The sequence below is a fragment of the Lepidothrix coronata genome, unplaced genomic scaffold (assembly GCF_001604755.1).
Source record: "Lepidothrix coronata isolate B3197 unplaced genomic scaffold, Lepidothrix_coronata-1.0 Scaffold153, whole genome shotgun sequence".
Classification (NCBI taxonomy): domain Eukaryota; kingdom Metazoa; phylum Chordata; class Aves; order Passeriformes; family Pipridae; genus Lepidothrix; species Lepidothrix coronata.
In genome coordinates, this window is record NW_016690333.1 from 91,243 (window position 1) to 214,368 (window position 123,126).

General features: G+C 41.3%; 7 protein-coding genes across 15 annotated transcripts; 2 read left to right on the forward strand and 5 right to left on the reverse strand.

Moving 5' to 3' along the window:
* Positions 1-2,644: 2,644 nt before the first annotated feature.
* On the forward strand, positions 2,645-7,172 carry CLEC3A (C-type lectin domain family 3 member A). The gene is made up of 3 exons (XM_017828790.1): positions 2,645-2,803; positions 3,958-4,038; positions 6,715-7,172. Exons 1-3 carry the CDS (start codon positions 2,689-2,691, stop codon positions 7,104-7,106), a joined length of 588 nt encoding a protein of 195 aa, XP_017684279.1. The 5' UTR covers positions 2,645-2,688; the 3' UTR covers positions 7,107-7,172.
* Positions 7,173-19,283: 12,111 nt separating this feature from the next.
* On the reverse strand, positions 19,284-46,351 carry TDRD12 (tudor domain containing 12). 4 transcript variants are annotated; one of them, XM_017828804.1, is made up of 32 exons: positions 46,232-46,351; positions 45,888-45,999; positions 44,790-44,839; positions 43,129-43,287; positions 42,691-42,827; positions 41,195-41,314; positions 40,390-40,445; positions 38,885-38,970; positions 37,758-37,959; positions 37,189-37,265; positions 36,972-37,030; positions 36,185-36,245; positions 35,369-35,479; positions 34,808-34,993; positions 34,016-34,169; positions 32,789-32,916; positions 31,879-32,067; positions 30,401-30,529; positions 29,374-29,491; positions 28,469-28,602; positions 28,156-28,376; positions 27,861-27,960; positions 26,134-26,321; positions 25,607-25,817; positions 24,957-25,049; positions 23,684-23,853; positions 22,126-22,238; positions 21,310-21,364; positions 20,670-20,783; positions 20,429-20,582; positions 20,269-20,335; positions 19,284-19,923 (listed from the first exon to the last, which is right to left on the reverse strand). In XM_017828804.1, exons 3-32 carry the CDS (start codon positions 44,832-44,834, stop codon positions 19,838-19,840), a joined length of 3,723 nt encoding a protein of 1,240 aa, XP_017684293.1. In that variant the 5' UTR covers positions 44,835-44,839; positions 45,888-45,999; positions 46,232-46,351; the 3' UTR covers positions 19,284-19,837. The 4 variants fall into 4 exon arrangements, with proteins under 4 accessions (XP_017684293.1, XP_017684292.1, XP_017684294.1 ...); XM_017828803.1 differs by lacking the exons at positions 45,888-45,999; positions 46,232-46,351 and adding an exon at positions 46,053-46,157; XM_017828805.1 differs by lacking the exon at positions 45,888-45,999 and having other exon boundaries at positions 19,285-19,923; positions 37,881-37,959; positions 46,232-46,350.
* A 1,126-nt stretch (positions 46,352-47,477) lies between these two features.
* Positions 47,478-52,423, reverse strand: NUDT19 (nudix hydrolase 19). Its single transcript, XM_017828806.1, has 3 exons — positions 51,749-52,423; positions 49,730-49,937; positions 47,478-48,698 (listed from the first exon to the last, which is right to left on the reverse strand). The coding sequence occupies exons 1-3, from the start codon at positions 52,421-52,423 to the stop codon at positions 48,472-48,474; spliced, it is 1,110 nt and encodes a 369-aa protein (XP_017684295.1). The 3' UTR covers positions 47,478-48,471.
* Positions 52,424-52,523: 100 nt separating this feature from the next.
* Positions 52,524-106,875, forward strand: ANKRD27 (ankyrin repeat domain 27). Of its 5 annotated transcripts, none has more exons than XM_017828793.1 (29): positions 52,524-52,584; positions 73,568-73,698; positions 74,650-74,760; positions 75,776-75,932; positions 77,415-77,569; positions 77,889-77,948; positions 78,044-78,097; positions 78,184-78,249; positions 78,328-78,404; positions 78,760-78,881; positions 79,807-79,885; positions 80,633-80,765; positions 85,428-85,520; positions 86,333-86,460; positions 86,899-86,981; positions 87,712-87,827; positions 88,557-88,649; positions 89,026-89,223; positions 89,533-89,592; positions 89,706-89,825; positions 93,320-93,364; positions 96,959-97,081; positions 98,606-98,803; positions 99,896-100,015; positions 100,566-100,727; positions 101,595-101,700; positions 102,933-103,014; positions 103,533-103,605; positions 105,224-106,875. In XM_017828793.1, exons 2-29 carry the CDS (start codon positions 73,597-73,599, stop codon positions 105,497-105,499), a joined length of 3,192 nt encoding a protein of 1,063 aa, XP_017684282.1. In that variant the 5' UTR covers positions 52,524-52,584; positions 73,568-73,596; the 3' UTR covers positions 105,500-106,875. The 5 variants fall into 5 exon arrangements, with proteins under 5 accessions (XP_017684282.1, XP_017684281.1, XP_017684283.1 ...); XM_017828792.1 differs by lacking the exon at positions 52,524-52,584 and adding an exon at positions 62,876-62,955; XM_017828794.1 differs by lacking the exon at positions 52,524-52,584 and adding an exon at positions 63,505-63,611.
* RGS9BP (regulator of G-protein signaling 9 binding protein) lies at positions 58,456-62,404 on the reverse strand. Its single transcript, XM_017828796.1, has one exon. It carries the CDS (start codon positions 62,358-62,360, stop codon positions 61,647-61,649), a length of 714 nt encoding a protein of 237 aa, XP_017684285.1. The 5' UTR covers positions 62,361-62,404; the 3' UTR covers positions 58,456-61,646.
* A 525-nt stretch (positions 106,876-107,400) lies between the features above and the next one.
* Positions 107,401-111,974, reverse strand: LOC108504152 (programmed cell death protein 5-like). Its single transcript, XM_017828797.1, has 6 exons — positions 111,912-111,974; positions 110,444-110,484; positions 109,539-109,600; positions 109,008-109,099; positions 108,691-108,762; positions 107,401-108,388 (listed from the first exon to the last, which is right to left on the reverse strand). Exons 1-6 carry the CDS (start codon positions 111,936-111,938, stop codon positions 108,341-108,343), a joined length of 342 nt encoding a protein of 113 aa, XP_017684286.1. The 5' UTR covers positions 111,939-111,974; the 3' UTR covers positions 107,401-108,340.
* A 4-nt stretch (positions 111,975-111,978) lies between these two features.
* PDCD5 (programmed cell death 5) lies at positions 111,979-115,847 on the reverse strand. 2 transcript variants are annotated; one of them, XM_017828800.1, is made up of 6 exons: positions 115,767-115,847; positions 114,183-114,223; positions 113,278-113,339; positions 112,747-112,838; positions 112,430-112,501; positions 111,979-112,127 (listed from the first exon to the last, which is right to left on the reverse strand). In XM_017828800.1, the coding sequence occupies exons 1-6, from the start codon at positions 115,791-115,793 to the stop codon at positions 112,080-112,082; spliced, it is 342 nt and encodes a 113-aa protein (XP_017684289.1). In that variant the 5' UTR covers positions 115,794-115,847; the 3' UTR covers positions 111,979-112,079. The 2 variants fall into 2 exon arrangements, with proteins under 2 accessions (XP_017684289.1, XP_017684288.1); XM_017828799.1 differs by lacking the exon at positions 115,767-115,847 and adding an exon at positions 115,651-115,720.
* Positions 115,848-123,126: the final 7,279 nt, after the last annotated feature.

Below are 123,126 nucleotides of genomic sequence, written 5' to 3' on the forward strand. Positions count from 1 at the left end.
TACAAGACCAGGTACTCACTTCAGGGAGGCTCTAGGCCTCCTGTGTGGCTCCATTTCTTGCTTCCTCACAGTAGCACTGGGAGGTTACATCTTCTCAGCAGCATATTTTGACTTTTCTCTGGCTCTCCTGCCCACATACCATATACAAGAAGTTAAACTTGCTTCCTCAGTTGCTGTAGATTAGTCATAAGTATGAAAGCTATTTCTCAGGTACTCTAGATGAATTCTAGACCCTATATCCTTGTGGTCTATCCCAGAAGCTGCAAGGGCAGCTTTGTGATACCCTTTTTAGGGGTGAAGTCCGGCTGAGCTGCTTGCAAACTGGTTAAATGGTCAGAGAGACTAGTGAACGAGGGCATTGAAGCTTTCAAAACAGAATTTCAGCCCTGTTCTTAAAAGGACATTACATGGCATACTCAAAAAAACAGGTTTTTGACTCAGACTCTTGGCCAGGAACTGTCAGAATACCAGATCTGTGTTTTCTTTATCCCTCCATTTCTCCTGAGGTGTGTGTTACCTCAGTAGAGTACAAATCTTTCTCTGTCAGACCCATTTCAGAGAAAGAAAAGAAGCCTGTGTTAGCAAACTGAAGTTCCTTGGGGCAAGAACAAATCCATTCTGATCCCGAGACTTTAAACACGCACACTAAAGGCTTATTGACTCCAGCTACTGGTCCTGCCTCTCCCAAAGCCTGTGGGACAGTTAAGCTCCACATGAAACAGCTCCAGGGGTTTAAAGCTCCCTTATCAAGGTAACCCAGAATTAGCACTAGTTTAATTAGTCAGGTTGTAAGCTCCAGTGGTTCAGGATCAGCTTTGGGTGCAATTCCACAAGATCTGAGAAGGCACCAAGTGAAAAACTAACTGGAGGCAGTTATTGATTCAGCCATCTGCCCTTAATTAACTTCTATTGCTGCCCTAATATCACTGGAATAAAATATGGATCAAGCCTGAACTTAGGGCTTGTTCTAAGTGAAAGATCAAATCTTGAACTAGACCCTTGCAAAGCTCCTTGTTTTCCTCCCCACCAGCTAACGTTTCAGCTCCTGGTGTGCTAGTTGGAATGCCAGCCCATTCCACGTTTACCATGGACTGAAATGTGCAGCTCTGTGGGATGTTTTGGGCAGTTCTGGATGGGTGGGACCCACAACAGCCATTTCCAGTGTGCTGTGCTCTGTAATAGCACTGAGAACTGAGCAACCACAAAAATTCAGAGGTTTCCCTACCAAATGTATGTTAATACTTAAATATTTTGGAGCAGGACCACTGGAACTAAGTTTTATTACATCGGGATGCATTTATGGAGAGTTTCTTAACTAATGATTAGGATATAATTACTAGTTACCGACTATGAGAGTACAGCAAGTTGTTTAAAGGTGTCCAGGACACATGGGGTAGGTGTGCATTATAAGTCATGAAGTGCTTTTAGACTCTATGTGGGGGTTGGAAAAAGCCAGTATGCATTTATGTAGTACACCAGCATGTTCCTAAATCTCAGCTTTCATTTAATAAAGCAATAAGTCTCTTGCTGTTGCAGTTCTGAAAAAAAGGCAGCAGAATGTAGTCAAAGCAGAAATAGCAAAGGGATGTCTGGAAGAACAGCTCTGAAGGGCATGAACTACACCTGCCAGCACCCAGCACCTAGCAGTGGCTTTGGTGTCAACATTTTAGACAAACTCCCTCTCACTGGGGAAAAAAGAAACAAAAAAAAACCAAAACAAAGACAAACAAACAAACAACTAAACAAAACAAAACAACAACAAAAAAAGGAGAAATGTGATGGATGGGCACGTTTTTGTGACAATTTCATTTGTCCACCAAAATCAGTAAGAGGTTCTACTTCCCATAGCAACCCCAGTTAAAGGCAGCCCCACAGAAGTCCACAGAGCCCAAGAGTAAATGAAAGAGAGTTCTCAAGAATCCAGAGAGACACTGTCCTGCTTCAAGCATGTTGTGTTTTACTCTTCCTCGGACCCTACAGACAAGACTTGGGAACCTTTGGAAGAGCATTACTACCTTTTGTTCCCCTGATTAGACCCTGCTGGTTGCATGGACTGTTCTAACTCAGAAATGCAGTCATATCTATCAGGCATTTATTAACTCTTCATGAAGCAATAAATGCACCCCTCACATAATGTGATCTTACTGTATATATACTCCTTGTGGGTCTGTAGTTGCAGTGTTTGCATTTACTCAGGGAGGGATGTTCTGGTTTTGTTTCAGTGTAAGAGGATGGTCACTGTCATGACTTAACCAGCTTGGCACAGAGCCATTCTGGGTGAGCCTGTGACATTTGTAGAAATCTTCTGGCTCCCCCTCTTTGGGGCTGGCATTGCACAGTGTGGTTTTGGGCATTCATCTGATCTTCCATACATTTTGGCTTCAATGTTAAAACAGGCGATACGGCGCTTACAAGTGAGGCAATCAGTGCACTGTTCAGTGCTGGTACAGCTGAGCTCAAAATGGAAATAGGAATTTCAGATGGGATATGAGAACAAGGGGGTGTCTTATGCTACAGCCAGCTTAAGTATTACACACAGTTCGTAAGCAAGGAGCACAGCCAACCCTACCACCACACTTTATAAACCTGACCTCAGGCAGTCCCCACTGAGATGTGTCTGTGTGACTTGCTCTCAGAGCTGCTGAAGAGAATCTCTTGAAGGTCCTTGTTAAGGTCTTTCAAAGAGACATGGCACAAACTGGACTTATGATTTTCCTACTCATAAGTTTACTACTGGTGGATCAGACCATCAGCCAGGCTTCCAAATTCAAAGCCAGGAGGCACAGCAAACGTAGAGTGAAAGGTACTGGGTCTTAACTGGGAGGAGGGATAGAAGCTTATAGTCTATGCAAATTTACTGTGTACTTTAAATAGCATTGCATGAACCAGAAACTTACATTATACAAATGCTTAATAACAAAGGACATTTGAGTCTGTACTATATTTGTCTTTAAAACATTTATATGTGAGTTAGCAAAGCCAAGAATAAGGTGCCAGTATGAGTTATGGAAATAGAGCAGTATAGAAGCTGTAAATATATTTCTCTGTTATGTCTGTTTACCTCTGCCAACATCATTTAGATCTCACAGGTACAGCTGAGAGAGGACTCTGGCCAGTCATTCTTAGTTACACAGTTATATTGATTAAAGTCAGAAAAATGGAAATTCATGTTTGGGGGGGGAAAGCAGAATAAAGTATTCGGTCTCCAAGGATTATTGGTCAGATTTTTGCACCATTTTCTAATTTTAACAGAATATCTGTCTAATACTTGTGGAATATTACTCTACTTGTGTGAAAAGTACTGTGAAATGGCAAGTCAAACCAATGAAAAAGGATTAGCAGGAAAAGATAAAGGATCAATTCCCACAGCAAAGCTTACAGAGCAAATACAAAACCACAGAACGCTGTTTGGAGATGTTTGTGTATTTAATTTAAAGACTTATTTCTAATAAAAGAGGGTATGATGGAGGTTACACTGGTGGCAAATATTTGAACTCCTGGCTAATGAAAAAAACGATTTGATAAAGCCATTGTACAAGAAGATTGCACTGCTCTGGAGCCATGCAGTTATAGATATTGGAATGTCCAGGGTTTTAAGTTTGGGATCCTAAGGACAGAGTGCTTATACACCTTTTGTGCCAGCACAGAGTAGCACAGACTGGAGAACCTGAAGTCCTGCCTTGGGGAAGCCATGAGGGACAGCGAGGTTTATACCCACAGGCAGCAGGGAATGTGGAGAGGAGCTTTCCAGGGTGCAGCTGGAGGACTGGGGAGGTAACACAGGTCTGTAGGAAACCTGCAGGAATTCTTTCATTAAGAACAAATCTTTAAAAATAATCAAAACACATCTCAGCAATGCAGCAACCCATGATATTTTGAAACAGCTTTTAATATATAGTTTTTTAATTTGTGTGTGTGTGCATATCTGTTATTTTATGTATATTGATTTTATTTAAGAAAAAGATGACCTGAAGACCCAGATTGACAAACTGTGGCGAGAAGTAAATGCTCTGAAAGAAATGCAAGCACTCCAGACAGGTAAAGCAGCTTACACTGGTTAATGGCTTCCAGAAGTTCTCAGTGCCTCTCCTCTCCCCTTCACTCCCATCCCTTTCTTTCATGGGTTTTTGTGACCAAGGTATACAACTGCTTAAGAGCATGGTGTGCCACAGCTGTACCAGTGAGACAAGTGTGGAAGCAAGGATTCAAATAAAATCAACTCTGAACAAGTGGCGATTCTTCACTAAGAACAAGAGTCAATCTGGAACAAAAACTACGTTTGTCTTTGCACAACTTAGAGCTGTGAGTTTTGATATCATCAAAGGCAACACAACGAGGGTTTCTGGGTTTGAGGGTTTAAATGGTCAGAGCGAGGTGCCTGGCTTTGATATGAACGTGGGGTAACTAGAAAGGCAAAAGCATTCATGGAAAAGGCTGAGAATACCCCAAAAAGGAAGCTAAAACGACTGAGCCTATTTAAAATGTGCAGTTTGCAACATTCAAATTTGAATGTTGCCATAAAACTTCGAAGTTATATCCACTGTGAGTTCAGAAATGCCCTGCACCAATGTGCAGAGTCCTTTAAGTATTTAAATAACCAGATGGAAATTTCCAAACAAAATCAGAAGGATAAATACACATGCACCTACTAGACAGTTGTGCTTTTTCACAGCTGTCGACATAAAATTTGGCATTTAATCTTGTACAAGAAGACACTACAGAGAAAATTACATCATTCCCATGAAACAGAACATATTTTCCTTAGGGATGGTAATATCTGGGTTGTCCAGTTTTATGCCTTGGGTTAAATAGAGCTTTTTGAGCTTTACAAAATATTTTTATTTCAAATGTCTTATAATAAGGCTTTAGAAGTTTCTTAAAAGAGAGAGCCTGTGCTAGACAAGTAACTCTTGTTTAAAAGTAACTCTTGTGTTGCTTCCAGAAGGAGCTTGAGAGTAAGCACGCAGTGGCTTAGAAATGAAACCAGAGCCAGGAGATTTTTTATCCTCAAAACTTATTTTGAACTTTATTCTAAATTCATAACCCACACTGTTCAACTGGATTCCAAATCTGACAAAAAGAGACCTATCACCACCCCAGCTCTGACTGTATTTGTTAATGTCCTTATGATAACTGAAAAAGGAGCTGCTTTTTTAGCTTATGGACATTTCTAAAATACACATTAAAAATCTTCTTTTGCTTGAGTTTCCTAGTCTCCTTTTTACATGGTGTGAAATGTGAAATGCTGCCACACATCACTTTCTCCCTAAAGATGGCTGGTCTTTATCATTGATGCAGCATTGCTGAAGTAGATAAAGTCTCTCTGATCTTTCCCACAAATTTTTATTGGCCAAATATAAATTTGTTAAAGCATTCCACATTTAACAAATATGTTCATTACTCCTCTTTGGCCATTAGCAGTTGGAAGGGTTAAAATTTGAAATTTAAGCCCTAATATAAAATTATGACCATGAAATGCAGCTAAGGAATGCAGTGAATACTACGACTGGAAATACTAAAAACTGAGACATAGGATATGGTCCAAAGTGGATTTCCATATCCTGTTGATCAGAGACATAATTACTTTCTTACAAGAACAGATGACAGGAATTAGAAACAGATTATAGAAAACATCAGGGCAGAAGATGTTGTAAGTACAAGATGGGGTTAAGCAATAAATGAAATAATCTGCAAGTAGCCACATGTAGGATTCTAAAAATAATTGTCACAGGAGTTTATTCAGGGCCTTTGCTACCTTCCTCAGCTCAGCAGGAACACTCCATCAAGGAGGGTTCTCTTGCTGTAAGTATTTTTCTTGGGAGAATCAGTTTTTCACATATCTGCATTAGGAGAGTTGGAAAGCAAAGTTTAAGGATTCCCTCACAGACCTTGGGCTGGAAGGACTCTGACAGCGGCTCTGCAAGGCAATTCCACTTACAGAGCATATGCCAAATTAATGTTCTAGTGCATTTGGACTTTACATCAAGACTTCCCTTATATTTTCCACTAGAAGTAAAAGCAAACAGATTTATAAATGCAAATATTTAGAAGATTTGGTCCAGATTGTCCTGCAAGCTCAGTAATAAGTGCGCACTTTTTAAAAGTGCTTATAGATGTAAGTCACTTTACTTCATTTGAATTTAGAGTTTGAAGGGGGGGACTTTGTTGGAAAGAAATTAACACCTAAAGAGATGAATATGAATTCTGCAAGTGGAAATACACTTTTATCAATCATTCAAAGATTTGCATTATAAATTTCAAATCCATCTTTTTTCTGGTAAGCAGGACACATTTAATACAGCACTTTTCATTCCTGCCTTTGCTTGCTGGAAACTGATCTTAGTTAAGGTATAAAAATTTACTTTACTTTAGCACTTAAATAACATAAATATTAAAAGACATTTAGATCTGTCTCTACTATAAAGATCTGTCTCTACTATAAAGGTTTCCTGATAACCAATTCACATCTGCCAGCAATACAACCATCCATAACTTATCCATTCAAGACTGATGAAATAAGATAAAAAATATGTGAAAGCAGGGTTATTCAGTAAAAGAAGAAACTCCACTCTGTGAAGTCAAAGCCTTTCACTTGCTGAGGGACTTGTCTGCTCCATTTTCAACATACCTTTAGAAAATTATCATTAGAAGAGCCGTTATTGAAAGCTCTTGCCCACACTTGTACTGAACGTACAAACTCATTTCTATTCCCAGTGTGTCTCCGTGGGACAAAGGCCCATAAGAAGTGCTACCTCATGTCAGAAGGCACCAAGCATTTCCATGAAGCCAATGAAGACTGCATAACCAAGGGAGGGACACTGGCTATCCCAAGGAATAACGAGGAAACAAACATTCTTCGAGATTACGGCAAGAGAAGTACGCCCAGAGCATCCGAGTTCTGGCTGGGGGTCACTGACATGATAAATGAAGGGAAATTTGTTGATGTCAATGGCATGGTTCTGCAGTACTTCAACTGGGATCGTGCCCAGCCCAATGGGGGCAAGCGTGAGAACTGTGTGTTTTTTTCTCTTTCATCCCAAGGCAAGTGGGTGGATGAGGTGTGTCGTACCGCCAAAAGGTACATTTGTGAATTCCTGATCCCATAATTACAGATACAAAAGACCATAGCCATGTTTCAGGTTAACGTGCAGTTTTGCTTAGGAACCCCTCCCACTTAGAGTGTGGTGAGTTAAAACTATCCATCTCCTGCATCGTACTCACTCTTTCCTGAAACACAAGTCTGCTCTGTTAAATTATTTTTTATTCAGATGCTAAAAATATTATGTTTTCTGAGTGCTCTCATTATGTACAGAGATATATATTATGTTTTAACCCACATTGTATCATATTTTGGCATATTATTTCAACCTGATGTTTGGGTTGCTGGATTTCACCTCCTATTTCTGTACTTTATTTACGAAAGATTGCTGCATGATGACCCTTCCCAATACAAGGTGTAGGGATCCTCTCAGTTCCAGAGCTTAAGAGGGACTTTGGCATTATGTGAGCTCCTGTGAAAAACAGCCATTATCATGATAGAGCTTAATAGGATGTATCTGTGACCAAGAGTTTTACCTATGGGTTAAGAACGGAGAATGAAACAGAAAAATCTGATGGTAATTTTTATGCTACATGCAGCTCACAACGATACAATGCTAGAAAATGGGGAAGTGGCTGTTCTAGAATATCAGTTTGCTTCTAAATGTCTCAATTATGGTTAAATATCAGATGTCATTTGGAACATTCCCATAGAAGAAACCAACCTGGAACGAGATCACACCTCTACTGTGTAAAGCTTTAATAATTCTTCTCTCCTGCAGCATCAGACAGGCTTTGTCACCCAGAGAGTCACACTGCCTGAAAGCACAGGGAGGGAAGGAGGGAGGGAGGGAGGATCCCCTTTCTGGACACAACATCCCACCTCTCCCTGTGGGAAAGGCAGGATGAGTGGCACAAAAGAGTGGGGCCAAACCACAGCTCAAACCATGGCCACATGCAAATTTTCCCAACTTAACACCTGACATTTGGAAACGAAGTAAAATGCTCTGGTTGCTCTTTGCTGTTCTTACCCTCACAGCAGAGATTTGCCTTCATGTCATAAATAGCAGTTTCTCTCTCGTGGATAGGAATTTCATTTAAATATTTAACTATATTGCTGCTTGGAGGCTCAGTCCTACTTCTTACCTTTTAAATGCGCAAGATTTTCTTAAATTATGCAATAAATTTTCAATTACTGGTATTTAATCGTTGTAGTATTTTTGACAGCTTATGCATCCATGCGAAGGCCATTCTTTCCTAAGACTTTTCTTGAGGATTCAGAAAGGGAACTTTTTTTTTACTGTTGTGTTTACAGGCCTCCGGACAAAATTTGGATTCCTACTTGCCAAATGCTGTATGAGATGCAACTATGGAATGCATCACTGTAATATGTTGTAATTAAATTAATTTTCAACTCATTTCAATCCATTTTCATTCATCCTGCGCTTATGTATTTGGCCTGATTTTCGATTCTCTCACTTAGCTCCTGAGTTGAAACAGAGAAGCAAAAAGTCCCCATTTATATACAATTTTCTTTCAAAATCTAGCCTTTGCTAAGGTTGGGGTCAGTATTCCTGGTACCTACATTTTTACATGATTAAAAGTCTGAAGTAATTTTGTATGGCTTCTTTACCTCTGGCTTGTCTGAAATAAGTCAGTATCTCAGCATATCCCTACAGCTGCAGTCAAACTGAAAACTCACCAGCAATTCCAGAATTTGTTTACCTTTGGGGAGTTTATACATTTATGTCCCATTCAATCTATTTCAGCCAAGCTTCTGAAGTTGTATGCAGGAATGTTTATGGATATTTTTGGTGGATGTTTATCAGCCAGCAGACACAGATACCAAACTTTGTTCAGCAGTGATTTAGTACATGAAGACAAAACCCACCTTACACAAATCAGTTTGAAGCTTCCCAACAGGATGGTTAGTTAAGAAATAACAAAGGGACATAAAGCAACAGGGAAAATGATGGTGGAAAATTCATGTGGATAGAATTGGAGAGGAGATGGTGGGAGATTTCCTTGAGAAATACCTGTAGTGGGAGCAAGACAGAAAACAAAGTGAAAACACAGCAGGGAGACAAACTTTGTCCTGTCAAAGTAACTGCCACTGTCTTTCCTCTCAAAGGCCAAATGTGCCCATGAGGAATGAGCTCAGGGTGAGAGGGAGTGTTTGCTGCCTGCTGGGCCTGCTCTGCCCCACTGCTGCACCAGTTCTTTCCCCCAGACCATCACTCCTACCTTTCTCCTCTCCTGATAAACATGTGGCATTTCCCATCTTTTCCATTCGAGCCCATCAGGCTCCCTTCTCTACACTGGTCTCCCGCTATCATTCTCTGAAACCATCTGGGCTCTCCCAGTGACATTTCCCATTCCAGTTCCAACTCTGGGTTCCCGTCTCTGCAGAAGTCCCACTAAGCTGTGCCCCAGGGCCACCTGCTCCCCAGTACACCTGTGTCCAGCTGCTGAAGGGCTGGAAGAGCTGGAGTTCTGCACACAGTGGGGCATCCTGCTTTGCAGAGGGGTGCTGTGTCATGGCAGGGGCACTCACACAGTGATTCCCATTTGAACCCTGGATAGGGAAGAAAAGATTTTAAAAACTTTTTGTGATAATGAATAAAGCCTTTTACTGACACATTAGGGCCAGGCACCTGTGGATTGCACATTTAAATAGACAGGCTGCTTATAAGCTAGAGATATTCAGACCTAAAACATGGGAACATGATACACATACTAAAGCACCACGATTTATTGTTCTATGCTTATGCAGAAGAAATGTGGAAAATTCCACAAACATATATCACCTCTGTCAGGATAATCAGAGATGAATACAGGTGTAATTAAAAAGAAAAGCAGCAGCAGCACAACAGGGACAAGACTTTACAGAGGGTTTAGTTGTAAAGGATGTACTTTTAAATGAGCTGCCTTTATATTGTATCACAGCTATGAGAGCTGCTAGTAATTACTAAACCCTTCAAAATTAAAGTAATCTCCCCCTCTCTAATTTAAACAAATATAATGAAAAATAGCTTTTTCAGGGATACTTAACCTCAGAGGCACAGTGGCATTTATCTTTGTAAATCTACTAAAGTACTACACTATTTTTCCATGTAATGATAATTGTTTTGCAAAAATAAAATGTACATCTTTTGGGAAAATGGAATAGAAACCTTCTAGAGTTGCACTATTAGGGCATGACCCAAAGTTCTTCAAAGTGAATGGAAAGATTCCTGTTGAAATCAAGGGGGTCTCAACCAGAAATCCCAAACTCTTAGTACACAAATGTTGAAGTAAAATCTGCTTTAAGACAAGCATTCTCAAGTGCTCCTGCAGAAAATATTTGTTCAAAAGGCAGAGTTGCCAGGACCTTTTACTTTTTCAGAAAATTCAGTGTAAATGAAAAGACTCATTCTCCTCCTTCAGTAGCAGTGAGATTTTCCTTCCTGGTGAAGCACAGGAGCAGAACTAGGTCTTGTGGAAACCTTTCACTTGTGAAATCCTTCAGTCCATTCCAAGTGAAAATGCCTGATCTACGAAGTATTGAAGCAAAAGGACTGTTTTTCAATTTACTTCAACAGACTTTGGGCCAAAACAAGACTTGTCATCCCTCTTCTATTTTTACTGACTATCACCCTGGTTTCATTCCTGGAGATGTTTAAACTAGCAAGTGCAGACATCAGGTCAAGAAGAACTAGCAGAATTAGCCCTTTGCAAAAGACAACTGATTTAATTTTTTTCTTGTATGTTGCCAGAGTTCCTTATTCTAACTTAAAATATGAGCATGTCCTGTGTTCAGAGCCTTCTGGTGTACCTGGCAAAACCAAGTGCCTGTTGCAAAATGCTTACAGTCTAGACAGACAAAAGGAAGATTTTATCCCCATTTTACAAAGGGATAGCTGAAGCATTAAGAAATTAAGGATTGAAATAAAGCAATTTTGAGCAAGGAAAGGAAAATGAATTCTTCTGGAACCAGTACCTCAGCCACTAGGGTGTCTTTCTTTTCCAAGAGGGCATGTGATGAATATCCCGCTGTCTGGAGCACAGACATATCCCTCCATCCTGAGTGCAGTGTCTGAGTGGGAATGTGGGAACAGCTGAGTGGGAATGTGTGTGTGTGGGAGCAGCACAGGGACTGACCAGGCGGGAGGATCCAGGTGCCAGATAACAAAGATGTCAGCTGGGAGAGAGAGGAGGGCAAGGGTTGTTCCTGCCACAACTACTCTGTCCTCTGACAGGGACCATGAATTTCCCTTCTCTAAAAAAAAAAAAGCCCATATCAAATTAACTTTATTTTTGATTCCTGGGTCAGGTAATGCTGTTTTAAACATTCAATTGACAAATGTTATCTTTCATATTTACCCCAGTATGTCCAGACTAATTCTGTTACTGCACACCATGTGATCAGTGTAGCCAATAATGAGTTACTGTAGAACTGCTCTGTAAATCTACCATGCTCTTAAACTAATTACCATTCTACATATTTAGCTGAGCAATCAGTCTAAGCTAAATACAGCAAAGTGAAAAATATCAAGATTAGAAGGATGAAACAAACTGTGCTTGTATCTGATTAAGCACAGAACAATATGCTGAAGTGCAAACATGGATGCTGGAGGCAAATGTGTTTTAGGAAACCTGTCCAAGTTTGAGAAGGCACTATTTCAGATATTTTCACTGTAGCCTGATGAAGACTGAGATATTTGTCTTGGTTCAAATATGTATGTTATATTTATAATGTTACGATTTTAATTGGTTAGAGAAATGAAAGCTACATCTGTTCCTATTGCAAATATATTTCATACATGCTATACAAAGTTAAACTATTTCCTATAAAAATATGGCTGACACAAAGATTTAAGACTGTAGTCTGTAGTGCTGAGGCATAATTAGGTCCACTAGGTGAGAAACAGCTTCCTCTGTTCCAAGCACCAAGGTCAGAGGTTCAAACATTGTCTTCAAAGATGTTTATTCATGCCTAATTTCTCTTGGCTCTGGAGTTATTGGCATTATCAACCCATTCTTATTATCAATCATCATATATATGACCTGCTACCATCTAGCATGCTCTTTTGCTGATTAAAACACAGCATTTGCTGAGAATGTTGCTTACCAAGAATCACTGTGACCATTTTGGAACATTATAAAAGATAGTTGAAAGGCATTGCTAAGAAGCCCTTTGTCCTCTCTTAATCCTACATTTCAAAAAAATCTGTTGTGTGAAGACAATATTAGGAATATTGCTTAGTCTCCAGTTTATAAAATCTTTGGTACTAATTCTCTTTTGTATTTACTAATGCAAAAATCTCAGTGCAATTTCTCCACTGCTTTAAATGAAATTAAATTCTAACTGCCTGACCTCCTAGGCTGCTTCCCATGTCTGTAAGAGGAATACATATAACTGGTTCAAAATGGTAACAGGTGCAAAATTTTACTAATATGCTGCAGTACTTTGAGATCTTCCTAAAGATGTGTGTTTAATCTGGACAAGGGATCTTTCAGTGAGGTGTAATGTTTTTGTTTATGTTTTCTTGTAATTTATTCCTGAGTTAAACTGACACAGGACTACATTCTCACGGGCTACTTTGCTGGTGTTCCCAGTATAAAGAAGGTGAACCACTTCATGCGGATTCCCTAGTAAGGAAATCACATATATCGTCTTTAAAAGGCCCTTTTCAGATGATCCTGTAAGAAAGCATTTATCTTGAGACTGGCCAAAGGAACCCCTGTCATAGTGGATGGTTCTTGTGGAGAATCCAGCTGAGTTCTTGGGATCAGCCCAGATTACATTGTGGAATCCTGGAATGCACATGAAGCGAATGCAGCTTTTGAGATCAGAGGCAGGTACCAAAGAAAACACCTTCAGTTTTCCCTTGTACACTCTGCTATGGAGACACTGGAAAAATGGAAGACAACGGGCTCATGGGGATTTTATTAGCATGTGAATCTTCCCAGACTTTGGCCTGCATGGCACTATAAATTTTCCTGCAATATATTTGCCAATATATGGCATTTAAGTAGCATCCACTGGATCTCGCAAACATATCAGGGGCACTAGGAGACTTGATACAGTCCCTGTCCCCCAGAGACAAGCTTTGCTGTCTTTCTTCAGAATTTTAAATCCAGGTTTTTTGGTCTTCATTAGCTGCCCTACTGAAACTTGGTGCTGTACTAGTGTTAAAATAAAATCAGAAGGTTTCTTAGGAAATATAAACTGTACCTGCTGACATGTATGTGTGTGTGTGTGTGTGTGTGTTTGCAGCTGTTCAATAAGTTAACTAGTAGAATCTAAGTTCATAAGTACACTTCTAGAAAGAGTTAATGAAGAAGCTGCTAATAGCACCTTCTCTGAGCAGTGTGTACCATACATCACTATACCTCAACCTGGAACACTGATGGTCTGCCAGACACCACAAGGTAGCCTGAAAAATGGTCTCTCTCCTTTCTGAAAATCAGTCTCATGCAGATGACCAAACCATCAAGACAAAATAAAGAGATATGTTAATATGAGTAATAAAAATATAATAAACTCATATGAAACATATTTCCATGAGATAGTAGGTGCCCTTTGGTTTCCAGAAAGCTTGAGAAGCACTCTGACCACAACAGAAGAGCTTTTGTAGTTATAAGCAATTTATTGGTTGGCTGGTCCATGTAATAACAGTTTATTAAGGAATACATCAAGCACTGTGTAACCTTTGACAAATTACTTATAAGTGTTAATTAATGAAAAACATCTTTTTCTTAGCATGCTGTCAGCATGATCAATCTGTTTTTAGTATCATGAAAGACATATGCCCCCAATAGTCTCATTTGGCTTTCCTGGCAAGTGGGAATAAGTAGGAGTGAATAAGCAAGGTCACATATGAAACACTGATTAGAAGGAAATGATTACCATATGAATTGGGTCATTCTACTGAAATATTGAAGGAAGGTGATCAGAATAGAATGTTCTGGAGACTCTGCCAGTTTTCTTTCCCAGGCATTGCATTTAGTAGTATTGCATTGAAAGAAAAAAGGCCATTGGTCAATTGGGAGGGAAATGTCAAGCTTTACTCAAGGTACAGATGTTCTTCATTATGCAGGGTACATAAAATCTGAGAAAGAAACTCATCAGTAGAGTTGGGTGAATAATGGGTTGTCTGGTTTTGTGGTCAAGCAAAAAAAAGGTAGGAGAAAAATGATCAAGCAAAGCAGAAAATTTTTGAGGGTTTGGGCTTTTTTTAGTTTTCTTTTCTTGGAGGGAAGAAGAAAGAGAGATTAGATGCAGAGAAGGGGGCTAGGGAGAAAGGAAGGAAAAAAAAAAAAAAAGGAAAAGCTGATCTCTGATCTCTAAACAGCTTTACCTGGTAGCAACTGTACAAGCTATCCTCTCCAGAACAGCTGATGAGAGCAGATAATTTTCAGGATTGAATGATTAGGGTATGTCTACAGTGTCAAATCCTTTAAGTTACACATCCTGAGACAGCTAGACATGAGTTTCCTCTTTGGAAGCTATGTAGTCACTAGTCATGGAGCAGAAAAGCTTTGCTGGCAACTGTGTGACCCAGATGCTATGGGTGCACCTTTTGTCTTTAAACTCAAACCTGAGAAAGCAAGAACACACAAATTGTTTCATAAGTCTTCCTTAGCTGCTGTGTCAACCAGGTACTATTAAAAGGTGATTTTAATACTTTCTTTTTGTCATGACACAGTAAACTTTGCCGGAAATATCTTGGTAGGTTAAGAACTTCTCTTACCTATGCTTCTTCCCATCTTCCTGCTTGACAGTGCTATATACACTACACCGGCATCTCTGCTCCCCTCTTGTGTCAGGAAATAGTTTGGGTCTTCACATTCCTCTGTAACATCAAGATACAGCTGACTTTTTTTGAGGAAAAAGTTAAATAGTACCTTATCAAGCTCTCCTGCCAAAGGGATGACACTAGCTGTTAGAAGCTAATGAATCATGTGAAAAACATTCAGGAATATGATCTTTAGCTGAGAGGACTGAGATCTGCTTTTTAACACTGTTATATGTTACATTTGACTACTCCAATCACTTGCTGAATATTTGTAGCAGAGGATAGCCCCATTAGAGTCTTAGGCCTACAAAAGTGTGTTTGGAGATTTTTATTAACCTATTTTGAGAGTTCCATATTACCACTGAAGACAGAATAATTGTGAAGAGTTTTGTGAGTTGTATCAAAGAGTTAAAATGCTGGATTCTCTCCAACTGTGGAATAGAGGCTCCACCACAGAAGTGTTTTGTGCCAAGAAAAGCAATTTAAAAATGAGTAATGAGGGCATATTGTTAACCATTACTCTTTAAAGATCTATTTTTCATTTTTAAAGTCTGTACAAGCCACAGACTATTTTTGGAGGTAAGTCTCCCTTTGGTCCCTCTTCAAAACCACAGAATATATATATTCTCATTCAGTAGGGAAAGGTGAATACCTTAAATCAAACATCTTCTGCATGACTTTCAGGAGAATTCATGACCAGGTTTTAAGGAAGACATCGAGACCCAAGGTCCAACAGCGTTCAACACTCAGTAATTAAGACCTTTTGAAAATCCAGCTACTTGGTGCCAACATGAGATTCTAGCCTTTGGAAATTTCTCCTCTGATAGGGACATACCAATACACTGGTTTTTCCAGGTTGAAATGAAATCCAATATGTCCATTAATTTGCACTTCCATAAATGCTTTTTTTCCTCATTAGATCATCTTAACACTAACTTAGGCAACTGTGGCTGCTTTTTTTTGCTACTAAATTACAGGATCAGTAGATGTCAGGATGTAAAGGAATGTAATGCTAGCTTCCTACTGAATTCAAATTGATTTTCAGGCAGAACAAAAATTAGCTGAAAGTCCATAAAATAGTCCACTGAGTTGTACTTAACGTGCATAGGGGGAGAATTCTCAGTCTTGCCAAGGAAATAGAGTTATGACTGCAAACCAGATATGATGTGCTTCACTGGGATGACAGAGATTCAGAGAGAGAGTGAAACAAAGGCAAGATAAACAGATAAACAGTGCACAGTCATCTAAAGGGAAATGAGAGGGGAGTATAGGACTTATGATACTTCTTTCTGCAAATGCATCATACACTGAATTTCCTTTAAAATATAAGCTGGCTTCAAATCCCTCACAAATGAAATGTCACTATGTCACTTGCTTTTAACAGCTTTCAACCCACTGGCACCCCCAAACCAGAAATAACCCTTAAACCTTGGTGGCATTGCCCAAATCCAGGAACAAACCCTAAATCCAGATGCACCCCACACCTGGCAGCATTCCCCAAATCTGGCAGCACACACCTGACACACATGGTAACCCTCCCAAACCCTGGAGTTTCCCCCCAAACTGGCAGCAGACACCACACTCAGGCACACCCCCAAAACCTGTTGGCAACCTCCAAACCCAACAAACTCTCCCAAGCCCAAGGACACATCTTAAACCTGCCAACAGTCCCACAAGTCCAGAAAGAACCTCCAGATATACCCCTGAACTAGGCATCTTCCCCCAGGCCAGGCAGCCCCCCCAAAACTGGCAGCACCCCCCAAAAGCTGGCAGCACTACCCAGCCCCGGTGGGCTGAGGCTGTGCCATGACCCCCCAGCTCAGCCGGGACAGGGAATTGAGGCCGAAGCATGGAAGGTGCTGCCAACCCCGAGGGAGAAGACAACCCCCCCTTAACAGTTCCCTCGAGAAAGGCAGAGGAGGATGAGTCACAAATGAGTGTAGGATCTCCCAGTGCAGACCAGCAGACTTTAATGTGCCGGGGGAGGGGGTTCAGCACGGGGGGCTGGCACACGGCTGGCCCTGCGCTGCGTTCCCGGACGGCTGTAGGGCTTTTTCGCCCGCCGTTCCTGCCGTAGGAGGTGCCGGATCCGTATGGGCCCAAACTGGGAGCACTTGTCTCTCTTGATGGCCGTGGTGTCGTGGGAGCCTCCCGAGCTGAGGTTGTGCTGCACCACTGTGAAATGGAACATGTTATGGTGACCACTGGGAGAGACTCTGCCCCAGCAGTGCTGGAGTTTGGTTTCCTGACGCTCCTCCACCAACCCAGAGGGAACAGAGGGATGCGTGTGAGGGCCCAGAGCCCCTCCAACTACCCTCCCCCCTGAGAAGCCCAGGGCGAGCTCCTTCTCCTAACTTCTGTAGATAACACTGATGCCCAATATCCTTTGATGCTGGCCTTGGTGATGATGTCACAGTGGCTGCCATGACATCACCACCACCCATCTGTGTCGTCCCCCCTCCCCCGATTTGGGGAGGGAGGCCTCCTGTGTGTTGATAGGCTCCCTGTTGATGGCAGGCATGCCTGTAATGGAAAGCATGGGAACGGGAGTGGGGCCAGTTCTGTGGGGATGTGGAGAGCACTGAGAGCGGGGACCAGGATGCACCAAACAAGGGGGTGGGGACCTCAAAAAGTTTGTGGGTTGGGGATGTGCAAGTGTGTGACAGGGACAGCACCAAACCCAGAGATGGGGACCTCACTGAGCCTGGAGTTGGTGACAATGCTGAGAATGTGCATTGCTTTGGGGTTTGTGACCAAAGCAGTGTGGGTGACACAGCACTGCCTGAGCCACGCTGAGCAGGGAGTGCACAGTGCTGAGGCCTTTTCAGCTCCTCAGCCCAGCACCAGTGAGCAGGTTGGGCACCAGACACTGGGAGAGGACACAGCTGGGACAGCAGACTCCCTTAACCCAAGGGATTATCCCACACCTCATGATGTCTGCTCAGCCCCACAACTGCTGCTCCCAGACCAGCAAGGCGCTGTGTGGCTTGTCATGAGCCACTCTTTTTGCATCACTTGTTGGTTCTGCTTTGTTTTCCGTATTAAACTGTCTTAGCCCATGAGGTTTGGCATTTTTACCTTTCTGATCGTGTCCCCCCTCTCAGCATGGAGGAGAGTGTGTGAGCGGCTGCGAGGGACTCAGCTGCCCACTGGGATTAGACCAGGACAGCCTGGGACACGGGCACTGCTGGGCACAGGGTGCCATCTCTTTTGCTGCCTGCTGTGCCAAGAAGGTGGAGTAGGGGGACTCAGATTCCACCCCAGTATTCAAAGCACATGGATTCATTCCTCAGTTCCCCCTTCCACAGTTCCCGAGCAAGCCAGAGGGTACAGCCAGCACCAGCCCCGTGCTGGTGGTGTCCTGAGGAAGTTCTGTGGGCAGAGATCCCTTGGCCCCGGTGCCTCTGCTGACTCCAGGTCGCTGCCGGTGGTCTCCGGCAGTTTTCCCCACCCTGTAAAATACCTGCAGTGGTTGCCCAGTTGGGTGGGATCCGATGGGGATCACTCTCAGGGCTGCGATCTGACCCAGGACTTTTAAGGGAAAATGCACGTTTTCCTGTGAACCACGAGAACCTCCGGGCAGGTGGAAAGATCAGCGAGAGCTACAAAACAAATGCTTTCAAAAGCATAACGAACCAGCCTTATTTCCCCAAATTTTATAGCTCTTTGTGACCGCGCGTTCCAGCGCAAAGCAGCGCGCGGTCCCTCTGGAATTACTGCTGGAATTACTGCTGGCCAGGCCGGGCACTGACCACCGCCGGCAGCCGAGGCGGGTGCAGGCGGAGCATCCCCCGGGAGGAGCGGCCGCCCGCGTCCTCATCCCGGCCTCTGGCACAGGGACAGCGGCACAGGGAGCGGCCCAGGGTGCCTGCCCGGCAGGACGGGCTCGGCCGGGCCCGAGGGGCGGCAGCGGGGCCCGGGAGGCGGCTCCGGGTCCGCCCAGGGGGCTGCGGCACCGGGCGGTGCCACAGGGCGGCGGCAGCGGCCGGAGCCGAACGCTGGCGCTCGGTGCGTGAAGGACAGCGGGAACAGCGCCCGCCCGTCCGCCCGCAGGGAACAGCCAAACACAGCAGCTCCCACCCAGCACGGGATTAGCCATTACCCCGTGCAGTCCTGGTAAACCACTGACCAGCGCGGAACTGGTACCATCGCTACCGCGCCTTGGGGAAAAAGCCCTGCAGCTCCCGACTTTGGTTATGGCCAGGATGGAAACTTGCTGATGGCCAAAGTCAATCATCTTGTGACCATACGAACAGCGGTCCTGGGGGACGCCCTTTGAGCTCTCCAGGGCTGCAGCACCAGCACCTCCCTCGGAGCAGGACCTCTCTCGGAGCTCACAACCCCTCAAGATGCTGCTTCGACTATCACAGACACTGACAGGGCCTGGGCTTGAGGCAAGAACAATGTTACTGGAATATACTGCTGTATTTTTTACACCCTTCTTTATAGACTGGCACTTTCAGCTGTTTAATAATGTATGGCTAAACCCAGCTTTGGCTTCCACTTCATGTAAGGGGCCTTATTTCTCAAACAAAAACTAGAGGTAGCTTACGTCCCTCAAATACCCCAGCGGATTAACATACCAGCAAAAAACAAATAATCACCTTATATTTAGATATTGGACATGTCAAAGAAGAACAAAACAGGCGAAAGAAAACATCAGCCGCAGGGCTCTTTTTTCAAGTAGGTGATTTGACAGTTTTTTGTTTGCATCACAGTGCAGAGGAAGACCAAAACACAGGTACATCAGCTTTTAAGTACTGCTGCAACAGGTACAGCTCTGCAAATACCTATTCTCGGGTGACAGAATTAAAGCACAGCCATAGTCAGGTCCTGAGTGCATTAATATTTTTAATTAACAATTACATCAACAATATTTTTAATTAACAATTGTTTTTAATTAACAATTACATCAACAATTACATTAACAATCAAATCAACAATCACCAATTACATTAACTGTTTAATTAAAAATTAACAATATAATTCTCATCAGAGGAGAAAGGAACTTCTCCCAACTAATCATCACTTTCTGTATCACTGTATTCTGATGAGTCAAACCATTCCTCACTTCCTGCAGGAGGGAAAGTCTGTTTTCCAGCACCTAAAAGTAATTAACAAAGTGCAACATTTACAAACCAAGAAAAAACAAACTTCAGAACAAATATGCAGTAGTATTAAATGATCCTAGCCTAGCAAAACTCACTTTAGACTAGAAACTAGACCAAAATACTCAAAACTACTTCCAACTGCTTTGTCTCTGTGATAGAAAAATGCTCTGCTGCCACGAGGTTGCTGTCAGAGAGCCTCTCACCTCTTTTCAGAGAATCTGAGCAATGTGGCAAGTGTCACATCTCTGAAATAATTGAGTATTTCAGAGAAAGATGATGCAAACCCGAGGATGCTCATCATTTTATATATTTTAAACACAGACTCATTCAGTCCTTACCACTTGAAAAGGGGCTTTCCTCTTCAGACTCCTCCAAATGTTCAAAATCTAAAGACACGTGAATATTCTGTTGATAAAAACACTGTTTGAAATACCAGCTCTGAGGCACAACAAATGTGTTCAAAACATTCAATAACTCTCAAATGAATTTTCACCTCACCTTTTTCTTCAGTAATTTGCACCATGCTCCTTGTTTTTCTTTTGCCAGAACAATCACAGCCTCTGTATCCTTAATCACACACGTGGACTTCTCTGCAAATACAGACTCTTGCAACTCCAGGTCAGCCAAATAAAGTTTTTCTCCTGACCTGGCACTGCAATATACAAAAAGTTTAAAAAATTAAATGCAAAAACTGATCATAAAACACTTTGTTGGTTATACTTAAGTTCCTGAAACCTACCTGAAAACCACCTTCTCTTTAGAGAACTCGCATTTAGTGTCAGCTGCACCTGGTATTTTTACCTTCAGTGTAACAGTCTTGTTATCTTGAAACCACTTGATTTCTGGATGATAGCTGAAAGAAAGGTAGTTCACTGGGACTATTTTTCAAAACAGAAAACCACTGAGGTCCAACCAGACTGTCTCGCACACAGCCAGAGTTTTCCCATGAAGTCCCACAAACTCAGCCAAGCGTCCCTGTCTGCAGGGGCACTGACACCAGCACAGTGCCAGGCAAGCAGGTGACAGGGCACCACTCAAACTTCCTACAAAAGCACCACAGTCCCAAGTCTTTGGAAGAGCAAACTGACTAATTCAAATGGGGAGACACACTGTTGTTTGAGATCTAAAAGGATCACACCTACTCACTTCAGGATGACATCACGGTCTGGTCTTGAAACGCCAAAGGAAAAGCTAACTGTGGTTCTTGTAGCTTATTAAAGAGTTCTTCTAATGTGTTCTGCAGCAAATACTGTGGTATGTGCTAGCAAGACCAATCTCTGACACACAAAAGAAACTTCTCAGCTGACTACAGACACAAATACAACCCTGTCTGCCAGTTCATATAAAAGCAAAATGGGAACAAATCACTATTTTCTTACCATTTCTGCTGATGAAGCATAGAGTCTTCTGCTTCCTCTGTTTGAGCTACATCATCTGAAAAGACAACATCCAGAAACATCTTATACCTATACTGTAGAAACATGTATTTGCAGAATACCCCAGTACCATCATAAAAATAACTTGCTAGCAATGAAATTACTACTGCAAGACTGTATGTGGCCTTTATATTGGGTACTTCCTATCCTGAAGGATTTCATAAAGTTAATAATTAACTGAAAATTTTAACTAACAAGATTATTATAGCTGCTGTAAGAAAATAAAAATAATAAAAAAAACCCACCAAACATACAGTTTTCCAGGTCAGGTAAAAGTTTATTGCAGTTTCAAGACATTATTTATTTGAAACCTGAAACATGCCTTTTGGGGAACTGATGGGGACTTTCAGGGATGAAACAACTCACACTGGTGTCACCACCACAGTTGTAAACACAGCATTAATGTGACTCTACCACACCAGGGAAAAAAAGCCTTCTATGATAAGCAGTCCCAGATCTCACTTGACTTTGTCTGCTGCAACTTTTTCATCTCTCAGCTTTCCCTGCTCCAGACTCATGTGCCAGCTGCTGGCAGGTAATCCTGTGTCCTCCTGCTATGCCTAAACACTTCTAAGCCTCTAGTGACTTAGAAATGGGGGGAGGAGGGAAGAGCTATTTTCTGCCACCTCAAATCTCAGGAAAAAAAAAAAATAACCTCCCAGAGAACAACACTCTTATTCAAGCTGATATTTCCACAGATTTTAAGCACCAAGCTTGAATTAAAGTTTGAAAACCACAGGAAATTATGAGAAGGTTTACCATGTGGATAACTCCCAGAAGGATTACAGCTTTCAGGAGAAGCTTCTTCTATTGACATAGCCTGTGGACTGGATGTCTTCTCTTCTACATAAGCTGTGCCCTCCTTTATGCTTCTGAACATAGGAAAACAATGTTTTAAAAGAAAATCACAAATGATACACAGTGAACTTCACCTTACAGAAGCTCTCTGAGTCCCCCTTACTTTACTTGTAGCTTACTAACAAAGCCTGCAATAAGTTCTGAACGTTTCAACAGTAGTATCAGGCTTAGTGAATCTGTAAAAAGTGATCCAAGCAGTTGCATTAAACATATCAGAGATGGAGCCATGGCACACAGCACCACAGTAAAGTTGGCTGGTCTCTGGCATTACATGCTTAGGTGACCATGTGGAGGTTCCCAACCTTCCTCTCCAGTTCACTAACACCATGAAAGGAGAAATGAATGCAAAAAGGTTGTGCCTGGAGGTAGCAAAAATCTCACAGCCTGAGAGTCCTCTGTAAGGAATAAAACCTGAAAAAAAAAGCCTTCCAAGCATCAGCAGTGCAAACACTGTTCTCATACACCAAGTCTGAACAAGAATGGGAAAAGCCAAATCCTTTGGTTAAGATTAAAATCCGGCACAGTTCTAGACAGGAATTCAAGAGCCTCGATCTAAGATGGAAATGGAGTATGAATGGGGTCAGGGTTTTTCCTCTTGCTGATCAGTAAAGTCACAGAAACAACAGCCTAAATGAACTTGCTCAACCCTGAGACAGCACAGCCTGTGCTGGTATTACAGGACCTTTCTTGTTTACCCAGCAATAGCTACTCTGGAAGAAAGTAACTGAGATTTCTTTCTTCCTTATAAGTACTTTAAAACCCTTGGCTGGTCAGACAGAAGTACTGAAATTTATTTTCAATGATGGCTCCCCAGACTGAAGATTAAGTGGCTGCACTGGAGGCCATGCAGGGGCCAGAACAAAAAGGCTACAGATATCTTGCTCATAAGCATTTTACATCAAGGGCCTAAGAATCTGCAGCAGAGCAGAGTGAGATGTGCCCTCCCACCACACACTGTATTTACTCAGTTCTAGAAGTTTACAGGGCAAGGGAAAAAAAGTTCAGTGTTGCTTCTGCAGAACCCACCCTGCAGCCACACTCCTTAAATGTACAGCTCTAATAATTTCAAAGGAAACTGGTTACATTTTCCAGCTTGCACTCTGCAGTTGAACACACACAGACAACATGCTCAACTGCTCTGACTCGTACTAGGTACTGACTGGTAAGCATTCAAACCAGCCACTGACCATAGTGAGTTGGAACAGAATCCATTATTTTCATCATTAACTCAACTGTCTGCATCAAATTCTAGTCTAACGTTTTCTAGAGCTGGAATTTTCTTTCTCTTGTGGTTATGTGGCTAAAGAACAGTTAAAGGAAAGCAGACACATCGCAAACACAATTATTTCTACGTTTAAATGAAAATCACAGTATTAGTAACAAAAATATTCAGTTAAAATGAAATAGTATTTTTTCCTCAGAAAAATATATGCTGAAAAAAAAGTCTGTGGACACTTACAAGTCCTCCAAGTTCTCTGCATAATCTGACACTTGCACGTGCCTGCACAGCTTCTGAATTTCTGCCAGATGTTCTGGATTGTCAGTTCCCAGCCCGGTGGACAGAATCTCAGATCGAATGTTGTACTCATTGATCCACACCTTGACACTGGAAAGGCTGGAAACCCTGACCTTGAATTACACAACACAACAAACAGAAACCACAGATCTTAAATGGTCTCAACTCCAACTCAAAGATGCTCTTTAAGTCAAACTTCAAGTACGGCCCTACTGACTTACACCTGTAAGCAATTTGTTTTCTCTGATTTTCACACAGGAACCCACCCGTGTTTAACTGTTTTCCAAGTATCATCATCTCTTTCATTGTGACTACGGCTCAAGTACCTGGCAGTGTGTCCTGTTTAACAGAACCAGAGGGGCAATGAAGTAAACAATCCCAGCCCTGATCACGTAAGTGACAGCAAAAATAGACATCACAGTTAGAGTAACTGTGAGTCCCAAAGAGGAAACTGCTGGGGAAAGGAGGGTGAAGGGCACAGTAAAAAAAACTGTGAAGAAAAACCAAAGCCTCGAAATTGGTGAAAGGTTGAGATACACCATATGAAAAGAAGCTGCTAAAGAGAATGACTTCCAGATCTTTTTCCATTCAATTTTTCAGCTGGCTCACTCCACAAGACCAAGTCACCTGCTGGATGTTAACATATGTGAAACTGTAAAACAAGAAAAATTCAAGAAGAAGAGCAGCCATTCTTCCTATTTTGGACTAGAAAATGAAGGAGAAAAGCTTAATTTGCAAAAAAATTTACACTAGACAGCAAAGTAGTGTAAGCACTGTAAGAGACAGCAGACTCAGAAATGTAAACAGAATAAATTAAATCTAGTTCAAGAGCTCTTGGGTATCAGGAAACCATCTTGGAGCATCCAAGTTTCATTACTCCAGGGGGATACGTGATGAACTGCAGAACTGATTTTACAAGACAAAATCCTGAAAACTAATACTGCCAAAATACACTTTTGTTACTAACTTTGTGGAGTAGTCTTGGACCATGTCCAGATTGCTTCTAAGCACCTCCAGGGATGGAGACTCTACAACCCCTGAGCAACCTGTTCCAGTGCTCAGACACCATCACAGCAAATTAACCAGCACCACTATGTGAGTACCACACAGGATAAAATCACTACAGGAACAGACACAAGGAGAGAGAATAGCGGGTGCTCTTGTTGTAATGGAGTTAAGATACCAAGACTTCATAGTGCTGTCATTCTGTACCTACCACTGGGTCAAGCCAAACTGTCTTTCCCAAGGTATGGACTACTTTTGCATGATGTAGTCTTCCTTTAATTTTGCGACGAATGTCATCAGTCACCTAGGAAAAAACAAGGTGTCACTGCACTTGGGATGTATCAATACCAACACAGCTTTACAGTTACTTTAACTATAAAACTCACTATAATGAAACAATCTTCTGAGCTTCACAATGAAAAGGGTATTCAATAAATAAATAAGGGTTTTGAATAAACCAGTGGAATACTCCACCTTAATTGTAGGTTAGAATAGTATTAGCCTTTAAAGAAGGAGCTTCCTCAATGAAAGAGCACTCAAACACAAGTCAGTTTACAGAGGCTACTCTTCTGCTGTTCCTCCTCTAGATTCAAAAGCAGCAGTAGCCTGTTCTGGTAGAAACCACTTAAATCACAGAGAAGAAAATCCCATGAATTTCACTGTATTATTCTGTAGGAAAACAAAAACGGAAACTGACTTCCTGGAATCTGGCCCACTGGCAGATATTTAGTGGTAATACTAATGAAGCAGAAATTTGGTACCTAAGTTCACAGTCTGTAACTGTTTCCTTGTAGAAAGTAACACAGAGAGAGAAGGCAAAGAACATAAAAGAAATAGCACACAAAACCTGCTCAATATTACCTTTGGGTTCCACTCAGTTTCATTATCAATGGGTTTCACTCTACAAACTACAAATTCCACAGCCTGAGGTGGCAGACTCTGAAACCTTGCAGGTAAGTGAAGCAGCTGATCACTATTGACTTGACTTGTTCTGCCTTCATCTATGTATTTAATTGTGACCTTACGGACAAAATTTTCTTCCTCTTTTGCTGGAATGTCTACCACCTGAACCCTTCATTTAGTAGGAAAAGAAACACAGAATTATTAGTCACCTAACCAGTCGTGAAAGGATTTTTTAATCTCTCATTTTAAAAATGGCATTTTCACAGCACTGTAACTAGGGAAGGGGGGGGAAGGATATCATCCTGTTTGCCATTCAGCAAGTTAGAGAGCACGTGAGAGCTTTTGATAAGCATGATTTGAACAGCAGTGGGTTTTTTGCTCCTTTTGGGGATGGATTGACTTTTTTTAACGGAGCAGTCAAATTTTTAAAAAGCTTTGTATAAAAACACGCACATGAATAAAGTAAAAAGCCAACAAAATTTTACCTGTGGCAAAGGGCTCCCTCACATAACCCATAAAATGCTGACTTCTTCACAGTGGTTACAGAAATCCTTTGTCCTGGTACCTTAAAATAATTCTGCATTTCTTCAGCAAGAATTGTGTATTGGTCCTTTTCTTTCTCCACTATTCGGCCAAAGTAGTTTGTTGCATGTACAACGTGGAGAGGCACAACCTGAAAGGATCAAACACATTAAGCAGAAAGGAGGACTGGAGGATTGCTTAAATCAATGGAATGTAAGTCTTTATACCCAAGATCACCTACCTCTTTCCAGCCCCAAAAGGTGCCAGATGCTGCTGTACACACACATATTTCAGAAGATGAGTTATTGTTAATCTTATTATTCTTAATCCTAAGTGCCTGTAGTCCAGTGGACAGGGATTTAAGGAGCAAGAACTGTTAGGTCTCAGTTGATGATATTCCACTTCAGGGAACACCAGTGAACCCTGCCAAGGTTACTCACCACTAGGGCATTCCACACCATTCCAACTCAACTCTAAGTGCTCTCCAGCCTGACAGGGAGTTTTAGAAGAACTGACTGCTCTTTTTGCACTAAAATGACTTAAATGAAAGACTACAGGTCTACAGCTGTCAACACCTATGCATAAAGTGCTGGGTGATTCCATCCAAAAGGCCATGCCAGGCAGGAGTGCTGAGATGCAAGTGGGTATGTGAGGCCAGACAGGAAGGATGGCAGGGGCCAGAGAGGCAATTCCCACTTACCAGAAATCCTAAAAAAAGCACTAGGTGCTTTTTTTTTTTTTTCCTTCCTAAAGGGAGGAAACATTACACCAGGCTCCAAAGAAAAAAATGGATGACCCATTTGTGAGACAGACACCCAGGCTGTGGGGCCACAACCAGCAGAACTGAAAGAGGAAATGGAGGTGGCCACAAGTGCTGCTGTGAGAGCACCTCAGGTAAAGTTTCTAAGGGAGCTGGAGACACAAACTGCTGCTGGGATGCGAAGAACCACCATAGCAAAGTCACCCCAATAGCCATGAAGGTTTTCTGAATGTGGAACTATTAAAAAAAAAAAAAAAAAAGAACAACACTGTAGTGAAAGCACTCTGCAGCAAAAAGTACCAAAGCACTGACACCTTAGTAGGAAATAAGTGAACAGTTCTATTTAGAAGAGAGGAGCTGTATCCCACTTCCTGTGGGTACTGCAAATGAGTACACAAGTTTCAAATTCCAAGGCCAGAAAATGCTTAGTTTTCATCAAGTTCGCCATGAGCACGTCAGTTAAGAAAAAATCCTCACTTCCAACAACACATCTGTCACCCTCCACTTCAACTCCCCTTCACTCCCAAAGATTACTTTGTGTTTCCTCTACAAGAACTATAACTTAAGTTTCTGTAAGCCTTCATCTTTGTTAATTTTAGTATAAGGTCTTAAATTATAAAGGAAAGAATAAACAGAGTACAAGTGCTCTTCCCATGGAACGTGAATCTTCAAAGCAGAAGAAAAATCTAAGGTAAACTCAATCACCTGCAAAACAGTTTCAAGTTCAAGCTAAGGACACAAGGAAAACCTGGCACACATATTTAGGCAAGGGAGAGGGGGGGAAACTAAAAAACAACAAACAGTCAAGACAAATGGTGTACATACTGCAATAAAATTAATGGAATAAAAAAAAAAAAAGAAGTAACATGCTAAGTAGCTGTTTAAGACTTGTCCTCTTGGTACCCAAACCCAAGGAAAACTCTAACTTACCATCACACGTTCAGGTGTTTTTATCATTTCATGTGGGATATTCTGGGCCATGTCTATTGATACATTAATTTGATGCCGATCTGGACACGCTGTTCTGTTCCTACATTAAAAAACACCACAGGTTTAGAAAAAAAGCTCTTTGTTTTCAGTTGTAAACCATTTTTACTTGACCTGCAACAGGCACCATGGGAAAAAAAAAGAAAAAAAAATCATGAGCAAAGCCTGTTTCAGATAAATTCATCAAGGAATCACCAGCAGTCATCATTCAGGGCACAAAAACCTGACATCTCCTTACCTGCAAATCCCAAATGTTTTAAGAGAGGCACACAGGGGCCTTGAAAATTTTTCATCTTCTTCAGATTCCATCACCCTGGCAGCCAAATCATGCAGCTGTTGTGGAATTTCAGCTTCTGCACGCTTCAAATAGCTCAGAATCTCAGGTGCATGACACGGACTGTTCTCTGTCAGCAGAATGACTGATTTGGCATTTGTGTGTTCCTGATCTACAGAAGAATCCTAAAAATCATAAAAAAATGTTTTTGAAAGCTTTTATGTATCCACCACTAATAATCCAATGTGGCAATAACCCACTAAAGGTTTACTCAAACCTTTCTCAGAGTGCAGAAGTTGTCAGTCATGCTCTGTAGGCGCTGGCCAAAGATTCTTAGAGAAGGGAAACTGAAATGGATCACACAAGTTGCATCTGTAATTCCCAAGGGCTCCAGGTAGTCATCTGTTAAAACTAAAATACATTTCACACAGACATGTAAACTTCAGATACGAGAAGTATCACATCACGTGAATAATGGCTGATTTCCTTCCCCCCTTCCACTGACTTGAAAATGAAGAAAAAGGTCTTTTCCCAATATACTTCCATAAGGCTTTATATTTCTCCAGTCAATAAATTCCATCAGCATATGGCAGACACACCATTTCTTGCCAAGCTCTAGTAATCTGGCATAATTCTGCATCTCCTGTCAGCATCACAGAATACACAGAACTGAGCACAGCCAAGTACTTCACAGGAGTGAGACACAACACACTTGAAATACTGCAGGAATGCCTACAGCTCAGTATGAACCTACAAAGTAAAGAGAAGTCCATTTTTTTGCTTTCAATGTATAAAATGGAAAAAAATTCAGTTTGAAAATGGATAAAAGCCTTTGTTACTGCAAAAAAACTGCAAAGAAAATTCTACTGAAACTCACGGAAAATTATTACAATATATCTTTTTTTTCAGACTTAAAATCTCCTCTGTGGCAGAAACAACTGTGAAATAATGGTAATTCTTTGAAAACACTGGAAATTATTAACTAATGCAGGGAGAACAGTAACAGGGAAAAAGAAAACAAGAAACACCAGCTGTAGCACTAAGAAGTAAATGGACAATTGGAAAGAGTTCACAGGGATCTGCTCCTGTGGAAGTGATGAGAGAACCCAGTGTAAGTACTTAGTGTAGATCTTAACTCAGCATGAAGACATAACCCCAACTAGACAGAGAGAGAATCCTCACCCAACACAACAGGAGTGCCAGAACTGTGCATTTTTCTCCACCTCTCTGAAACACAACTGACATTACACTTGCTCTCTTTATGTTTCTTCAAGGTAACTATTGAGTTGCTCTTCAGTGCCTGGATGACAAAGTGAAGAGTTACACATTTCTCCAATGCAGCAGTCTCTAATCAACTCTAATATAAAGTACTGTCTCTTACTAGAATCCAGCACACTTCAGATACTGCAAAGACACACATGGAAAGAATTAATGAAATTTAGGTTCCTTATATGAAAAAAAAATAATAATATGGCAATTAAGTTCCTTAATTTCCGGTATAAAAAGAAAACTAAAATCTCAGGTTCCCATGGATTAATAGGTTAGACAGATGTTTAAGACTTAAAGTACAAATTTCATTTCAAGCTTTTCCCACCATTAACGTGTCCTCTCTGAGTCGATTCAACCCTCTAACAACATGAATGAAGACTCACCTTCCAGTCTCTCAGAACAAGCACCCTTAAAGTCAACCCTTGGAACATTTTCATAGGCCAGGTAAGATACTTGAAGTTGGTGTATGCAAGGATTACTATGAACACGTCCAACCCGACTTTACATCAACAAGCACTTCCTTAAGTGCTGGCAGGTAAGCAATTCTGATACGCTTGAAGAAATGAACTCTCGAGTACTCAAGGAAAACGTGTTAGATAGTCACAAGCCTGAACCAGATTTGCTTCCATTAACAATCATCCAAAAATAAACATTCCAGACACACTGATGTTTGCATAAGAAGAAGCCTTCAAGTATCACAGCATCTATGCCAGCTTCTGCTGGAAAAAAGTCAGTTTGATTCAACTCTGCAGGTAAGAATTCAGCAATCAATTAGCCTTTTTTTCTCCACTAGGAAGGCAGGCTGGGGTTACTTTTAGCAGGAATAATTAAATTCCAAATTCACACTCCTCCTTTATTCTCAAAAGTCAAGGTATTTTTGTTTAACTTCACTATTAAAAAAAACCCCTACTTATCTATTTAAGTTTAAATACCTTCTTACCTTATGAATCATCTCTACTTCATTTACTGAGTCAGTGAATATCAGCACCCTCTGAAGATTTGCGTGGGTAAAATCCAGTACTTTGAGTGATTCAGCAATTTTGCTGCTGTTCATGCAAGGCTTCACGACCTAGAGACAGAATAAAACAGAGGGCTGGTAATTCATGTAACCCATACATATTTTACTATATAATTCTTCTTTTTAATAACCACTAAGCTTTACTCTATAATGCTAAAGAGAATGTAGTACATGGCAGCTCTGGTAAGTGGGAGGTCTTCTGTTGAACCTACAGGAGCTACAACTCTCAGAATGCATGCACTCAGGACAGCTTCCAGAAGCATAATTAAAATCCATCACATCATCAAAATCCCACACTAAGGTTTTACATCAATTTGAACTGATTTACTAATTTGAGTTTGGAATTTTCAAGCACCACTACAAACAGAAAAGGAGGGAAAGATGGGGCAAGATTATTTACTAGAGCAGTGACAGGACAAGGGGAAATGGCTTCAAATTGAAAGAGAACAGGTTTAGATTGGATATTAGGGAGAAACTCTTCCCTGTGAGGGCGGTGAGGCTTTGGCACAGGTTGCCCAGAGAAACTGTGGCTGCCCCATCCCTGGAAGTGTCCAAAGACAGGTTGGACGGGGCTTGGAGCAACCTGGGCTAGTGGAAGGTGTCCCTGTGCATGGCAGGGGGTGGAACGAGATGATCTTCAAAGTCCCAACTCAAATCCTTCTATGATTCTACAAAAAGCTTCACACTCCCAAAGCATTCTGCACCACTGCAATACTCTTAATAACTAATGCATCCACACACCAACATATTTTGTTCTGCTGAATCATTAAGACTTCACACAAAAACCCATGGTGTTTCAGTTTCCTGTCACACTCGAGAATGTCTCGTCTTGGAGATTTCCCAACATTTTAAATTCCCAAACTATTCCATTTTGAGACACAGAAAAATTCAAATTACACTTAAACCATTTTGTGTTATCCTTAAGGGCCACACCACACTGACTGGAAATTAGGTGAGAAAACACCTAAGAACATATAATAGGCTTTCTGGAAATTTCAGGTCAGAAGTTCAGTACTGTGTGGCACAGAGCAACAAAAGAAGTATTTTACTATGTCTGCCTTGGCACAGCTTACCTTGCAGTTCTGCCACTCACAGTTAACAACTGGAAAAACATTCTGATAACACTCTGGTCACAAATTATACTGTTTGCAAATACTTCTCATCAAATTCAGACTCATTTGCACTAACCATGAAATATTCAAGGGACTATCTTCACCTTAGTCCTACAAGGAAGGTAAGAGACCTTCAGCTCATTCAATGAGTCCCTCACACAGGACTTGAACAGCTCACACGTGGGAGGTGCACCCCAGCAGCCTGAGGTGCACCCACAGCACCACCTGCTTCTGACAAACCATCCGCAGCCACACGGACAAGCAGGGACATCACTCCCCATTTTTCACCTGTTGCACATTCCCACAGATGGCAGCTTCTTCGACAGCTGTTATCACAACGTAAGGATCGTTCATGAACTCCTCCACCAGGGCTGGGATGTGTTTGTTCCACTGAGTTCCCACAGCAATGATCTGATGCACTGGATTCCCCCGCGCTCGAGCAGCGGCCTTCTTGTAACGATCTAATATAGTAAACACCTACAAAGAAAAAAGGGGTTTTCTCTCCTCTCATCCTATTCCAGGGAGCATGTGACAGCATGGGAAAGCAACACCGAGCACACTGGATTTTCCAGCCACAAAACCACTACCACAGCAAACCACAAATTTCACATCCCAAAAGGAAATGTTTGCTATGTACACTTTTATCCTATTCTTCAAATGACTTCTGAAGGAAGAGAAGTGACATGACAGCATGAAGTAACAGCATGTGCACGTATACAGGACTGTAATGCAGGATTCTGTCCAAAGATGGAAACCTCAGGAAAAGGATCTGTTCAAATCTGCAAAGTACTAAGGCTAGACAAAAAGCCCAGAGGCAGTCAGCAAAAACTAGGAGGTAACCAGAAGACAAACCCAACCTGCCAATACAGTAATTTACAAATAAAAAGAAAAAAGAAGGGGTGCACCATAAAATCATTTATAAAAAAAGACAAAAATCATTAAGACAGAATGAATCTGTTCCTGATGACAATACCTTAAATAAATGCAAGCAGTCCAGCTGTGGAATATCAGGATGACCAAGAGCTTTGATTCAAGTAAAAAAAACCAACCAAACAAAAACCCACCTAACAGGGAAAGTCAGATTTAATATATCAGAGCTCACATCTTCCAGTGTTTTTTCCCCCCTCAGTATGTGCCACTGTTTCAGACGTGCACAACTGGAACAGCATTTTACCAACTTACTGTATTACAACATTACCTGTTCAGTAGTGTCAGAGAACAGCACCTCAATCTCATCAAGAACAAGATGGCAAAGTCTACACAATAACCAGCTCTTGTGTTCCAGCAGTCTCAGAAGGCTGTCTGGTGTAGTCACTATTACTTCACCTACCAGTCAGAAAAAAAGACTGAACATTAACTTACAACTTGAAATAATATTATTAAGACACCAAAGAACGCAGCAGCTTTCTTAAAAAGGCCACATTTGAATTTCAGATGCAACATCTTGAAGCTAGGGAGTTTTCTGTTGTTTGGTTTGGGGTTTTGTTTTTTGTTTGGGTTTTTTTGTTTTTCTGTTGTTGTTTTTTAAATAGAGAACACTCAATTCCATTTTCTGACTTCTGGTCAACAGTTCTTTTAAGTTTCCTTGTATTTTTCTACCCCTGCATGTCTTCCAAGACCTGAGCGGGCAAAGCTCTGAGATTTTCGAATCCAGTGAAATGTCTGAAGGTCAACAAGTTCACAAAGCAGGATCCCATTTTTTTCCAATAAGGTACTGAAAGTAGATATAACAACTTCAGAACCAAACAGCCAGAAGGGAAATAATTAAATATGTGCAAGGACAACTTTAGAAAAGTTCAGTTTGAAAAGTGGAATAAAGCACACACTGTAGCTTAGGTATCTACACGCATATGTGTGCATGGGTACCTATAGATATATATATATAAATAAAACCACACCAATCCTTATCGGTGCAAATACACCAACAGCTCTACTACTAAAAGATCTGGATTCATCCAGCAGGCTCAAACTTGAATGATGGATGAAAGAATACAAACTGCTGAAATGGAAAGTCTTACATATAGTTTTATCCATGGTTCTTGTTCCCTTGGCAAAAAAAAGCCACTTTTGAAAATGCAATTAACAACCAAGGCTTAACAAAGGGACCAAACTAGATTAATAAACTGAAATGTTCTAACTACATACACTTAAGCAGGGCAAGTCTCCCTTCAGCTTTTTTATTACTTCTGTGCTGTTTCTCTGTGGAGCACCCTCTGCATACTACTGAGATATATGCACAAAGTACTGAGCATTTATTGCATTACAAGTTGTAAACCACTATTTAAACAAACAAACAAACAAAACCCCCTTCACTTTATGGACCCAAAAACTTAAGAAGCAGAAATTGCTTCTTTCACATGTTCCTGCAATTAAGGCAGCCCACATTGCCTTCAAGCACAACTAGGACGACAGAAAGTATTCTTACAGCCTCGGGTTTCCACGTGGCTGGCTGCTTCCTTGTTCTGCCCAAGGATTATCAACATTGGATGAAGGTCTCTGCAGCCTTTCTGGTACGTTTTCAGTAGGTCAAAAACAAGTTGTGCCTTCTTCCATCCAGGACATACAATAAGTGCTAGTGGCTAAATACACGGGTACAAAAAAATCTGACACCACAGTACTAGACAGAAGGAAAAAACCTTTAAGAATTGTACTATTTCAGGATTTAGGGCAAAGCCACAATCTACAACACAGCCTTTAAGTACTTCAAAACTGAGGCTTTCAGTACTATAGCACCTCCTCAATGCACATGTTACAGACCCAAAGGGATGCATGCAACAGTAAAAGGTCCAAAAATTTAACAGAAGCAGGAGCATCTTGTCCTACTTGTTTTACTGGGCCACTTTCAGAGGTCCCTTACAAACTCAACAATTCTGTTTCTGTGACTTAATCAAGTTAGAAAATTCATTATAGTATTTAAAACAGCTAATACCCATTTTAATTTAATGATTACATACCACTCCTGTAGAAACAAAGCTTCATCACAAACTGAAGTGCCAGGACATGAACCACTTGTTAGGGATTACTTGATAAATAAGTCTGGGACTCCCCCATTCACACAGCCCAGCTCTGTAAGCCTCTAAGCAGAGGCCTTATAGACCCTGGCAGGTATCATGAAGATACACTGAGATCACATTCCAAACATTCACTGGCTTTCTGATCACTGTTCTACAGTTGCACTTTACAGGAGTAACAGGTTTCTGTTCTAGTATATACATACTCCACTCGTGTGTGGCAAGGCTTGGTAGGCACTTTTAATCTGCAAAAATGTAAGAACTGGTGGAATATATAATAGAGGATCATTTCCCTGGTGGGAGATGGCAACAACATCATATCCCCAGGCTGCTGGCGGCCAACAGTAAGACTCTGTGAAGTTAGGGCCTGAAAATTTGTTCTGAGCAAGTTCCTGCAGAAAAAGAAATTAGAGTTCCACATGAAAACCGTGTGCTTAAACACCAACAAAACATGACAAAACGTAACACCAAGTGACTTAAAAGCTTTTGACCCACTACAGACTACAAGTCCTTAGCAGGTAACACAAAAAAAGTTCTTCTGGGCTGAGTTGTTAAATTCATTAAAATTCAAATCCCAGGATTTGTACCAGTGGTTGATATACCAGAAGAAACTTGTACAATTCTTACAGCATCTCTCTGAAGCTTCAACCACATGAACAACCTCCTCAAACAATCTGAGGTATTAGTGTAGTATTTTGTATATAAAGTTAAGGTATGATGCTTGTCTTAAAAAGATAATCAGTGTAACATCATGACATTAGCATTACCTTTTTCAGACCATCAGAAAGCGGTGCTGTTTTCAAAACTGATGATGGCTCAATTTTCTTGCTAAGGAACACGAAGTTTTTTCCTTCCCTAAGATTTTGAAAACTCTGAAACTATTGACAAAAAGATGACAAAGGCAATACTTAACAAAAGGGGGTTCGGTTACATTCAACTCAAAAGCACTCACTGTATTTAAGAAATGGTATTTTGATAAAAATGAGCCACATAAAATTGTAAATACACCTTAAATATGATTCATGCATATTGATACATTACACAGACCAATGACAAGACAAATACTCATTATTACTAGCTCTTAAAGAAAAGTTTTTCAAGAGGGTCTTAACACAACCATGTTAAACCCCTCAAGAGCAGCAGTGGATGTTCTGTGTACAGCTGGCACAGGCTCCACCCCTGAGGCAACGAGCAGCACCAGGCAGGGACTGCAGGCACAACACACATGGCAATTTCTCTCTGTTGCTCCTTCCCTTTGTTCCCTTCCCACTTCTTTGCTCCAGTGTGGGTCCTCTACAGACTGCAGTCCCTTCAGGATCACCTGCATGGAGCTCCCCCTACTCCTCTGACCTTGGCATTACCTCTGTTTCTCATCTTTCTCTTCTCTTGTTTCCTCCCCTGTTTTTTTTGCCCCATCTTACAGAGGGTCCCCAGCCTGGCTGGCTGGCTGAGCTTTGGCCTGCCCTGGGTTTTGTTACCAACACAGCTGCCATCAGCCCCTGACCTCCTCCCAGCCCTGCAGACCCAACACTACCAAAACATCTGCACAGGAGAAATTAAATGAAAGATGATGCCTGAAATACCTGCTGGCCATTTTCACCCGTGTGTGTCTGAAGGGAATTGGAACTTAACAACTGCGGAAGCCTGAGAAACACACGAGCATTAAATCCAACATAAATGCAAAAGTAAAACGTCATTTATAAATACCACAATTTCCACAATATCATGAAGCAACGCAAAGTATTTCTGATGTATTATCTACGCCAATGAGAAAAATCCTTGAACATGGAAGAAATCAGAAATCACCCCTTTGAAAAAAAAATAGTGAAAATAATCCTACAGAAATTTGTTCAAAGATAATCAGTAGGTTCCTTGACTTTAGAAGAAAAATAGACTGGACTGCAGGAACAAGGTTTCTTAAAAGTTTCAAAACATGAAACAACTGATCTTTACATCAGTTAGAAACTGAGATAGAAAACACTCCTGGGGCTTATCACATATGCATCAACTGACATACAGCACATTAAAAGTATTGCACAAGTAAGTTCATAGTCATATTTCATTAAGTTTTAAAACTTTATAAATCACACTAAGAACAAAATAAAGCAAGTTAACACATTCAGTGTGCAGAAAAATACTTCCCCATCATACCCTTGTTGTTAAGCTACTGATTAGAAAGAACTGCTATTTTTCTTGTAGTCTGGGTAACCATCAGCAGCCTCAAATTCCCTCCTTCCCCACAAGATGTGTGTGCACCTTCCCTTACACCCCTGCCCTTTAGCTGCCTAAGAGCAGCAACTGGAAACAGACTACAGCTCCCAATTATCTGATTACATAATCACTTAAAATATTTAACATGCTGCACCATACCTGTCCGTTTGAAGTGCTTTACTTTCCTTCAAAGGCAAACCTGGAGTTGCGTTGCCCATCTAGCAAGGAAACACATTTTAACACTAAAATACTGTCCAAAAGTAACATTTAAAATACAGATCTGTGTCATACTGGATGACTACGGTCTTCCTAATCCGACCTACGTATGTTTAATTTAGTTTGTATTTCACGATTTAATAAAAAATATAATACTTACGGGCACAGTATTTTCATTTACAACTCTGCTTGACCTTTGGGATGTCTCTTCAAGAACAGAACTAAAACCAGCAAGACCTAGAAAGGTAGAGTAAAAAATGCAGATGCACATTTTTGATTATCTGAACACATAAAAAGCCAGTATTTTTATTTACAGTGGGTTGCCACCGACTTGTTTAGTTGCTTGTATCATTTCCTAATGGCAAAACCAACAACAAATAGTTGTCTTTATGTAAAGATAACTACATAGGTGAACTGAGTGAAGAAGGGGAGGGGATGGAAGGTTCCACACTTTTATAAAGAAAGGCATGACTCACAATGACACAAGTCATTGTAAACATTCCTTTCAGAAGTAACTCTGCTCAAATAAATCCCTCCAAATTCCAAACAACCCAGTAATGCATCACTGATCAATGCCACAAGTAGTATCAGTAACACCTAATGCTACTACCATATCAACAAGCACTTGAGTGATCACCTCAGCCTCCCTTTGCCTATACAGCACAAAAAGGGACTCAGACTGAGGCACAAGGTTCATGGCTGCATTGCTTCCCCACACACAGTTCCCACCTGTTCCAGGATGTGGTGATATCTTCTCCCCAAACGGCAGTTTTGGCCTAGGAACAAATGTAGGACCCACAAACTCCACTGGAACCCACTCAGCATTTAGTGATGCTTTGATGTCTGAATCACCTGCAGAACTCTCTGCATTCCCTTTAGGTTCCTCATAACGAGCAAAGTACTTTGTGACCAGGTCATCATTAACACATATCTGTAAAACAACAAACTCTTTACTGATCACTGTCAGCAAGCAATAAGCTACACCCCTACATACTTGATTAGAATTTATTTGAAGCTTTAAATAACAGCAGTGATTTTATAAATTATAAAACAACTCAAACCAACCAACCAACCAGAACCCCAGACACAAGCAATACCAGTGAATGCTTTCTAAAGAACATTAACTCCAGAAAAGGAAAGTCAGTCCTATCTTCCTGTATGTTTTTTCAATGGGTGTTAATTAGTTGTGAGTTTCATGCTTCTGGCCAAAATTCTGTACTGAATTAACTTTTTCTATGAGCCCTTCAAATCTAAAAGAACTCCCTAATTCAATCTAGCTGGTTTATTTCTTTTGGACTCAGCACGCATCAAAATCTAGCAGAAATAAAGTAATATCAAGCTACAACTTCTTGTATCTACCATACAGCTGCTTAAGTCTGGCAGCAGCTACAGCAGAGATTTGGCACAAGTTGCACATTTTGGCAAGTGGAACTAGATTGGGGTTTGCTTTTCCAAATCCTTGAGGACTCAGTTGTATACAAAAGCATGAACTTCCAGTTATTTTTAGAATATTACACAGCTGCCCTACTGAAACATCTTCAAATATGATACTACAAAAAGGTGACATCACAAGAAGTGCACCAAATAATTCACACAGTTGTCCACTTGAAGTACTGGCTGGATTTCACTTGTCAGTAACTTCCAAAAACCGGTTCACATACAGAAAAATGCAATTTCTGCCTCTTGGAATTTCTCCAGAAGTCTACATCAAACAGAACTATAATAAACCTCTAATAAGTTGATGATTTAGCATCTACCGTATCTGATAGAAATTGCAAAACTCACAAGTCATGCTTTCCAGTCTTAAACTAATAGCAAAGTGCATCAATAGGTTTGAATATATAAAAGTATCTTACCTTTTCATCTTTTATAGTCACGAAAAGGAAGACCTGAAACACATTATCTTCTAGTGCCTGCACCCTGGCTTTAACCTCAGTAGCCTCTAAATGTAGTAGTGAACACAAGGACAAGAAAAAAAGATTAAACCCTTAATCAAACTATCTTTATTTGTACTGTCCAAGACAGATAAAACCAGAAATCACAATTCAATGTGTAACTTATTCCTGCAGAGAAGCTAAAACAAACCTAATAATGTTTGCTTTATTTGAAATAAACAAGAAAGTTAACAATAAAAACTTAAAAAAGTTCCAAAAAGAAGTTGCCCTTACTCTTTGAATGAGGATTGAGAGCTGCAACAGATTAATGACCTCTCGAGACAAACTGCTCTTAGTTCTACACTAAAGTCTTGGTTGATCTTTTAGACTCTGACAATCTGGAGCACCAGTGTGTGCTTTCCAACAGTGACATTTACTTTTTGGGAAAGCAGCTGTATGTGCACATCTGTACAGCTTTGTTAAGCACTTCATTCAAGCAAACACAGATGATAGAAGTCCATTCCCAAATCCTGAAGCAGTTGTACCTACACTAATGATGGACTAGCAACTGAAACAAGTATGGATTACTACTTATGGGACAGTCTAGGAATACCTATTTTGTTATTGCTCCCTACTAACCTTTACTTTGCACAGTGATATTTTGATGTGTGTAAAGGGGGAGGGGAAGTAAATAGCAAGAAGTGCTATGCCTCAGCTAGTGTGTGAAATTATCAGCCTAAAGACCTTTTCTTCCTTTCATAACTCATCCCCTCCTTCCCAAATACCTTCTGTGTGGAGTTTGGTAATACTGGTAAGTAAAGGAGGGAGGCAATTTTTCAGGTAAAAGCAAGTAAGCCAGTAACAAAGCCCAAGGAAACAGCTGCTTTTTTACTAAGACCAAAAGCTGTCTCATATCAGAAGGGAAGGCTTGATATGAAAAAAAAAAAACCAGGACAGCCAACTGGAACACCAAACATGGGAAGGGACAAGAACAAACTGGATAACAATATGTGGAGCTCAATCTATTTGTTAACAACTGTTACAAAGATATTCCTCTTCTGAGCTGGTGTTTACATCCTTGCCAAAAAACAACGGAACGGGTGAACTCCTAAACCAGGTGTTGCCACCTCTGTACAAACCACCACATGTGATGCTGATTCAGAGACTCACACTAAATACACAGAAAGGCTCCAAAGCAAACGTTTACATGAATGCCCCCTTATTTAGCCTGCCCGAGGGCCAGATACAATCTAGTCAACCACCAAAATTTATGCAGCCTGGAAGCCCACAGTACTCAAAATGCAGTTCCACAAACATCCGTGCCTTAGTCCATACAAAAAACCTTATGCAGCTCCTTTCTCTTTATGTTTAACATACAACATTCTTAAATATAATCAAATATACATAAGTATAATAAACTTATGTCTATACAGAAGTACTATATTTCTCTAACAATTTTTTTTCCCCAAAATAGAAGCATTTTTTACCTCTGAGAAGGTCTCGAAAATACTGGACAGCAGCAGTATCCCATCTTCTGGCTGGTCTAGGAAAATAAACACAACAAGTTGTCCCACATCATCAAACATTGATGACCATTTTCAGGTCATTTCAGAAAGAACTTTGTGCTTGTAAAGAAATTATTTTAAGTCATGCCAAATTTACAAAGTGCACCAACTACACATAAGCAGAATCTTACTACTTAGAACATTACTTCAGTCTTGGTAATATTGTTTCAGCTCACCAATAAAAGGAACTGAGCAAAATTACAGGATATTGCTTGGTCCAGGTAAGATGGCCTACATCCAACATAAAATATAATGGAATCATAGAATCATTTAGATTGGTAAAAAACACCAAGATCATTGAGTCCAACCATTAACTCAGTACTGCCAACTCCAGCACTAACTTATGTCCTCAGGTACCACATCTACACATCTTTGAAATCCCTCCAGGGATGGTCAATTTGACACTGCCCTGGGCAGCCCCATCCAACATTTAACAATCCTTTCAGTGCTGAAGTTTTTCCTAAACCCAATCTAAACCTTCACTGGTGCAACCTGAGGCCATTTCCTCTTGTCCTATAACTTGTTACTCAAAAGCAGAGCCCGACCACCACCTGGCTCCACCCTCCTGTCAGGGAGCTGTAGAGAGCGAGAAGTTTTCCAAGTCTGATTTCCTGTGTTCTTCTTGAAATGTAATCCTTCCTAAAAAAAATTCTGCACTAAAAACTCCTCCTAGAAACCTTTTCTTAAAAAATGTATGAATAGAATGTATTTATTAAACTCTACTTACCCTATTTTTGCAGTGTTTTCACAGAAGTCAATACGCAACGTCACCGGCTTCGTGCAGTACAGGCTACACTTCTTTGCTCTGTATGGGAGCTTTGAAAATACTCCCACTGGAACTCGAATGCTGAAAAACAAAAGGGGATATTACCTCACTTTACAGGGCAGATTTTGTTCTCCAGAAGCCACTGGTCTCAGACACATCCTCCCGTTACCCTGTATCTGACAACACAGTTCTTCCAGGAATTTGGCTCCCACCCTGGAACCCCTGTCTTCCCTAAGAGAAGCGCCATCAGGACTGGTGAAGGGATTTACTTTGGATAGGAACGCACATCCTATTTACTTGGAATCTTTCTGATCCTTTGTCACTGCAGTTTCAAGTCGTCTTGATATTTTCCTTTTTAACCCTCCCACTACCACATACACCACCTGGCACCACATATTCCAGTTTGCAGATTTTAATTCTGTGCGAGAAACCAGGTATGCTTAACAAGAAAATTTAACACACACACAAATTTGCATTTGTACTCATTTTCCTAAGAAAGAATTTATTCTTTACAAATGTATCACCAGGGAGTTAATCTTACCCTTTACACTCGGTTTGGTTGGAGATTTTTAATAATCAGGAAGACATTGCATGCAGCAAGCTTTTAAGGTGCATGTATTTATCACTTTTGTTAATCTTTTAGTGTGTTATGAAAAAAGCAGTAAATCACACATTTATTTCTAACTGAATGTATTTTAAACTTGGGGCATTGTCATGTTGTTTCCCAACACAGCAACAGTCAATTTAAAAACACTATTTAACTTAAGAATTATTTTAAAGTATTTTATATAAGCTTTAATTCTGTGGACTGCTACGAAAACCAATTTGTTTAAGTTTCTTGTACTCTAAGTTGCATATTTTAATAAAGAAACAAACTTTAAAACTAAGAGCTGGAATAGGTTTCTCTAGAACAGATTTTTCAAGATTTTAGGAATAGAAGGTTTCCTAATGGCTTTGTCAAAAACCTGGAACCTGTGGAAACTCTTAGTAAACAATTAGTAAACTGCAGTGGGAAAAACCCCACAGATTTCTGTTCAGATGTCAAAAGCTGTTACAGAAAGTGAACCCCTGCTTCCATATATGGTTTGTAACTGATTTTCACTGACCATAACTTTAAATTTTTTTTAGTATAGACCCACTTACTAAGGGAGGAAAGAATATATAAATAGCGTTAACCAGCAGTCATTCATTTCAGCCATAACAAACTGACATTATTTCTATTTTGAATCTTTAAAAAAACCCAAAGCCTAAGATGGAAAGCATCTTTAAAAGTTCACAAAATAAGGACTGGTTTGCACCCACACTTGCAAGAGCCTATCACCCGGCTAGCAGCTTCTGTGGACCCAACCCACACCTCAATTCAAAGCCTTGTCACCCTGAACCTGAGTAAGTGTTAATAGCATCTGTATCCATTAACTAACAAGTATCTTACAGGGATAAAAAACTCTGACACGTACTTGTCTGATTCAACCAAACTGTATTTGGCATAATCCACAAGGAAACATCTGAGCTGGTCACGAACCGCGTGGCCCTGGGGTGACTGAAAGACTGCCCTGCACCAGCACTTGAGCTCCTCACTGAAAACCACATAAACCTGAGGAAGAAAGAAGACAACAGATTCCTGCAAACAGCCTGAATTACACTCAAAGGTCTTTCAGAGGCAAGAACATTTATTACACAGCCCTACCTTTTCTTCGTAAAATGCAAGCATTGCAGTGTGTGCAGTTATGAAGCTTACAGATGAGAATGAGAACACAAAACCCACAGAAATCCCATTATCTACTTTTCTACATAGCTATACAAACCCCCCCCAAAAAGCAAGCATCTGTCACTTCACCTCAAACCAATGCAAAGAACAGACTATTTCTATGTACATGATACAGCAATGACTTTACCTGGCCGCTTTCTATTGCCTCTGGTTTTAATTTCTTCACATCTTTATGTTTGTCATAGAACTCAGTCATTTGAGCATTCAGGTTGTTGTATGCCACTTCATAGACTTGGCCTGGTACACATTCTTTCACAGCAAGCCAAAAGCAACTTGGATCTTCAATCTGGGGCAAGGGGTAGAGAACAAGTACTATTAACTCCTGCTAAAATGATAAGAAGCTTTTAAGAACATCTGAGCAGAAAATGTATGAACAAAACTTCATCTCTTGTGAGGCACCTTCAAAATCATGGTGACTGATACTGAGCATACAGAATGTTACCAAGCAAACCATCTTTCACCTTCACACCGTTAGTTCAGGAGATTAATTCTCAGCTTCCAAGTTTCTTTAGCACTGCAACAAATGCCACATGAAGTCTGCAAGAGAGCAGCACTTTCTAAAAGCTGGTTAAACCAAACACTGGGCAAAGTGCAAAGACAAAGCTTTTTACTTCCTTATGAAGTCTTCAAGAATTCATATAAAAACCTCAAAATATGTGATAAACCCCACCAATGGGCACTTTTTCGTGCTCAGAGTCTGCATGATGGCCAGTTTCTTTAAAATGGGGTGACAGCTTCCTGTCCAGCCTTTGTAAACCCTCATAGTCCGGTGTTCCAGCTGATCTGGGTCCACAGTTGTTGTGGGTTAAACTCAGCAGACAACTAAACCCCACACAGCTGCTCCCTCACTCACATCCCTGTGGCAGGATGAGCAGCCAATTAAGAGGATAAAAGTGAAAAACTCACAGGTTGATAGAGTAACAGCTGACAAGGCAAAGCAAGAGCTGCACGTACAAGCAAAGCAAAATAAGGACTGTGTTCACTGTTTCCCATGGGCAATCAGTTGCTTGGCCATTTCCAGGAAAACAGGGCTTCATCACTCACAGTGCTGACTTGGGACTTGCAAATTTGATGACCACAGACATCCCCCTTTCCTCCTCCTTCCCTGCAGCTTTTATTGCTGAGCATGACATCCTGTGGCAGGAAATATCCCTGGGGTCAGCTGTCCTGGCTGTATTCTGTGTTTTCCACAACCTCCTGTGAAATTCAGTATAATCTAGACTACACTACATACTATTTAAGACTGTGTTGCACAACTGTCTTAGATTTTAGCTGCATCCCTTTTTTTGGAAAGAAAGGTTAAAAAGTGGAAGAATGGTGAGGAGGATGGTAAGTTTGTTCAAGTGACCTTGCAGCTGGGAATACCAAGGCCTGAAGAATAACAGTGTGGGAAACCCCATATATTATGCCTACTGCTGTTTATCCTCTGTTTTGAGAAGTACAATTTCTGTGTAGAGACAACGTAGGTGTTTGGGGAGACTTGGAGGCACTGCCAGGGATATGTTGAGCTCCCTGTTTAGGGAGAGAGATCAAAGCTCAGAAATCATGAAAAGCACAGGGTAGATCATGGCATGGTGGTAAATGATATGCACACAGCTATTTTGTGAGGAAAACAAGAAAACAAAACCTAAAACAAATGAGAAAATGTTTATAACCCATATTTGACCCCATACATACAAGGAGTACTGGTGAATGGACATACACAAGCACCTTGTTTGTAAATCTCACTTCCAGAAAGTCACATGGAAATAAACATCAGTCCTCCACACTTTAAAAACACCAACATACCTTTAGTACCACAACATCCATGTTTGTCCCGTGTGGCACATTCATCACTTCTGTAAAAGAACGGCAAACATTTGATTAACAATTTTTAGAGCCACCATTTGTTTTGAAGTGTATCTAAAGAGCAGACACCTAAAAGCACCTATGGATTTTTACTACCTACGTCAGGAGAAGACTGGCCATACTAATCTAGGCAACTTGTTAACATATTTCAAAGGGTTCAACCAGCCTTCTTAATGAGGTGCTATGCTAAAGTATAATTAAATTTGCCATCTCTTCCATTCAAAGGCCAACAGACATAGGCTGATTGCAGACAAGGGCAGCTACAAGCTACCTACATGACCAAATGGACACCAGAGGGAAATATTTACGTGTTTAAAAAAAAAAAACAACCCACACCCTAACACAAAAAAGGAGTCCCAAACCTAGGAATTACAACGGAATAATTAAACTACCTGCAGACTGAAGTAACTTGCATTTCATTTTGGCACAAACCAGCATACCGTGGTATCATCCCCGCAGTGGCTACCTTACGACCTAATTCCCCCTGGAAATAAGTGCCTAATAAAACGTTTCAAGAAGGAAGATCAAGACATCGGCCTTCCAAAGCTATTGCTGAACAAGTCAGCACTAAGTAAGCAGCAACACAGCTACCCTGCGGTCACAGAGAGCAACAAGCTCTGCTAAGACTGAGCACTAATTATTCCCAGTTTAACATGACAATGGAACAGCCTAAACTCTTTGGGAGGCTTTACCTAAGGTCATTCGACACAAGGCAAGCTCCTGAGTCCCACAGAGGTGTCTTAGCACTGCGCTATCACACACTCCAACAGTGAGATACATTGTGCTGCCCTAAGACATTTAAAATAGACGCTTTTTTTTCAGCAATAACATGCGAGGGGCATAAATAACCTCAGCTAATGTCTCAGGTGGATTAACGCAAGCACAGAAAACGGCCCAACAAAGTAGCGGGGACGAAGCACAAACACAGAAAAGGCGAGCGCTCCCAATACATTCCCAGTAACATTCCCGCTTTGTTAAGAACTGAGCAAGAACACAACTATTTACTCAAACCCCCCACCCACCGCGGACAGCAGTTACCCTGTAAAAATGCAAGAACCCACTTAACTCCCCATCCCAACCCGCTGCCGTGACACCACCCCCCGAGAGGCAGAAAGAGCCTCTCCGGCAATCCCGGTGCTCGCAGACCCTCCTGGAAAACACAAACCACCCGCTATCCCTCTGCTCCGTCTGAACACCGCTCACCGGGAGGCACTAACACGAGGGGCAGGGCAACACGTGACTGCTAAAACCCGAGATTTTCCTCTTTATTCCGTCTCCCCCCGCCCCGACCCCCCCCCCTTTCCACCCTATCCTGCCCTAGTTCCGTGGTTTTCCCCGCGAGAACGATCCCGCTGAGCCTCAGTGCCCAGGCTCCCACGCACCGCCCTGCCGGCGCTCCCGCCGCTCCAAAGGGAATCTTCCACAGGAACCTTCCAGAAGCCTCTTCCCTCCGGAGCCTCCCGCCTCCAGAGCCACCCCCGCGCGAGGGCGGGCTCTGAGCTCCCAAATGGCGCATTCCCGGCTCCTTAAAGGCTTTGGAGGGGAAAATGGCACTTGACGGGAGTGAGACAGGACACACTCGAGATGCTGCAGGAACGCTCGCAGCTCCACCCCACAGAGCAGGTGGAAGTCCAGCTTTTGGCTTTTCGATGTATACAAACTGGAAAACGAAATCCTTTTGATAACACATAAAAGCCTTTGTTGCGGCAAACAACTTGAAAAAGAAAGTTCTAATGGAACCTATGGGAAATTAATAAATTTTTGGAGTCTGGGAATTATTTGAGACTTAAAGTCTCCTTTGTAGCGGAGGCACTTGTGAGATAATAGTAATTCTTTGAAAATGCTGGTAGTTCTTTTAACTAATGCAGGGACAACAGGAAAAAAATAAAAAAAAGACCAGCTGTAGTACTGGAAGCAGGAATATGTATTCATAAGGGAGAATGGTGCTTGGGTGTTTAGGAATGGGATCAGGAGAGCTAAGGCACAGCTGGAGCTGAATGTGGCAAGGGATGTGAATAATAATAGTAATAGCTCCTAGAGGTGTGTTGATTACAAAAGGAGGACTTAAGCAAATGTACACCCCCCACCCCCAATTCATGAGACAGGAGATCCAGTGGTAACCCACATGGAAAAGGCTCACAGGGTTTCTTTGACATTTGACAATTTTTTTCCCCTCAGTTTCTGCTGGAAGTCACTCTTCCCACATCTCTCAAGTCCCAGAACCTCAGGGGGGATGAAAGAAGTACCTTCCCTAGTCGGAGAAAGCCAAGTTCAAAACCATCTGAGAAACCTGAACATAGACAAGTCCTTGGAACATGATGAGATGCATCCCAGGATTCTGAGGGAAATGGCAAGCCTGGGTCCTAAAGCACTCCCTCCCCACTGTATTCGAACAGTCATGGCAGTGACTGGAGAATAGGGAATATCCCACCTGGCCAGAATATTTGGAAGGAGATATTGTACTGCATAATATACATTATACACAGTGCTCTGCTTCCCATGGTCCGTGTTCAGCAGAGGTTTACAAACCTCGACGAGGTCTGCAAAATGAACAAAAATCTGGGCATGTTCTGAGACAGAAGACACACTTTTTTTCCCAATCCAAATGAATACTACAAACCGATTTAATGAAGATGTTGCAGCAAGTTTTAATTGAAACACAGAACAAAAAGCTGGAACAAAGCTTTCTGAACAACTTTATTGACTAACATCAAGTCATCACTCATTCTTCTTCCAGATAAAGAATTTGCATCACTGCTCCACTGACTCCACTTATTGCATGAAAAAAAGATAAATCCAACAAATCAAAAATCCGAACCAAAAAATTAAGCAGCAGTCTTTCCTCTGAAGTTCTTAAATCTCAAATATATTTAGTAAAGTAGATAAGAAGCAAAATGTGGGATGCTGGAATATGGAAGTGAGTGTTTCCAAGGAGGAACATTATTCCCTTAAGTTGTGGGTATCTTTCTGGAGATAAAAAATTAAATTTTTCTATTTTTTTAAATTGCTAGCAACTTCAAGATAAAAAAATATAACAATAAAAATAATGCACTTGATCTGATAGAGGACTTTGTTTAAATTATCTCTACCTTTGGAAATTGTAAAGTTTTGTATAATTACAACTAATAAAAAGAATTTAGGTGTATCAAATATAAAAATGGACTTTATAATATTCTTTTAAAAATTGTATTTTAGCTAATAAATCTCTCTATATATACATACACACACTGCTTTTCCCAAAAATGAAAGAGAGAATAGACTGGGAGATGTCAACAAATATGGAATGAGAGATTTCATTCTTTTGTAGACACACGGTGCACTTATCTAACAGGGTAACTTTGGGAAGCATAGTAAAAGAATTCTTCAACTCAAAACATGCTTGTTCTGAACAAAATATATACTTAAAATTTTCAGTGAGAAAAGGACCTTTGTGACTTATCAGTGGCACAACTGTTTCAAAGACTCAGAGAATTAGGTACACATAAATCAGACAACACAAACACACACACAGACAAAATGCTTTGGCAGGACAGAGAAATGTTTTCCTGACTACTTGGCAACAGTCAGAAAGCACCAAAACCACACTGAATATGTATTGTTCTAGATTTAAACCAAACACATACTACAATTTGCTGTTGTAATCTGAACTATCACAGTTTATCATCAGTGGATTGATATGCTTATATTTTGCTTGAATATTAACATAGACAGCATAATTGTGGGTGGTTTTTATTACTATCCTGTGAAATATACTGCCCTCTTTCATGAGCTCTTCAATCTTCTTATCTGTTGACATAATTGCTTTTTTTTCTCCTGTATAATCTGGATCTTCTGGATATAACTCATCTCCTGGGGGTGGAAAAAAAAAGTTTTAGTTATAGATGGCCAACTTTATTTTTCAGCTTTTTCATTGAGTGACACTGGCAATTTTTAACATTTACCAGGATGTGAAACTCTCTGGAAATGTATTTTGCAATGCAAAAGTAAATTGCCTCTAAACATCTTTGGATTTAAAAATAGAGCCATAAATTTCCAGAAGCATCTATCAGTGAAACTGCAGTGCACATCTGAGGTGTTGACTTAAATGTTCCCGAGCTCCTGATAGTTTTAATATGCTATAATTGCAGCCTGGGGAGACAGGAGTTTATATAACAGGTGGATAACAGGACAAATGCTTTTTCAAGTGTACTAAGAACAGAAGCTTTGTTTTGTTGATGAAAACAGTGTTTTGCCATATCAAGGCAAACTACTTTTGTGCAAGACTCCTAATAGACCCCAAATACAGAAATCCTAGAGGTCTATTGTGACAAAAAAAAAAAAAGAGAAAGCCTAATGAAAAGCAATCAGAAAAAGCAGAAAATAATAAAAAGTACGTGCAGCTTTTCTTGACGCTGCTTGTAAATGATTATGAAATGAGAGAGACTTAAGTAGGAGAGAGGGCAGGAGGAAGGCGACTTAATATCTTGTTTTAGTGCAGTGCCCTGTCACTGCAGTTGTGAGGACTGATAATGCAGCTGTGCTCGAGTCCCTTGTCCTTACAAAGGCAAACGGATAACTGAAGTAAACGAGAATTCCCACTGAAAAGGACTAAACAGGAGGAGTTCTAAATACATCCTTCAGATTAAAAAAAGTCAAAATGCTAGAATTTCTTCATAAATAAACATTATGACAATGGTGAGACGATGACATCATAAGTAAGGAACAAGTGTGCTGTCTGTGACCCCCTGGCTCGTCTCTGACAGCAGCCACTGTCAGAACTGGAGCAAACAAGGAACCACAAGGTACAAACGCAACTTAAAAGAGTATTTTCCTTACAGATGGCTTATGTCATGTGGGTTCAGATGCTGTATATTTAAGAGAACCTCCAGGTGTTCCCTTACCCGGCAGCAGCTGGATGGAGCCATTGGAAGCAGTCAGCATCACCGGCATCCAGTGCTCACAGCCCTCCAGAGCTCGCTCAGAGCTGAACTTGTGTAACTCACTGAGGGAAGAGAAGTTGCAGAGCCTACAAAATTCATAGAACTGCGGCGGAGGAAACCATATTTCTTGAGACTTGAAGCGTTCAATGGCTTCTGGAGGTGACGACCACTGTAAGATGAAAACAAGCCTTGAAACAGTAGTTTCATCAGCAGATAGAAAATCTGAGTAACCTGAAAAATCATTAGCAAGGAAGCCTTTACAGAAAAAGAGCTTGCAACATCTGAACACAAAAAACCCCGTGTATAAACTATACCAAAATAACAACAAAGAAATTTTGAAAATTGAAACATGTGAGCCATCTATAAAAGTTACTCCTTTCTTTCCAATAAAAATAAGGGTTTTTTTTTTACACCTAGACATGCCAGGTTTAGAAACCAACATTTGTTTTAGGGAACTGACTAAAAGTCTACTGAAACCAACAGAAAACATTAAACTCAGCGCCACCAGAGGCTGCTACTGATGCTTTGAGATTTAAAAGTACCTCTAAACATCTGCTTCTTACATGCATTGTTTTCAGAGCATGAACACCCAGCTATTCAAGCTTATTCTGCATGTTTAAACTATTGGTGATCTTGATTTCGTCTCACATGGTGAATTTGGTAACATAAATGTGTGCATAAGCACTTGCAGTGCATTTATGCTGTTATTAGCAAAATTATAACAAACATGAACTCTTTTGAAGATGAGATCTCAGGTACTTTTGAATTTCTGCAGAAAATCTGTTAAAAAATTACGTATCACAGCATCAGCGATACCAAAATTGTTAGGTAAGCTTTCACAGAACTGTCTGGTTTCTCATCTACTTCTAACTTGCTATTGAACTTTTCAGAATTCTAGAAAAACTTAAGGACCCCAATGTAACTGACCATAAAAGAAGTTTCTTTGTAAAGTTTGTTACTTTTGCTCACTTAATTTAAAAAAAAAAGGTAAAAACCCCCAAAGCTTCAAAATTTTTAATAGACTATTTCAGCAAGTTTGTATGTTACTTAAAATATTCCAACTAACTCTGGAAAACTAAAATTACTAGTATCTCTTGGAGCCCTGGAGTATACCTGTACATCCCACATGGATCTCTCCCAGCATACTGTGTTAAGGGCATGTGAGAACCCTTCCCTGCTCTGCACGAATGAACGTGTAAAAAGTGATACTTGTCATCCGCCTTTGAAAGAGACGGTAATTCAAGGTGAAAGTGATGTGACAGGACACGGATCCTGTGCCATAACACGTCAGGTAAAACGACCTTCACAGAACACCCTCTCCCAGCAGCTGCTCCAGCTGCACCTCTGGTGAGGGGGCAGTGGCAGCTCCAGGGGTGCAGGGGAGAGGGTCCCCTCCCTTCCCTTTCCTCACGTCTTAAGGGCGCGTTATCAGGATGGCTTTGATGGACTGTTCGATCTGTCCTGTGAGGAGCCCTGAGGGAGCTGGGGGGGTTCAGCCTGGAGAAAAGGAGGCTCAGGGGGGACCTCCTCGATCTCCGCAACTCCCTGACAGGAGGGGGGAGCGGAGCCAGGTGGGGGGCGGGCTCTGCTCCCAGGGAACTGGAAGCAACAGGACAAGAGTCTTAAGCTGCAGCAGGGGAATTTTGGAGTGGCCATTAGGAAAAAGTTCTTCACAGAAAGGGTGATTAAACATTGGAAGGAGCTGCCCAGGGAGCAGCGGAGTCGCCGTCCCTGGAGATGTTCAGGAAGATCAGATGTAGCACTTAGTGCCAAGATCTAGTTGACACGACGGCGTTCGGTCAAAGGTTGGACTCGATCTCAGAGATCTTTTCCAGCCTTAACTGACTCTGTGATTCTGGGGGCAGGAGCGCCCGTGCCCATCGGAACTACCGCCCGGCCGGTCCGTGCGGCATCCCGGGCATCCGGACCGTGCAAGCATCCCAGGCATCCCCATCCCCGCGGCGCGGGGGACCCTCTTACCAGCACGGCCGTCACCTCCTGGTCGTCCTGCGAGGCGTGGGGCGGCCGCTCCTCCAGGCAGCACAGGTAGAACGCCGTGTCATAGCGGCGGCCGCCGCGGCCCACGGGCGTCAGCCAGTTGCTCCACTCGTGCAGCGCCCAGATGTTGGGGGCGCAGCCCAGGTGCCGGCACAGCTGCAGGAAGCAGGACGGGTCCTCCTGCACCCGGCGCCGCCACCGCCCGAGCTCGGCGGCGGGCGGCAGTCGCTCGGCGGGCAGCGGCGGGGCCGGCCCGCGGCCCGGCACCAGCAGCAGGATCCCCGCCTCCTCGAAGGTCTCCCGGAGAGCGCAGATGCGGAAGGCGACTTCCCCCGGCAGCGGCGAGCCCAGGCGCTCCCGGTCGGTGGCGAACAGCGGGGCGCGGACCCCGCCGGGCGGCGGCGGCTTCACGGCGCCCATCCCGCAGCGCGGCGCGGCGGGCAGCACCGCCAGCCACTCGGCCGAGAAATCCGCCGCCTCCACCAGCCCGCCCGGGAACACGTGGGCGCCGGGCATGAAGCCGCTGCGGGAGCTCCGCCGCAGCAGCAGCAGCTCGTAGTCGAAGGGGCCGAGCGGGCAGCGCGGCGGGCGGCCCGGCGAGCCCGCCGCCAGCAGCAGCGTGGCCGCCTCCCGCCAGTGCCGCAGCCGCGGGTTCATCTTGGCCGGGCCGAGGGCGCGGGGGCGGCCGGGCGGCACCGCCGCCTGCGCTCCCGGAGGAGCCACTGCAGCCGCGGGAGCGGGGCGGGACCGCGCGGAGGGAGGGATGGAGGAGGCGGGCCGGCGGCCGGGATGCCTCAGCCCGCAGCAGCCCTAAGCCGGTAAGTAGCGTGTGTCCTCCGAGGGCGAAAGCTTAAGGAAACGCAGGGGGTTTAAGGCAGAACGGCCGAGAGGAACGAGGCGGTATCGATGGCTTTCGGTTCGCTTGGGAAATACGGCTTGGGGTATCTCCCGCTTCCTGAGTGTATTTACAGCGCGACGCCGTGTAAATGCTGAGCTGCGTCGGAGCCCGGAGTCTTCCCGAGTACCGCTGGAGGGGCTGTAGTTGCAGCCCCAGGAGTCAGCCCCGGGTCAGAAACCAAGGACTCGGATTTGTGATCGTAATACCGCTGCTGACCCGCCAGCTGGCCTCGCAGAAATCTCCTTATCTCAATTCCATAGCAAGCCATGCTGATAACAAAAGTCATTTTAGGTCTGTAATTAAACGTAGCACGCGCTAAGTTGTTTGAATGTGTTCTAGTAGGCTTCAAGGGGGAGGAGTTTGTAGAGTTTTAGTTAATGATTATACAGAGGTCTTCTGTTTTGAGGTTTTTAAGTACCTTGTTACCTGAAAAAAACACATTTATTCACGCAAGATAGCAAAGCCAGGAAAAAGTCCTTTGAACCTTTAGGAAATATTTTATTTTTGTTAATTTAACATTTTTTCTTAATTTGTGAGGAGTTTAAGCAGAAGAAAGCTGATGACACAGGTTGAGAAATGTAAGAATGGTGTTTGCATGTAACATGGAGAATCCTCCTCCTGTCCATAATCCTTCTCTTGCCAGGTTGTGTTTGGCAAATACGCACATACCTGTACATGCTTCTGACAACTTCTCCATTTGATTTTGTATGTGAGCATGTACTTGATGCCTGTGAGATGTTTGTCACTGGAACTGAAAGGATGTTTAGAAGCAACTGAATCAGTGGGATGCTGGAATATGTCAGTTGACAAACCCAAAATTGAACTCGAGGTGTACCCAGACACAGCTGGGCCATAAGTTCACCCTGCTGCCAGTCTGCTGATGTTGCTAAAACATGTGGCCCAACAATATACAAGCCTGCCCTCCCTCTCCTTCCTGTGTTCATCACCGAATATACAGACAAAACCAATGACATCTTGTAACTTGCGTGTCCCTTTTTCATACTAACTTAATCCTTATTGCTCATCTGTGATTACCGTCTTAGCAATGGAATCACAAGGCCCACTAGTGTGCCTGTTTCCTACTAGAGGGTATTTTGAACCTAAAATCACGATGTTCTCCTTGTATTTGTTTGCCTTTTTCACTCTTAGTGTAGTTAACTATTTTACTGTGTTAAGTATACATCTTGTTAGGGATGTGCTTTGCCTAAAAACTGCTTTACTAGTGAAATTTTAATAAACTACTGAGGGTTTTCAAGATTTAACGTCCAATGAGCTTGATGGCTGATCAAAAAGATTTAGGGTCCATTAAGTCTGATCATTTCAGCGTAAAGGCATTTTAAGTAGGAAGTAGTCATGTACCAATAATGAACAGTGTCACTTTCAAATCAGCTGTAATACCAGAACATACACAAAACTGTCTTGCTATGGCAAAAATGCAATATCTGATAGCCCTGGAATATATCTAGGAAAATCTGGTACTAGAGAATAGCAATGTTAAGTTTCTAAGTGGAATGGTTTTTTTGTGATTTTTTTTTTTTTCTTATCTAGGACAGTCTAAGGTCTCACAAGTTCTAGTATGCAAAGCAGGAATATCCTGGCAAACAAGTCATAGAATCATAGAACGGTTTGGGTTGGAAGGGACCATAAAGACCATCTCATTCTACCCCCTTGCCCTGGACAGGGACACCTCCCTGGACACTAGCCCAGGTTGCTCCAGCCAGGGACACTAGCCCAGGTTGCTCCAAGCCCCCTCCAACCTGGCCTTGGACACTTCCAGGGATGGGGCAGCCACAGCTTCTCTGGGCAACCTGTGCCAGGGCCTCAACACCCTCACAGCTGAGAATTTCTTCCTAATATCCAATCTAACCTTGCTCTGGGTCTGTTTGAAGCCATTCCCTCTTGTCCTTTCACTCCAGGCCTTTGTCAATAGTGTCTCTCCATCTTCCTTGCAGGCTCCCTTCAGGCACTGGAAGGCTGCAATCAGGTCACCTCAAAGCTTCTCTTCTCCAGGCTGAACAATCCCAATTCTCTCAGCCTTTCCTTGTAGGAGAGGTGCTCCATCCTTCTGATGAATGTGGTGGCCCATTCCTCTGGTTTTATTGGTATCCACTGGTCTTAAATCTAGCGGGTCTGATTTCATAGGCATTCGTGCAGGGGAGTGGAAGTGGAATGTGTGGCTGCACGTAGGCTGCTGTTTGCAACCTCAGACACAGAGAGAACACCAGGGCTGTCAGCAGAGCTGCAGTGCTGTGCTTACTGCATTGTTCAGGACTGTACTCAGCATCTGAAGCAGTCCTTTGGGCTCAAAGATGGCCAAGTGCAAGTTAAGGCAGACATTCTTCCCTACTCCAGTTACTTCTGTACAAATTGTGAATAAATGTCAAATCTAGGAAATGCAGGTTTATGATTATACTACCATTATGAAGACTGACTAAAAAGAAAATAAAAAATACAGCTACCTTCATACAAAGTTATATTCCAACGAATAAAGCAGATGAGAAGACTAGGTTACAGATAGTATTAACAACTGGAAATGTTCTATTTGCAACAGACGCATAATGGATTACGTGTCTTATGGAAACAGAAATTATGGTTCTAATTCTGCAGCTTTTAATTACATGAATAGTTTTCATACATATAATTTCTCGCCAGACTGAGTAGTGATGCCTTATATGAGGAATGATTTGGAGCACTCCCTCTAGGACCCCGAATTCAAATGTGTATTTATAACTCAAGTTACACCTGCAATTAGCATATTAGATTAAGTTGCTAAGGGAGTATCATGTTTGGTGTCTCTGGTAGTCCTCAGTCACTTTATACAGTATAAATAGTTAAATATTTTCTTTTGTCTTTTCTCATTGCCCCCTTTCTTGTTTTTTCCCCCCAACGTTTATGCTATTTATGTATAGAGTCTTCTGGATCATACAAAGAAATTGCATTTGAATTTTCTTTCCCTAAGACAGTTATAGATGGCTGTAAGATCTGATGTTTACTGTTCTTACAAAAAAACCCTATGATTTTTAAAGCCATGTTTTTGGCTATGTAATTCCTTAGTGCTGTGACACATCAATGGGTTCAACTGTGTATGTTCATTGAACATGTGTGTGAGAGACAGACCTGAGTGTAGACTCCAATGTTAATTTAAAGCACAGTGGAAAAATTATCAAAATGACAGACCATATTTATACTATGATTGTGACTTCCATTTCTGTGCGGTTGAATTAGAACTAGCTTTGAGAGGATTTGTTTGTTTGTTTGATTTGGTGGAGATGTTATTATTAAGTACATGATAAACAATGCCAGGCAATACAATGTAAATAAAACATACAACTCAAACAAAGAAAACAAACAAACAAACCAACCAAAGAACCCACCTGACCCTGTGGTGGCTCAAAAAGTCAATTTCTGTCACTTTGGGAAAACCATAGTAGATATTCTGACAAATTGCTGGAAGGAGCAATAAACATAGTTGCATTTGCTCACTGGCCTCTGTGGGTGGCAGAATTTCGGAGGTGCTGTGATGGAATTTGTGTTTGCCAACGTGGCTTTCAGTCACATTGCTTCCAGCATGAACCCCTTGTGCTTGGCTGGCTGAGGAGATCCACAGGAGCCCTGACGCTGGTTAAATGCCATGTGACTTTTCACCTTTCCACAGGTTCCATCAGTGGTAGCTAATGAAGCTGCATTCCAGCAGAAAGCTGTCAGGATTGATGATGGAATCCAGCCTTGTGGGACTGCCTTTTTCCAGAAAAAAAGTCCCTTGTAGTGTGAAACCGAGAGAGAAAAAAAAGCTTGTCTTTTGTAAAATTGGTATCAATGTGTATAAAATAAAAATAATTTTACTCTTACTCTGTACTGAGTTAATCAAAGAATAGATGGTCAGTTCCACTCAGGGATATTTTATACTCTTTGTCCCACTGGACATAAGATACTCCCTCTTTTTATAGAGAAGCTGTAGCTTAACGTTGGGGTGCTGTTGGATTTAACAGAGAGCAAACTTCGCTAACATATTTACTACATACATCCATCTCCTTCCTTTTTTTGTCCTTCCATAAACACATGCAGATAATTTTATGTGAAAGACATTCTTTTGTAATCCCACTTTTATTGTACATTTACCATAGCAAGTGCTGCTCATGTGTAGACTACTATTTTGTCCAGATCTCTTCCTGCATTAAAAGACTTATATAATCGTATTGAGAGAAAGCACTTAGAGATCTGTAATCCACTGGTCTTACTGGATGACTTTTTACATAATGAAAATCTGTGAAGGGTAAATATGTTGACTAGGAGTTCCATTAGCACTTAAATAGAAGGTGTTTCTGGAAGGTGGACATAAACAGTAGAAACCTTGCAAGAGAAGGAAAAGCAAGCCCATAACCAGCCCTCTTGGAGTATAAACAATAAGCACGTGTTTAATTTTTAATCCGAAAGATAATTACATCAGTCATTTAGTCCAGTTTTAAATAATTGCATTACTGTAAAAAATACCATCATATTTACGTGAAGAATTGTGAATCTAATTTTATTTTCATAGTGCAGAAGTTTGATGTTACATTGTTTCCCACATAAGGAGAACCACTTTAATTATGGTTCTGTCTTCCTTTGGTTAGTAAACTGAAAAACAACGTAAAGAGTTTTTATGGTGATAGACTGGAAATCCCGGAATGACATTACAATTTTTTGCATTTAACAGACTCAGTTCTGATAGTGTGACACAACTGTTGATTGTTGTTGCTATCAATACCGCAGGACCAAATTTCACGCTCCTTAGGTTGTGTGTATTTTTTGCTAAAGTAAATGCCAGCTTTGCTGGCTGAAAGGGACAATTTGGATCCTAACACCAGGAGAATTTAATCCGTTGTTCTGGTCTAATATGTTCCCTGGTTTTCAATTGTCCAAGCCAGTGGTTCTGTACTTACCACTGAGCAAGCAGTGCTGAAGGCAGCGTCATCTGTTAGCCTGAATGTTATTGTAGCTGTTTCCTAAGGCAGAGATTTCCTGACTTCACACTGCTGAGCTTGCAGTATAAATCAAGCTACATCACTATATTCAACTTTATGAGCTTGAGAAGGGTGTGTTTATGTTAAGAAAGCTGTTAATGAGAGGGTTTAGTACTGTTTTATTACTGTGGCTGAAATAGGAACTTTAGTTTCTAAGAGCTTACTGACAAGCTGTTCTAATATTCCAGGTTTTCATAAAAACACAGAATAGTTTGGGTTGGAAGGGACCTTAAAGATCTCATTCTATCCCCTGCCGTGGGCAGGGACATCTTCCACTATCCCAGGTTGCTCCAAGCCATGGTCAAGTAACCATGGTGGTGTTGGATCAAGGGTTGGACGTGATGATCTCGGAGGTCTTTTCCAACCCGGTTGATTCTGTGATTCTGAGCCCCATCCAACCTGGCCTTGGACACTTCCAGGGATGGGGCAGCCACAGCTTCTCTGGGCAACCTGTACCAGGGCCTCCCCACCCTCACAGGGAAAAATTTTTTCCTAATATCCAGTCTAACCTTGCTCTCTGTCAGTTTGAAGCCATTCCCTCTTGTCCTTTCACTCCAGGCCTTTGTCAATAGTGTCTCTCCATCTTCCTTGCAGGCTCCCTTCAGGCACTGAAAAGCCACAATTAGGTCACCTCAGAACCTTCCCTTTTCCAGGCTGAACAATCCCAATCCTCTCAGCTTTCCTCATAGCAGAGCTGCTCCATTCCTCTGATCTTGGGATCCCTCTGATCCTCTGGACTCAGTCCAACCGGTTTGGTTTGGTTTGAATTACTGCTGCAAGCCAACCAGTAAGTTATAAGGAGGTACTTTATTTTTAAATAAATAGTGACAGTAACAGGTTTGCATTATTCAAAGTGTAGAAAATACCACCCATGCACAGGCAAAACCAGTAGAATTCAAGTCAGGAATAAGATTTCAGTATACAGCAAATTTAATGTGTATAGATCAACACTGAAGTTAAGGACTAACCATCTTCTTTTGTACTACAATTACATTCTCACTGATCAGCATGAGAGTATGTGCTTTTTCATCATGCTGTTTAAATATAGAGTATTTTGAAGTATCAATTCCCATTTTTCACTTACAAAATAGCATTTTCGGTCTCCTTTTTGTTGCGTTCCGGTAGGAGGAAAAAATTAAGACTGCAAATCTACATCTCTATTTCTTAATTTAAAAGAAGCCTCAGTACTTTTGGGCAATGGTGGTTTCATTTGTTTTGGGTTTGTGCACTGTTGTGCCAGAACTCTGTCACATGGAACGAACATTTGTATCAAGTGTAGGAGATGAGTGGCAGGAACATTATGGATGTCAGCAGTGCCAATTTTCTCTTAGAATTCGCTTCAGATAGCCTAAATATGATAGAGATTTTTAGGAACACACTAATGATGAATAAATCTGCATCTGTGTTTTGTCTTATGATTTGAAAATTCATTTTCCAAGGCCTGTCCTTTAAGTTCTAATTGTGTGCCTATTCATAATAAAGCAAGATATATATTTATAGGCCACTTATACGAATTCGAGTCCTGTAGCAAAAAGTCAAAATTGAAAAAATGCAATGGACTGAAAACTTCCAGTTTATCAACTCACTGAGGCTTGCTTTAGAAGATGACATTGCCTATTCTTAAAAATTCTTCTGCACAACTAACCATGGATAAACTGTTTATCTATGGTTAAGTGTGTAGGAGATACCGAGATACAAGATAATGAATGCTGTCAGTGTTACCATTTATTTATCCACCAGAAACCACACTTACATTACTTGGGCTTTGAAAACATGTGGTTAAACGATCTGATTTCACAAGGTACATGGAGTTTTGAAGCAGCACAGAATAGAGTGCAACTGCTTATCCTCCTTCCTGTGAACTAAGTAAAAGAGTGAAAATACCCCAGATCCTTAGTGACTAGTGGTGGCAATCCAAATCTGTACATTCTCTTGCAGCTTTTGCTGCATTTTCCTTAAATATGTTTACTCACTGTGATTGTGAAGGAGATCATCTCATTTAAATGAACACACAGGAATTACACCTTGTCTAGGCAGGCTGGAGCTGTAGCACCAATACAGACTTGACTTTGTTAGAAAGCTGTCAGGGATCTCTATGAACATAGATTAACTACATATGTTTTATATGTATGAATGGAATGAGTGAAACACAACAGAAAGGAATGTGGAGTTGTCTTGTAACACTGTGAATTCCCAAGAGAATGGAGTTAGAATGGATAAGTGTGCAGAATTCACATTATCCTTCAACGTAAGGATAGTCTATAGCTTTTAATTCAGGCCTCTGCTTACTATTTTTTTCTCACCTACAAGTGACCAGATTCAAATACACTTTTTTCTCCCAAATCCAGTTCTCCTAAGTTTTAAAGAATAAACTGTTTGCTGCAGTTTTTCAAAGTATGTTTCATTCTTAACTCAAAAATATTAGGTGTTTATATGAGTGTCGTCAGTTTTATTTAACAAGCATGAAGACTGTTGTCTAGTAACTTCACAAAGCATGTCTGATTTATTATTTTGATAATATGTCCATAATAAACAACGAAGGATGACTTATTAAACCCCCAATATTATGGGATCTTTATATTTGGCTGTGGAGTGCCTCATACACCTATGGCACTGTAGTGCATGTACCAAGCATTCCTGAACGGATAGTGTGTGTTTACAGTAATAGAAGATACTTCCATAAGTTATCTAATAAATAACCATAACACATAGTCCTTCTACAAAACATTATGAAGCTTCTCTACAAAGTTAGTGTCTGTCCCCCCAACTTTACATTTAAACGTTTACAATTTTATAGGGAAGTGCTGGGAAGTTTTATGCTGTTGCTTTACTTCCCAAAATTGCAGTGTATCAAATGGATCCTAGAGGCTTCCTGTTTCCCAGATGATTAATCAGACATGAATGAGATATGAAAGTGAGACACATTTTTAGCAAAGAGACACATTCTGCAAAGAATCTGGGAGCTTGCAGAAATGTGACAGTACCCATACAGCATCAGTCCCTGCCTCGCAACAGGAGAGGGGATCCTGTTGGAAAGGTCTGCTTTAACTGAATCTGATTTTTGTTTGCTAAAATCTATTTTTAAATGTTACTGTGTCTGCTGTGGGTACATTCATTTCTCCTGTTTTCACAGTTAATTAATTGTAAAGTGCAAACTGCTGCCACAGAAAGAAAAATTCGAACCAGCGGCAAGAATTGGCCTTTCTGCAGGGAAAGATAAAATTGTGGTAAATGTGAATGAGAACCACAAGGCTTGCTAGTATTTTTCTGAACACGCAGCTCTCCCGTTTTTCTCTCTGGATTTGGAAAGCGATTAGTCATTCACATGGGCTGTGCCAATTCATGCAACTGGGTTCTGTACAATCCAGTCTAAATCAACAAACATTGCTTGTTCTGTTTTCTCCCCTCTCCCCAACCATTCACTTATCAAGAACAGCGGTTGGTCACATTCTTTTACTGGGGTTTTCATCCTTACCCCTTTCTTCCACTGAAACAATATTTTGTGTATTTGATGGGGGAAAAAAAAGTATTCTATCCACTTGGTCAGACAAAACACCCGTGTTAACCTCCAAGTTTGTGTTACTCTCCAATACTGTAAACAGTGACCAGCAGCAAACACCAGAGCCTAGTGAAACAACAAAAAATACAGGCTTCTGAGAATAGTGATCTATTAATAGCAGACAAATCCCTGTTACAGTCAGTAGTGATAATACCCTGATACTTCAGTTAACTGTTACAAGTCCAGCAAATGAAGACATCCTACTCTGCAGGCTGATTTGCATCCCTTTTCTTCAAAAAGCATGAAGAAGCAAATCGTGCATTTTAGGATATTGAGAGGTGAAAAGTTCTGCCTTGTTCTTTCAAGTGCTCCGTTTAAATTCTCACCTCATCCAAGTGACACATTTTGAAATTAAAGGTGAGGCATGAAACACTCCAAGCAGACCTGGAGGGGGTCGCTCATGTCAGAGCTCGCACCGCCCTAAGACAGTTTAACCACACACACTGCCAGGACAATGGCGATAATGAGCACAGCAGAGAACACAATCCCAGCTAGAACCTTGCTGATATCGCAGAAGGATTTATTTTCCTCCACAGAGATCATGCCAATAGAAGAAGCGCCCACGCTGATGGTGGATTTTAGTTCAGCCCCCGGGTCTTGCTTAGCCTCCACTGTCCACTGGGGGACATTGACCTTCATTTCCATCTCGTACATCATCTCTCCTACCTGGTTGATTTCGTTCTCGAGGTCTTTCAAATCCATCACGTCTATGTTGCGCTCGGCCTCGTATTTCATGTTCTGGACGCTCATGGCTCTGGCGGCCACGCCAGAGGTTCCCCCGCTCATTCCCGTCTGGATGAGGTGCTTTTTGGGGACGTTTAGCGGGAACTCGTGGCCCAGCTCCAGGGCTCTCCTCATGTCGATCTCCAGGATCTCTAGGCACGTGGAGAAAATCACCCATAGCCTCTCGAACTCGGCTTTATCTTCCTTACTCACGGTTTTGTCCTTCAGGACCGTGGTCAGCTTGTTCCTATTGGCCACCGCCAGCTCCTGGGCTTTCTGCCGGGTTTTCTTGAGCTCCTCCCGCAGGTTCTGGGAGTCCGAGGTGCCGCCGATGGTCAGCACCATGTGCCGGTAGCAGGCGGTCACCTTGTTGAGCGCGTCCAGCAGCGCCTTGCACTCCTCCTTCACCATGGTCGCGGTGCGCCCGGAGCCGCCCCCGCCCGCCTGCCTGCCCGACTACCCTGTGCCGGGCCGCGGGCGCTGCCCGAGCCGGGCGCTACCAGCGCTCATGGCAAGCGGTGCCTTCGGGTCGTTCCTGCATCCAGCGCCCTCTCCCCGGGCCGGTCAGGCGGTGGCGGCGGCGGGAGCGCGGTCGGGCCGGGGGGAGCCCCGCCGGGCGGGCGGCATCGCCCCCGCCGCCCGCAGCGCCCCCGGGGCCGCGCGTCCCGCACCGCGCTGGAGCGGGGCGCTGCTCTTTGAAAAGTGCCAAGCGCACGGGAGGGACGGGAGAAAAAAAATGTATAAAAATTGAAAAAAAAGCGGAGGCCAAAGCTCCGGGGAGCGACAGCCGAGCAGCCGGCGGTCCCCGCCGCCGCCACTTAACTAGCCCCAGCTGGGCGCCCCGCGGTCACATGGCGGGGAGCGCCCGGCCCGGCCCTATAAGCCCTCGCAGGCTCCGCCTCCGCAGGCAGCGACCCCGCGGCGTTCCCGGCTCCTCGCTCGCTCCCTCCCGCCGCCGCCCGGCCATTGGCTTCGTGCGGCCGCGCCGGGCCCGCCCTGGACCCCGGTAGGGCTCTGCCGGGGCGCGGGGCGGCGGGGGGAGGCGGGCGGCGGGGGCTGCGCGGCCGGGGCGGAGAGAGGCGGCGGTGCCGGTGCGAGCGGCGCTCCTGCCCCGGGGCTGCCCGGCAGCGAGCGCGGGGCTGCGGGATCCGCTCCGGGGACCCACCCGCCGGGGTGGGACCATCGGAGCGCTCCTGGCCCGCCGTGCTGCGCTCCGGGAGCCGCTCGGCCCCGGCCTGGGCACCGCGGCGGGCGGGGCGGTGCCGGCCCGGCCTTTGCCCGGAGCGCCGGCGGGGTCGGGCCGTGCGGGAGGACACACGCGTGTCTCCCTGGTCGGTGCCCCCCGCTCCCGCGGCGGGGTCGGGCGCTGCCGTGTTAAGCCCCGAGCCCGGCTGTGTGCGCTGTGCAGGGCAGGTCGGTCCCGCCGGGCCCCCCGTGTCCCGCGGGCGCTCCGGGGCCCGGCTGCGGACGGAGCCGCCCCCTGTGAGCGGGGCGGGAAGGGCCGGTGTGCGCCCCGCGGCGCCCGCGCTTGGCTCAAGTGAAGCGCATCAGAAAGCGCAGGAAACGCAGCGGTTCTCGGCAGCAGAAGTGATGCTCCGGCTGCTGCCCTTGGCAGCGCTGCGGTGCAGCTCGGGGAGCGGCGATGGGCGCTAGGCCGTGCCTGTATGTGCGTCTGCAGGAATGGAGTTGATGGTGTTGAGTGCCACTTGGTGAACTAAACTGTGTTGTCTCTAGCATGCGATGTGCCTGCTGGAGTGGACTTCTGTAGAGCTTGCTTGTCATAACAGAAGCTACTACACATCCCTCAGTGTTTATGGGTAGCACAGTGGTTTTCTGATTCTTTAGTAGCTTGAGAAAGCTGTGAAGCCATACTCCCACAGAGGGGAGCTTGACCCTCTCCCTTATCTTTTCCCTTATCACTAGCCTTGCAGCGCAGTGTGTGTGTTATGAGCAAGATAATTTAGGATGTTAGGAGCAGAGTCCAGGCAGACTGACTTTCTGTGGCCGAGCACAACCTGAAGAGTCTTGTCTAGACTATGTTCCTCCTTCTGTATCTTGGTAGCTTGGGCTCCACTGACTTGTTTATTTTACTTTTTTTTTAATATTTTGTCCTGCTTTAATTTTGGCCCTAGTTCCAAGCCCTGTGTAGCTTCTGCTGCAGGTTGTTACCTGTGGAAGAAACCACCTTTTATCTTCTGTAGATTGCCAAATTGCTACTGACTAAACTGAGTAGCACCCTACCAATTTGTATGTTGGTAGCCTGGAAGAAGCAAATCAGTCATGCCTGTTTCCTTGTAGGCATTAAGAAACATGGGATGATTTTGACCTGATTGTAAGTGAAGTTTTATAATTGCTTAATCATTGTCAGGTGGAAAAAGGATTAGCTCTGGGTTTGAATCTGGAGTCCTGTGTGACATAAGTGTTAAGCTTATTGCTGACTAAACTGTGCATATTTGTGTGTGTCTGTAGTAGCTGTGTTTAAAGTTTGCCACATGGCACTGAAGTGGCACGTGAGAATCCTGAAGCTGCTTCTCTGAAAGTGTCTGGGAAGGGGAGGGAGGGAGTATTGGTTCAGAAGCATGTGACTACTTAAACTTGAAGGTAGCAGTAGTTATAATCTGTATCAGGTGCAGGTAAGGTAATGCTTAAATACATCTTTAAGTGTGTCATGTGGAAGAAAGAGCCTGTCATTTGCATTACTTCTAAGTTAAGTTGAGCTGCGTGCAGTTATAGGATTTGTTTAGATTGTGGGAAACCTTAAAATTCAGTTGTAGTTTGTTAGTTATGATATTCTGAAAATCCAAATCTTGATACTGCTATCAGACAAGATGCTGACTAGCCAAAATACCGTCCTGAGAAAACTTTTAGAATGGAGTGTAAAAATCTAGAACTGACTTAGGAAGCAGCATAATGAGTAGTAGGAGAAATGTATTTCCTTGTTCTGTGCCAAGGCTTTCTTGCAATAGACATAAATGAAAATATTCTTCATATGAAGTACCTGTAAAAATCTCTGCAAAATATTCTGTGATGTTTCTTGATGCATCACTAATTAAGTGTTATGTCTTCATTTCAATAGAGTAGAAACTTAGGTAAATGCAAGTTTATTTTGTTTACGTGGTTGGTAAGTCTTGTCTGAGGGCCTTGCTTTTTGAATAAGCTCATTACACTGAGTTTTGTCTGTAGGCTGCTGTGGCCTGGGAAAGCTTGAAGCCACTCTGACACAAAGAAGGAAAATAAGGGTGAAATACAGTGAAAATAAAATGCAACATCAACCCCCTCCCTCTCCCTGATGACTGATAAACTATGCACTTCCTTAAATAACTATTTTCTGATTTGCTTTTGGCTAAGCATTTTCCTGGTCAAGTGGCTTGGGACTTCATCCTTAGCAAGAATCCTAATTTATATCATGGGAGAATGTTAAGACTGATATCTCTGTCCTGATGTTTACTGTCAGGAAGCTCTTAATTAGCTCAGGCTGTTTATGGTGCGTTGTGTAGCATCAAAACACCAGTGGTGGTTGAAGTAATTTGTTTTGCTAGTTAGAACTTACCTGCTGAATTGTTTTCCAGCCTTCCTTCCCCTTGCTCTGCTGCCTAAAGGAGAGATCTAGTGTAATTCTACAGTGTATTTCATAATTAGTTCTTCTTGTAATTATCTGATGTTTAAGTTTCTTGCAGCAATGAGGTAAGACTTAGTGCTGGCCTGCAAGGACTTGGTTTTTCTATTGAGATGCGCAGGGAAGGAATTAAATTCCTGCCCAGTTGTCTTGGAACTGAGGTGAATGGCTATGGGGTTGCTGGCTTCAGCTCCTTTGTATTTCTGTGCTGGGTCTGGCCCTGCAGACTTGGTGTCTTTACAGACATGTCCCTAGTGTTGGAGTTGATAGCAGCCTGCTGTGAGTGGTGGTGGTTTGTAACTAGGCAAGAAATTACTTTCTGTGACCTGTTCACAGCCTTGGGAAATATACCACTGTTTTCCTTCAGTAACTAAAGAATGAAAATATTTGGCTTAATTAAATCTCTGTTTATCCATGCATTTCAACTCCACTGTTTTTCTTCATCCTCCAAAGAAGTACCAGTGTTGGCACCTCTGTGAACCTGAGGAGGTGGCCTTCCATACAGCTTGCTAATATTTAGGGAAATCATCTTTGTTTGAGAAGCTGTTTTGGGAACTTTGTATTTTCTGTTAATGTTCTTCCTCTAAATGTTCATTGTAACTGTTTGTGGTTCACTGACCACCACTTGCACTTTGGTCTAGGGCTTGGTTGGGAGTAGTTCAGGCTTCCCCACCTGAGAATTAAGTGCAGCTTCATTACTGGTAAGCCAAGAAAGTTTTTTGGCAGCTACTCTAGTGGATTTCTAAGCCTGCAAGAATTGAGAATTGGGAATCTAGTCTCTATCCTGTTGTGAAGAGGATAATGCAGCTTGTTCCTAATACTTGGCTAATGACAAGTAAGATGCTCTCAAATATATGGGAGTGACTGGAAGTGGGAGGTTTGCCTGTGGAAGGATGATCCACATATTGAAATGTCCTTCCTCTGGGGGAAAGGAACAGGTGACTATGGAGAGTCAAGCCAATATTTTCTCTGCCCTCAAGTCTGGGGCAAGTAAGAATGTGTCCAGATCAAACTGTGGTGCAAATAAATGCACTGTTAAAATACAAAGGGTGAACTTTCTTACTTCTCAGGGGTGAGCTCAGTTTTCAAGTTTACAAGGTGGGGTTGGTAATGAGAAGCTGCAGGAGGAACTGGTACAAGCCCATCTTGTGGTGCTGCCCAGGTGTGCAGAGTTTGGAGGAGGCCTGTCTGAGCAGAGTGGGAGCAGTTATAGGAGGGCCAGAGGTGTTAGGGCTAAAAAGGCCTGGGGAGTGTTGGGTGGAGGCAAAACCAAAATCAAGATATCTTGTGCCAGCTCTTCAGTGGAAAAACTGTGTGCCTGGAAGGGAGATGCTGAGAGGAATGAGCATCTTCCTGGAATGCTGCTGACCTCTCCTTTCCAGATGCTGTTCCATCACTGTCAGGCTGATGTTCTGGGGTCATAAAACTTAGTTTGGTTGCTAGTGAGCCTTGAGCTGACTGATGCGAATTGACCACTCTCTAATTTGATAATTCAGAGGTGTTATTCTGACATACTTCAGTTTCACAGAAACCAAGAGAAGCTGAACCTGAATCTAGAAGGGGTAGGAATAGCTTGTTTCCTTCTTTGCTCCCTCGTGGTGAGCAGGGTGCACTGGAATGTGTCTTGGAGGTGTTTTTCATAGGATGCTCAGTGTTCGTCCTTTAGGAAGGGGAGTAAGGTTTCTTAAGTGCTCAGAAACAGAATTATTTTTTTTTCTTTTTTTACTTGTTTTTGTTTTGATGTGAATGCTGATTTTGGGCTCAAGTTCATATTGTAACCTTTGCCCAGAAGCAGAGTAAATGAGGACTAATAGTGCAGGTAAAGCAGTGGCTACAGAAATAACTAGGATTGTATTTGGACAGAGACTACTTAAAATTCACTGTTTGCTTGCTTAGTACTTTAAGATCTGCCTAGCTTTGGTTGTTCCTGTGAACAAGTCGTGCTCTTGAAGTGTGTGGGGGAAGCACTTTGGTTAAAAAAAGAATTTAACTTACAACTGGGGAACAACTGCTTCCTCTTTTTTTTCTGTGGGGCTGTGCAGTTTGCTAGCATGATAAAAACTGTTAGAGATGTCTGCTACTCTAAGTCTCCTAGTTTAATAATAAGTTGCTGCTTGTTCTGATTTGCTCATTATTTTGAGCATTTCAGCAAATGATATTCTAGTTACTGGTTTACTAAGCCTTAGTCGTTCCTCTTGTAGAGTTTTCAAGGTAAGATTGAATTGATACTGTCATGTGAAACTTCAGTATTGCCATGCAAGTAAAATTGAGTGAATTGATGCTTCTTGAACATACCATGCTAATGGATCTGGTATTAAAGGTTTTGGAGAACAAGGCATTCTGCTTCTTTAAAGCTGGGCTTGTGTGGAGAGGGCTCTGAGGTACTTGATGTTCACGTTCCAGTGTAATATCCTAACTTGCTCTCCTGGAGACATTTCACGTTGTTGAACTAGACTGATACTTTTTGCTAACTTTAGTAGCTGTTTTATTTTGTTCTGCTGTAGTAATATTAAAATATTATGCTGTTCAGCATTGAAGTGTTTGTGTACACAATCCCTAACTCCATTATGAAGGGCATTTTCTCCAGTGTGTTTTGCTAAGTCTTTAGTAGGGGTATAGCAGGATGTTCAGAAGATGATGTGCCTAAAACTAGTGTAAATAGTTGTATAACTTGAACGTGGACATGATTTAACTGCCAAGTAACAATGCCAATAAAATGACATCATCTACTTTAGTGGCTGTTTGTCTAAATTTCAAAGTGCTTCTTAAAAGGAACCGAATCCTTCAAGGTCTAGAAAAGGTACCTCACTTGATGATCTCTAAAGGAAAACACCATTAATGACAAAATGAACTGTCAGAGTTAATTCCTGTTCACTGTCTTCAGTACCAAAGGTAATAAGGCTTAATTTGTGGTGTTTTGGAGAAAACAGTGATAAACTTAGATTCCATGTTTTTCACTTGAGCTATCCCTTGTACCATAGTTCTGTCATTAGAATTATCACTCTGCTTTTGATCAAGAAAGGATTTGGCTGTTTTAAGATTATGATTGTGGGTTTTTTAAGCTGTAACATAATGCTTATTAGATTGTCTGATCCAGCCAGCTTCTGTTCTTCCAGCAATTTGAGCTATTTCTGTGTTTACAGGCATGAAGCCACACACTTAATGATTCCATTTAAACCTTTTATATAACATTAGTACTTGAGTATTGCTTTATAGCTCAGCATGATAGAATTTAGTAAACTTAAGAGTGAATATAGTTTGACAGTTTTTAACAAGCTTTCTGTTAAGCATTAAACAGTTCTAGTAATGTATATAAAGGCTTTGTTCATTTTCTGCTTTCTCAGTGTTAGTAAATCTAAAGCTGTCCAAGGTGCAACTGGGAAGAGTAGGTCTGTGTCACCCTCAAGTTAAAGTAGGTTGAAGTTGGATGTTGTATTCTGCCAACAAACCCTCACTGGAGGATTCTAATGCATTCCAATAATTACAGCAGTGCATTAGCCAGTATTTTCAGATGCATTTAACTTTTGGGGTGGAAAGAAATTGACTTAATCTCAAAATGCCTGAGCTTTGGGGAAGCTTTAATGTATTCTCTTGAATCTGTAGACTAAATGCCTTTGGTTTTTTTAATTACTTACATGGTAAATGGTTTCTACATCCACGCTTCTGGCCCTCTGAAGGATGCTGTGGGTAGGTGATGGAGACCCAAGTGAATATAGTAACTAAACTGTTTTAAGTAATAAGTATTCTACCTGTTCTTCATACTTGCATTTTAATCAAGTATGATAGGTATCCACTAATGTGGCACTGAGCAGCTGCAGGCGTGAAGAAGAGATAAATGGGAAGGAAATTCAGAATTGTGATTCTCAAAACGGTACTAACGTGGCTGGTGGGGGTGTTCTGCTGTGTGGGGACCAGCCTGGAGTTTGCAATCTGCTCTGCTCGAGGTGGGTGACAAATATCCATGTGAACTAAAAGTTTTGGCTCCCTTCTTGAGGTACAGCATGTTGATGGCACCTTAGTTGCATTACAGTAGCTGAAATGCTGGAATTCGGTATTTGAATGTTTTCTTTTCACTTCTTGCTGGAGCTCTCCAGGGTGATTCAACCCTGTCAACCCAGTAGTTCTGTAGTGAAAGAATTTCTATGGCTCCAGCTAAGTGTTTTAAAACTAGTTATTTGTGGTGTGTAACACACACCACGAATTGAAGATTATAATTTCAAGCTCTTCCTGTGATGGTCTGTCAACAGTGATTCTTAAAGTACTCCAGTTGCTTGTGTTTTTGTTTTTAGTTTGTTTTTTTTTAAGTTGCAGGCAGTGATTGAAGAGCTAGGTCAGTCCCACAGACCTCATAAGCTCAGGTAGAAAGCCTGTGGGAGCTTCCCTCCTCCCCTAAATCCCTTCCCCTGTTTTGCTGGGGAATGAAATGTTCTTTTCAATTTCTTTCTGGCCAGAGCTTATCAGTTGGGTGTTTTTGATGGTGAGGTACAGGTTCCTAGATGAGGAGGATGTGTGGGATGTGTTGTTCTCCTCCCCTCCTTTTATGAGAAGAACTTTTCAGACTTGAAGATGTGTTAAGCTGAAGAAGTGGCAGTGTAGTTGTAGCAATTGGAGGCATTTGTGTACTGCAGTTTTACTCTGCAGTCTCGTGCTTGGTTGCCTTCTTGTGTCAATGTGCTTTTTTTTTTCCCCAGCACAGTTTGTGGTTTAATACCTTCTCTGTCACTGTCTTGGGAGAACACAGCAACCTCATCTTCTGCTGCTTGACCAGATACATGAATTTACCAAACAAAAGGCAGATGAAGCTTCCTCAGTGGGCCAACTCTATTAGTGAAAGCTTGATTTATAAACTGCCTGGAGAGACCATATAATCCAGCCTCCTAGCTTCACTATGTCCATTATCACCTCTGGGAGAGGTTTGTCTAACACGTTCTTAGAGATTTACTCTGTGAGACTTGATACCTTTGCAAGCAATCTAAACCACGTGCTTATCTTCTCTTTCCAAAGGTGTTCCTGATCTGTAATCTGAGCCTGTTTTTCTTCAGTTAAGGCCTATTCCTGAGATAGATGTGGAAAAAATGCCCTTCACTGAAAGTTTTAATACACCTGGGGAAAAAAATTCTTACCTGTTTCATTCAGTTGCTTCAGCATAAACATCACTGCCTTTCATGGACTGGATTCTGCTTACAGGGCCTTCTTGCTTTTCTCACATCAGATTCTTCTCCAATCACTTCATCTCTTGTGATGAGGCCATCAGAGCATCCAAAAAAAGCATGTGGTACTCCCAAATACATCTTGTTGTGGCAAACTATTTTGCAGACTGCACACGTGTGTACATACAGCTGTGCTTGGTCCTTGACTTATATGTACTAAATTGTATTTACTTATATATACTGAATTGTCTGAGTCATGTTTGGACTGTAAGCTACAGTCATTTAAGATCTCACTTGGAATTGTGCCCTATCCAGATGTTCAGCAGGCAGGTTGTGTTTTGTGGCTAACTGGGTGTGCTTATTAAGGTCAGTGATGAGACAACTGTGTTCCTGCAGCAGACCTGCCCCCGGGCTTGTGTTGCCTTTTCTCCTTCCCCCGCCACTGGCTGAGGGAGAATCCTCCAGCTTGAACTTGGATTGCAGCTGCCTGCCAAGGAATGCTTCTAGTCATCATCAGTGGTGGAATTACTGGTGGTAATCCTGTTTACCCAGACACTGTAGTGGGACAGATCATGGAATGATTGATGTTAGAAGGGACATGAGAGATCACTTCATTCTACCCCCCTGCCATGGGCAGGAACACCTTCCACTAGACCAGGTTGCTCCAAGCCCTGTCCAAGCTGTCCTTGAACACTTCAGGGTCATGTTATCCCAGCATCTCTGGGCCTTGCCACCCTCACAGGGAGGAATTTCTTCCTTACATTTAATCCAAATCCACCACCTTTCAGTGTGAAGCCATTCCCCTTGTCCTGTCACTCCAGGCTCTTGTCCAAATTCCCTTTCCAGCATTTTTTGTGGCCCCTTTAGGTTCTGGAGAGTACAATAAGATCTCTTCTCCAGATGGAACAACCCCACCTGTCTCCATAGCAGAGGTGCTCCATCCCTCCAATTATCTTTTTTTCCCCCCTCCTCTGGACTCGCTCCAGCAGCTCCATGTCCTTCCTGTGCTGGGATCCCAGGGCTGGAGGCAGCTCTGCAGGTGGAGTCTCACCTGAGCAGGGTAGAGGAGCAGAATTCCCCCCTCCCCTACTGCCCACGCTGTGGGATGAGTCCAGGACCTGGTTGGCTTTCTGGGCTGCAAATGCAGATTGCTGGGTCACTTGGAACTTGTGTGAAGCTGTACTTTTTCTAGATTTGTGTCTTGTAATTACTGAACTTGGTTGGTCTTTTTTAAGCGTCAGTGAGCATACACCTTCTTCCCCATTGTGTTGGCAAACTCCAGAGCTGTGCTCCAAGAAATGCTGATTTGGGAGCTCTGAATAAGTATTCTTTCATAGAAGCTCTTGGTCTTATTGTATGCTTTGAGAGTGGATGGACCATTTTGTCTGGAACTGCACAGGAAAACTCTGCTTGAGGCATTTACCTGCCGCTGCCAGACTTCAGTGGTTCAGGCTGAGGTTGTCCAAGCTGTAAGTCAGTGGTGATAACTTTATAATGGAAATGGCTTTCAGCTTTAACTGATCATGGTTGTCTTTAGCTCTCTAAGGCAGCTCTTCTCGTGCCTAATTAGGAGGACCAGAGCCCAGCTCAGTTAACAGGCTGTAGATCAGTTAACAGCAGGGCTGAAACCCAAAGGCTATCTAAAATCAATGGGTGTGTGTTTTTCCACTCTTAGACTGCCATACAATGAGCTCACACTGAGTAAATAATGTGCTAGGTATAATTCTCCATGTTAGGAAACAGAGGGATACTGATTGTGTAAGGGTGGCTTGCTCAAACTAAAGTTTGTAGCTCACCCTTTTCCAGGATGTACAGCTGAAACTGTGTGAGGAAATCGTGCAACTTGTTGATTCCCAAGGGAAGCTGGATGAGGGGCAAAGATGTAAAGCAAGCTTGTAAGCATTTGTAAGCCTGTTAATCTCAATTCTTGTTTAAAAAATAACTCTGAAGTTATTCCAGTTATTCCAGCCATCCTCCTGGTAAGGTTTTTTTGTACCCTTGTATTCTAGAATGTCGTAGACAATTAGAACTGAGGAAGCAAGCAGTTGAGAGTCTAGTGCCTTAGGGATCATCTTCTCCAGGGCACTGTGACACACCAAGTGACAGCTTTTTCCAGTGCTTACAGATTGGGTTTTCTGACTCCAGTCCCTTTTTTGCTCACTATTTTGCCAAATGTTGTGCATCAGCCTGACCACAAGTCATTGAGGCTTTTTCCCCAGGCATAGAGATGACCAGAAATTATTAATTTCACGGTGACTTTTTAATTATGACATGGGTTTTCATATCTCCTTGGTGTACCTCTGTAACTGTCCCTGGAAAGTTGAGGATTGCCTTACACAAGGGTGTGTGTTACCCTATCTGGGTGTCTCATTGTTGTGTGTCAGTAATCCTTATGCAGGTGAGTTTTAAGACTTACATGAGTGTAATGCAAAAGCATCTGTGTCCTGTGGGGCAGTAGAATCTGCTGTAAAAGAGCTGCTGATTTGTCTCTTGGCTTGTTTTAGATTTCAGCAAAAGTTAGCTTGTATGTCAAAGTGGTAATAATTCTGATCTTAACTTCTCTCCTCCTCTTCTATATTCATTGTTAGCCTCCAACAACTAGAAGGCCTAAGGAAACATTATGAGGATAAACGTGGAATTGGAAATGTATATTAATGAAAAGTAATGTCTGAATAACTTCTGAGTAACCATAGTTGTAGCTTAGTATGCCATTGTCTGCTTACATCAAGACCTGAAACTGCTTTGTCCTTTCAGAGAAGGAGAATGAAACTATCCCCTAGGTATTCCCAAACAGTGTATTTTAGCAGATATATTGTGTGTGATACATCAGCCATTCTCCATATGTATTTTAGAGAATCTCCTTGGAATATCTCAAGTCCATATGGCTATGTATGATGAAGATATCTTGAAAAATCCCTTTTATTTGGCCATTCAGAAGCGACGTCCTGATCTGTGCAGCAAAGTTGCAGAACTCCATGGAATTGTAAGTATAAATAAGTAAATTTAAAAGCTGATTATTAAATACTAGGTATTTGAGTTTAAATCATATATGTCAACTATGAAACATATAAAGATTAGTTCAAGCCTGCAAAACTTGGAAGTGAAGCAGAACAACTTTTAGTTTGTTACTTGTTTATTGATATGGACCTCTTGATATATTAAGGTAGTAAAAGGTTAAAATTGGTGTTGTTTCTAAACTTTACAGGAAATTTATTTTCTTTGCTATGAGTTGAAGTTACATATTCTCTCACATGCTTGTAACTGAAAATGAGATTGACCTTTTGAATTCCTGGTGGACAGACAGTCACTTATTTCTAACAGCATTTTGCATAGCAAAATAGAGCTATTAAACTGAGCTGGAATAAAAACTCCAGTCCTTGAGATTTCTAATGTGGGTGTTCTGCAATTAATCATTCCAGATTAAGTGTGTGGAGATTCCATTAAACATGGAGGTTATTGTTACCTGATGATAAAATTTGTTGCTTTTTAATTAAGCATTAGTCCCACACTGCCAATCTGTTGGTGTAGATCCAAGATGCTTCTCATCTTAAATTTTTTTCTTCTTTCTGATGGATTTTCATTTTAGTTTGAAAATATACTTCACTTTTTTTTTATTAGCTACTTAATTTTAAGTCATTTGTGTGACTGGTGCTAAGTAACTGAAGATTTCATCTCCTTCTCATAGTATTGTTTCTTCAATTGCATCTGTCATCCTTTTTCAGATAAGTCACTAAATGAAACCCTGGGGTAATTACTGGACTGTGTCTAGCAATAGCCTTTCTTTTTGTTTAAACAGAAGCACCTATAGTGGCTACATGTTTAGTAGTTAGTATTTATAAACCAGATTTAAGTGCTTGCCTCTAAAGGACAAAAGCTATTGCTGTTTAGCTGGCAATACATGGCATTTCTCTAAAGCATGATTTAACTCTTTCAGGTGCTAGTTCCATGCAAAGGAAGCCTTTCAAGCAACAGTCTTTCTACCTGCCAGTTTGAATCTTATGTTCTGAAGCCACTAGAAGAAAACTTTCAAACTTTAAATGGAAAGGTATTTATTTCCCTTTTGATGTCTGACTGTAGCTTGGGGACACTCCAGTAAGTGATTCATTGCAGCTGATGACTGATAGTGTGAACTTATGGTTACAGGAGAGGTAACCAGGAGTTATACTGCTTTCTTGGGGATATACTGCTTTCCAGAAAAATCTATATTTTGGCATGCCCACAACAATAGATGTCCTGTTCAGATGGTAACACAGCCTCTGACTTCCTTACTGTGGCAAAGCAAATTTGTCAATTTATCTGTTTTTTTACTCATAGGAGTTTTGTTGAGTGGCAGAAGTGCCTTTATCACTTAGCTAAGAACTGTCTCTTCAGCTTTCAGGCAAGTAGTAGCCTACCTGTATTATATGCAGATGCAAGTTCATCAAGGCTTAAGACAAAATTATGATGGTATTGAATTGTATTTGAAGTCTGTCTTAGTTCAGGGAGTACTAAGTGACTGCTGTAGCAGCAGGCCACGCCAAGAAAGGCTGACACTGCTTAGAATCCCTGTTTTTTCACTTGTAATTTTGCAGTACAGTCTGAGAACTTCCACCTGTAGTTTGCAGGCTGTCACCTAGATCTTCCTGTTGCAGATGTCCTCACTGGAGTTACTTGGGAAGATAAAGCTAAGTGTCAGAAACATAGACAAGATGTGTGGTGTTCTTCTGAGCTGAGCTTAGGTTCTAATTTTAAGTTGGGTTTTTTTCAATTTCCCTTCTACTAAAAGTGCCCTAAAATCTACAAATAGTCAGATCTTGGTGATTGTCTGGAACTTCTGAAATGTCCTCTAGTAGAAGACTTGTAAAGACAGTGCCTGTAACTAAGGTTTAACCAGCCATTGTAGACTGAGGGAGGTTTCAGTGTCTACACAGATGACAATGTGAAATCTTTTTGATCTGTGGCTTTCTTGTCTTGCAAGTTTCTCTTCCTTCCCTTGAAATTTAACTATGCAGTGCAGAACCCAAAGAGTAACTTTCTTCTAGCAGAGTTTCACACTTGATCTGGTCTTTGTTTTGTTTCAGGAGATCTTCATACAAGGAAACCTCATAATTTTGGGAGCTGGTTTTAATTACCATCTCTCAGTACCTGTTCTCTTTGAGGAAACCTTTTACAATGAAAAGGAAGAAAGCTTTAGTATATTGTGTATAGCTCATCCCCTGGAAAAAACAGAAAGCTCAAGTATGTATCGAAGTGTTAACTTGGTGGCTGCCTTTGCACAGCGAGCAAATTAGTGTGTTTGATGTGCTTAATACATTTGTTCATTCTGAAAAGTGTTGGCTTGGTTGAAAGCCCTCAGCATTCCTTAACTTCCTGGGGCAGATGTTGGTGTGCTGCTGGAGAGAAATATGAAGTTGCTGCCGGGCAAACTTCTGTTGAATTTCTCCCCAAGTCTCAGCACTAAGAATCATCAGTGGAGTACTTAATCCATCGTGATTTTTTTAGCAGTGCTCAGTTTAGGGCTGACTCCTTAAAACAGGGATTTAGTCTTAAATATGATGTGTGTCTTGAGATGAAAGGTGGATGCACAAAAAAGCTGGAGGGGTGAACTCTTTCATGATCACTTTGTCAGTGGGTAGAGGTTGACTGGCATAGTTGTGTAGCAGCTCTCCTGGTTGAATGTCTTAATTTCTTTCCTGTACTGCAAGTGCCCTTTAAGGCTGGAACACTATTTTCAAGACTGCTGTTAATGCTGTGAATGTAACAGGATTTCCATGTGAACTTTTATGTGTTTACTCATTAAGAGGAATAGAAGCTCCTTAAGAAGCTAAGAAGCTTCAGCTTTTTCTGAAATAAAAACATAAGTCTTCCTAAATAAATAATATTTGAAACAAGTGATGACAACATGAAATAATACTGGGATAGTGTGAAAATAGTACTGAGAGGGAAGTATGGAAGTTGCTCTGAAAAAAATAACTGGCATACATATAGCCTTAAATTCTATAAATATTAATCTATATATCAAATTCTTGTGGCATTTTTTTATCCATTACTTAATATAGTTTATAGCAGCCTTTCAGAGAAGAAGCAGTTTCTAATTTCAAAAGTAATTTGAAATGAATGATTTAAGCCTTTTATTAGTTGGCTGGCTTTGATTGCAAATGAAAGATTCGCCTAGAAAAAAAACTTTGGAAAAGCAATATGAATTCTAAGTGAGGCATTCACTTGTCTTATTCAGAAGGAAAGTGGATTAAGTTTAATGTTTACATGAAGCAACTTTGCCCTCCCATTCAGAGAAAGCGTGTCTAAATAAAGAATAGGTTATGTAAAAATCCAAGATGGGATTTCTACAGCTCACTTAAAGCACCCTGACTTCCTGCATGTGCACTCAGTCCACACTGTAATGTGCTTTTCTTCTACTTTCAAGCTTGACTTACACAACTCATAAGCTGAGTGCATGTGGCAGTAAATTACCACAGTGGAAAAAAAAAAGTGAAATCTGTTTCAGCTATTCCAAATAAATACTTGACGTAAAAAGCAAGAGAGACTTCTCAAATGTGATGCATTAAATTCTTTTAATTAAAAGCAATACCTCTAGTTAAAAGTGCAATAAGCTGCACTAATGTTTTCTTCCACATAAGCTGGCTGTGTGTGTAGGGACAAAATGTATTTTCTCATGCATACATATTAACCCTGTGTGTTAATTCTTGACTTTCATTTCAGCTGAATCTGCAGCTTCCTCAAACTCCTATTCTCTTAAAAATATTGAAGATGTTAGAGAGTTCTTGGGAAGGCACTGTGAGAGATTTGATAAATACATAGGATCTTTCTACAGAACATTTAAAGAACATGAAAGGAAAAGCCTCCGCCACTATATAGTCAGTATCTTCCTTCTCCATGTCTAATTTGCTGCTAGATGTTAATTTGTTTCACTGCTCTTGTTGTCTGAGTGTTCTGAGCTTTTCTGTCAGAGTAGCCTAGAGTTGAGTAAGGGGGGGAAGGGAGAAAGTGAAATTCTTAAATGTGAATTAGCACATCCTAATGTTTTGATAAATGTAATTATTCTTGCTAAAACTCTTAACATAGTGCACACTTCTGAGGAAGAGAAGCCTTCCTTTCTTTGCTTATTTAAGCTTTGTTCCTTCAAGTCACGTTAACCTGAATCTGATGGCTTTTTTTTACCTTTTCTCCCCCCAGGATTCTGTCAATGCACTTTATACCAAATGTCTCCAGCATCTTTTGAGAGATTCGCACTTGGTAAATGCTTACTCCCCTAAATACATAGTACAGTGGTACTTAAGCAATAAATTATCTGACTTTCTCATGCTGTTTTTGTGGCTTTCCTTTTCCAGAAGATGCTTGCAAAGCAAGAAGAGCAGATGAATCTGATCAAACAAGCAGTTGAAGTAAGAATCTGAAATGAAGGAAAATAATTAGCAAGCTATTTTTGACTCTCCCTTTCATGCCTAAAGTACTGGGTTTTTTTCTACAGATGTATATCCACCATGCTATTTATGATCTAGTCTTCAAATACGTGGGGACTATTGAGGCAAGTGAGGTAAGTTTCTTTGGTTGCTAAATGCTGGGTACATGAATCTAAAGCATTTTAAAAAAACTGTTGCCTTTCTATTGATAGGATGCTGCTTTTAATAAAATCACCAGGAGCCTTCAAGACCTGCAGCAAAAAGACATTGGAGTGAAACCTGAGTTCAGGTGAGAGAGATGATTGTGGACTCCTTTGAGGAGTCAGTGAGATTCTATCTTAAATAGGATCAGGTCAGCTAAAAAGTGTCTTTCTTCAGACATTAGTGAGTTTTTTATCTTCATTTGTTTGAGATAGAAAAACAAAGCTTTGCAATTGTTGCATTGGTGGTGGTTTGCTTGGCTTTTATAGTTTTATGCTTCCCCCTTCATCTGCAAGGTACAGAAATGGAGGTGTGCTTGGAGTAGAGATGGAAACACTTTAAAACCATGCTTCAGTTCAGCTCTGAATAAGTTAAAACTTGGGCTTTGGACATCCTGCACATGAACTGTGTATGCTAATCATTCCTTTCAAATTATTTTGTAGTTTTAATATACCACGTGCAAAGCGGGAACTGGGTCAGTTGAACAAATGCTCTTCTCCTCAACAGAAGCTACTTTGTCTGCGTAAAGTTGTACAAATTATTATGCAGTCTCCTAGCCAAAGAGGTCAGTAATTAGTGAATCAATCATTTTCAACTTTTTTTTTCTTAACCAGCACACACAAAACACTTCAGTGTATAACCCACTGTTTGAACAGCACTTGTGGATCAAACACAGTTGAGTTGGGGGTCTCTCAGGTCCCCAAACCGAGCACGATGGAGGCAGGGTAGACATTTCAGCACTGGTTCTTGTGGGGTAAGGTGGGGTCCTGGATGAGTTTATGTATATATTAGCTGGGGCATGTGGGAAGCTTCATCTGCCAGGACACTTCCTCATGCAGCAGAATTGGGGGTGATTCCCTTTAAATGCTCCTAGATTTTGTCTGTTGGTTCATGCTCCTTGATATCTTGAAATTGATACTCTTAAGATGCATCTTTTTCAAAATGCAGTGTTGGTGGGGGACAAACAAACCTATGTGCTGCTTTGGAAGTGCTACTGTGGATTGCAGAGATGATTCTGTGATAGGAAAGCATGAACCTCTTAACCTGGTATTTATTTTTTCTAGCTTGGAAAGAGAAGATACTTGTACTAAGCAAATAGTGTAGCACAGTGAATTGATGCTTTCCTTATTTCATCTCTTCCTTTCTCCACTAAGTGTACTAGGTTGTAGAAAACTGTATCAACTTTGGGTGTAGTCTTTGCCCTCAAGAATTTCAGAGCCAGAGCTTGATTTCCTTCTGTGTAGAAGAGAGGGATGCTAATCAAATATTGCAGTTTGTACGGTACAAACTGCATTTGTGTGTTGGCTTCTGTCAGGTTATTTTAGTGAGAGATTGAGAACATCTGGAGGCTGCCTTGGTTACTTAATGCATTCCCTACTAGTAGAGCTGGCCCTTAGTTTTAGGAGGTAGGACTCCCATTTAGGGTTTCTGTTCTTGCTTTGAACCATGACATGAGTAACATCAGATGTGAATTTTTTTTTCTTTTTTAGTTAACATGGAAACCATGTGTGCAGATGATCTTCTCTCTGTTTTGCTGTATTTGCTTGTAAAAACAGAAATCCCAAACTGGTATGTAACTACTTTGGTTGTGTAGAACTCCATATCTTATGTAGTGCTTCTGGAGGGGCAAATGTTTCTGAGTATGCAGTAATAACTCACAACAGGCCCTCTTACACTTCCAGTAATGCAGAAAACTATTTATTACTAGGACAAAGAGCCAAGATATGTTACAGGTGTGACTAAATTAAGGACCTGTTGGGAATGCATCTTTGTTTTGATTCCCAGCCTAAAAAAAAGTTGCAATGGGAGGCCATCTCTACCAAATCTGCATGTCAGTATGGACTTCAGTGGTTCTCTTTCATCAGTGGTGGGAGCTGTGAAGCCTTTATGCATCTTCTAATGTTTGATACATTTCTTACAGAGAAACCAGATGTGAATGTGTAAATGCTTCCTGCTGATCTATGCCATTGTACTTATCTCTCCTTATCTTCAGTATAAGTCTACCTAAACCTTCCACCTGTACCTGAACTGAATTTCGATGTTGCTATGTCCTGTATGTTGGGGATCAGCATTTTACTTACAGCCAGCACTGGTGCTTATGGTGCTTGCAACATTGAAGTGAGGGAGGCAATGTCCTACTACTGTTCTTATCTTGTCCTTCATATTTCTTATCTCCAGTTAAAAACATTTCATTGAATATTTGAGATAGCAGAGTTTTGATCAACCTACAAAGCTCAGAACAGCCTAAGATAAGTTGCAATATGTCATGCTGGTGTCTTATATTTAGTGGTTCATGGCTTGAACTTTCTATTTCAGGATGGCCAACTTGAGTTACATCAAGAACTTCAGGCTTTGCAGCTCAGTGAAGGATGAGCTGGGATACTGTCTAACCTCAGTTGAGGCTGCAATAGAATACATACGACAAGGCAACCTGTCTGACAGACCCGCAGTAAGCCACTGTTAAACCCTGTCAAATGGCTGTCTGATATCTTGTAGGACTGAGTACCACTGCAGGGGTAAATCCAGACACAGGATACAAATAGCTAACATAACAATTCCCCTTTTTTGCTAAAGAAATGAGTTGAGGTGACTACTGGAAGCAAATGCTGAAAGTATCTAATGATGACAATGAAGTCCTAACCCTGTAGCAATACTTGTTGCTTGTTGTATACTCCTTGAGGAAGTAGGTAAATGTGAAGTCTTGAATCTTAATTAGGGGAAAAATGACAACACTATTTTCTACAGCTGAGTCTTCAGTAAGTCCAGTGTCTCCTGTTTGTACTCCATCGTGGTTGTGAAAGCAGTGCAGTACTTGATAGTAGGCATGGCTTAAACAAATTCTCGTGTCATTTTAAAAAGCTTAGCTGTGCTAACAGAGTGGAGAGTGCAGTGTAATATAGATTCAGTAAATCTTCATGCTCTGAAAATTCAGTGTGTTTGCAGTGCAGGTTCCTGTGCTGCACCAGGTTGATACATTAGTGGGACTGCAGGGCTATGAGAAGGTGGTATTTGAAGGTTGAATTTGGCTCTTGGGATCTCTAACCTAGCAGGGGCAGGAAGTTTATGGATGCATGAGTTATTTCCTACTGGGCAGCTAGACCTTCTGTCAATCTGTTCAAATCCCTGCAGGCCAGTCAAGGTGATATTGGTGTGACTTTAGAAACTTCTGTGATTAAGAACTCTGTAGCTTATTTAGTAAAGGATTCCACTCTTACCATTCCTGTAAATTTTTCTACTGTTGTAAAACTAGGTCGTCCTGATCTGATATGGAAATCAAAAGGGGTGGACTTGGAACCAGCGTGAGTTGAATGTGTCTCAGTCTGCCCAACTGCAAAGCACTGGAATCTAACTGCAGGGGCCAGAATAATGGCTCAGTGTGCAGGGCTTGGGGTGGGACAGCCTGGGGCACAATCTTAAAAAAGCAAGACTCAAAATAACATTTTAGCCTCTTGTTATTTTTGGGTTTGTTCTTGTCTGGGGTCTTTCCACAAACCTGTTGTGCAGGTTTGTTTTGTACACTCAAAAAAAAAAAATCAAACTCAACACTTTCATATTGTTTAAACAGACTGTGGTGGTATTTCTTGTCTGTAATGCTGTATTGAATTGTGTTTAAAAAAATAAAAACATTAGTTTAAAAGAAAAACAACTTGCCCTACAATTTTGCTTCCTGCAATCAGTATACAAATACCAGGGCCTGAATAGAGAACTGAAACCACGTTAGAATTCTCTTCCACAACAATACCAGCAAACTAGAAAAGAATATATTGCTCTTAAATTTCTAGAATAAAGACTGTTTCCTACTAAATGCCTGATCCTATCCCTCCTTCTGTAGCTAAGCATAGCAGGTTTTTATACTGGGATTGCCCTCCTGTGATTATAACTTAAGTGCCACTGCCACTAAGGTGCTGTATTTGTTTCTTTGGGAGGCACCTGCCTTGAAAGATGCACTGTGTATTTGAGAAGTCTAAAAGAGGACATGAGTGTCTGCACCAATAGAAGAGCAAGCAGTGAGTGTTCCTGCCCATACTTCAGCTGGAACAGGTCCAGACCTGGAGCACTTTCTCACTTCAGGGTGTGTACCCTGAGTGTGCAACATGAAATCCTTCTGCTTTGCTTTCATGGCTTGAAGGCAGCACCCCAAGATGAGGGGGAAAGCAGCAGAACCTCGAGGAGGAGGAAGTGGGTGATGGCTTGCCCTCAGTGCAGCAGAAAATAAAAGAGCTAGACCACCCTTTTCTCCAGTATAGGAGAAGGGAGAATGTGGTACACAATGAGGTGAAAGACTATGAGGTGGTAAATACCCCTCTGACAGGAATGGAAAAAAGGTAGTGAGGAGAGGGAGAAGCACTGCTCTCCCTTCAGGAACTTGAGTTAGATATTTCCTTCATTCTCTGGTAAAGGAGATGAACTTTCTGTTTAAAGCAGCAGCAGCAGCTGTCATGTTGATGCCCCATGGTTTTCCAGATTGTGGTGGAAGGGGTTGTGGGATTTAAGCGAGCAGGAGCATTGCTGTGCCCTGGGGCTTCATTACAACCCTTTATGTGGCTATGCTTAATTTTATAGCTGGCTTCAGATGGAGCTTCTGGCAGCTGAGTAATGCTGCTGTCCAATCCCTAATGAAGCCACTACAGAAAGAAAACTCAGCAGGGAACTAATGTACCCTGTGGGATAATGGGCATATTATCACCCTCGCATCAGTAAGTGGATTGCACTTAGGACATTCTTGCCAAATCCCTTCACTAAGGTCATGCAAGTTGTGGTGAGACATTTTGGTTGTGGGGAGGAGAGGAGCCTGTAACTGGTAGCTCAAAAAAAATCACTTTTATTTTCCAAGAGTTGTCAACATTGTTAAATTAGAATTCCAGTCAATGAGTGTTTGATGCTAGTTACATTCCTATGCCCAACTCTTGTGTAGTAAGACGCTATTCAGAGTGTTGAAGTAAGGTATAAAATAGGGAATTAGACCCAGCAATGATGGGATAGGCAGCATTTTGTTTGAAATTATCCCTACTCCGTCTCCCTTCCAACCACTTTATTAGCCTCAATTTGTGTTTGAGACTTCCTTTCCTGGTTTCTGCCACCAGGTCATCAGTTGAGATCTGTGGAAATCACTTTGGATAGATCATTACACAGGTACACCTTCATAGGTACAAATATTTCATTTCTCTACACTGAGAGTAGTGTTCAGTAAAAAAGATCATTAATGTTTGGATGTGTCTTTTCTAGACAACATACACTTAAAATACCTGACAGTCCCACTAAAAGCACTTTCTTTAAAAAGAAAAAAAAATTCTGGACTGCAAGTAAGGCTGTTACAAGTGACTTTTGACTTTAGAGGCCCAAACTTGCCTGATGCTTCAACCAATATCTGATTCTTTTGTCATTCTGTGTTTCACTTTTGAAGATATGTGGGATCATATCACCTCAGATGACCTCTTTTTTTCTGACTTAAATAATAAATATGTAATACTGCTTTATTAGGGTCACTGTCTTAAGTGTTCCCCAAATGGAATAATTATTTAAGAGTCACCTCCCTTTGAAAACATACACTGTGGAAGGAACTGTACTAAAACTACAGTAGTTCTTGCAGGTGATTACTTAGATTCTTAATAGTCAAAGTATAAAACTGTCTGTGAGCATCCACACTAGAAATTGTGATTAGACATCAGAAACTCGTATCAGTTAAACTGTTGATTGCATGTTTCTTAGGGAAGTTATTCCTGGTCACACTGAAAAATTTATCCAAGGAAAATAGTAGTACGTGCCTTTTAATGCTGAAAAGATATGTTTGGGTATCTGTAACTAAAGTACTTAGATTTGAAAAGATTTGTGAATACGTGTCATCTTTGGGTAGCTAAATACAAACAATGTCCTGTGAAGTACAGATACAAACTTTTATCTCTAGACCTCACAAACATGTTTTTAATGCCATTATTTACTATATGGTTTAGGGGTTTTTTAGACAGCTTTATGAGAAGCATCTGTGTTGATTTTGAAACAGGAATAATTTAATTTCTAGAAAATCTGAACTCTATATTTTTAGTATTCAACTTCTTTTGTATATTTGCAGTTCATGAGATTCTTAAACTTCATACTGATGTTGAGAGTGGAGTCACACTGGGTTTAATCATTTATATCTGGTCTTCATAGACATAATTGCAGAAGCCATAGCCCAGGTCCTAAACCATCAAGTTTACCTCATACATGAGTGTGTATTTTAAGGACAGTGGTCTTATGGTTTATGGAGGCTGAAGTCTTTCCATTTCTAGAGAGATAGTCATTATCCAGACAGCATCCAAAGAAATGATATTCACTGCCAACCATATGCAGCTCTTGATCACAATCAACTGTGGGCAAGTGTTTCCATCTATGTTCTTAGAAAACATTTTCCTTAGGTAGATGTTTTATTTCATGGGAGGCTCAACGTTCCCATTTCAAAATCTGACTCAATTTTCACCTGGTTTGGGAGGCATTTGTGTTCTTTAGTGCATCCTGGAGTGTATCTTCAGATATCTCAGAAAATGAGAAGTACCACTGCAATTGCACTACGTGTGCTCGGCTCAAACTCCAGTTTTCAAGAAGTGCCCAGTAGGAAACCCTGCATGAATGAATCTGCTGCAGAATGCTTTGCCTGGTGCAAACAACTGACTCAACAACTAGCAGAGAGTTCAGCAAAGTCTTTGAGTCAGAGTTGTATCTGGGTCATCTTTTTTAGTAGCCACCAGTAGTCAGCTCTTACATGAAGTTGTCTTACCTTCTCCTGGTGAGAAAGCTGTGTTGCAGCTCTTACAGTTCTTGCTGTCTGTGATATGTCTTTTCTAGTTTTCTTTTCAGGGTGGCACAGCCGTAATTTTGTTAATGTTCAATTAGTTCACAGCAAGTTGCAGTAAGGGAATATTCTGATGAACATCTCTTTACTATTTCTTTGAACAGCAGGTGCACAGTCTTTTGAGTCTCAGAATCTTAAATGTGAAACTGATTTAAGCTTCAGTGTGTCTCATAATTCATACACGGTAAATAGAGTGTTTATATTTTTAAAACTTAATTCCACTGTTAACATACTTTACTTATGCTTGTAAATGAATAGATTGTCTATATATTTTATTTTCAGGAGTCTGAGAGTCTGTGTGACAAGCTGCTTTTAAGACAAAGGATGAACTTGTTGTCCCAGATGTCTGCTACACCAATAGACTGCTTGTTTAAGGTTAATAACTTTTATGGTAAAATACATATGTACCTATGTATTTTGTGTTTATATCCTTCCCTTTCTACAATTTTCTGGAATGTTATGAAGTGTTAATTACATTAGTGCTGCTAAATGTGCTTTAGTAGATGCTAAAAGTGTCTTTTAGGCCTAGCACATTTCCGTGCCAAAACTTAATACAATCTAACTTAATATAATCTTAGAGATTTCAGCATGTTACACGAAATATGGAAGCAAATAAGGATTGAATGCTACTGCTGCTGGTATTGTTTGGCCCATTTAATGCACAGATGTGATATTAGTATCTGGTTGTCTGTCACAGCTTTTGGTGCTTGAATTTGAACGAGTTTTCTGAAATAATTTAAATGTGGTCACCTGACAGCTACTCCCTATTGTATGTTAATCTCATACTGACATTCTGAAAGAATTTTGCCTCTGCAAGGACACAAAGCAGGGATTCTAATTATATATGTTCACAGCTTATGGCTAGAGACTTAGTAATTTTATAGAAATGTTTTTGCACAGAGGGAGCTCAATTTCATGATTGAGTCTAAAGAGAACAATGGGAATTGTTTTAATTTTTTATAGAAAGTGAAGTAAGCCAAGAACAGATTCTTTTTAATACTGAGTGCCCATTAGGGGGTTTTGTGCTGTGACATTGTTCATTTCTGCTTTCTGATGCTTGAATACGTCTTTTATAATGGGTTCCTTTCATTTTGTGCTTCAGTAAATTACTCTTGTTTTTTTTTTCCTTAAAAGGAGGCCTTTTGTATTGGTTCCTCATTCTCTTTTTTTCTGTTTTTTTTTGGTAGCATATTGCTTCAGGTAACCAGGAGGAAGTGGAGCGATTGCTAAGTCAAGGTGACAGTGATAAGGACACTGTACAGAAAATGTGCCACCCGCTCTGTTACTGTGACAAATGCGAGAGGCTGGTTTCTGGGTGAGCACTCTTCATCTCCACAAATACACATAAAGCTGTGTAAAAGCCTTTATCTTTACTTCAGAAAGTAAGCTGCTTTTGGTTAAAGAGGCATTTGGTAGCACTTCAGGATGGAGTAGAGAGAGTGTGCCTGTGTGGTGTGAAATAGCAGAGGAAATATTAGATTACAGAATACCTTGGAACCCACCAGTTCTGTGATGGAGGCTCTGTGCCCTTTGGTAAATGTGGTGTTTCATCTCTTGAACCAAACTTACACATCTTGGGCAAAACCACATCTCTTAAAGAAATGTAAAGATCTCTATAGAATAACTTGTCCATGTGAAAGGATAAAAGGTTCCAGAATCAGTTTTTTGTTGGCCTTGGCCATTTTTCTCTTTCTCTCTCCTCACCACTGCCACGTGGGTAACTGGGCTGCTTCCAAACCATTGTGTTTTACAGGAAACTCAATGATCCCTCCATTATCACTCCATTTTCCCGGGATGACCGGGGATACACACCACTTCACATAGCTGCTATTTGTGGTGAGTGCTGTTAGTTTTCCCCACTAGTACTCACTATTCCTTATGTTTCTTTATGTCAGCATGTTTTCCAACTTTACAATTAAAATTGGAATATTGCATTAAATTGGTTTTTTTCCTTCTTTTCTACTGAAACTGTTGTCTGGGCACAGACTGAAGTTATTGTATATTCTTTTAAGCTCAGTTTCTTATGGCTAATTTATTTTTTATTTGCTGGCTGTTTACTTTTACTGTAGTGGTTACCACAGAAGTGCTTTCTTCAGCTCTGAAAAAAGTATAAATGTGAAATCAGAAACCAGTCTTCTTTTAAAGAACTGGCAGGTTGAGAAATGAATCTTTTCTCTCTCCTGCAGCTGGCTATGCACTGTAGATCTGTAACGCCTGGATTTTAATGTTCGTTATATCATTGATCTTTTACTAAAAGATGTATTATTTTCTTAGTGGGTGTTTTTTTATAAATAATTTCCTCTATTGTTATTATATTGAATCCAAATATTTTGTTACTCGTAGGGTAAAAATATAGCTTGTTTTTAGCTAGATGTTCTTTTTATGACCTTGAGTAATCTGCAACAAAAAAAAACAAATACCAGGGAAGTGAATATACAGTCTACAGAAACATAGTATGCAGAAATGCAGGGTATTTTGGTTTATAGTTCCTGCTTGAATTTGAAAAGTAGCAATGTTCTTTTGCAAAGTTTGCTTATTTTTTTTTAATGTCTCCTTGTTTTCCAAGGGCAAACATCACTAGTGGATTTACTGGTAGCCAAAGGAGCCATTGTCAATGCTACAGATTACCACGGTTCTACTCCACTTCACCTGGCCTGTCAAAAGGGATATCAAAATGTTACAGTAAGCACCAACACCTAACTAAATAATAAATATATGGCTCTTAGTGAGCTGTTTTACTGTTACTGTCATTTAGGTCTTCTGAGAAGCTTTTACCAGAACTGTGTAGTGTCAGAATTGAGGATCTTTTATCATTGTAGTTTGCAAGATATTTTATTTTTTTTCTTATATTGCAAGGTTTTCAGCCATTGGTAATAACCAAGCAATTGACAGCTGTGCATGCCTGATAATTTATCCATTTTATTAATACAAATGTCCAATACATGCTACAAACGGAGAGCTCTTGATTGAGACAGAAGAACCATTGCAGTCACTGGAATGAGCGAAAGGACTTCACGTTGTGTTTAGGATAGACTGTGCAACTACAGTAATTATTGGCTACTTGAATTTTGCATATGTGATAGTCTTCAATTAGCATCATGTAAATTAAGCTGTGTCTTCACTTGCATAGGCTCTTAAAATATGATAGTATATGTATTGCAGTGTTTGCTGCAGTAGAGAATTCGTTTTTTCAATGGCAACTCTGAAGATGTAAGAAATGGCTTTTATTTGGTTCTCAGGGTGGGGCACAAACAGTACTGCAGTGCCAAGAGGGTGGTGTCTGAAACAGGAGGTGTAGTGGTTCATGAAGTGCTTCATCATGCTAGAACCCTGAAGGAATCTGCAGAGCCATAATTGTTTGCCCATTAATTTTTTAGTTACTTAAATGTCTACTTCTGTTTTCCTTTTAAGCTGCTCTTATTGCACTATAAGGGAAGTACTGATGTTCAGGACAATAATGGAAATACTCCACTTCATTTAGCCTGCACTTACGGTCATGAGGATGTAAGTAATTGTTTGGTAACAAACTAAATGGACATTCTAATGGAATGGAATTAAACTGTGATGCAAATTTGCACTAAACTTACATATTTCAAAAGTAAATAAAAAGATTTGGAGGCTAAACTATTTAATGCTCTAGATCAGGACTTTATTTTGTCGCTCCTAGCAATTTTTATTATGAATTCACATTAAAGATAATACAGTGCAAATTTAGTTGAGTTATTTAACTCTTTATTTAATGACACTGAACCATTTAAGCCTCCTCTTTAGGCAGTGAATTATATGAGCAGCAATGAAAAAAAGCTTTTTAGAATAGTACACGTTATCTGAATTGAGAGACACCACCATAATTTATTGATAGCTTTCCTTTTCTTTCCAGTGTGTCAAAGCTTTAGTCTACTATGATGTGCATTCCTGCAAACTGGACATTGGCAATGAGAAGGGAGACACTCCTCTCCATATTGCTGCTCGCTGGGGCTATCAAGGGATCATAGAAGTGCTTTTGCAGAATGGGGCAAATCCAGAAATTCAAAACCGGATGAAGGAGACTTCCCTACAGTGTGCATTAAATTCCAAGGTATTCCTCTTTATCTTCTAGCCTGAATCCTGCCTGATGCAAAGCCACAGAGTGTAGATGCTCACCTGCTGATAGGGTTTTGCCATTAAAGTGAAAATGTGTGTTTCACTTGGAAGAAGAAGGGTCACATTTTAACTGTAGTAGCAGGAATACAGTCTGTGGGATAGAACATGAACTTGTAAATGGGTACTTTTAATCTGCTCAGTCATAATCTGTTACTAATATTAGGTTGTCGCCGAACTTGTGTTTCAGTCAGTGGATTCTTCTTCAAATGGAGTTACACTGATTTTCTTTAATATTTTTATGCAGATTTTGTCACTGATGGAATTAAACTATCTAACGTTTGAAAGAGGACAAAGTGCTTCTGAGGTAACAACCAAAGCAAGTTGCTAAGCTTTTTTTTTGCCTGTTCTTAACCTCTGTAATTTGATATGTAACTTTGTTTGTTTGTTTGAATTTTGTTTGTTTTTTCCAACCGTAAGTCACCACTTAGGTCTCCTCAGCTCTCAACAGAAACTTTCAGCAGAGGATCATCTGTCTCAAGCCTGTCGTCAGCATCAACTGATATAAGGCAAGAAGAAGTAAAAAACAGTTATAAAGAGGTAAGACTGAGGTGTAAATTTTGACAATAAGCAAAGTGAAGGAAGCTAGAAGAGTGATATTTTGCCACAGTTTTGAACCAGCCTTCTATCTGATTTGGAAAATTACATGCTGCTGACCTCAGGGGCTTCTCGTCTCAGTACTTGAGCACTTATTTTTGTATGGTATCAGCTGATCTGTTGGTTATTTCTGGGGAAAAATTGAAAGCATATTTGAAGTAATTGTTCGGATTTACTGAAGTTAACTGTGTAATTGGAGAATTTGTTCAGGTTTACAAAAGTACAGTGCCCCAAGGACCTGACTGTCCTTTCCAGGAAATAGATGCTATTGTTAGCTTACAAAATCTGTCAGGGAAAAGAGACTAGTACAGACATGCTGGCAAACAACAAACTGGAATGTTAAGACAAGCTTTCAAAATAGGTGTGGGAATCAATTTTGCAACAAGTGAAGAATACAGACTATATATTAAATATCTTGCATGTATGTGTTTGCTGATTTTGCTCTGTCCATACCAACCAAGATGCCATCCTCTGAATCTTCTCATGTGGGATCTCAGGTCCATATTTCCCATTTATCCCTTCCTAAAAGAGTCATATCACCCACCACTCATTCTGTTGCTTCTCTTTATTTTTTCCATAGTCCTCCTATGCAATTTTTTCCAAATTGACCTCCTTAGTGTGTTTGTTTCTCTTCATGTCACCTCTACATTCAGATTCTTTCTTTCCTGCTATTAAAAGGCTCTTCTCTTGCCAAAAGCTTCCGTTTGCTAAAAACATTGAAGAAACACAAGGATGTAAATTTTGACTGGACAATATTACTTCCCACTTCAGTTGCTCTATGGGAGGCTCAGTGTAGGAATGTACCTCCCTGTTTGTACAGAGTCAATGACTTTAAGGAGGTAGACTGAAGATTTATTTTTCCTTGAAGGAACAAATTTATGACACCCAAGAGCTAAGACTGTAGTTCAAACCAGGGGAAAAGATTACAAGCAGCTTACACCTGAGGTCCTTGGGGTTAATGACCTTCTCCTGTAATCCAGCTTTAGTTCATTTCTGTTTGCCAAGTTTTACGTGGGCTCACTGCTCTTATTCTTAATACCCAAAGAGACAAGAGCCTGATCCTGGGAGAGCTCCATGAAGGGAATGCCACTGGAAGTAATGGAAAGCTGATGTGGTCACTTTTCCAGATTTCAAGGTTCACACCAGGGATTAAGGGAATCCAGTTAGACCTTTGTTATCAATACTGAATTAAACTATTCACTTAAATGAGCCAGTCATGGTGGTTTGCTTATGACTTAGAAAAGAGAGAGTAAAAGAACCAGGACTGTAAACTGGGACCTGCTCTGTTGGAACTAATAAGTCCTTGCACAATTTTTGTTCAGCAGCTGAAAAACTGGGCATTCAAGTGAATTGTAGTAGATTTGTTTCATCTATTTTTACATTTAAAGGAAGGTACTTCTGTTCCATGGAGGAATGAGAAAACAAACTGGAAAGATGGGGAAATGCATGTAGCAGACATTTTGCCCTAAGTACTCTTATTAAATTATCTATAAGCTGCATAACAGATGTTGTTCCACTGCTGGGGCCTGAGGCAGTTTTTAGAACTGTAAGGAAGTTGTTATTTCTGGAAAGAAATTATCAGAGCTTGTGGGTCACTGGCTGTTACTGTTTGGCATCTTGTATGTGATAAAACTGACTCCTGAAAAGTCTTTATTCTCCATAACCCTGTATGTTATGGGGAAATTTATAGGAGGCACAGATCTCCCTAGTATATATAGTCCATTTTAGATTGGGATTCAGCTCACCCACCTTCAGATGTCTGGAAGATGGTTGTCTTAACTTCAGACATCTATTTTCCCTCCTTAGTCCTTGGAAAGAAATTGGTACCTCCAGAGAGGAATTAACCTCAGACATGCTTAGTTTGACCTGAATTGCAGTCAAGTGTTCTTTGTCAACTGCATTCTGTTCTATAGGTACCAGAGGGGGAGTTTAAATGACTGGCTTAGATTTAGACATTCAAAGGTAGGAAAGGAAAATCAAAGAATCGTAGATTCTGCCTTGAGTGACTGGTGCACAATTTCAAGGACCTTCATCCTGTATTAGAAAGAAAGTAATGAAATAAAACCTTACAGCTTTCCTAAAAGGAGATAAAATGGAGAAACTTCATCTAGCCTCTGATCTTTGAGCTGTTTGTGTCTGAAATCAGACCAGTCAAACACAAACTTCAGCCTCATTCTTCCTTTTTTGCCTTACCAAACATCTCTGTCAAACTCAGCAAGGTGGTCATTTCTAGATAAAGATTGAAATGTGACTGTGGCTGTCTCTCCGTGGCATTTTCCACTTGAGGTGTTTCTTAATATTGAAACAACTTTGGTGATTCTAGCACAGTGCTGGAATAATTTGCTATAATGCTGAAACAGACTTTCACAAAGCTTATTAAATGATTCTTCAACAATCTGCAGGGGCTGGGTGAGCTACCCAGTGACAGGACTAATGGACTCTCCCTGCCCTCTTGCTGGCACCTGTCCCATTGCTATCAGGTCAGATCTGCACTCCTTCATGTGAGAGTAGGCAGTCAGAGAAGTGGGCAGACAAGTGCATCTCCTTGTCCTGCTTTCACAAGCAGTCCAAGGGCTCAGGGGGATGGCATCAGTGCACTGCAGAGCACCTTCCATCTCTTCTTCCCTCGTGTGTCTCTTCTGTCTCTGCAGGGCTCCTGAGCAGGAGAGGACATTCCCCAAGCAGCCCCACTCAGGCATTGTCTGGCTTGAGCATACACATATTTAACTGATCTAATGCTGGTCCCCTGCAACAGCTCTCTGAGTTGGAGACCTGGCTTTTGCTAATGCACAGCCTTTGATGTTTATATCTTTTTAGATTTTAAGTAAGAAAACAAATCTCATGCTTACAAGTCAAGTTAGGTTTGTACGTGTTTGGTTTTTAGCACAGGAATAAACCAGCAATCTGCACATGTGAAGGGAACAATTGGAAAGAATCTTTTTCAGCTTAAACTGTTGTTTCTCAAATAGCACAATAAACCCTGCCATCTTTTGTGCTTCTGGTAGCTTATAGTAGGTCAGCAAGAGTCCAAAAGAGTATTAGTGTTTATTAGGGTAGAAATTTGTCTTGACTAGGGGTTTTTAATGTTAGGTTCACTGCAGAAATGTATGGGGCAGCTGCTGCTGAAGCAGCATAATAATATATATCAGCTTACATGGCTTTGTTTATGTGTGGGTCACATATCCTCAATTTACATAAGTACTGTTTATCTTTAACTAAGCAAGTCAGAGATCATCAAATGGCCACAGGCCTTGTACAGCTTTTGTGCTTCATAAAGGAAGAAGGTTTTTCCTTTAAAACTTTATCAATAAATATGAAATGGGCCAGCAGTAATCCTACTACATGAGCTTAGGAGGTTAGCAAAGGACACAGGATTTTCTGTGTACTGCTTAATATCAATACTAACAAAACAAATAAATTATTTTCTTCATACATAGGTGGAAAAACTCCTGAGAGCAGTTGCTGATGGAGATCTGGAAATGGTGAGTCTTAGCATGGCTGTTGAATATTATTGAATTCCAATTTATCTCATTCCAATTGAGGAAGCTATTTGTATATAATATCAAGTGAAAAATGCTTTGGGTAATACCTTCCTTCAGCAACAACTGATCAAATTCAGCTCATTTTCTAGAAAAAAAATTCATTCCATGTCCCCAAATTATTTTACCTACAGTGCCTTAAGGCTCATTATTTTGACATTTCCATGACCTCATGCACTAAAGAAATTACTTTAAATTGAATAATTCCTTTGTGAAAGCCTGTCATTTAAAAATGTATGTATTGTTACCTCTAGGAGATGTAGAGAACTTGGGAAGAACAACACTGAGGGCAGTCATGTTGAAAAGAAATACTGTGGGAAAGATCAATTTGTCTGCTTGCAGGTGCTCAAGGTGCTCTGTCAAATGCCATTGTAGAGGGGGGTGTGGTGCACTGCAGAGCACTAATGAGATATGTGTGCTGAGGTCAGTGTTGGACTGGATATGCAGTCAAACAAAAGAAAAGAAAAGGTAGAAAGATGAGCTTTCAGGTAAACCTAATTTTGACAGCAAATCCAATAGAAAATGTTATTCCCAGTTGCTTGTTTCTGTGCCAGTTCTGGATATTGAATGTTGGGATTTACAGTTTGTGTTTGACTTAGGAAGCATTCCAGTAATACAGTGTCTTTAGATCCACAAATGCTTTTTGATTCCTAAATTTCCAGGTTCTCTAATGCTTTAAATATTACCTACTCTTTATGGTATGTTTACTACCTGTAATAATGGTGGATAGGGAGTGTAAATGAGAAATGGGCTCTTATTTTGTTTGTTGAGGTCTGTCTCCACAGGAACAGACCCAACAGCAGGGTCATAAGTGTTGTAGGTTTTTGCTGTGACAGCCAATTGAACTTGGCAAGAGGAGGCATTAAAAGAAGTGCTAGGAAACTGGAAGATTAAAAAAAAAATTACAATTTGATTGTTCAGGAAGCCAGAAAACAACCTTTGTCATCACCATAAAGCCTGCAAACTTGAAAAGCAAGTATGCTTTGGATTGGAGAATGGTTTGGGTTGGAAGGGACCTTAAAGATCATCCTGTTCCAACCCCCGCTGTAGGCAGGGACCTGTGGCTCTGTCAGTGAAGTGTGGTGCAGAAGTGGTTGATCCTGCTTAACATGAATTTTCAGTCCTTCCTTCTCAGTGATTGATGTGATGGTCAGGTGTGCACCATGGCTCTGTAGTGATGCGTGAGCTGTTCAGCTTTCCACAGAGATACTTAGATTTAAATAAAAAAGCCCCTTTTATTATTAGGGTGGGATAACAGTAGAATAGACCTGGCAGGTTACAGAGCCTCTTCTGTCGGAAGCATCTGAGCAGAGATTGCTCAAACTTCTGTCAGTGATATTAGGGAAGAATTGACATGGTCTCAGCGTAGATACTGGATTTAAAGCTCTTCTGAAATTCCTTCTACCCAGCATATCCAGTGGAAGGGATATGTGCAAATCCACCACAAAAAAAAGGCAAATATGTTGTCTAAAATAAATGTTGTGGAGCAGCTCAAAGGCTGGCATACAGGGAACAGAGCCCCCGGAATGCTCGGCTGGGCGTTCCAGGCACTGTGTTACTCTACAATGGAAAGGATGCTTCAGATGACAAATTACCTGGGAAATGGAGATTATGGACAGCTTCCTGAGGTGGTTCAGTGTATGTCTGCTTGAAAGTACAGTTAATATTTTGGCAAAAAAAACCAACTTTAAACAAACTAAGAACTGTTCCTCTGTAGTTATACAGAGGTGTGCATGGGAGTTCAAAGTTCAGATTTTTGTGAGCCGCTGGTATCAGTATGTTGAGAGCTGGGTATTGGATAGTGAGAGCAGCAGTATTGAGCTGTGACAGGAGGAGGAGGAAGTTGGTTGTGAGGGTCTTGGTCAGTGTGCAGGGGAAGGGGGAAGTGAAGTGACAGCACTATTTATTTTAGAAGTAGTAAAGCTTCACTGAGCTGGCCTTCCATAAGTGGGCAAGCTTGAGAGAAGGTTATTTTTTACTCCAGAAGACAACATGGAATTTGCAGGGAAAGCAATATTCTCTGTGGAAAAAGATCCTTTTTCTGTCTCAATTTTGTTGTCGTTCAGAATCAGGTATTTGGCCCTTACTGGTTGTCCTAGGATTTGTTCTAGCTGCATGTGTTTAATTGGATAGATTGTTAATGTGTTGGAGCACAACCTGCTGACAAGTGTGAGAGTAAATAGAGTGGGAGGAACCTGCAGGAAATTCTGTTGTCCCCATTCTCTTCTTGACTATGAACTGCAGAGCTCTTGGCTTGGCCCAGGTCTGTGACACCAAGCCCAGCCCACAACTCCAGCAAAGATGCCTCTGTCTCAGTTCCAACGGGAAGGGGTTCCTCCATTTTGCTGCCGCTGTTCAGTGGGGAGGCAAAGGGCCAATCTTCCTTCACCAGAACAAGGCAATGATACATCTTTTCACAGCTCTCTTAAAAAGCTGCTAAAAAAAAAAAAAAGAGTAGAAGGAAAACCCTTCACAAGATGACATGCTTCACACCCACTCTGTAATCCTGTAACTTGCTGTGTCTGGGAACTTCCCAGAGGATCTGCAGGAGCTCTGGGAGAGCTCACCAAAACACAGGAGTGCCCTGGTCTTTCTTGTGCCATGATGTTAGTCCTTGGCATGCAGCTAGGCAAAGTGACTGCTGATGGACTGTCCATTGCATTATGAGACCAATTTAATTCCCACTTTCTGTCTTGAGTTCCTGAAACATTTGTCCCACTGAGCTTACAAACTCAGAATGATACACCGGGTAGGTGTCAGGCTTAACGTTGCTGGGTGGTGTAATAATGGAGACTTAATACAGTCACTGCTAATTCTGAGATGTCTTTAGTGAACAGTGGATTAATGCATTTCAAGGTAAAAATGTATTTCATAAACAGCTTTTTTTGTTGTTGCCTAAAATGTAATGTAAAATTAACATGCAGTAATCATCACTGTTTGCAAATTGGACGTGAATGCACTGAGTCCTGAGACTGTCTTCACTGAAGGGCCTCTCCCTCAAACGTGAGGTGGGAGGGGGCTTAGACTAGGGGATTGGATTTTGAGGCTATCTCAAACCATGACACATCGTACATGGAGGAAAAAGTGTCCAGCTCCTGGGAATTCACAGACCTAAGAAATGTTAATGCCCCTGCAAAGTTTTGGGTGTCAGTTAAATGTCATTGTCCTTGTTGTTTCTTATGTTCTTTAAAGCAAAAGATGAAACAAAATTCACATGGATATGAGATGGCACAAATCATCTGAGCTAAAAGGATTTGGAGGGTTTGAGAATGGGTGAACACCAAAATTGTGATTAGGCAGCAGGAAGTCATTTATAATTCACTTCACTGCTGTACTTGGAGAACTTTCTAACTGCTTTGTCAACAGTAACATTTGATTTAATTTGGCCTGTGGGCAGCTGATGCCAGGAGGTGGCTGTATATCTCCCTGAGAGATTCACAAGTGTATGTTTGTGAAATCTTACTTGTCTACATATGCAGATTTATTAGGACATGGAATCTTTGGACTCTATAAAGAAGGACTTGCTTTTTTTGCCAGGTACGTTATCTCTTGGAATGGGTGGAAGAAGACTTGGAAGATGAGGATGACACAGTCAGTACATCAAAACCAGAATTCTGCCATCCATTATGCCAGTGCTCAAAATGTGGGCCAGCACAAAAGGTTGGAATATTCATTCAGTAAAAAGATGAATTTATATTCTTTTAATGTAAGTTTTAGCTTCAGGGAAGTAGCATTCCTATGGCCCAGCACCTCTGTATCTCTGTTTAAAAAGGAACTAGCTATATACAGATCTTCACAGTTCATCTGTTGTCATGAAATTGTTCCTTTTTACAATTGCACTGTTGAAAATTTTGGATACAGGAACAGTATTTAAAGAGTTGCTCAGTACCTAATGGAGTGAGAAAGCTTAACAGTTTGCTTTTAGAATATGTAGGCAACTTTGAATAATAATACTTTTCTAAGCCTCTGGTTCTTTTTTGTAGTTTACATTGCTAACTGTCACACTACTTACCTTAGTAATCAGTTTAGCAAGGAATACCTGCTAATCCTGTAATCAATGTAATGCTGATAAAGTCTTTTTTTAATTGCATGACATCTTTCCTACAGGCTACATCTAAAACCTCTTCAGAGATTAAATATAATTACAAAGACTTTGTTTTCAGTTGCAAAGACTTCCTTCCCTCTTATTTATCATGGACTGTAGAAGAGAATCAGGCTTTACAATACACTCTTGTCTTTTCTTTTTTTTTTTACACAAGGAATGATCCCAGTTTCTTGGAAATAGAAAACCAATTACGTGCTTCACATTCACACTGTGCTTTAGTCTCTGGTAACGGGTGTCCATGTGCCCTCAGTACAGAGATCATGTGCTAAAGATGCCAGAGCTTGAGACCATAAAGCTCATCTTATTGCTAACAGGGGAAGGAATGGCATCTGCTGTGCAATTTACTTGCCTGCTGAATGAGAAGAAGGAACTTGTTAACTAATCTTAACCCCCTGTGTTAGGCAGCACACACTGAAAAGCACACTGAGGACAGGCAGAATGACTGTCCAGCACTGTAATGTCAGGCACCCACAGTTTGTGAGAGGAGTGAAAGAAGGTGTTCTGTACTGCTGTGTAAGCTGTCTTGTAGATAGTTTCCTTATCTTGACTCCCTGTGGGAATCTGCTCTCTGGGCCAGTATTGCTTCCGGATGAGTAAAATTAATTTTAGTTTTTATCCTTATTACCTCAAGCTTCATGTAGCAGTAAAACAGGTGTGTAGTGTCTGTCTTGAATAGCATAAATGTCTGTATAAATGAAAGTAACTCATTAAAACTGACTAATATCCAGTATGAGCATCCTAACAGCTGTATAAAAACCTGTGAGTTTTACTTCTTCTCAACCTGTGCTGCTTTAGTCTCTTTTTAATATCGTGAATACTTTTCCTGGAGTTTCTGTCTATGAAGTTATCATATTGGAAGAAAAGAGAGAACAATAACATTGTTCTGTTCAAAAATACCACCCAACTGCTCTGGTTTGCTGACTTTTCCTGGAGTCCCTCAAGTTAGGCTCTGTAGCAGAAGTTCTTGTAACATCCATCTCCCTGGTTTGCATAAACTTTAGCAGGTATTTGGCTGCTCTTTGGTTAACAGAAAGTAGCATGATTGTTTTTATAGTTCCGTGGTGTCTTTTCCTCAACAGAAATTTTCCAGGATCTCTGCCAATGGGCTGGGAGTCAACGTTTCAAACCAGGATGGTTTTACTCCGCTGCACATGGCAGCGCTGCACGGGCGCTCCGAGCTTGTCTCGCTCCTGCTGAAACACGGGGCCAGTGTCAGTGCCAAGAATGCAAAACACGCAGCTCCTCTTCACCTGGCCTGCCAGAAAGGGCACTTCCAGGTAACTCGTCCTCTAAATAAAGCTGTTTGACGCTTAGTCACCAACAAAAAAGCTGCTGTGGGAAATTATCAACAAGACTAAACCAGTAACAGAGAGAATTAGTTTGGGGTTGCTTTTTCTTTCAGTATCTAAAATCTCCAGGTGGAAAGGGGATCTTTCAGCTGAAACTGTTTCAGTGGACACCTTTTCTTACTAAATGATCTGAAATACTGGTTTAATGCAAGTGCTGCCAAAAGCTACTCTCATACTTCAAACACTTTAAAAATGCCTTGTGCAGCTGAATCTTCCTGTGTATGTTCCTCTGTACCTTCTCTTCAAGGAGGTTATGTGCACCTCTTGGTATCTTCAGTAGCCACAGTATTAAATATTTGCTGTGTTTTCAACTCATTAGAGTAGATTATGAGCCAATTTGAGCTCTGAGGGTAGCAGATAACCTCGTCCCTCACTGAGGGTAGGGGTTTAATACAGGAGGAAGAGTAAGTGAGAGGGGAAGAATAACAGTCATGAAAAAGCAGGGGCAGACAAGCAAATGGGAAGATGCAGAAAAGTGGAAAACTAGGGTTATAAGAATAAGGAGCTCAGGACTGCAGGAGGAAAAAAGAACTGTGAAGATGATGGGAAGACAAAAGCACTAGGGAAGCAAGAAAAAACAAGAATACAACTCGCACTTGTAGGTTAATGAAGGTTAGTTCATGGGATATTTACAACATAAAGAACTCCTTCCAAGCGTTCTTATGAGTTGGGAAAAGTCTGATGGGTACTGCTGCTGTGGTGGTTTGGTTTTGATCTTTGGGTTAGTTATTGGTTATGTATATTTTCCACATAACTCAAGTTTTATTTTCTGGCCTTTCTTGAAGTTGCTTAAGTTTTGGGTTTTTTTAAAAGTGTGTGTTAAAATTAATCTGATAGGAAGAGTTGTTTGTGGTTGTCATCTCTTTGGCAAATGTGACACTTTTTTTCTCCATCCTTTTTTCTTCCATCCCTTTCTCAATCTAGATTTCCAGAAAAATGGTTCAAAAAAGTAGGGGGGGCTTTCACTGCATGATTGTGGTTAGCTGGTATCTTAAATTAAAAAGTTTTTTCTTTCCATAGGTGGTAAAGTGTCTGATGGATTACAATGCTAAACAAAACAAAAAGGATATATATGGAAATACTCCTTTAATTTATGCATGCTTGAATGGCCACTATGAGACTACTGCCCTGTTGTTACAGGTAAGATCACTGAAAACAGAATGTTCAGAGTGGTATTTCTCATGTGGTAACTGTGCTTACACAGTACTCAGGATCAGTATTTTTAGTTTGACCTTTTTCCGTCAAAACTAATCAGAGAAAAAAGAAAGAGGGTTTGTTAACTCACTCTTTTCAATGCCTTCCCTTCACAGATTTTAATTACATAAATATTACCTTACTATTGTACAGTTAGCTGTTTTTATGGAACTTTTATGTGGCAGGTGTTGGGTTTTCTGGCTTATGTTTCTATCCCATAGGAGTTTTTGTTGTGGTTTTGGGGGGGGTTTTAAGTATCTCCTAAACTTGGACTGTATAGTAGATATATGCAAAAATGAAGTGAGCTGATCCAGGAAATTGTGGCTATGAGAGAGGAGGAAGTAATATGATCAGATGGCTTATGGTGACTGCAGAGGACTCTGCTGCCTTGTCCTTGTTCCTACATGGGAAAGGAGAGGAAAACAGAATAATGTGCCATCTCCAGTCCGTGCTACCCTGCCTTTTTAAGTGGGATTTCATTTTGCTGTCCATCCAGCGTGGAGCCTCTGTGAACCTTTCCAATGCCAAGGGCAACACGGCCCTGCACGAGGCCGTGGTGGGGAGGAACGAGGCCCTGGTGGATCTGCTCCTGCAGAACGGGGCCCTGACGCACCTGAGGAACGACAGGAGCTGCACCCCTGCAGACTGTGCTGAGCCCGTGAGTGCAGGCACCTCCATTCCCAAAGCTCCCCGTGCACAACGTGGGAAAGGCAGCAAATAGAAGTGTTTGCCAGGACAATGTTTGCCAGGCTTCTGTATTGAACAATCACGTGCGGTACAAAGACTTCAGATGCCTGTTTATTGTACAACGTACAAATGATTATATGAAACCTGTTCCTAAAATAAGTTATCCTAGGCAAAAAGGATGAGTCTAGAAAGAGTGAAAGCACACATGTAAATAAAAATGACATTAAATTATGTAATGGCAGAGAGAGCAGAAGAAATGCTGGCAAATGAACACATTTCACTAATCAGTTGCACTGCCAGCAATCTTCCTTTTTCCACCCACCACCCTCTGCCCTTCAAACCTTTTCATACCTTTTATCTTGCAATAGATAACTGTGAGCTTCCCCTTTATTAATAGCAATAACATTCTCATTCTGTCTAATATTAAATGATACAGAATTTTTTCATCCTTAAGGGATTTGATGCATGGTCCCTCTCTTTATATGCTTAAAAAGCCTGAGATGTAGCATAATGACCACTAAGTTCTGTACTGAATCAATTTTAATATGTGTATTACCATTTGAACTGAAATTAGCTTAACCATAAATTATATAGTTTAAAACAAGAGGTCAAGGCTACTAAATCATCGCTCTGGTACAGTGCAACTGGTGGAACACTGATTTTTCCCCTACTCAAAATGATACAACTTCAGGTTTATGTTTATAATGAGATATTTTCATGTGTGTTACATTCATTTTGGCAGCAATTAATTGACACACTCTGCACAGACTAAAATCCTAAATTGTACTGATGTTTTTCTTTAATAATGGTGAAAAATATGGAAACTCTTAAAATGAAGAACTCAAATATCATGAAGTTGCTGGAAGCAGCACCAAGCTCTGTACCCACATCAGCAGAAGGAGAGGAGAGTGAGCAGCATGCTGCTGTCAAGATAAGGAAAAAAGGTACCTGTCATATTTCCACTGGTATGAATAAAAAGGGATTTAGGAATTCATATGCAAATACATCAAATATTTAATGTAATTGATTTACATATGATTAAAGAACTGTCAATTATTTTGCATATTTATGATAGGTAGCACCTAGAATACTGTAACTGCAGCAGACTTTGTGTTATATTCATGACATTGCTGCAAACTTAGTTTTCACTTTTTTGGGGTATGTGTGCAAATTTGACATACAGAAGCATTTAAAGTTAAAAAACACACCACATTTGAGATTATATAATTAACCATGTATTAACTGTGCATTTCAGTGCAAAGTAAAACAGGTTTAAATGACTTTGTCATTTAATTTGCCCTGAAACAGGTCAGGGAGTGACTCTTCATTCATTGCTGTCTCTCATATTTTGGGACAGAAATAAGAGCTAGAGAGGGAACTGTCTGAACCTTTCAGCACAGTTTGCAGAGGACTTTGAGCAGTGGCAGGATGTGGCACAGCCTCAGTCAGTGTGCAGAGACACGTGGCACAGAGTGACAGTGCAGCTGAGCTGCTGCAGTGCCTTATGGCCACGGGAGAGAGGTGTTACCATCCCTCCTCCCCTCTCACCCTCTGCTCTGGGTTATCCACTGCTCCCCTTGTGCTGGCTCACAAGTGTTTCAGGTGCATTTTGAAGCTGGTAGAGTTCACTAACCTGGGGCAAGGGACACAACAAGTTTTGTGCTGAGCCAGGCAGGGAGGCTGCAGAGCAGGAAGTAGGAAGATGAGGAGCAGGAGTGCCCATTTCAGCGTCCATGAGTTTTCAAAATAACTCTTGCATTCCACCCTTGGAAAGACTGTGAATGTCTGGTTAATGGAAAGCCACAGTTAATCACAGTGTGCTGACGCCTAAAATTGAGATAGTTCTTTCAAATATTATGAGAATAGTTCTAAAAGAACAATTGAAGATATGTTTGGCATCTGTGTGTTAATTCAGGTTTGTAAGACTTCACAGTCTCTGCAGAAGCTTGGCCAGTCATGCTAATCTGATGAAGAATGTTTACTTCTGCGAATTAAAATGCTTTAAAATTTCCAAAGTCAAATTGCCACTCTGATTCAAGTTAGTACTGTTACAGTTTTGCTGTAAAATTTAAAATTAATGTCAGAAGAGACCACTTTTTGTTCAGAACTGTGTTTTTTTTAATTCCTAAGCGTGACTCAGTTGTAATTTTAGCTGCCTGTTCTTTTAAACCCCCAGTGCATTCTAAGCCCTGTGAGAAAGCCGATGATCCCATAAGCAGACAACTTCAACTGGTCCAATCAATTAACAGATTTAACAAGTAAGCAGAGGAGCTTCCTCAGAGTATGTTTGTTGTTTCCCATACGTGAACAAGAAATACAGCTGCTAATAAAGCCCAGAGAGGGCCAGTCATGGTTACACATCACATGCTGGTGTGAGAGTGGATGTTAATCCCCCAAGGCTTGCACGTTCACATCCCCAGGGCAGATGTTCTGGGCACGAAATGCTCACTGGGAGTTGAAGGAGCACTTACAAGTGTATTTAAAATGTATTTAAAATTGGGTTTGCACTAATACTTGGTGTACCATCATTTAAGGGTTTCAGAGCCAGACAGCTTTAAAAATGTAATGTTAGTGTTCACTCATTGGTTGGGGTTTGCCTATTGTATTTTTTAATGTTAATATTTATTCTGTAGTAAAATACAGGGAAGGTGGTGTAAGGGAGCAGCCTGTCTCTGGTGAGAGAGTTCCACCTTGTGGAGCTTTTGTGATAGAGGCTTTTATGAAAGGCTTATGTAAAGACATTTAATCTCTTTCATTTCTTTAAAATTTTCTTTAGAGAAAAACATTTACGGAGAACAATAACAAGAGATAAAAGTGTCCCTAATTTTGACTATCAGTTACTGCACCAGGTAAGTGGAAATACTTGCTTGAATTATTTGTATAATATAGCAAATATGTTTGTTTTCTGTTACTGTGGGTACACATAAGAGAAAAGTTTCTTTACTAGTGATGGGTGCTGAGTCACTTGACCTGTTTGGCAAATTGCTGCTGGTTCATCGTTGTTCAAACTTCAGTGGTGCTCTTCAATAACACCCCTTAAACACCTTATTCTTACTTTTAAACCTCCTAAGCCTCTTATTGCAGGCTTCATCTCTTGTTTTCTGTGTCATTACAGCAAAACCTAGGACTGAAAAACCGTGCAGGTTGTAGGAGCTGTAGCCAAGCAGGGATGCTTTTGGCAAGAGACACATTTTTCAGTAGATTAAAATCAGGGCTTGCATAAATCTGCTTGTAAGAGGAGGAGACTGCTTGCAAGGGTGACAGCAAAGTGCATGTTGCACTGTCAGCTGTGACACAAATATATGTGATAGATCCACCTCTGCTGGGGGGTGTGGTGGCACCCCACACCAACCTGACTGCTGGATGCTGCCCTTCACCCAGAGCATGTGCTCCCTCTTCCTCCTTACGCTGCCTTTGGCTCTTGTTGCACCTTCTGCTGAACCATGTCAGCACACTTAAATCAAGAGAAAAACTAACCTGTCCAAAACAAAGCAGGTTTGACCAGGTTAGTCCAGCAGCTGCCCATCATTAGATTGACACAGCCTTGGAAATGCAGACTCTGCTGCTCATGTCAATCTAGAAAATGGGATACTGTTCTATTTCATAGAGCCCCTAGCAGACTGAACATTTGCAGAGAGCCTCGAGAACGCCAAATTAATGCTATAAAGCTGTAATATTTTTTACTTCTTGTATTAATGATAATATTCCACTACTTAATTAAACATGGGATTTAGATTTTATAACTGTGGCTCACTGAATGCAGTGTGTCATGTCATTACACAGGTGTCAAAAAACTAATATGTGACCATGAAACACAGCTCTTCAGCCATGTGCTGTGGTGAGTTCATACAGCTGTGGCTGTACAATGAATTCACGAGCCACACAGCTCTCAGTTGTGCCAGTAATCAAGGAGAGCCACCCCCTCTGTAAAGGAAAACTCAGGAGCAGGTGTGGAAATGGAAGATACAGTAGTTGGAATGACCAAAAAGAGGCATTAAGGGAGGAGGGGGAAGGGTGGGTGTCTCTTCCCTCACCGGTTAACAACTGGAAGCAGGGAAATTTTGCCTTTAATTTCAGCAGTGCCTGGTTGACCGTGTCTGTATTGCTACTTCCATGTTTCTTAATAGTAAAAGAAAGGGCTGTTAATTTCAGGTACCTTGAGACTTGCATTACCAAAGGTGTTTAGAAGAGTTAGGATGATGTTGGGATACCGCAGTGAAAATAAGCTTTGGAATGCCTGTTCTGTTTTCAGTTCTGGTACTGATGTGGCCTGTTCTTATTTTTTCATATATGGCCAAAGTATAATTACTCTCCTACAAAGTCTGCCATTTGTAATCCTTTGCTGCATTCTCAGTATAAAGAATACCATGCAATTGATGTGATAATTATAACACCCTATTCATTTTACTTCTTTGTAATGAAGAAAGTAGGTAATGCTCTTAACATCCCCTTCCTCTCTCCTCACAGATGGCTATTAAAAGCTTTGATAAAACCAAGTTAAAGTCTGTGGGAACGCTGGCCCAGAGCACAGCTGAGGGTGTGGACACGGGAAGCAGTGGTGAGTTTGTGGAACACGATGACACGATGGAAGTTCCTCACAGGAGCAAGTTAATGCAGCGGAGACACACAGTTAACGTGCCCCTTCCAGCAGAGGATGGCAGTGACAGCGGTTCATCCAGCCCTGGAAGTCTGGGTGTTTCACAGTCACAAGACTGCTGTGAGGACTCCATTTCAGATCACTGAATTTGAGGCCAAAAGCTGAGGAACTCGGTGGTGTGAGTTTTGTTAACCTTTCACTGTGTGTCAAAGACGTCAGTGCCACTCGCAGGCCTGTGCTCAGAGCAGAGGACAGGACAGCTCTGCAGCACAAACTCAATGTTTTAGCACTTTGAAGACTGACTCCTGTTTATGGTGGAGGTAACTAACAGCCAGATCATTACTGATCTCACAAACAGGGACATACCAAGATGTAGACAGCAGAATTACTTTCCTATCCTACTTAGCACTTATTAAAAAATTCTATGTAACAGTAAACCAAATGAAACCCTGTATTGTATTTTTCAGCCACCCACTTTGTTTTAAAAGTCTTTGAATAATTTTTGCATTTTTCAGTTTTTATCACTACATTGAGAATATATTTATATATATATATAAAAAGATATATTGGATAACAAGGTATTTATTGCCAGAGATAACTGAAATGTCTCTATTTTTATTGTAATGTTACAAACCATTATAGTATATATTTCTGTATAGTTCAGTAGCTGGGCAGACAATAGTGCATAACATCTGCAGCACTGCATTATTAATGTGAAGGGATGCAATCCTTGCTGATTCCTTGGCAATGCTCCCCTGTATTAGAGCTGCAGCATCAAGTTCCTACACGGGAGCCAAAATACTGGGGAAAAAGTAGAGAGCCCTTGACAAAGCTGAACTTTGGACTTGGCTGTTCACAGCCTAATAAAAAACAATGCAGAAGCGTGTAGGGACACACAAAATGGTTGGGTTTTCCCTTCCTCTAAAGCAAGCAATGCCAAAATGCACCACTGTTCATGATTCTGAACCTGGGCAACATCTGCAGACAGAACTGCTTAGGAGCCTGCTCTGGACTGCTCTTAAAAAGGTGACATTCCCATATGAAAGGTACTTCTCTCATCAGTGAGCTTTGGTTGGAATAGGCCAAATCCCACCCCATTCCCTGGGGTGATCTCTGAAAGATCACAGGGAACTATGAGGTGGCTGCTTAGATTTCAGCTTCATTTTCCACTGTTCAGTTATGTGTAAATAGCACAAGCCAGGTTTGACAGTGCAGGATTTTTTATTCTTGGCTCATCACACCCAGCTTGCCTTTTATTTCTATTTCCAAACTATTTGTATGGATAATTTTCTTTTAACTGTGGTATTAGTAACCTGCCTGGCAAAGTACAAAGCTGGAAGACAGACTGATGGGTTTTTCAAATAACTTTTTAATCTAAGAGTTAAAATGTCAAATGACATTTGGATTTGATGGTAATGTGTTTATTTTTCTAATAATTTATGAGTTCATATGATTTTCTGATGTGCCTTGGATTTGTGCCAAATGATAGAAAGCAAAAACTAGTAAAATAACTCTTGAAAAATGCTGTTTTCTTTGAATCCTTTTGTCCAAGCATTGATCTGTTGTGCAGATTTCCTTGCTTGGTTTTTTTTAGGCATTTGAAGACTTCACCTTATATCCAGTTGTAAATTAAAGGATCTCCTGGAATTTACTCTTCAGTTCAATATGATTTTCTTCCCTCCCACATTCACAGATTATTAGGTTGTGTGGTTTTGGATTTAAGGCACAGAGGTGTACAAAATATAATTGTTAGTGAGATTGAACATTTTCACATAACCTCCTTTTCCAGCTCTACATTCACATAAAAAAAAAAAAATGGATGGATGTTCAGCTCTTACAAGCCAAAAGACCCGAAAGGAAAGAGACAAACCAGGTTTTCTTCCCTCTTGTGACACTGTAGATGACCCAGAGTAAGACACTTGTCCTTACCTGTAAGAATAACCTCGATATTCAAGAAAAATTCCAGATCTAGTCCAAATGAAAAAAAAATAACAACTGCTTAATACTTTTTTAACCACATTCGCATAAGATGAAAAACACCCACTAGTGCTCACTTGAAATAATTTTATTCTGTTCCAAAAAACACTGCAGGTGGAATCATACATGATCAGATAAGGGGTCTGTGGTGGTAGAGTGTTTATCAACACATTACAGTATTTATCCTACTAACTTCCATAACCATATTTTTGAATAAAGGTGTAGCACAAGTTCAGTTTTAATTTATGCATGCAGGAGTTGCAGAAAGTTTAGGAAAATGGTCTTTTTTTTTTTTTTTCCAGTAAGAAACACTCCAGCCATTTGATAAAAGTGGAGGTAGTTTTAAGAATATACGATACCAAGTGTCTGAACAGTGCTGTTACACAGTTAACTTGCTTTTTTGGAGATAGCCCAATAACTTCACAGAGCAGTGGTTCAGCTGTTTGCTGTTACCATTTCTTTACACAGACTGCCTGATATGGAGTCCCCTGATCCAAACACTATTTGATGCCTTCACTTTATTTTTAAATTTCTACTAAGGAGTTGAGAGCCATTGGATGGCTCGACAGGGGTCCTTCAGGGGCTCAGGAAATCTCCTTTCTAACACTTCTGGGACTTGGAGGCAAGATTTTAAACTCCTGGAGAGTGGCTGTTCCCAGCTTCTCACTTGGCTCCTGCTATGTTTGGTATCTCCACCAGCAGCAAGTTAAGTGTGTGCAGTGGCTGAAAGCAGAGCTTACACACTGAGTAAGGGGCAACAAAACGTTCATGCTCATGAAGCCGTGGGGAACCTCGCACTGCTCGGGACTCTGAGACTACAAAAATTTAAGTTATAAAATCCCCCTTCTCAAATTTATTTTACAAGTTCATTTGTTGGCCTTTTAGAACAATAATAATAATAATAATAAAAAAAAAAGTGAAGAAGCGTAAACATGTTCAGGTCTTGCGTTCTGCCTGATAACAGCAAGTGGCCTTTCTCCAGGCGTTTGTTTGGCAGCCTGACAGTGGTATCAGTAATCGTCCTCTTCATCAGAATCCAGTACTCTCCTTCTGTTGAACTAAAATGAAACAGATAAGGTGAAAATAGAGGGGTCACAGTAATTCCAGGCTGGCACGAGCCTTTCCCACTCTGCATTTGACAGTGCACTACCTGGAGCAGAACATCCCCCATCCCTCCTCTCCCAGTGGGGCTGCCACTGTCACACCCCAGCTGCAGATGTTCCTGCTCTGATTTCATCCCAGCACTCACCAGGGCAGGGCAGAGAGGTGGAAATTAGTTCTGCCCTGAACCAAACTGGTCCAATATCTGTTATTTTTTTGCTGTTTTGTAACAACATCACATTTAGGAAAGAGAGCTTACCTTCACTGTTGTTTTCTTTTCTGTTTGCTGACTCACTTTTTCAAGTATTTCTATCAAACCTTGTTCTGATACCTAGGAGAGTGAAAGACCAGCTGTACAAACACATTCTGAGAAATGCTTAGTATCCAAAAACAAGGAATCACAATTTCCTTTCTTATGAAAGGTTTTTGATGGAATTATATAATAATATTTAAAAGCTCTCAACTGCCTTTTCAGTTATTTAATTTACAGCTATGAGAAACATCCTTTTTTCTTTTTAGAGTGAATTGGGTTTGAAAATGAATATATGTGAGAAAGAACTGGGAAAAGATACTCACCTTTCCAGCTAGCTGTCCAAATCTTGCCATCTGTATAAGATAATTCTCTACTGCTTTTGCTTTGTCTGGTTTCACAAGTGCTAAATTGCTTACTGCAACAAAAACAGGCTCTGCTCATTTGGGTTTAAAACATTCTCAAATACCTTCACCAAGTAACTAAAAAGTGACAAATGTCCCTTTGAAATCGTCTCCTTCATGCCAGGGTTATGAAATAAATTGAAAAAAGCATTTTCACTTATGCCAGACACAAGGCAGTTACATTTCTTACTTTAAAATATTTGTTCATTATTAGGTTAACCAATTTTTACTTTCCCTAAAATTCCTATTATTAATTAAAAAAAAAATTGATTAACATTATTCAGATGTCAGTTAAACCCTCCCCTCCAATCACTGATATTGCTGCAAGTTTTATCTTCTCAGCAACAACAGTATTTTTCTAGTCTGGCCTCCATACAAGCACCTGCTGGATTTGAGCAGCACTGGAGCCCACCAGGTGAGAAATTTTGATTAGAAAGTTACTTGGATACTCACATCTTGCACGGGCTGCTTGATCAAGAACTTGGGCTAAAATAGTATTTCTTATCTCTGCTTCCCTGTAAGGGAAAATGGACCCCACATTAAAAGTGGGATTTCAAATACCTAAAATAACATGTACAGAACAGCAAACTACAGAACGCTTTTGATTCATGGAAGGTCACTTCAAACCTTATAGTTACATGATTTCTTTTACAGCTTTTCCCCTCAGGGGCACTTCTATGTACACTGAAGTTACACAGCTGGCAATGTCTTCCAAGAAATCAAGATGGAATTTAATACTTACACCTTCTTACTGCTTATGATTACATCTCAGAGACTACCCACTTTGGATCCTGTGTTCAGTTCCATGTGGAATTCATCCCAAGGCAGTGTATGGTAAAGCAGGCACAAGGAATAGTCCTTGCAATGGCAAGACAAACCCAAACCTCACTATGTATTTGGCATTTTTCACTAAGTCTTCATATATTTGCAATATTTGACCATCTGCAATTCTAGTTTATGCATTTCAGTCAATACAAACTTGGACTGTGTGCCAAGTCAGCTCTTCAAACATTTGTTTTCAGTGTTCCCCTGAGCACAAATACTAAACACTGTTCCCACACAAAGCATTTTGTTTCATAGTTTTAACTGCAGTAGCTATCCCAGAAAAACCAAACCAGCTAGGAAAGGCTGTTCCTCTGTTCCTGCTGCAGTAACAGAGCCAAACCCAAAGTGGTCACTCGGACAAAGCGGCGGTTTAAGAGGAGCTGTGCCAGCCTTCAAGATTTGTACCACGAACTCTTCCCAACCTTGAAGAGCCAAGGTGTTTTTTCCAACAACAAAACAAATGAGGGGGAGTTTTCCAAAGAAATTAAATTATTATTAGATGCAAGACCAAAATTCAATAGTCTCATTGGTACCTCTGCTTTGCTTCCTGTTGCGATGGATCACCAGGAGGCTCCTAAGGAATGAGAGCGGAGTAAATATCACAGTCCAGGAACATTTCACACAGGACAGTCCATTTAAATATTCCAGCAGCATCCATGGAACATAAACCTGCCTGAACCCGCCTGGCCGTGGATGAGATCCTGGAAATGGGAATCTGCTGCCCCAGCAAATAAAAATGCCACCCTCTGCTTTCCTCACAACGCAGCGATGCCAACAGTGGGATGAGTGCTGCTCCTGGATCTATCCACAGACTGCCTTCCCCTTAGGTGTAGGTTAATAAACTTCCCCAAAGCCCAGAAAACTGACAAAAGCATTATAAACCCCTTAAGGTAAGTTAACTGAAATGAAATTTAACGCTTTGTATTTATCAAAACAAAAGAAAACCCAATCCCAGCTGAGATCAGAGAATCACAGAATCATGGAATATTCTGAGTTGGAAGGGACCCACAAGGATCATCAAGTCTAACTCCTGGAGTCAATGAAAAGTCATTGAGGGGAGGTTCTGCAAGAGTTGGTCCTGCATTGAATACTAATACATATGAAAAATAAAAGGGGACAAACTTCCAAGTCATTATTAGTGATGACTATTCAGACACAAGCAACAAAGAGGAAAAACCTGAATTTTATGTAGAATCTGCACCTCAGATTTTACAGGTAACACTTAAAAGGGTGGAAGCAGGATGGGAAACTGTACAGAAAAAGAACAGGGCTGCTCAGAGGTCTGGGAGAGCCTTCACAGGGACAACAAAACTGCCAGTTCATATAAATCCATACAAAGATCTCCCAGGGGTGTCAGAGGATGGTGCCAGACTCTTTCCAGTGGTGCCCAGCGACAGGACAAGGAGAAATGGACATAAACTAAACCACAAGAAGTTCTACCTCAACAGGAAGAAAAAGTTCTTCACCTTGAAGGTGGCAGAGCACTGGAAGAGCTGCCCAGGGAGGGCATGGAGTGTCCCTCTCTGGAGACATTCCAAACCCACCTGGATGAGTTCCTGTGTCCCCTGCCCCAGGTGACCCTGCCTGGGCAGTGGGGTTGGACTGGGTGATCCCCAGGGGTCCCTTCCAACCTAAACCATGCCGTGACTCTTCAGCTCTGAAAACCGAGATGGCTGGAAGGTAATCCATGGAGTAGCGAGTGGTGTGGAGCAAGGTCGGGGGAGGGACCGCTCGTGTGCGGAACCTTCCAGGGCAGGAAGGCTGCTGAGGGGAGGTGACCGCGGGTCCCGGGCAGTGCCGATTGTAGCCAAGGCCCCCGGCACGGCCGGGCCGCGCCCCCTCAGTCACCAGAGGCCTCTCCTGTCCCCGCTCCCCTCCAGCCTCCCAGGGGCGTTCGCCGCACCCGCCGAGAGCGGCCCGGGCGGGGGCACGGGCGGTGCCTCACCCGGTCCCAGCTCTGATCTCTCGCATCTCTCGCCCCATGCCCAGCTCTGATCTCACCCCGTGCTCAGCTCTGATCTCCCCCATCTCTCACGCCGTGCCCAGCTCTGATCTCCCCCATCTNAAAAAAAAAAGTGAAGAAGCGTAAACATGTTCAGGTCTTGCGTTCTGCCTGATAACAGCAAGTGGCCTTTCTCCAGGCGTTTGTTTGGCAGCCTTACAGTGGTATCAGTAATCGTCCTCTTCATCAGAATCCAGTACTCTCCTTCTGTTGAACTAAAATGAAACAGATAAGGTGAAAATAGAGGGGTCACAGTAATTCCAGGCTGGCACGAGCCTTTCCCACTCTGCATTTGACAGTGCACTACCTGGAGCAGAACATCCCCCATCCCTCCTCTCCCAGTGGGGCTGCCACTGTCACACCCCAGCTGCAGATGTTCCTGCTCTGATTTCATCCCAGCACTCACCAGGGCAGGGCAGAGAGGTGGAAATTAGTTCTGCCCTGAACCAAACTGGTCCAATATCTGTTATTTTTTTGCTGTTTTGTAACAACATCACATTTAGGAAAGAGAGCTTACCTTCACTGTTGTTTTCTTTTCTGTTTGCTGACTCACTTTTTCAAGTATTTCTATCAAACCTTGTTCTGATACCTAGGAGAGTGAAAGACCAGCTGTACAAACACATTCTGAGAAATGCTTAGTATCCAAAAACAAGGAATCACAATTTCCTTTCTTATGAAAGGTTTTTGATGGAATTATATAATAATATTTAAAAGCTCTCAACTGCCTTTTCAGTTATTTAATTTACAGCTATGAGAAACATCCTTTTTTCTTTTTAGAGTGAATTGGGTTTGAAAATGAATATATGTGAGAAAGAACTGGGAAAAGATACTCACCTTTCCAGCTAGCTGTCCAAATCTTGCCATCTGTATAAGATAATTCTCTACTGCTTTTGCTTTGTCTGGTTTCACAAGTGCTAAATTGCTTACTGCAACAAAAACAGGCTCTGCTCATTTGGGTTTAAAACATTCTCAAATACCTTCACCAAGTAACTAAAAAGTGACAAATGTCCCTTTGAAATCGTCTCCTTCATGCCAGGGTTATGAAATAAATTGAAAAAAGCATTTTCACTTATGCCAGACACAAGGCAGTTACATTTCTTACTTTAAAATATTTGTTCATTATTAGGTTAACCAATTTTTACTTTCCCTAAAATTCCTATTATTAATTAAAAAAAAAATTGATTAACATTATTCAGATGTCAGTTAAACCCTCCCCTCCAATCACTGATATTGCTGCAAGTTTTATCTTCTCAGCAACAACAGTATTTTTCTAGTCTGGCCTCCATACAAGCACCTGCTGGATTTGAGCAGCACTGGAGCCCACCAGGTGAGAAATTTTGATTAGAAAGTTACTTGGATACTCACATCTTGCACGGGCTGCTTGATCAAGAACTTGGGCTAAAATAGTATTTCTTATCTCTGCTTCCCTGTAAGGGAAAATGGACCCCACATTAAAAGTGGGATTTCAAATACCTAAAATAACATGTACAGAACAGCAAACTACAGAACGCTTTTGATTCATGGAAGGTCACTTCAAACCTTATAGTTACATGATTTCTTTTACAGCTTTTCCCCTCAGGGGCACTTCTATGTACACTGAAGTTACACAGCTGGCAATGTCTTCCAAGAAATCAAGATGGAATTTAATACTTACACCTTCTTACCGCTTATGATTACATCTCAGAGACTACCCACTTTGGATCCTGTGTTCAGTTCCATGTGGAATTCATCCCAAGGCAGTGTATGGTAAAGCAGGCACAAGGAATAGTCCTTGCAATGGCAAGACAAACCCAAACCTCACTATGTATTTGGCATTTTTCACTAAGTCTTCATATATTTGCAATATTTGACCATCTGCAATTCTAGTTTATGCATTTCAGTCAATACAAACTTGGACTGTGTGCCAAGTCAGCTCTTCAAACATTTGTTTTCAGTGTTCCCCTGAGCACAAATACTAAACACTGTTCCCACACAAAGCATTTTGTTTCATAGTTTTAACTGCAGTAGCTATCCCAGAAAAACCAAACCAGCTAGGAAAGGCTGTTCCTCTGTTCCTGCTGCAGTAACAGAGCCAAACCCAAAGTGGTCACTCGGACAAAGCGGCGGTTTAAGAGGAGCTGTGCCAGCCTTCAAGATTTGTACCACGAACTCTTCCCAACCTTGAAGAGCCAAGGTGTTTTTTCCAACAACAAAACAAATGAGGGGGAGTTTTCCAAAGAAATTAAATTATTATTAGATGCAAGACCAAAATTCAATAGTCTCATTGGTACCTCTGCTTTGCTTCCTGTTGCGATGGATCACCAGGAGGCTCCTAAGGAATGAGAGCGGAGTAAATATCACAGTCCAGGAACATTTCACACAGGACAGTCCATTTAAATATTCCAGCAGCATCCATGGAACATAAACCTGCCTGAACCCGCCTGGCCGTGGATGAGATCCTGGAAATGGGAATCTGCTGCCCCAGCAAATAAAAATGCCACCCTCTGCTTTCCTCACAACGCAGCGATGCCAACAGTGGGATGAGTGCTGCTCCTGGATCTATCCACAGACTGCCTTCCCCTTAGGTGTAGGTTAATAAACTTCCCCAAAGCCCAGAAAACTGACAAAAGCATTATAAACCCCTTAAGGTAAGTTAACTGAAATGAAATTTAACGCTTTGTATTTATCAAAACAAAAGAAAACCCAATCCCAGCTGAGATCAGAGAATCACAGAATCATGGAATATTCTGAGTTGGAAGGGACCCACAAGGATCATCAAGTCTAACTCCTGGAGTCAATGAAAAGTCATTGAGGGGAGGTTCTGCAAGAGTTGGTCCTGCATTGAATACTAATACATATGAAAAATAAAAGGGGACAAACTTCCAAGTCATTATTAGTGATGACTATTCAGACACAAGCAACAAAGAGGAAAAACCTGAATTTTATGTAGAATCTGCACCTCAGATTTTACAGGTAACACTTAAAAGGGTGGAAGCAGGATGGGAAACTGTACAGAAAAAGAACAGGGCTGCTCAGAGGTCTGGGAGAGCCTTCACAGGGACAACAAAACTGCCAGTTCATATAAATCCATACAAAGATCTCCCAGGGGTGTCAGAGGATGGTGCCAGACTCTTTCCAGTGGTGCCCAGCGACAGGACAAGGAGAAATGGACATAAACTAAACCACAAGAAGTTCTACCTCAACAGGAAGAAAAAGTTCTTCACCTTGAAGGTGGCAGAGCACTGGAAGAGCTGCCCAGGGAGGGCGTGGAGTGTCCCTCTCTGGAGACATTCCAAACCCACCTGGATGAGTTCCTGTGTCCCCTGCCCCGGGTGACCCTGCCTGGGCAGTGGGGTTGGACTGGGTGATCCCCAGGGGTCCCTTCCAACCTAAACCATGCCGTGACTCTTCAGCTCTGAAAACCGAGATGGCTGGAAGGTAATCCATGGAGTAGCGAGTGGTGTGGAGCAAGGTCGGGGGAGGGACCGCTCGTGTGCGGAACCTTCCAGGGCAGGAAGGCTGCTGAGGGGAGGTGACCGCGGGTCCCGGGCAGTGCCGATTGTAGCCAAGGCCCCCGGCACGGCCGGGCCGCGCCCCCTCAGTCACCAGAGGCCTCTCCTGTCCCCGCTCCCCTCCAGCCTCCCAGGGGCGTTCGCCGCACCCGCCGAGAGCGGCCCGGGCGGGGGCACGGGCGGTGCCTCACCCGGTCCCAGCTCTGATCTCTCGCATCTCTCGCCCCATGCCCAGCTCTGATCTCACCCCGTGCTCAGCTCTGATCTCCCCCATCTCTCACGCCGTGCCCAGCTCTGATCTCCCCCATCTCTCGCCCCATGCCCAGCTCTGATCTCTCGCCCCATGCCCAGCTCTGATCTCACCCCGTGCTCAGCTCTGATCTCCCCCATCTCTCACGCCGTGCCCAGCTCTGATCTCCCCCATCTCTCACCCCGTGCCCAGCTCTGATCTCCCCCATCTCTCACCCCGTGCCCAGCTCTGATCTCCCCCATCTCTCACGCCGTGCCCAGCTCTGATCTCCCCCATCTCTCACCCCGTGCTCAGCTCTGATCTCNCCCTGTGTGTGAGCACACAGGGTGTGGGAGTTGGAATGGGATGGGGTCAGACCCATGAGTGCCCTGTGTGTGAGCACACAGGGTGTGGGAGTTGGAATGGGATGGGGTCAGACCCATGAGTGCCCTGTGTGTGAGCATACAGGGTGTGTCCATTGTGTGTGTGATCCCAGGGAGCTGCTCCCAGGCTCCCAGAACACCAAGGGTTTGCTGTGTCCATTGGTACCAGTGATTCCACACCGTCACTGCTGTCCTTGGACTCGTGGCTCTGGGTCTGCCACAGGCCCTCTGATTGCCTCTAAAATCCAGAAAGAGGGGCAGGATTTGGCCAAGCATCCCACAGGGGCAATATGGATTCGTCCTTCCCCAAGCTCTGCTCGGCGGTGACTCCCCAAAAGCACCTCACTGTGCTGTACCCACTGCATCCCAGTCAGCAACAGGGACTGAAAGACATCCTGCCCCTCAGCCATGGCCCTGTCCCTGGAATCAAATAAAAACAAAAAACCCAAGCAAAAAAACCCAAAAGAAAACAAAACCAAACAAACCCACAAAACCAAACAAACCCACAAAACCAAACAAAACCCCACCAAAAAACCCACCCCCAACAAAAACCAAAACAAACAAACAAAAAACCAACCAACCAACAAACAAAAAAATCCATAAAAACAACAAAACAAACCCACAAAAACCCCAAACCCAAACAAAAGTGACAAAGGTACTGGCCTTGATCAGGCTGCGTACAAAGTCACCTTAATAGCAACTCAAAGCAGCTATTGTTGTCACAGTCATTTAATAGCTGCAGTCATGTTAAATAAGTAACTTTGACATCTCAAATTTCAGCTTTCAGTGCTGGTCACTCACATATTCTCATTAGAGGCTGTAGGTCTTTCACTTGTGCTTTGAGATTTAATTTAACCAAAGCAACAACTTGAACACGAAAACCTGTTCTACCAGGATCAATAATCCACAACTTCCTAAAACCAGAGGTTTCTATAAGGATAAATTACCAAATATTTCTAGTCTAGTTTTAAAATGTGTCAAGTGCTTGACAGAATTGGTGGAGTGGAACTAATTTTCTTTGACTCTTTCCACGTTGCATGCTCTAATTGGATCAGAGGAGCCTGTCCATCCTACCTGAAAACTTTTCATCCATTCACATAGCCTGTTTAGTCCTTGATAAATTGAAAATCTACTTCGGGAGCACGTTTTTAGTGGCTTTGGAGGCAGGGTTTGGTTTTAGTTCATTTTCCCTTCCCCGCTGGCAGCAGAGGGAGCCCTCGGTCCACGCAACAGCATTTGGTGCTCATCGTGCCATAAACCAGAAAACAAAAAAAGGTTGTGTTTTTTTTGTTGTTTTTTTTTTTTTTTTTCCCATGCAGTATGTTCTCACAGATGAAGCTTTAATCTATATCGTGCATCTCTACTGCTGTAAATTCATGCTCCATTTTACCACCATATGCTTGGCTTCGCTCAGAGAAAGCCGCAGTAATCCTAATACTTCATCTCACTTTATAGATATTTGTGTTGCGAGTCTGATTGCACATTGTTTGCTCACACACTTAGGGGTTATGACTTAATAAGGTGTTTTGGATGGGTTTATTAGCAGTGAGCTGGCAGCTGATGAGTTTTCATGTTTTGAGAAGGTGTTGTCATAGTTATTGTCCATTACAGTGTGAGGTTCGGGAAGCAAAAAGGAAGAGTTCAGTTCATTAAAGGAATCTGGAGTCATGCAGCACAGTGCTTTAGGTTGTGTGTGATTTTTGGCTAGTTTCTTTTTCAGCTTGGAGGTACATATCATTTCCTCTGCAAACCGGGCGGCTCAATGTGAAAGCATGGAAGGACAGACACAGGTTTTTCAGTATCAGTAGAGTTGCTTTATAGCATTCAGGACCTTTAAATGTGATGCAGAAATGGTGGATTCCTGAAAGTTTTAAACAGAGTTGATATATCCACGGAATTCTGCATATCATTTCTATTGATGAAAAATGGTAAACAGAAAAGAGATGCTTTAAAAAGTCTTTTTTCCCCCCATTTTTTTTAAACTAATATTTTGTATTTTTTGAGAATGTCAGCTGTGAAAGGTGCTAAGTATCGGCTGGGTTGCAAGGAATAATGCACTATATGTACATTAGTAGATCAGTAGAGTGACAGGAAAAGTACTGTAAAAGATCTGTAAGAATCTCAAGGGTATCAATGTCAATAAGCAGGATCCTTCCTGAGCCCTTTGAGACTCCATCTCAGACACTAGAGGGCTCAAGAAACGCTTCTGATTTCTTCCACAAGGTTTTAATCACTATAAATGGTGTGTCTCTCTCAGTAATGCTCACATTGACCTTATAATCATCCTTGGAATGACACCATATTACAGCCATAACAGAAGAATGGCAATGCATGAATAAGCTAATGAAGAAAACATCTCCTTCCTCAAGCAATTGCAAATAAAACAAAATACCTACAGTTGTGATAACACTCTGCAAACTCCATGTTTAGTACTTCTGATTGGAAGATACACTGGAAATCCCTGCTTGACAAAATCCTTGCTTGACAAAATCCTTGCTTGATGAAATCCTTTCTTAGTCATCTCTGGCCTAAATTAAAATTTTAGTACAATTTAAACACATAAAATTTGCTCTTGGCCTTTAAAAAAATTGGCATACATTGCAGTGCCTTCAAAATAAGCACTGCAAGATTTTTCCACCTTGCAGAAACTAAGACATTTTAAAAAAATTAATATTTAAAGAAAAAAACTGCATTCAGTATTTGGTATGAGAGAAATGAATAAAAATTTACATCAGCAGTAGAACCCAAATATATAATCTTCAATAATTAACAGTGAATTTTAAGCATCTAATTAGTTATTATACAATGATATTGTGTTTATTCCAAAGCTTACTGAAGCCATAGAAAATTTCCCCTTTAATTTCAATTTTTCTATAACAAACATACCAATGCAAACAAGGATTGTTTGCAATGCAACCCTCTGAACAGGTGCCTCAGCAGTGGGCACTAAATGAATAAATAGAGTCTGAAGAAACACTGCCCAGGCTGGGTCATGGGTCTGCAAAGATTTGTATGCAATCATATCAAAGTACAGTAGAACAGATCTGGAAATGGAATGATGATGTGTGAGGAGATCTTAGATGGTAAAAGACAGGAGTGAAACAAAGAAAATATTATTCATTACAATTTTATAGATAGGCTTTTTAATTACATTTTATTTCAAAGGGTAAACAGAAAATATAATCTGTGCAGTGCCATCAGCTCTGAGGAGCACACTCAGATGTTCCTTTATATATATATATATTTATAAAAAGTGGGATACTGAAGCTGTGAAGTCGATAATAAGTATCTTACAGATTTCAGTAGGAAATTAATCACAGCTTAAGTCCAACACCTGCAAAGTACTTGAGTTCATGTGTAGCTTTCAGTTCATGGGAAAATCCATTAAATTTGTGTGTGCATGTGTGTATATTTATATATATATATATTTATACATTTATATATGTATGTATGTATTTCCTTTTTTAAGATTGCCATCACTCATGGATTTGCTCTGCTACAGAAGTGTCAATAGTAACTTTAGCCTGGCTGAAGCCATTGATGGGATTTTTGTTGCTATGTGTGCTTTCATGCCTTAATTTTTTTAAGCATCTGTGTTAAGTGTTTTTTCTTGTGCTTTATCAAGAATTAGAGCATGAATGCCTTTGGGGTTTTTTTGCTAAAATCTTATACATGGGGTTGTTTGTTCTCTTTTTGGGTTTTGTATTTGTGCCCATGTGAAGACCAGCTGAGCAGGTTAAGCACTTTCTGTAAGATAAGGTCAGGATTGTCCTCCTTCCTTAGCTCTCTCTGCAGCTGAATATGAACGTTGCTTCTCCTGAAACACATGTTCCCCAGATTCCAAATAAATATCTGAACCATGAATAACAGGGAGTAGACAATTTAGAAATATCTCTGTAAGTTAGAAGGAAAGATACTGCAGTTGCCAGTAGTATTGTTTTATTTAATAAAATTAGGTAGTCTCACTTTTTAAAAAAAATTAGGAGTTTAAAAACTGTTGCTAAACTTAGGTCTGGAAGTTTACCCTTGTCCACCAGAATTATTTTTTGCTTTAAAAAACCCCGAAACAACCTCAAATAAACCCTTCCATATTATTTGAACTTCATAAATTTGAGGCATGGCTCTATTAAAAGATACTACTGTGTAAAAATGAAATGCACTAACCCAGCAGTTCTCTCCTGTGTAGTGTGTCTGCTTGCTTTAGTAACAAACATGAACTACTGCTGGTTTTTTACTTATTTTTGGAAATGACACTGGTGTAAGATTTGCAGTAGATTTTTTTTTTCATTGTTGAGAGAAATATTTCTTGCTTTTCAACTATTAAATTTTGCTGTAGCCTGTGGAAAAGAATCTACTTTAAATGGTATGGAACACTATTGGTTCTAATTATTTATTTAATTAAGAGCCCATGCAATAGAAGATGCATATTAAAAATGTTGAAGTTACTCACTTTAACCCACTGTCTCTTCTCTGTATCCCCTTCTCTAAGTTTCCTGTATGCCCTAATTGCAGCCATAAGCTTTGGTTTCCAAATTTCCAGTGTTGATAAGATAAAGTATTTTTAATATGTAAGAGCTCGAAGCGTAAGTCAAACAAATTAAAATATTTGTATCACTCAAGAGCTTCTTTAATTCTCAAAGATGAAGATGGGCTAATTACTTTAAAACTTTAAAGGGGCTTTCTTCCTTTGTGGGTAGTATACTATTCTTTATTACCAACTAAACCAGAATATTTCTTATAATAACTGCTGATCTGACTGACACATGCTAATTGAGATGTGCAGTGTAAGACACCTCAAATGAGCACAGACACCAGTGTGTGGTACTGTCACAGTGTTTGTAGTTACTTAAACAAATTTTCTCTTCAGAGGATTGTCTGTGTAAGGCTGTTTTAAGTACCCTGCTGTTAAATGTGCTGATTTGTGATATTTAAAAATTTGGTTCCTTCCACCTAGGAGCAAATCCCTCTCAACTCCAGCAAGTCTCCATGGAAGAGTGTTACACTGGATCTAGGTCAGTCCATCTGTGGCTTTCAGATCTGCTGGCTGGCAGATTTGGGCTCCCTGATTTTGTGGCAGTTGTCAGCTCCAGACCCTGGAAGCCTTCACATCCCAAGCCGTAGGGCTGCAGTCCAATGATGTGCTTCCCAGAACGGTGGAATCTGGGAGACCAGGCTTCTCAGCAGCCCTTTAGGCTGGATGCTGAGCACCTCACTAGAAGCCTGCCTGGCTTCTGCTGGAAGCCGGGCAGGATGGAATCAGCTACATTTTCTTTGCCAAACCTGCAAATTCTGACAATGTAAATTCTTCTGATTAGTTCTGGTGAGGTGAAAATAGTTTGGGATTCTGAAACACAGAGAAATGTGATGACCAAAGCAAAAGATATTGAAGTTTTGGAGAATTATGCTTATAAATAGGAAAGACAAGCAAGAATGAATGGATTCTTTATGTTTCCTTCATGTATACAAGTAACTGAAAAATACTCTCAGGAAGGTTCTCTAAGATTTAGTGTTGAGCACATACATTTGTTGTGGTTTAGGTATTGAATGTGAAAACAGCAATCTACTTCTCTCACAGACATTTTATTAAGGCAGTTATAGGGAAGTAGCATAGTTTTGAGAACAACGAATGCTTACAGAGTCGGATAAAGTCATATGCAAAGGTCATTTTTTTAAAAAAGGGAAATTACTCTTTCTGTGTCATCACATGTATCAAAATTCTGGGAAATAGAAAAACTTTATCATGTGAAACTTAGGATGTTTATGAAAATCTTTTCTGGAAAGATTTTTCTAACTGTTTATTGACATCATTAATAATGTATTTAAATTGGGAAGCAGGAAGGCATCAACCAGGGAAAACAGAGCATACCATTAGAATGTTATTGAGTGACAATTTATCATGACAGTGTTGTCTGATTTCAACACACCTCCAGTTTCACTTTTTGATATGCACGTATAGCTCATTTAATTTGATTGTAAGTCACGTAGGAGGTGTTTCTGGCTGCATAAGTATGTCTTTTTAGGAACATTATTGTATTTAAATAATTTGTTCTACATCTCCTTGGACTTGTATAGAGCACACTGTGCTTAACAGCAGAAAGGGTCTTCCAGCTGCCTGAAATAAACTGGAAAGTAATTGTTATAAAATACTGAAAGATATTGAAAATGTCATTGGTTTTTCCCTTTTGGAGGAAGGTTTCTGCTTTTAGCATAACAGAAGGTATTTCTTGCACTCATTCAAGTGCTGGATTCCAAGAAAAAATTGTGACTTATATAGAGAAAGCTGCATAAAGAACTAGCAAGGATTAGACAACAGCAGCTGTACTTTTGAATAATTTAGGTTTAATTTGCAAAATTATACAGGAAAGGATTATCACTTGTACTTGCATTTGAGGAAGTGGAGCTACAAGTGTTGTTATAAAAAGTGACAATGTACAAACCATCTAAAATCACACGGGGGCTGTTGTGTTGCTTTGGGCTGGATCCTGCAGAGCTGTGAGCCGAGACACTTGTAGAATCATGAGTGGGGAGTAAATAGTGTGGGAAGAGCTTCCTTTGTCTAGATATGCAGCAGAGTAGAGCCCTTCCTGAGAGTTTAAACTAGTGCTTGAGAGTAATGTCTGTCAGGTGCACCAGATGACATACACAGCAGCTTGCTCCAGAGGGGTTGATTAATTCCGTTATTGTTATATATTTATAGTTATTTATAGTAAAAGATCCTAGGGGACTTCCAGCCCCATTCTTCTCCTGGAAAGTATGTGGCAGTCAAGAGCACTCACTGCTTCAGGCATATCTGCCTTTTGATCAAAAGCAAAGTTGATTGTCCCACTTTTCCCTAAGCCATCCTGCCCTTCAGCTACAAGGTATATGTAAACCAGGAAAAATGCCTTGCACTGTTCTCTCCTGCCTCAATATTGACAATGCAGTTCCATATGGTTAAGGCAAGATTTTCCTCAGAATGTTTCCTGTTCATATTTTAAAGGCATTCTAATTTGTAAGCTGCAAATTCTGCATCAAATACTTATCATTTACATTTATATATAAATTTAAATTAATGTATAAATCAGTGAGTTACAAAGACTGTAATTCTGTAGTTTCCAAATATGAATTCATC

Coding starts and splice junctions, on each gene's coding strand:
- CLEC3A (XM_017828790.1), top strand. CDS start 2,689: ATGGCACAAACTGGACTTATGATTTTCCTACTCATAAGTTTACTACTG. Junction 2,804..3,957: donor CAGCAAACGTAGAGTGAAAG/GTACTGGGTCTT, acceptor ATTTTATTTAAG/AAAAAGATGACCTGAAGACC. Junction 4,039..6,714: donor AATGCAAGCACTCCAGACAG/GTAAAGCAGCTT, acceptor TTCTATTCCCAG/TGTGTCTCCGTGGGACAAAG.
- TDRD12 (XM_017828804.1), bottom strand. CDS start 44,834: ATGAATGTGCCACACGGGACAAACATGGATGTTGTGGTACTAAAG. Junction 32,917..34,015: donor CCACGTGGAAACCCGAGGCT/GTAAGAATACTT, acceptor TCTGACTGGTAG/GTGAAGTAATAGTGACTACA. Junction 20,583..20,669: donor AAAGAGAAGGTGGTTTTCAG/GTAGGTTTCAGG, acceptor TGTATATTGCAG/TGCCAGGTCAGGAGAAAAAC.
- NUDT19 (XM_017828806.1), bottom strand. CDS start 52,423: ATGAACCCGCGGCTGCGGCACTGGCGGGAGGCGGCCACGCTGCTGCTG. Junction 49,938..51,748: donor AGGAGGTGACGGCCGTGCTG/GTAAGAGGGTCC, acceptor TTCATCTTACAG/TGGTCGTCACCTCCAGAAGC. Junction 48,699..49,729: donor CTCCATCCAGCTGCTGCCGG/GTAAGGGAACAC, acceptor TTCCACCCCCAG/GAGATGAGTTATATCCAGAA.
- RGS9BP (XM_017828796.1), bottom strand. CDS start 62,360: ATGGTGAAGGAGGAGTGCAAGGCGCTGCTGGACGCGCTCAACAAGGTG.
- ANKRD27 (XM_017828791.1), top strand. CDS start 70,454: ATGTCCATTATCACCTCTGGGAGAG. Junction 89,224..89,532: donor AGTGTGCATTAAATTCCAAG/GTATTCCTCTTT, acceptor ATTTTTATGCAG/ATTTTGTCACTGATGGAATT. Junction 98,804..99,895: donor GCCAGAAAGGGCACTTCCAG/GTAACTCGTCCT, acceptor TTCTTTCCATAG/GTGGTAAAGTGTCTGATGGA.
- LOC108504152 (XM_017828797.1), bottom strand. CDS start 111,938: ATGGGGGAGATCAGAGCTGAGCACGGG. Junction 108,763..109,007: donor TTGGACAGCTAGCTGGAAAG/GTGAGTATCTTT, acceptor TCACTCTCCTAG/GTATCAGAACAAGGTTTGAT. Junction 108,389..108,690: donor AAAAGAAAACAACAGTGAAG/GTAAGCTCTCTT, acceptor GTTTCATTTTAG/TTCAACAGAAGGAGAGTACT.
- PDCD5 (XM_017828800.1), bottom strand. CDS start 115,793: ATGGGGGAGATCAGAGCTGAGCACGGG. Junction 112,839..113,277: donor TCAAGCAGCCCGTGCAAGAT/GTGAGTATCCAA, acceptor TTTTTGTTGCAG/TAAGCAATTTAGCACTTGTG. Junction 112,128..112,429: donor AAAAGAAAACAACAGTGAAG/GTAAGCTCTCTT, acceptor GTTTCATTTTAG/TTCAACAGAAGGAGAGTACT.